General features: G+C 43.5%; 4 protein-coding genes and 1 pseudogene across 13 annotated transcripts in view; 3 read left to right on the top strand and 2 right to left on the bottom strand.

Moving 5' to 3' along the window:
- minar1 (membrane integral NOTCH2 associated receptor 1) overlaps nucleotides 1-8,282 on the top strand; it is a 39,075-nt gene extending 30,793 nt beyond the window's left edge. Inside the window, exon 5 of the mRNA XM_014127537.3 lies at nucleotides 5,255-8,282. Within this exon, the coding sequence (XP_013983012.2) occupies nucleotides 5,255-5,452 (198 nt within the window). The 3' untranslated portion in view covers nucleotides 5,453-8,282. The remainder of the gene's footprint in view (nucleotides 1-5,254) is intronic.
- Nucleotides 8,283-77,276: 68,994 nt separating this feature from the next.
- LOC106562590 (5-formyltetrahydrofolate cyclo-ligase) lies at nucleotides 77,277-92,461 on the bottom strand. Its single transcript, XM_045689467.2, has 3 exons — nucleotides 92,140-92,461; nucleotides 90,561-90,831; nucleotides 77,277-77,729 (listed from the first exon to the last, which is right to left on the bottom strand). The coding sequence occupies exons 1-3, from the start codon at nucleotides 92,248-92,250 to the stop codon at nucleotides 77,503-77,505; spliced, it is 609 nt and encodes a 202-aa protein (XP_045545423.1). The 5' UTR covers nucleotides 92,251-92,461; the 3' UTR covers nucleotides 77,277-77,502.
- Nucleotides 92,462-92,468: 7 nt separating this feature from the next.
- On the top strand, nucleotides 92,469-107,830 carry zfan6 (AN1-type zinc finger protein 6). Of its 9 annotated transcripts, none has more exons than XM_014127532.3 (7): nucleotides 92,469-92,723; nucleotides 100,367-100,524; nucleotides 101,711-101,825; nucleotides 103,098-103,198; nucleotides 105,046-105,234; nucleotides 106,634-106,765; nucleotides 106,934-107,830. In XM_014127532.3, exons 2-7 carry the CDS (start codon nucleotides 100,374-100,376, stop codon nucleotides 107,080-107,082), a joined length of 837 nt encoding a protein of 278 aa, XP_013983007.3. In that variant the 5' UTR covers nucleotides 92,469-92,723; nucleotides 100,367-100,373; the 3' UTR covers nucleotides 107,083-107,830.
- Nucleotides 107,831-108,286: 456 nt separating this feature from the next.
- Nucleotides 108,287-128,852, top strand: LOC106562592 (fumarylacetoacetase). Its single transcript, XM_045689466.2, has 14 exons — nucleotides 108,287-108,482; nucleotides 108,724-108,834; nucleotides 109,834-109,955; nucleotides 110,224-110,273; nucleotides 110,775-110,865; nucleotides 113,854-113,951; nucleotides 114,098-114,150; nucleotides 114,709-114,808; nucleotides 119,100-119,230; nucleotides 120,295-120,370; nucleotides 122,196-122,242; nucleotides 125,542-125,643; nucleotides 127,842-127,959; nucleotides 128,496-128,852. Exons 1-14 carry the CDS (start codon nucleotides 108,318-108,320, stop codon nucleotides 128,564-128,566), a joined length of 1,335 nt encoding a protein of 444 aa, XP_045545422.2. The 5' UTR covers nucleotides 108,287-108,317; the 3' UTR covers nucleotides 128,567-128,852.
- A 1,845-nt stretch (nucleotides 128,853-130,697) lies between these two features.
- Nucleotides 130,698-132,711, bottom strand: LOC106562659 (major histocompatibility complex class I-related protein 1-like; annotated as a pseudogene). Its single transcript, XR_006757565.2, has 2 exons — nucleotides 132,540-132,711; nucleotides 130,698-132,436 (listed from the first exon to the last, which is right to left on the bottom strand). The product of XR_006757565.2 is annotated as a major histocompatibility complex class I-related protein 1-like (transcript).
- Between the last annotated feature and the right edge of the window lie 11,468 nt (nucleotides 132,712-144,179).

The raw sequence follows: 144,179 nt of genomic DNA, 5'->3' as shown, positions 1-144,179 counted from the left end.
TATGGAGTCCACTTTTGTATCTCATTGATCAGGAATTACAGGACTCCTAGCCTTCAGTGCCCTCTAAAAATCCATCTCTCTATCCCTATTGGTTTGGAATTAGTTCAATGACAGACGGACGGACGGACGGACGGACAGACAGACAGAGAGACAGACAGACAGAGAAACAGACAGAGACAAACAGGGAAACAGACAGAGAGACAAACAGAGACAGACAGAGAAACAGACAGAGAGACAAACAGAGAGACAGACAGAGAAACAGACAGAGAGACAAACAGAGAGACAGACAGAGAAACAGACAGAGAGACAGACAGAGACAAACAGGGAAACAGACAGACAAAAAAATGAAAACCAGGCTGGTCACACTAAGCATTGATTTCTAATTTCATCATGATCAATTGGGACAGTTTTCAAAAGAAGGCAGTAGGATGAACCTTGGTGCCTTAGAGGGTTGCAGTAGGATGAACCTTGGTGCCTTAGAGGGTTGCAGTAGGATTAACCTTGGTGCCTTAAGAGGGTTGCAGAAGGCAATAGGATTAACCTTGAGAGAGAGACAGAGAGAGAGACAGAGACACACAGAGAGAGAGAGAGAGACAGAGAGAGCGACATATATAGACAGACACAGACAGACAGACAGACAGACAGACAGACAGACAGACAGACAGACAGACAGACAGACAGACAGACAGACAGACAGACAGACAGACAGACAGACAGACAGACAGACAGACAGACAGACAGACAGACAGACAGACAGACCGAGAGACCGAGAGAGACAGAGAGAGAGACAGAGCGAGAGGCAGAAAGAGAGAGAGAGATAGAGATAGAGACACATAGCGAGAGAGGGAGAGAGAGAGAGACATAGAGACAGAGAGAGACTGACACAGACAGACAGACAGACAGACAGACAGACAGACAGACAGACAGACAGACAGACAGACAGACAGACAGACAGACAGACAGACAGACAGACAGACAGACAGACACATGGATGGACAGACAGACAAACAGAGAGACAGACAGAGAGACAGACAGAGAAACAGACAGAGAGACAGACAGAGAAACAGACAGAGAGACAAACAGGGAAACAGACAGGGAAACAGACAGAGAGACAGACAGAGAGACAAACAGAGAGACAAACAGACAGACAGACAGACAGACAGACAGACAGAGAAACAGACAGAGAGACAGACAGAGAGACAAACAGACAGACAGACAGACAGACAGACAGACAGACAGACAGACAGACAGAGAAACAGACAGAGAGACAGACAGAGACAAACAGGGAAACAGACAGACAAAAAAATGAAAACCAGGCTGGTCACACTATGCATTGATTTCTAATTTCATCATGATCAATTGGGACAGTTTTCAAAAGAAGGCAGTAGGATGAACCTTGGTGCCTTAGAGGGTTGCAGTAGGATGAACCTTGGTGCCTTAGAGGGTTGCAGTAGGATGAACCTTGGTGCCTTAGAGGGTTGCAGTAGGATGAACCTTGGTGCCTTAGAGGGTTGCAGTAGGATGAACCTTGGTGCCTTAGAGGGTTGCAGTAGGATGAACCTTGGTGCCTTAGAGGGTTGCAGTAGGATGAACCTTGGTGCCTTAGAGGGTTGCAGTAGGATGAACCTTGGTGCCTTAGAGGGTTGCAGTAGGATGAACCTTGGTGCCTTAGAGGGTTGCAGTAGGATTAACCTTGGTGCCTTAGAGGGTTGCAGTAGGATGAACCTTGGTGCCTTAGAGGGTTGCAGTAGGATGAACCTTGGTGCCTTAGAGGGTTGCAGTAGGATGAACCTTGGTGCCTTAGAGGGTTGCAGTAGGATGAACCTTGGTGCCTTAGAGGGTTGCAGTATGATTAACCTTGGTGCCTTAAGAGGGTTGCAGAAGGCAATAGGATTAACCTTGAGAGAGAGACAGAGAGAGAGACAGAGACACACAGAGAGAGAGAGAGAGACAGAGAGAGCGACATATATAGACAGACAGAGACAGACAGACAGAGAGACCGAGAGAGACAGAGAGAGAGACAGACAGTGAGAGAGACAGAGAGAGAGAGATAGAGATAGAGACACATAGCGAGAGAGGGAGAGAGAGAGAGACATAGAGACAGAGAGAGACTGACAGACAGACAGACAGACAGACAGACAGACAGACAGACAGACAGACAGACAGACAGACAGACAGACAGACAGACAGACAGACAGACAGACAGACAGACAGACAGACAGACAGACAGACAGACAGACAGACAGACAGACAGACAGAGACAGAGAGAGAGAGAGAGAGCGAGCGAGAGAGAGAGAGGGAGGGAGGCATAATATTGAGGGATTTGGATAAACCCTATACCCATGAACTGCAGATGTATGTTGTGAATCTTAATGAGGGGTATAAAATACTCAGAGGAGGATCAGGATGTATTTTAAAGCAGTGTGAGTATGACTAGAGGAGAGAGAGAGATTGATTTGAAAAAAGTAAGCATTGCGTCGACACACTGCACAGTAGATAGAAAACGATGGTTTTGGTGATATGTGAATCAGAAAATCACTAAGATTTCCTTATTCAAAGTTGAACTATAGTGAATGAGGCCAGTAGTATTCTGTTGAGAGAGATAATCAACTCTGTAGTGAATGAGTTATTATCTTATCTCCAATTATGAACGGCTAGGCATTTAGCTTCTTACAGTACATGCTTTTCTGTCTGTCTGTCTTGTCTGCCTCTCTCTTTCTCTCTTCCTATTCTCCTCTCTCTCTCAAAAGCTCTCTCTCTCCGACGCTCTCTCTCCCTGCCGGCATCAACACAAGAACATCATTAAATCCCCCAGCATTAATGCTCAAAGACGTCCTTTTGTACCAATCAATGAAGTAACCCTCTGAATGCAGGAAACCTCCACTATATTAGCAACAAAGCCCCACCCTGCCACTCTTTTGGTTAACAGCTGAGGAATATGGCTGGAGAAATGTAACCACTCTCAAATTCATAGACGGCGCTATGGATGCAAGGACTGATCATCCATGAGATCAAAGTGATAGTTCTAATCCTGTTTTTAAGCTATACAGTGATTACATTTACATTAAGTGGCAGGTAGCCTGGCGTTTAAGAGTGTTGGTCCAGTAAGCCGGTGAGAAATCTGCGGATGTGCCCTTGAGCAAGATACTTAACCATAATGGCTCCTGTAAATCGCTCTGTATAAGAGCGTCTATTTAAATGTAAAACATTGTTTACAACAAATGGAGGTAAACAAGCTCACATTTTGGGTTCTGATGGGATACGACAGTTGATATAAGCTCATAAGGAATAATGGACCCTGTGATAAACTTGAGCGGTTGTTGGCGTGAATCGATGGCCGCAAATGTTTATCACAGGGTCCATATAGGCAATACCACTGAAGGGGGATGAGGCTAGCCAAGAGGGAGTTGTCAGAGAAACAAGCAGATGGGAGAAATGGGAAGGCTGTAGTGTCAGAGACAGAAATCTCCCAGGATCTCGCTCAGGCACAAATGTAGGATCATTTTACTCCCCCTGAATCCTAACCTCAACCATTATGGGGGTATGCAAAACTGACCTAAAATCAGTTTCAAGCGGCGTATCTTCCGAAGAATTTGTCAGGACCCAGGGGAAGCGGGGTGCGTCCCAAATGGCACCCTGTTCCCTTCATAGTTCACTACTTTTGACTACAGCTCTATGGGTGGTAGCCTGCCAACCTATACTGAACACCCCTGGTTGTTGCTGCATCTTGGATGCTGAGAGGAGAGCCACAGAGGACAAGTCCATGCAGAGCAGTGGAAAATGAGGTTGCTGGCTCCCGCTGATTCTCTCTGTTTGTCTTATTTTCTCCCCTGTTTTCTCTCTCTCTCTCTCTCGCTTCTGATCTATCGCTCCTGTTTTATCCCTTTCTCTCTCTCTATCGCTCTCTCTCTCTCTCTCTTCTGATCTCTCTTTCCTGTTTTTTCCCTCTCTCTCTCTCTCTCTCTATCGCGCTCTTTCTCTCTATCGCTCTCTCTCTATCTCTCTATCGCTCTCTCTATCTCTCTCTTCTGATCTCTCTTTCCTGTTTTTTCCCTCTCTCTCTCTCTCTCTCTCTGTATCGCGCTCTCTCTCTCTCTATCGCTCTCTCTCTATCTCTCTATCGCCCTCTCTCTATCTCTCTCTCGCTCTCTCTCTCTTCTGATCTCTCTTTCCTGTTTTTTCCCTCTCTCTCTCTCTCTCTCTCTCCATTGCTCTCTCTTACAATCTCTCTTTGAATAGTGAGAGTCAATTAAAATATCAATGTATGATTGCTAGAAATCCAATCTTGGAAGAATAATTTTTGCCCCCTATACTATACTCACATATGAGACATGGGATAAGAAGGGAATTCAGTCTGTTTGCCTGTTGTCCTGTTTCAACCAGAATTAAATAATAGTAACTCCTCAATAATCAATACATTCTTCATGAAATGTACTCTCACCTCTCTGTTTCACCTACATAAACTCTCTCCCACCGTCCTGTTTCAGTCAGTGTGGTGCTAAATCCTTGACAATGTAACTTTGCCCTAGTATACTGTACAGTGAGAAAGTCGTCATGTAGAAACACATTTGTGCGTGTCACAATAACACTTGAATGAAATAATTTGAATACTGCTGTCCCTACTAATTCTGCCATCAGATAGAGTAGCTCTCTCTTGGTCTCCTTCATTAATTGTCTTCTTCTTTCACTGTCCTATCTCTCTCCCTCTTTGTCTTTCAGATCCACTAAATCCATCTCTCTCTTTCTCGCTTGCTTCCTCATTGCCTGAGTCCCAATTCTCCACCCCTTTCCCAAAGTGTGCACTTGCACACTTTCCATAATGCATTTCCCAATGGTGAAAGCTCCCTGGCCAATGTTTACAACAATCCAATTATTTTAAATACATGACCAGGAGTGTGCAAGTGTGCACTTTGCAAGAAGAGTGCAGAATTGGGACATAGCCTTTCTATCTAAAATCCAGGGTTGGGCTCAATTTTAATTGAAGTCACTCAGTTCAGGCAGTGAATTGGATTTTTTTGTTTTTTAATGTTACAACTTTTGATAAATACCTTTCTTTTTCAGTTTATTAAGAAATCGTTGAAAAGAAAATGGATTTTAAAAATGTTTGAATTTGAAATTCAGTTTACTTTCCGAGTTGACTGGCATGAAAATCTAAATGACCCCAACCCTGCTAAAATCACATCCCAGTGGGCAAAACTGTTTGACTTGAACTCCAAATGTCCTTTCCACCCCAAACCCCTTCTTTCCTTTTCAGACGCAGGAGTCATTAAACCCCAATAACCTGGAGTACTGGATGGAGGATATCCACACGCCGGGTTACGATTCGCTGCTGAAGAGGAAGGAAGCGGAGTTTCGGAGAGCCAAGGTATGCAAGATTGGAGCGCTGATTGCTGCAGCCGCCTGCACTGTGATCCTGGTCATCGTTGTGCCCATATGCACTATGAAGTCATGAAGTGCTCCAAGTCGTGCTCTACGAAGTGCTCAAAGTCGCACACTTTCCCTCTGCCCCTGTTTATTCTGGCTAATTGTAAAAGGACTGAATACGTGTGAGCAATATGGTATCAGTCCAATTACAGGAGCAGCCCTCTGATTGGCTATGTGGACGTTTGAAGAGTGAGGTACATGTATTGTTTAATGTGAATCTGGCCTATGTTCGTGGCATTGGAATCAAGTCTATGTTCTTTTCTACATGATTTAGTTGTTATGCCACGGGATAGGGCATTGGTATTAGGCAATCGTCAGGACACATTCAAAATGACTTTGTTCAGAGGGGAATGTTGCAAGTTTGATCTTTTCTATTTATTGTTGCCTATATTTACTTATTGACATTTATGTATTTATGATCAAAGACAGACGGTATGCAACGGGAATGTACACAATGTCTACAGTATATCTTTTACATTTAAATGTATATTGTATTGGTGTACGATGTTCCAGAATATTACGAGTACAATATTTATTTCACTTTTTCTCTTTGTTAAAGGGGCAATCTGCAATTCAAACAAAAAAAACAAAGCGGCTACCCAGCCAATGTTTTTGTTAACTGAAACAGATTATCTGTACAGTATACGGTCGACAGCTGGATTTGTTTTTGTAGACAGCGTCTGATATTTTATTTTAGTATAATTGCTGTATAATGTATTTTAATGAGAGTTATTTTTTGATGAATTATCTGGTAGAATGTGATGAGGTGCACCAGATATTATTTATCTTTATCTATAATAATAATAATAATAACCAGAGTTTTAATTCATGGGATTTTGTGCAATGCCTTTTCTAAATAGACATACAGTATATTGAAGTACTGTAGTTGAAATAGACGAATAACAGGCAGTACATACAGTAGATTGTAAAAACAATATAAAACACTACAGAGCTAACCTGAATGTATTGAAAGTAGCATTACTCACAGAGAGAGCAAAACACACATATCATTTTTCATCGTCTCTTGAGCAGAATTGAGTTGAATGTTGCACTCCTTTCCTTGCTTTAGATAGTTTAACTACTAGCCAAAAGCACATAGCTGCAGTAGGGAGCTCTGAAGTAGGGAGTTATTCTTTGCCTTGTGAGAGTGTTTTATACAGTAAATACTTGACGTTTCTACTGTTGACTAACTGAGCACCTCTGGGAGAGACACTTGTATTAGTTCAGTCAGCGGTATCGACTGCACCAATCTCCCAGGCTGTCAGAAACACTAACACTTGCAGAAGCTTCTTATGAAGTGCTGTGTCACCTTATAAATATTCATAGCCCCTTCTATAGAGCATTATGACATGTTGTATTAATTAAGCAATACGACACAATAGGTTATGATGTATCGTGGATGTATGACATCTTAGTAGCCCCATGCCTCGTTGCTTTACCTTACAGTTTCCTAACGGTCCATGACTGCATTCCAATGTGGTTGGAATGTGCTATGAATGTTTATAAGGCATTGTAACACTTCGTAAGAATCTGATTCAAGTAAAGAAACAGTCCCTCCACTCAAGCCCTGCCTACCCATCTAGTCTCCTAAGAGGCCTTAGAACCACTGAATGCAAACTGCCTGCCGTTAAGGTTGTGTCCCAATAGTTTTGAAGAACGTCCTTGTCTCATCATCAACTGTAGCGTGGTGATGAAAGGAAGGAGATGAATAGGGGAAGCTATTTCATATTTCTGAGACACAATGTGAGATTCACATTTCCACTCATGAACCTGAGCTCAGAGACAGTAGGCAAACCAAGATGGCCGATCACACACACGTCACCCAGTTAACCGTAAACCAGGGGATGCTCTACTCCAGTCCTCCTTGGTTTCCCTCTCAAGTTAGTTCATTTAGGCCGTGTTCCAGGCTGACTACATTGCAGACTCCTGGCAGATATCAAAACGCCTGGATAGATGTTTAAGATATCAGCTAACCACATCCTATGATATAGCAATTTGATGCCTGACTGCAGTCGATGACGTGGTAAGCAACCGTTGGTTGATGCAATGCAACGTCTGCAATGTAGTTGGCTTGGAACACAACCTTTTATGCTAGTGATTTATTTGCCACTTCAGGTGTTCCTGGCACAAATGGGAGAGAACGTTGTCATACTACAAAAATTAACATGAGGAAGTACGTACTTCAGGTTGTAAACATTAGAATTTCTGTTGTTTGATATAATCGTTCAAAAGTAGACACAATAACCTGATAATGAAGCACTGGACCACTCAGTTTGATGTCAGGTTTGCCCGTTAGGAGAGGACTGGAGTTGAGCCCCCCACCTAATGGGTGAAGGGTGAAGTTACTGCAGGTTGACGTTTATTGTCATGAGTCTTGTCCTGGAGGCAGAATTGAGCGAATCCTCCTTAGATAGGTCGGATGCGAAGTCAAAATTGGCTATATTGTAAAAATATTATTTAAGGTTAGGGTTAGGCATTAGGGTTAGCAGTGTGGTTAACGTTAGGGTCAAATTGTATTACTTTGTGGCTGCACCCTCTAGTGACCACTCTGCAGAGCTGCCTCCAGAACAAGATTCAGGATGAAAAACGCTGACCTACGAAGATGCCTCTAGATGCTGATTTTGGGTCACTTTAACATTTTCCTTACCGATGGATTGGGGAGGGGAATCTGGTCCTAGATCTGTACCTAGGGGAAACTTCTCCCCTGAGCGGTGTAATGATTACCCAGTGGATTTGCCTTCAACACAGGAACTGTGAGCCGCAGCACACTGTAGTAGTCTGTAAATAGTTAGATGCACACATCATGGCAACAGGTGTAAACTGGAATATACCACAATAAAAGACAACTGTTCTGACTGTTACTGTGTCTGTGTGACTGGACCTCTCTCTCGCAAAGTAGCAACGTTTGTTTTTAGCTGTCCTTTGAAATGAATATTTGCTGTGTGAAGTGGTTGTCATACTGACTCTTTATTGTTTTGTGATACTTTTTTTATCGTCACTTTTTTGTCTTCAGTTCGAAGAAGAGGTTCAATGGGGAGATGACAGAATATTGCCCAGCATAACAAAGCCTGTTTTCTGAGGGTTTTATTATGTTTTTATCTAGCTGTTCACTATTCATTTATGAGATTCTTTTTAGTGTTCTTCAGTTCATCATTTGCATAATACTCCAGTTAGACTAATACAGTAGGATTTGTGAAAAGGTCAGGGACCGTATAGTATGCATCAATCAAGCATCTCAGAGTAAAAGTGCTGATCTAAGATCAGGTCTCCTTCCTTATTCATTATAATTTAAAAAGTAAAACCGGTCTAGCCCTGAGGCGCTTTATGAACATGGGTCCAGATCACTAGTATAGAAAGCAATTAGATCATTTATACCTTACGTACATACATATGCAACACAAGAACACAATTAGCTACTCAAAATGACGATCCTGCGTACTTGGGTCGAGTTACAAATTGCGGTGCTGCACACGTTAGGGTATTTTTGCTATGCGACTACGCAGGATCACCATTTTGCTAAGCTAATTGTAGTTCTTGCCTCCGTACCTATGTAGGTTATAAATTAGGCTTTAGAGGAGTTTCTAACTGAGCCAAGTCCACATTTAGTCTGCTATACTGTACATCCCCAGTGAGAACTGTCTGATGTTCCTCATAGAAAACTCTAACTGGGTCAGCCGACAAGGATCCTGGCCCAGGGGGATTGTTGGTACTGGAGTCCAGGATTTGGCCTAGAATACTGGACTACAACTGCACTGATAACACTTGGGGTGACAAATACCACAAAACTCATTATAATCTTGCAGTGTGATTTAATTTGACATTTCTTCAGCAATGTGCTTTATAAAAAGGTCAGTAATTATGCATCACTCAGTTGACTAAACTCTAGTTTAATAATCAACTTTTTATAGCACATATTGATGGAGAAAAGTGTCAAATGAAACTACGCTGACAGATTATTATGAGGTTTACAGTATAGTTAGCATAGACCTGAACTACAGTTGAAGTCGGAAGTTTACATACACTCTAGCCAAATACATTTAAACTCAGTTTTTCACAATTCCTGACATTTAATCCTAGTAAAAATTCCCTGTCTTAGGTCAGTTAAGATCTACACTTTATTTTAAGAATGTGAAATGTCAGAATAATAGTAGAGAGAATGATTTATTTCAGCTTTTATTTCTTTCAGCACATTCCCAGTGGGTCAGAAGTTTACATAAGTTGGGTGAATTTTAGACCATTCCTCCTGACAAAGCTGGTGTAACTGAGTCAGGTTTGTAGACCTCCTTGCTCGCACACACTTTTTCAGTTCTGCCCTCAAACTTTCTATGGGATTGAGGTCAGGGCTTTGTGATGGCCACTCCAATACCTTGACTTTGTTGTCCTTAAGCCATTTTGCCACAACTTTGGAAGTATGCTTGGGTCATTGTCCATTTGAAGACCCATTTGCGACCAAGTTTTAACTTCCCGACTGATGTCTTGAGATGTTGCCTCAATATATCCACATAATTTCCTTCCTCATGAAGCCATCTAATTTTGTGAAGTGCACCAGTCCCTCCGGCAGCAAAGCACCCCCACAACATGATGCTGCCACCCCCGTGCTGAGATGGTGATCTTTGGCTTGCAAGCCTTTCCCTTTTTCCTCCAAACATAACGATGGTCATTATGGCCAAACAGTTATTTTTTGTTTCATCAGACCAGAGGACATTTCTCCAAAAAGTACGATCTTGGTCTCCATGTGCAGTTGCGAACCGTAGTCTGGCTTTTTTATGGCGGTTTTGGAGCAGTGGCTTCTTCCTTGCTGAGCGGCCTTTCAGGTTATGTCGATATAGAATTTGTTTTACTGTGGATATAGATACTTTTGTACCTGTTTCCTCCAGCATCGTCACAAGGTCCTTTGCTGTTGTTCTGGGATTGATTTGCACTTTTCGCACCAAAGTACGTTCATCTCTAGGAGACAGAGCGCGTCTACTTCCTGAGCGGTATGACGACTGCGTGGTCCCATGGTATTTATACTTGTGTACTATTGTTTGTACAGATGAACGTCGTACCTTCAAGCGTTTGGAAATTGCTCCCAAGGATGAACCAGACTTGTGGAGGTCTACAATGTTTTTTCTAAGGTCTTGGCTGATTTCTTTTGATTTTCCCATGATGTCAAGCAAAGAGGCACTGAGTTTGAAGGTAGGCCTTGAAATACATCCACAGGTACACCTCCAATCAACTCAAATTATGTCAATTAGCCAATCGGAAGCTTTTAAAGCCATGACATCATTTTCGGTAATTTTCCAAGCTGTTAGGCACAGTCAACTTAGTGTATGTAAACTTCTGACCCACTGGAATTGTGATACAGTGAATTATAAGATAAATAATCTGTCTGTAAACAATTGTTGGAAAAATTACTTGTGTCATGCACAAGGTAGATGTCCTAACCGTCTTGCCAAAACTATAGTTTGATAATAAGAAATTTGTGGAGTGGTTGAAAAACTAGTTTTAATGAGTCCAACCTAAGTGTATGTAAACTTCCAACTTCAACTGTATTTAGCCCTTGCTGTAACAGTGTGTATGGCTTTCTATTTATATGCAATATAGTACTATAACTGGACTTCATTAAACATAGACTTGAAGCCAATGTTGTTACTTTAGGTGTGGGTTTGGATGCCAATTCTGATGCCATGTTACCTTATGAGCTACAGTGCATTTGGAAAGTATTCAGACCCCTTGCCTTTTTCTACATTTTGTTAAATTACAGCCTTATTCTAAAATGGAATAAATTGTTATTTTCCCCCATCAATCTACACACAATACCCAATAATGACAAAGTGAAAACAGGTTTTTAAAAATTGTTGCTAATTTATTCAAAAACAAGCCATGAGGTCGACGGAATTGTCCGTAGAGCTCCGAGACAGGATTGTGTCGAGGCACAGATCCGTGGAAGGGTACCAAAAAATGTCTGCAGCATTGAAGGTCCCCAAGAACACAGTGGCCTCCATCATTCTTAAATAGAAGAAGTTTGGAACCACCAAGACTCTTCCTTAAGCAGGCCGCCCGGCCAAACTGAGCAATCGGGGGAGAAGGGCCTTGGTCAGGGAGGTGACCAAGAACCCGATGGTCACTCTGACAGAGCTCCAGAGTTTCTCTGTAGAGATGGAAGAACCTTCCAGAAGCACTCCACCAATCAGGTCTTTATGGTAGAGTGGCCAGACGAAAGCCACTCACTAGTAAAAGGCACATGACAGCCCGCTTGGAGTTTGCCAAAAGGCACCTAAAGGACTCTCAGACCATGAGAAACAAGACGCTCTGGTCTGATGAAACCAAGATTGAACTCTTTGGCCTGAATTCCACGTCTGGAGGAAACCTGGCACCATCCCTACGGTGAAGCATGGTGGTGGCAGCATCATGCTGTAGGGATGTTTTTCAGCGACATGGACTGGGAGACTAGTCAGGATCAAGGGAAAGATGAATGGGGAAGATGAAGTGCAGAGAGATCCTTGATGAAAACCTGCTACAGAGCGCTCAGTACCTCAGACTTGGGTGAAGGTGCACCTTCCAACAGGACAACAACCCTAAGAACACAGCCAAGACAATGCAGGAGTGGTTTCGGGACAAGTCTCTAAATGTCCTTGAGTGGCCCAGCCAGAGCCCGGACTTGAACCCGATCGAACATCTCTGGAGAGACCTGAAAATAGCTGTACAGCGACGCTTCCATCCAACCTGACAGAGCTTGAGAGGATCTGCAGAGAAGAATGGGAGAAACTCGCCAAATACAGGTGTGTCAAGTTTGTAGCATCATTCCCAAGAAGACTGGAGGTTGTAATCACTGCCAAAGGTGCTTCAACAAAGTACTGAGTAAAGGATCTGAATACTTATGTAAATGTGATATTTGCGTTTTTATGTTGTATAAATGTGCAAACAAAACCTGTTTTGGCTTTATCATTATGGGGTATTGTGTGTAGACTGATGAGGGGGAAAAAACAATTTAAAACATTTTAGAATAAGGCTGTAACGTAACAAAATGTGGAGAAAGTCAAGGGGTCTGAATACTTTCTGAAGGCACTGTATCTGGATAAGGCAGAGAGATATCAGTCAAGCTAACTGGGCAGATCATATGTGACACAGGTTATACATCTAGGGCTTTGAACTTGGCTGTTAAAGAATTAACACTTTACAGGACAAATTAAGAATTTCTATTTATTTCTTCAGTTGTGTTTAGAATATTCCCAAACCTGGGTATTACGAAGTATATGCTAAGGCTGGCTGAAAAGTCTCTTCCCCCCCTAAAAAAGCAACCCATTACAAAACAATGATAAACCTCTCTAATTGTGTTGCAGCGTTGCGCTATTGCAGCATTTTTTTGACATCCTCTTCGGGAGTCAGCTGCAGAACTGCAAATCTAATCAGGGGGTTTCTGAAGCAGGGAAGAAGCACACTGCCATACTCATAGCAGCTGGGGAACACAGACTCAAGCAGCTCTGCAATCTGGTGAACGCAACTCCCTGAAGTTACGTTCAGGAAATAATGCATTTCAACTGGGTGGAAAATATACAGGAAGACCACAACTGCAGTTGAATTTATTCGTTTGCAACCAATTTCAGCTATATCCAGTCTGTTTAGAGGAGACCTTTCACAAATGTTCCAATTGAATGGAAGCTAAAATGGCAATTAGTCCACGAATAGCCTATGGCAATGATATTACTGTGAAACCATTACATCTGTAGACTGCTGCTTCAGGGAAAGGAAATAGCAACATTGTGATAAATGTCTGGCGTATCTCTATCACCATCATTGAACGTCTGCTTGTCAAGTCATTTCTGTAGTCCATTAGGCGATGACATGTAGCATTGTCTAACTGTTCACTTTATTCATATCACAAACGGTGACATGTCACATATCAGTAATAATGTTTCGGGGGAAACATTCCGTAAAGTAACTAGTTTGGTGAGGAAGGATTTTGAAGTGACTGTATCAGTCTATCCATCTAGCTTCAGAAAGTCAAATAAACCTGTATTAGAATATGTTGAGCACTCTAACTGAGCGGAAACGTAATCCTCTGTGAATGTAGGATGAATTTTAACATCTTCAGACTGTTCCATCACTCACACTACCACCCTCTCTGAGCCTCTCTCGACCCTCCCCAGCCAACTGAGACAGAACCACTAACCTCGGCTGCAGCAGACTCACTTAATATGGTCAGAAAAGTGCTCTGTGTGTGTGTGTGTGTGTGTGTGTGTGTGTGTGTGTGTGTGTGTGTGTGTGTGTGTGTGTGTGTGTGTGTGTGTGTGTGTGTGTGTGTGTGTGTGTGTGTGTGTGTGTGTGTGTGTGTGTGTGTGTGTGTGTGTGTGTGTGTGTGTGTGTGTGTGTGTGTGTGCGAGATAGTGTGTGCGTGTGTGTGTGAGAGAGAGAGTGTGTGTGTGTGTGTCTGTGCGTATGCATGTGTGTGCGTGCGTGTGTGTGCTGACGCGTGCAATGTACCACTACCTCTGCTATCTCCATAAGGCTGGATTCATTCCAAATCCTCCTGTCCCTTATCATTTTCTCTGGGTCTGCATAGTGCAGAAATCCCAACCATTGAAATACAGCAGACTCCAATTTCATACACTGGCTTATTCATAGGACCATGTGACCTGACCTGGACAAACTCTGGGTCTTAGTTCTAGGCTAGGCTTCATCTAGGGCCCTGAGTTTTTTCTGGGACTGCTTACACATAGAAAGTGGATATCCATGGATGAACATCACAATGGTCAAATGTAAACACCATTTTTAAGACAAGTAATATTTCAGCCTACTGTAGCTAGCAAAATAGTGTAGAAGCAATTTCTAACCAACTTTAAACAAACTTAGCTGGCTAGTGTATTATCTTGGCTAACGGTGGGCTAAATAATTCACTTATTTACCTTTAATCAGCCACTGCAAATCTCTTTTCTAGCAAACGTAACGCTGTCTCCAAAATGTAAATGTGTCTCCAGCAGTGTTTGCTTTTTGAAATTCGATGACTTCTCCACTTTCCAAGCGTCACTGTCATTTAGCAATACTATGTCAATAGATGTTCAGTTGAGCCTTCCTGGGACCTACTCAGAGACCTTCTCAGAATCTTAGAATATTATTTAGAGAAGTGTAAAGTTTATCTTCAAGTACTGCATGACCTTTTCGAGCATCATAAACCAATTTGTGGGACTGTGAAGGAGACAACAGTTTAACCAGCCAAGGACTGACACGCACACACACACACACACACACAAACACACACACACACACACACACACACACACACACACACACACACACACACACACACACACACACACACACACACACACACACACACACACACACACACACACACACACACACACACACACACACACACACTGCACACACTTGATCTCCCTCTCTCTCTCTCTCTCTCTCTCTCATTTTCCCACAGTTTGAATACATCTCAGTGTTTCTGTATTCTACATCAATCGCTGCTATTGTTTCAGAGAGACAAAGTGGGCCAGTTAACTTTCCATTGAGTTTTCTTGATATTTGACCAGTTTCAAGGATAGAAGGGGAAAAAAAGAGGAGGAGAAGAGGCAAAGGTGAGGGGAAAGCTAGAGAGAAAAATGGAGAGAGGGGAGAGAATATCAGAGGTTCTTAAGGTTCCATTGTAGAACATCTGTTGTTCTAAATGTTCCGTTATAGAACAGTAGTGGTTCTAAAGATTCCATTGTAGATCATCCAGTATTCTAAATGTTCCGTTATAGAACAGTAGTGGTTCTAAAGATTCCATTGTAGATCATCCAATATTCTAAATGTTCCATTATAGAACAGTAGTGGTTCTAAAGATTCCATTGTAGATCATCCAATATTCTAAATGTTCCGTTATAGAACAGTAGTGGTTCTAAAGATTCCATTGTAGATCATCCAATATTCTAAATGTTCCATCATAGAACAGTAGTGGTTCTATTGGGTCTTTTAATGTATGTATTGTGTATGTGTGCTCTGACTGTAACAGATACGTCTACCTCTACAACCATCTTCATTGATTCCATCCCCCAGTGTATCCCCTCTCTCCTCTTCATTGATTCCAACCTCCAGTGTATCCCCTCTCTTCTCTTCATTGATTCCATCCCCCAGTGTATCCCCTCTCTTCTCTTCATTGATTCCATCCTCCAGTGTATCCCCTCTCTCCTCTTCATTGATTCCATCCTCCAGTGTATCCCCTCTCTTCTCTTCATTGATTCCATCCCCCAGATGTAGGATCTTAATTTGATCAACCTGTTATAGGACAACTTTCCTGAAATACAGGACATTTTAAATGTGTAGTGTATTTGAGGTTTACAAAGGCTTCTGAAGTTTGTCATTTCCACGTAGAAATTTCTGACTTGATTAACCATTACAAAAAATGTATGAACTTCTACAAAAATGTCTATTCCTTATAATCCACATAATAATTCACATTTCATGTTGCTGCAGGATCATTTTTCTGCTATATCAAATTGGCTCAAATTAAGATCCTACATCTGTACCCTCTCTTCTGTTCATTGATTCCATCCCCCAGTGTATCCCCGCTCTTCTGTTCATGTTAGCACTAGACTCACAGCTGTTCATCACAGTTCAGCTTCTCAGTACAAAAGGCAACACACAGATCCAGTTGCCGATGAACTGCAACGCCAGGGACATACTTTGCAATAATAGCAGAGGTTGCATCCCAAATGGCACCCTATTCCCTATTTAGTGCACTGTTCTTTACCAGGGCTATAAAAAAAGTAGTGCACTATTCAAATTAGGTAGAAATGTAGTGCATATCAGACCAGGCCATGTCAGTCATCTTTCTCCTGCCTCTCTGTTCTTCCCATATCAGACCGGGCCATGTCAGTCATCTTTCTCCTGCCTCTCTGTTCTTCCCACATCAGACCGGGCCATGTCAGTCATCTTTCTCCTGCCTCTCTGTTCTTCCCATATCAGACCGGGCCATGTCAGTCATCTTTCTCCTGCCTCTCTGTTCTTCCCACATCAGACCGGGCCATGTCAGTCATCTTTCTCCTGCCTCTCTGTTCTTCCCACATCAGACCGGGCCATGTCAGTCATCTTTCTCCTGCCTCTCTGTTCTTCCCATATCAGACCGGGCCATGTCAGTCATCTTTCTCCTGCCTCTCTGTTCTTCCAACATCAGACCGGGCCATGTCAGTCATCTTTCTCCTGCCTCTCTGTTCTTCCCATATCAGACCGGGCCATGTCAGTCATCTTTCTCCTGCCTCTCTGTTCTTCCAACATCAGACCGGGCCATGTCAGTCATCTTTCTCCTGCCTCTCTGTTCTTCCCATATCAGACCGGGCCATGTCAGTCATTTCAAGTCTTTTCACATTTTCTTTATCATTTATTTTGTTCATGGCAGACGTGTGCAGTGTAGACTAGAGGAGCTCCAGAACACCCTCTGCTGATCTTCTCCTCTCCCCCGTCATCCTTTGGCTTAGGAACAAAGGATGATCGATTTACCTTCTAGGCTTAGAGTGTTATAGGGAATAATGGTGATGCAGGAAGACAGAGTGTTTTAGTGAACAGTGGTGATGCAGGAAGACAGATTGTTATAGGGAACAGTGGGGATGCAGGAAGACAGAGTGTTATAGGGAACAATGGTGATGCAGGAATACAGAGTGTTTTAGAGAACAGTGGTGATGCAGGAAGACAGAGTGTTATAGGGAACAGTGGTGATGCGGGAAGACAAGAGTGTTTTAGGGAACAGTGGTGATGCAGGAAGACACAGTGTTTTAGGGAACAGTGGTGATGCAGGAAGACACAGTGTTATAGGGAACAGTGGTGATGCAGGAAGACAGTGTTTTAGGGAACAGTGGGGATCCAGGAAGACAGAGTGTTATAGGGAACAGTGGTGATGCAGGAAGACAGAGTGTTATAGGGAACAGTGGGGATGCAGGAAGACAGTGTTTTAGGGAACAGTGGGGATGCAGGAAGACAGAGTGTTATAGGGAACAGTGGGGATGCAGGAAGACAGAGTGTTATAGGGAACAGTGGGGATGCAGGAAGACAGAGTGTTATAGGGAACAGTGGTGATGCAGGAAGACAGAGTGTACACTCTCAGAAAAAAGGGTTCCAAAAGGGTTCTTCGGCTGTCCCCGTAGGAGCACCCTTTTTATTTCCAGGTAGAACCCTTTTGGGTTCCATGTAGAACCCTTTTTGGTTCCAGGTAGAACCCATTTTTGGTTCCAGGTAGAACCCTTTTGGGTTTCATGTAGAACCCTCTGTGGAAAGGGTTATACATGGAACCCAAACAAGTTCTACCTGCAACCAAAAGGGCTCTTCAAAAGCTTCTCCTGGAACCCTTTTTGTTTCTAGATAGCGCCTTTTCTTCTAAGAGTGTCGTCCCAAACCACCATCACAACTCATCCCCTTCAGATAATGAATAGAATAGAACCTTCACACAGTATTGCTTTAAAGAGTCTCCTCTCATCCTGATCAGTTATAGGGTAGACTAGATTGACATTGCTTCAACCATTCCCCCTCCAGAGATCTCATCCAGTTGTGTTTTATTGTTCGATAATAAACCTCCTAGTTTAACATCGTGACAGGGGGAGAGTTATATGAACATTGGCTCATTCTGCCTATGTTTCTCTCTTTGTCTGTGTCACACATACGCCCACACACACACGCACATTATATCATACACCCCCACCCTCTTCTCTCTCTCTTCAATACGTCTAGAATTATGGGTATGAATCCAAAAGGTCATGACCTTTCAGAACCATAAAGACGTTCCTTGCTGCTGCTGCGGCTTATAGCCCTCCCACTAGTCATTCAGACAACACCATGCTCCAGGGTGAAGTGTCCCTGAGGTACAGATCTAGGATCAGTTTCCCCTTTTCCAATCCTAACTTTAACCATTACTGCGGAAAATGCTAAACTGACTCAAGTTCAGCGTCTAAGGGCAGCACCCATATGCCGGTCAGCTTCTTGTGAGCAAAGACATGGTGTAACGGTTGTCGTCGGGAATAGAGGACCAAAACGCAGCAGGAATGTGGATGCTCATCTTGTTATTTATTTTAAATAAAGAGAACACCAAAATAACAAAACGAAGAACGCACGAACAACAAAACAGTCTTGGCAGGCTCACACAGGCAAAACAAGAAACAATCTCCCACAACACTACACCAAACAATTACCCATATATAGGACTCTCAATCAGAGGCAACGAGAAAGCACCTGCCTCCAATTGAGAGTCCAACCCCCCATTAACCTACACATAGAAATACCACAAACCAGAAAGAACATAGAACATAAACCAAAACCCGGAAATAATAAATCTAACACCCTACTACATAAACCATCACCCCGAAACACAAACAAAATACCTTCTGCCACGTCCTGACCAAACTACAATAGCAAATAATCCCTAAACTGGTCAGGACGTGACATTACCCCCCCTAAAGGTGCAAACCCCGGATGCACCTACACAAAAAAACGAACATAATCCCCAAAAACAAACAAAAATCCCCCTAAACTAAAGTGAACGAAGGGAGGGTGGCTGCCGTCAACGACGGCACCTGTGCTACACCCCCCCTCCCCAACCCACCTAAACTGGAGGTGGCTCCGGCTCAGGCCTACTGCCCTCCAGACTGCAGACAGACTTGCTTAGTTTCGGGCCGTAGGCAGACTCCCATCGTTCCGGATCGTAGGCAGACCTCTTCCGTTCCACACTGTAGGCAGACTCATTCGATACACAGTTAATCATATTTAGTTCCGGATCGTCAACAGACTTACTCAGTTCCAGGTTGCTGATAGACTCCCTTGGTTCCGGGTCATAGGCAGACTCACCCGGTTCTGGGTCGCAGGCAGACCCCTTCGGTTCCGGGTCACAGGCCGGCCCCCTCGGTTCCGGGTCGCAGGCCGGCCCCCCCGGTTCCGGGTCGCAGGCAGGCCCCCCCGGTTCCGGGTCGCAGGCAGGCAGGCCCCCCCGGTTCCGGGTCGCAGGCAGGCTCCCTCGGTTCCGGGTCGCAGGCAGGCTCCCTCGGTTTCGGACTAGACACTGTTGCTGGATACTCTAGACTGCACACTGGTGCCGGATGCTCTAGACTGCACACTGGTGCCGGATGCTCTAGACTGCACACTGGTGCCGGATGCTCTAGACTGCACACTGGTGCCCGATACTCTGGACTGCACACTGGTGCCGGATACTCTGGACTGCACACTGGTGCCGGATACTCTGGACTGCACACTGGTGCCGGATACTCTGGACTGCACACTGGTGCCGGATACTCTGGACTGCACACTGGTGCCGGATACTCTGGACTGCACACTATTGCCGAACTCTCGAGGCTGGGCTGACGCACTGGAAGCCTGATGCGTGGTACTGGTACTGGATGTGCCAGTCTGGGAACACGCACCTCAGGGCTAGTGCGGGGAGCGGGAACAGGCCGAGTCGGACTGGGTTGACGCACTGGAAGCCTGATGCGTGGTGCTGGTACTGGAGGTATCAGCCTGGGAACACGCACATCAGGGCTAGAGTGGGGAGCGGGAACAGGACGAGTCGGACTGGGCTGACGCACTGGACCGTAGAGGCGTACTGGCGGTCTCGAGCGCAGAACTGGCATCGCTCTTACTGGCTGGATGCCCACTTCCCCCTGGCAAATGCGGGGCGCTGGTACTGCGCGTACCGGCCTAAAAATACTTGGCCTCGCCACAGTACCCATTACCCCAAAGCACGGGACCTGTCCAGTCACTGGTTGCCCAAAAAAGGTACGGGGATTTGGCCTGGGGCTCACTCCTCGCCCAGCCAAACTACCTGTGTGCCCCCCCTGGGGCTGCCTCTCGGGCTCCCTTAAATCCTCTACAACCCTGGAAATGCCTATCCTCAACTCTGCCCATGTCTCCTTTTCCCGACAGTCCATATCATATTCCCATCGCTCCCTTCTCCGCTGCTTGGTCCTTTTGTGGTGGGAGATTCTGTAACGGTTGTCGTCGGGAATAGAGGACCAAAACGCAGCAGGAATGTGGATGCTCATCTTGTTATTTATTTTAAATAAAGAGAACACCAAAATAACAAAACGAAGAACGCACGAACAACAAAACAGTCTTGTCAAGCTCACACAGGCAAAACAAGAAACAATCTCCCACAACACTACACCAAACAATTACCCATATATAGGACTCTCAAACAGAGGCAACGAGAAAGCACCTGCCTCCAATTGAGAGTCCAACCCCCCATTAACCTACACATAGAAATACCACAAACCAGAAAGAACATAGAAATACAAAACATAGAACATAAACCAAAACCCGGAAATAATAAATCTAACACCCTACTACATAAACCATCGCACCGAAACACAAACAAAATACCCTCTGCCACGTCCTGACCAAACTACAATAGCAAATAATTCCTAAACTGGTCAGGACGTGACACATGGGTGCGTCCTAATAATATCTCATTCAAGTGGTTTGGTTTTGTCAAGGGATTTGTAAATAAAGGCACATGTTGCACGCACAGATATAATTAGACAGACAGACACAAGGGTTGAAGCTGATAGTTCCACAACAAGGGTTCTCACTTACTCAGTTTGACACATGGCTGGGATCAGGAGTGTGAAGACAGTCTGGCGTGGAGTGATGTTGTGTCAGATACAATAAAACATATCTTGTTTCAGCTCTCCTTGAACTATTTGTGGCGTCTCATTCGGAGAAGTGTTTCTGGGACTGTCATTGTCGCTGACTCTCGTGGTTACTCAAAGCAACTTTGATGAGATGCACTTTGTGACAGCTTGTAACTGACAGTGAGATATCTTCATGAAAATCTCTTGGACGTCCTCCAAGAACATTTCTGTAACATAAAACCAAGTCTATGTGCCTCTGCATAATGATAAGCTAATATAACACTGTATCAAATCAGATTATAAAGTTGGATTTTTCTGCTGAAGGTAGGAGATTTATTTAGACACAGATCTATGATCAGATTATTCTTCCTAAATCCTAAACTTTGTTACATTTTCGTGGGGAAAATTCATAATTGAGCTCAGGTCAGTGTCTAGGGGTATGTCCCAATTACCCATCCTTCCTCCGGAAGTGTGCACTCGTTAATTTCTATTCACTGATTGTAAAGGAGATGGCAGGTATACGATATATGGTGGAAACAAGACCATGCCTCCACCAATCCAATGCTTTTAGATGTGTGGGAATTAGTTAACAAGTGCACACTTCAAGAGAAAGAACATAAACTCAGCAAAAAAAGAAAGGTCCTCTCACTGTCAACTGCGTTTATTTTCAGCAAACTTAACATGTGTAAATATTTGTATGAACATAACAAGATTCAACAACTGAGACATAAACTGAACAAGTTCCACAGCCATGTGACTAACAGAAATGGAATAACGTGTCCATGAACAAAGGGGGGGTCAAAATCAAAAGTAACAGTCAGTATCTGGTGTGGCCACCTGCTGCATTAAGTCCTGCAGTGCATCTCTTCCTCATGGACTGCACCAGATTTGCCAGTTCTTGCTGTGAGATGTTACACTCTTCCACCAAGCCACCTGCAAGTTCCCGGACATTTCTGGGGGAATGGCCCTAGCCCTCACCCTCCGATCCAACAGGTCCCAGACATGCTCAATGGGATTGAGATCCGGGCTCTTCACTGACCATGGCAGAACACTGACATTCCTGTCTTGCAGGAAATCATGCACAGAACGAGCAGTATGGCTGGTGGCATTGTCATGCTGGAGGGTCATGTCAGGATGAGCCTGCAGGAAGGGTACCACATGAGGGAGGAGGATGCCTTCCCTGTAACTCACAGCGTTGAGATTGCCTGCAATGACAACAAGCTCAGTCCAATGATGCTGTGACACACCGCCTCAGACCATGACGGACCCTCCACCTCCAAATCGATCCCGCTCCAAAGTACAGGCCTTGGTGTAATGCTCATTCCTTCGACGATAAACGTGAAAACGATCATCACCCCTGGTGAGACAAAACCGCAACTCGTCAGTGAAGAGCACTTTTTGCCAGTCCTGTCTGGTCCAGCGACGGTGGGTTTGTGACAATAGGCAACGATGTTCGGATGTACCGATCCTGTGCGGGTGTTGTTACACGTGGTCTGCCACTGCGATGATGATCAGCTGTCCGTCCTGTCTCCCTGTAGCGCTGTCTTAGGCGTCTCACAGTACGGACATTGCAATTTATTGCTCTGGCCACATCTGCAGTCCTCATGCCTCCTTGCAGCATGCCTAAGGCACGTTCACACAGATGAGCAGGGACCCTGGGCATCTTTATTTTGGTGTTTTTCAGAGTCAGTAGAAAGGCCTCTTTAGTGTCCTAAGTTTTCATGACTGTGACCTTAATTGCCTACAGTCTGTAAGCTGTTAGTGTCTTAACGACCGTTCCACAGGTGCATGTTCATTAATTGTTTATGGTTCATTGAACAAGCATGGGAAACAGTGTTTAAACCCTTTTCAATGAAGATCTGTGAAGTTATTTGGATTTTTACCAATTATCTTTGAAAGACAGGGTTCTGAAAAAGGGACGTTTCTTTCTTTGCTGAGTTTATTATCGAGACGCACCCTTAGACATCATCCTTCAATATTTCTCCCCCTTTAGTTGATCTTTAGTGTCAAGTGACTCATGCAAGCCTCTCTCTCACTTCCTGGTTATTGCTATGGTTACCACCTCATATTGAGTCCCAACACATTCTCTCTGGGAGGCCTCTGATGCAGCCCTACTAAATTATTCACAACTATCCATATACAGTGACTTCAGAAAGTATTCATTCCCCTTGACTTATTCCACATTTTGTTGTATTACAGCATGAATTCTAAATGTATTAAATATTTTTTTTCTCACCCCTCTACACACAATACCACATAATGACAAGTGAAAACATGTTTTTTGAAATTCATGGAGAAGGAAATAAAGAAAAATCTAATTTACATAAGTATTTACTCCACTGAGTCAATACATGTTAGAATCAACTTTGGCAGCGATTACAGCTGTGAGCCTTTCTGGGTAAGTCTCTAAGAGCTTTGCACACCTGGAATGTATAATATTTGCACATTATTCTTTTTTAATTCTTCAAGCTCAGGTAGCCTAGTGGTTAGAGCGTTGGGCCGGTAATTGAAAGGTTGCTAGATTGAATCCCCGAGCTGACAAGGTAAAAGTCTGCCGTTTTGCCCCTGAACAAGGCAGTTAACCCACTGTTCCTACGCCGTCATTGTAAATAAGAATTTGTTCTTAACTGACTTGCCTAGTTAAATGAAGGTTAAATAAAATAAAGTTGGTTGTTGATCATTGCTAGACAGCCATTTTCAAGTTTTTCCATAGATTTTCAAGCCAGTTTAAGTCAAAACTGTAACTAGGCCATGCAGGAACATTCAATGTTATCTTGGTAATAAACTCCAGTGTATATTTGGCCTTGTGTTTTAGGTCATTGTCCTGCTGAAAGGTGAATTTGTCTCCCAGTGTCTGTTGGAAAGCAGACTGAAGCAAGTTTTCCTCTAGGATTTTGCCTGTGCTTAGCTCTATTCCATTATTTTGATCCTAAAAAACTCCCTTGTCTTTGCCGATGACAAGCATAGCCATAACATGATGCACCCACAACCATGTTTGAAAATATGAAGAGTGGTACTCAGTGATGTGTGGATTTGCCCCAGACATAACACTTTGTATTCAGGACATGAAGTTAATTTCTTTGCAGTTTTACTTTAGTGCCTTATTGCAAACAGGAATATGTTTATTATGTACAGGCTTCATTATTTTCCTTCTATCATTTAGGTTAGTATTGTGGAGTAACTACATGCACATCATTTAGCAGATGTTCTTATCCAGGGTTAATTGACTTGCTCAAGGGCACCTCGACAGATTTTTCATCTAGTCGGCTTGTGGATTTGAACCAGCAACCCTCCAGTTATTGACCAAATGCTCTTTTTTGTTGTACTTTTTACCCCCTTTTTTCTACCAATTGGTAGTTATAGTCTTGACCCCTCGCTGCAACTCCCGTACGGACTTGGTAGAGGCAAAGGTTGAGAGCCATGCATCCTCCAAAACACTACCCTGCCAAGCCGCACTGCTTCTTGACACACTGCTCGCTTAACCCGGAAGCCAGCTGCACCAATGTGTCAGAGGAAACACCGTACAACTAGCGACTGAAGTCAGCATGCATGCGCCCAGACCGCCACAAGGAGTCGCTAGAGCACGATGGGACAAGGTCATCCTGGCTGGCCAAACCCTCCCTTAACCCGGATGACATTGGTCTCCCGGTCGCGGTCAGCTGCGACACAGCCTGGGATTGAACCTGGGTCTGTAGTGACGCCTATAGCACTGCAATGCAGTGCATTAGACCGCTGCGCCACTCGGGAGGCAGGCCCAATGCTCTTAACCACTAGGCTATCTGCTGCCCTACACTGTTGTTGATCCATCCTCACATTTCTATCACAGCCATTAAACTCTGTAACTGTTTTAAAGTCATCATTGGGCTCATGGTGAAATCTATGAGCGGTGTCCTTCCTCTCCGGCAACTGAGTTAGGAAGGATGCCTGTATCTTTGTAGTGGCTGGGTGTATTGATACACCATCCAAAGTTTATTTAATAACTTCATCATGCTCAAACTGATATTCAATGTCCTTTTTTGTTTTTACTGAATTAACAATATGTGCTCTTCTTTGCGAAGCATTAGAAAACCTCCCTGGTCTTTGTGGATGAATCTGCGTTCGAAATTCACTGCTCGACTGAGGGACCTTGCAGATAATTGAATGTGTAGGGTACAGAGATGAGGTAGACATGTTAAACATTATTATTATTGCACACAGAATCAGTCCATGCAACTTATTATGTGACTTGTTAAGCAAATCTTTACTTCTGAACTTATTTATGCTTGCCACAACAAAGGGGTTGAGTACTTTATTGACTCAATACTTTTTTATAAACATTTCTACTTTGACATTATGGGGTATTGTGTGTAGGCCAGTGACACAAAATCTAAATGTAATCCATTTTAAATTCAGGCAGTTACATTTTGTTGTGTATTTGACATTTTAAAATGCTTCAGAAGCTTGTAATTTCCACTTTGAAATTTCAACCCCTACAGAAATGTAAATTAATTATAATCAACATAATAACTCACATTTCCTTTTGATTTCCTGCTGTAGCAAACTGGCTGAAATTAAGATCCTACACATGTACTCTTCCTTAGGTCTACACTCTTTCTGGGGTCTTCCGGGGGTCTTCCTGTGGTCCACACTCTTCCTGGGGTCTTCCTGGAGGCCATCTTCTAATACCTTCATGAACCTTGTATGGAGTCTATCTCTCTTCAGTTGTTTAAAGCTGGAGGTAAAAAATAATTTCCTCATACAATAATACCTCCCCCACGCACACAATTACCTACTGTACTGCATGCACCAAGTATTCTGACATGAGATCATCAGGCTGTTATTCCCAGAAAAAGGAAAGGAGGGATTTGTGTGTGTGTGTGTGTGTGTGTGTGTGTGTGTGTGTGTGTGTGTGTGTGTGTGTGTGTGTGTGTGTGTGTGTGTGTGTGTGTGTGTGTGTGTGTGTGTGTGTGTGTGTGTGTGTGTATTAATTCCCCCCCTCTCGTCCTCCATTTCTTCCGTTCACGTTAATCGATGTAGTGCTCATGCTGTGTGACTTTATCGGGTCAGTGTTCACCTCTAATTGAAATAAATGCATCCAATTTATCTACGTTCTCTGTTCACTGATTTACGAGGCCCGCAGACCAGAGAGAAGGACTGTGGGAAAGTGTGTGTGTGAGTGTGTTTAAAGTTGTATTAGTCGTATGTACAGGATACACATGGTATACATCATTCAACTGAATGCTTACTTGCTGGTTCCTTCTTGACAATGCAACAACAATAAGAAATAAGAAAAGATAAGAATGCTAACAGAAAGTAAATGTCTCAGTAGAATAGAATAAACATTTTAACATCAGTATAATACAGGAAGGCACAACTTATAGTCCAATATTTACATGTGTATTTGGGAAGGGGGGTATGGGAGCAGCAGTTCTGATGTGTGTAGCATGAATGTGTGTGTGTGTGTGTGTGTGTGTGTGTGTGTGTGTGTGTGTGTGTGTGTGTGTGTGTGTGTGTGTGTGTGTGTGTGTGTGTGTGTGTGTGTGTGTGTGTGACTGCACACTTATGTGTGTCTGTGACACATTTTTCCGTGCATGTGTTTGAGGATGAATGAACAGTCCAGAGATTGGACGGTTGTTAAAACCCAGATTGAAAATGCCTTCACAAGCCATATCCGTTCCATCACCATTGGGGCTCTATGTACCCTTGTCAAAGGTAGTGCTCTATATAGGGAATTAGGGGACCATTTGGTACTCAGCCATTAGCTCTCCTCCATACTGTCATTGCACTTTGTACTGCCATTAGCTCTCCTTAGTGCTGCCTTTGCCCTCCATCGTACTGCCATTATTTTATTTTTATTTTTTATTTAACTAGGCAAGTCAGTTAAGAACAAATTCTTATTTACAGTTGAAGTCTGAAGTTTACATACACCTTAGCGAAATACATTTAAACTCAGTTTTTCACAATTCCTGACATTTAATCCTAATAAGAATTCCCTGTCTTAGGTCAGTCAGGATCACCACTTTATTTTAAGAATGTGAAATGTCAGAATAATAGTAGAGAGAATTATTTATTTCAGCTTATATTTCTTTCATCACATTCCCAGTGGGTCAGAAGTTTACATACACCCAATTAGTATTTGGTAGCATTGCCTTTAAATTGTTTAACTTGGGTCAAATGTTTTGGGTATCCTTCCACAAGCTTCCCAAAATAAGTTGGGTGAATTTTGGCCCATTCCTCCTGACAGAGCTTGTGTAACTGAGTCAGGTTTGTAGGCCTCCTTGCTCGCACACACGTTTTCAGTTCTGCCCACAAATGTTCTATGGGATTGAGGTCAGGGCTTTGTGATGGCCACTCCAATACCTTGACTTTGTTGTCCTTAAGCCATTTTGCCACAACTTTGGAAGTATGCTTGGGTCGTTGTCCATTTGAAGACCCATTTGCGACCAAGCTTTAACTTCCTGACTGATGTCTTAAGATATTGCTTCAATATATCCACATAATTTTCCTTTCTCATGAAGCTATCTATTTTGTGAAGTGCACCAGTCCCTCTTGCAGCAAAGCACCCCCACAACATGATGCTGCCACCCCCGTGCTTCACAGTTGGGATGGTGTTCTTCAGCTTGCAAGCATCCCCCTTTTTCCTCCAAACATAACGATGGTCATTATGGCCAAACAGTTTCTGTTTGGCCACATTTCTCCGAAAGGTACGATCTTTGTCCCCATGTGCAGTTGCAAACCGTAGTCTGGCTTTTTTATGGCGGTTTTGGAGCAGTAGCTTCTTCCTTGCTGAGCGGCCTTTCAGGTTATGTCGATATAGGACTCGTTTTTCTGTGGATATAGATACTTTTGTACCTGTTTCCTCCAGCATCGTCACAAGGTCCTTTGCTGTTGTTCTGGGATTGATTTGCACTTTTTGCAACAAAGTACATTCATCTCTAGGAGACAGAACGCGTCTCCTACCTGAGCGGTATGACGGCTGCGTGGTCCCATGGTGTTTATACTTGCGTACTATTGTTTGTACAGATGAACGTGGTACCTTCAGGCATTTGGAAATTGCTCCCAAGGATGAACCAGACTTGTGGATGTCTACAATTTTTTTCTGAAGTCTTGGCTGATTTCTTTTGATTTTCCCATGATGTCAAGAGAAGAGGCACTGAGTTTGAAGGTAGGTCTTGAAATACATCCACAGGTACACCTCCAATTGACTCAAATTATGTCAATTAGCCTATCAGAAGCTTCTAAAGCCATGATTCATCTGGAATTTTCCAAGCTGTTTCAAGGCACAGTCAACTTAGTGTATGTAAACTTCCAACCCACTGGAATTGTGATACAGTGAATTATAAGTGAAATAATCTGTCTGTAAACAATTGTTGCGAAAATGACTTGTGTCATGCACAAAGTAGATGTCCTAACTGACTTGCCAAAACTATAGTTTGTTAATAACAAGAAATTTGTGGAGTGGTTGAAAAACTAGTTTTAATGACTCCAACCTAAGTGTATGTAAACTTCCGACTTCAACTGTGCAATGATGGTCTTCCCCAGCCAAACCCGGACGACACTGGGCTAATTGTGCACCGCCCTATGGGACTCCCAATCATGGCCAGATGTGATACAGCCTGGATTCAAACCAGGGACTGTAGTGACGCCTCTTGCACTGAGATGATGCAGTGCCTTAGACCGCTGCGCCACTCGGGTGCCACTTGGCTCTCCATTTAATTGCCATTGCGCTCCGTACTGCCGTTAGCTCTCCTTCGTACTGCCATTGCCCTCAGTACTGTCATTAGCTCTCCTTTGTACTGCCATTGCTCTCCGTACTGCCATTTGCTCTCCTTCATACTGCCATTGCGCTCCGTACTGCCGTTAGCTCTCCTTCGTACTGCCATTGCCCTCAGTACTGTCATTAGCTCTCCTTTGTACTGCCATTGCTCTCCGTACTGCCATTTGCTCTCCTTCGTACTGCCATTAACTCTCCTTCTTACTGCCATTGCCCTCCGTACTGCCATTTGCTCTCCTTCATACTGCCATTGCTCTCCGTACTGCCATTAGCTCTCCTTCATACTGCCATTGCCCTCAGTACTGCCATTAGCTCTCCTTCGTACTGCCATTGCTCTCCATACTGCCATTTGCTCTCTTTCATACTGCCATTAACTCTCCTTGTTACTGCCATTGCCCTTCGTACTGCCATTTGCTCTCCTTCATACTGCCATTGCTCTCCGTACTGCCATTAACTCTCCTCCATACTGCAATTGCCCTCCATAGTGCCATTAGCTCTCCTTCATACTGCCATTGCCCTCCGTTGCCACTGCTTCCCTGTCACCTTCACATCGATTCCACATTGGTCCAACACACTGTATGAATGACTCATGATATGATGATGTAGCCTGAACAAGCTATATGACTCATGATATTAAGAAGAATCAAACAGATTTCTATTTCAAGGTCAACTTGACCAGAGAAAATGATCAGGCAGGACACAAAGAAAGATGTGAGACAAGATGTGAGACAAGCCCCTGATTATTGAGCTGGTGGCAGGTTATATTGAAGCGGACTGTGGTTCTGTGCCCCCATTTAAACAGAAACCCGACCAACCATAGCCTTATCTGTGCTGAGGGCGGTCAGGCCTATACTGTAACATAACTACATTGTGACATTTACATTCAACCATATCTCTCCCCATCACTGCCATTCTCCTCATCTGTCACTCTAGACATACAGTAGAGAATGTGTTTGCTATATCTACCTTGTTAGAAAGATTAAATCATTATATTTCTTTATTTGAACTATTTTTGCTTTATCTAGCGAGGGAGGCATTGAAAACACTTGTTTCCGATAATAACCTGGGTTTCTCTAAACCTGCGTAGCTAACATGGACGTTTTTTTGATGACCCAGGCCAAAACCACGGAACTCGTAGAACAGCAAAGTGCTTTGTTTCACAAATGTCTTTCCTTCATGCACAAAGTATGGATTTTTTAATTGTTCCTCTTTGGCAGCTTTGCAGCTGGGATGTTCGTGGAGAGAAGTAACGCTCCATGTAAGCTCCGAGGCTTTCCTAAAACTCTGCACATGTCAGTCAAGAGGTGAACAGTTCAACAAATGGGGGACAATACACTATGGCACAGTATTTCTTGTGTTCGTAGAATTGCACCAAACATTCCTTGAGTCATGTGAGGATTGGAATCTGTTTTCAGCCAAAGCGTAACTCCGTCTCTCTCTCCCCATGTCTGTGTTTCTGGTATTGGACGTGTGACTGATAGCGCTGTCAGCCGGCCCTGCAATTGGCTCTCCTCCCGTCGCCGACTTTATAGACTGCCCTGTCTGGGAGAATGTATTCAGCCATGCATTAAATAGAGCAAGCCGCAAACAGCTGCTGACAACAGCAGAACAATACAAATACAACTGGGAATGTTGTTGCTTTCATATGTTCTGGTCACAATATGTTTGGAGTTGTCACAGTCTTCGTCGTCTGACGAGGAGGAATCATCGGACCAAAACGCAGCGTGGTAAGTGTTCATGTTTATTGAAATGACTGAACACTAAAACAAAAATAATGAAGAGAATACTGACAACAGTTCCGTCAGGTGCAAAACACTAAACAGAAATTAACTACCCACAAAAACCCTGTGGGAAAAGGCTACCTAAGTATGGCTCCCAATCAGAGACAACGATAGACAGCTGTCCCTGATTGAGAGCCATACCCGGCCAAAACAAAAAATACACAAAACATAGAAAATGGAACATAGAATCCCCACCCTAGTCACACCCTGGCCTAACCAAAATAGAGAACAAAAACCTCTCTATGGCCATGGCGTGACAGGATTAGGATGGAATTAGATTTTCAATTCTTGAATTGGAGCGTTTGGGAGCAAATCACAACGTTACATTTTTGTCTGGCTTTATGAGAAAAAAGAGCTCTTGTTCATTTTGAGCTCAAATCAATACAAATGTTAGCCTCTTGGCTAGCATGAGAAGAGTAAGAGTCTTGTTTAAGGTCTGACTGCTGTTCCCGTAGAACCCTTCTCCAAGCAGTGAACGCCGTCTTCTACGTCAACGCCTGTTTCTAGCTACTTTGGCTTATCAGGCACAAATCGGTCCAAAGGCAGTGGACTCTCTCAACATAATAACTTTAACTTTAATGGCCTCCCGAGTGGCACAGCGTTTTAAGGCACTGCATTGCAGTCACTACAGATCCTGGCTCGATCCCAGGCTGTGTTGCAGCTGGTCGCGACTGGGAGACCCATGAGGCGGCGCACAATTAGCCCATTCTCATCTGGGTTAGGGGAGGGTTTGGCCAGCCGGATTGTCCTTGTCCCATCGCGCTCTAGGGACTCCTGTAGCGGGCGCTATGCACGCTGACACGATCACCAGGTCTTACGGTGTTTCCTCTGACACATTGGTGCGGCTGGCTTCCGGGTTCAGAAGCAGTACGGCTTGATGGGGTCGTGTTTCGAAGGACGCACGGCTCTCGACCTTCACCTTTCCCGAGTCCGGAGTTGCAGCGATGGGACAACACTGTAACTATCAATTGGATATCACGAAAAAGGGGTAAAAAAATGAATAATAATAATAACTTTAACATACCAGTAATTTATGATAATTACATCTAGACATTACCGACTGTATTCAATAACCGCAGTATGGTGTCCGTATTAGTGCAAGGAAGAGAATCGGATGTTAGTGATTGATTAGTAATGCCTTTGCGTCACAGGAGATCACTTAGATGGTGGTTGCATGTCAAGAATGAAGTCAGTTCTTGTAGAGCTGGTGTATGCTCGGTAGAACTGGTGTATGCTGCCTGTATGCAGGGTAGAGCTGGTGTATGCTAGGTAGAGCTGGTGTATGTTCCCCGTATGCAGGGTAGAGCTGGTGTATGCTGGGTAGAACTGGTGTATGCTGCCTGTATGCAGGGTAGAGCTGGTGTATGCTGGGTAGAGCTAGTGTGTGTTGCCTGTATACTGGTGTGTGCTGCGTGTATGCAGGGTAAAGCTGGTGTATGCTGGGTTGAGCTGGTGTATGTTGCTTATATGCAGGCTAGAGCTGGTGTATGCTGGGTAGAGCTGGTGTATGCTGCCTGTATGCAGGGTAGAGCTGGTGTATGCAGGGTAGAGCTGGCGTATGCTGCCTGTATGCAGGGTAGAGCTGGTGTATGTTGGGTAGAGCTGGTGTGTGCTGCCTGTATGCTGGTGTGTGCTGCCTGTATGCAGGGTAGAGCTGGTGTATGCTGGGTTGAGCTGGTGTATGTTGCTTATATGCAGGCTAGAGCTGGTGTATGCTGGGTAGAGCTGGTGTACGCTGCTTGTATGCAGGGTAGAGCTTGTGTATTCTGCCTGTATGCAGGTTAGAGCTGATGTATGCTGCCTGTATGCAGGGTAGAGCTGGTGTATGCAGGGTAGAGCTGGCGTATGGTGCCTATATGCAGGGTAGAGCTGGTGTATGCAGGGTAGAGCTGGTGTATGCTGGGTTGAGTTGGTGTATTTATTTATTTAATTTATTATTTCACCTTTATTTAACCAGGTAGGCTAGTTGAGAACAAGTTCTCATTTGCAACTGCGACCTGGCCAAGATAAAGCGTAGCAATTCGACACATACAACAACACAGAGTTACACATGGAATAAACAAAACATACAGTCAAAAATACAGTAGAACAAAAGAAAACAAGAAGTCTATATACAGTGAGTGCAAATGAGGTAAGTTAAGGCAATAAATAGGCCATGGTGGCGAAGTAATTACAATAAAGCAATTAGACACTGGAATGGTAGATGTGCAGAAGATGAATGTGCAAGTAGAGATACTGGGGTGCAAAGGAGCAAGATAAATAAATAAATACAGTATGGGGATGAGGTAGGTAGATTGATGGGCTGTTTACAGATGGGCTATGTACAGGTGCAGTGATCTGTGAGCTGCTCTGACAGCTGGTGCTTAAAGCTAGTGAGGGAGATATGAGTCTCCAGCTTCAGAGATTTTTGCAGTTTGTTCCAGTCATTGGCAACAGCGAACTGAAAGGAAAGACAACCAAAGGAGGAATTGGCTTTGGGGGTGACCAGTGAGATATACCTGCTGGAGCGCATGCTACGAGTGGGTGCTGCTATGGTGACCTGTGAGCTGAGATAAGGCGGGGCTTTACCTAGCAGAGACTTGTAGATAACCTGTAGCCAGTGGGTTTAGCGACGAGTATGAAGCGAGGGCCAACCAACGAGAGCGTACAGGTCGCAATGGTGGGAAGTGTATGGGGCTTTGGTGACAAAACGGATGGCACTGTGATAGACTGCATCCAGTTTGTTGAGTAGAGTGTTGGAGGCTATTTTATAGATGACATCACCGAAGTCGAGGATTGGTAGGATGGTCAGTTTTACGAGGGTGTGTTTGGCAGCATGAGTGACGGATGGTTTGTTGCGATATAGGAAGCCGATTCTAGATTTAATTTTGGATTGGAGATGCTTAATGTGAGTCTGGAAGGAGAGTTTACAGTCTAACCAGACACCCGGGTATTTGTAGTTGTCCACGTATTCTAAGTCAGAGCCGTCCAGAGTAGTGATGCTGGACGGGCGAGCAGGTGCGGGCAGTGATCGATTGAATAGCATGCATTTAGTTTTACCTGCGTTTAAGAGCAGTTGGAGGCCACGGAAGGAGAGTTGTATGGCATTGAAGCTCGTCTGGAGGTTAGTTAACACAGTGTCCAAAGAGGGGCCAGAAGTATACAGAATGGTGTCGTCTGCATAGAGGTGGATCAGAGAATCACCAGCAGCAAGAGCAACATCATTGATGTATACAGAGAAGAGAGTCGGCCCGAGAATTGAACCCTGTGGCACACCCATAGAGACTGCCAGAGGTCCAAACCACAGGCCCTCCGATTTGACACACTGAACTCTATCAGAGAAGTAGTTGGTAAACCAGGTGAGGCAATCATTTGAGAAACCAAGGCTGTCGAGTCTGCTAATAAGAATGTGGTGATTGACAGAGTCGAAAGCCTTGGCCAGGTCGATGAATACGGCTGCACAGTAATGTCTCTTATCGATGGCGGTTATGATGTCATTTAGGACCTTGAGTGTGGCTGAGGTGCACCCATGACCAGCTCTGAAACCAGATTGTATAGCGGAGAAGGTACGGTGGGATTCGAAATGGTTGGTAATCTGTTTGTTGACTTGGCTTTCGAAGACCTTAGAAAGACAGGGTAGGATAGATATAGGTCTGTAGCAGTTTGGGTCTAGAGTGTCACCCCCTTTGAAGAGGGGGATGACCGCGGCAGCTTTCCAATCTTTGGGAATCTCAGACGATACAAAAGAGAGGTTGAACAGGTTAGTAATAGGGGTTGCAACAATTTCGGCAGATAATTTTAGAAAGAGAGGTTCCAGATTGTTTAGCCCGGCTGATTTGTATGGGTCCAGATTTTGCAGCTCTTTCAGAACATCAGCTATCTGGATTTAGGTGAAGGAGAAATGGTGGGGGCTTTGGCGGGTTGCTGTGGAGGGTGCCTGGTCAGTTGACCGGGGTAGGGGTAGCCAGGTGGAAAGCATGGCCAGCCGTAGAGAAATGCTTATTGAAATGCTCAATTATAGTGGATTTATCGGTGGTAACAGTGTTTCCTAGCCTGAGAGCAGTGGGCAGCTGGGAGGAGGTGCTCTTATTCTCCATGGACTTTACAGTGTCCCAGAACTTTTTTGACTTAGTACTACAGGATGCAGATTTCTGTTTGAAAAAGCTAGCCTTAGCTTTTCTAACTGCTTGTGTATGTTTGTTCCTAACTTCCCTGAAAAGTTGCATATCACGGGGGCTATTTGATGCTAATGCAGAACGCCACAGGATGTTTTTGTGCTGGTCAAGGGCAGACAGGTCTGGAGTGAACCAAGGACTATATCTATTCCTAGTTCTAAATTTGTTGAGTGGGGCATGCTTATTTAAGATGTTGAGGAAGGCACTTTTAAAGAATAGCCAGGCATCATCTACTGACGGGATGAGGTCAATGTCATTCCAGGATACCCCGGCAAGGTCGATTAGAAAGGCCTGCTCACAGAAGTGTTTTAGGGAGCATTTGACAGTGATGAGGGGTGGTCGTTTGGTCACAGACCCATTACGGATGCAGGCAATGAGGCAGTGATCGCTGAGATCTTGTTTGAAAACATCATAACCGCCATCGATAAGAGACATTACTGTGCAGCCGTATTCATCGACCTGGCCAAGGCTTTCGACTCTGTCAATCACCACATTCTTATTGGCAGACTCGACAGCCTTGGTTTCTCAAATGATTGCCTCACCTGGTTTACCAACTACTTCTCTGATAGAGTTCACTGTGTCAAATCGGAGGGCCTGTGGTTTGGACCTCTGGCAGTCTCTATGGGTGTGCCACAGGGTTCAATTCTCGGGCCGACTCTCTTCTCTGTATACATCAATGATGTTGCTCTTGCTGCTGGTGATTCTCTGATCCACCTCTACGCAGACGACACCATTCTGTATACTTCTGGCCCCTCTTTGGACACTGTGTTAACTAACCTCCAGACGAGCTTCAATGCCATACAACTCTCCTTCCGTGGCCTCCAACTGCTCTTAAATGCAGGTAAAACTAAATGCATGCTATTCAATCGATCACTGCCCGCACCTGCACGCCCGTCCAGCATCACTACTTGTTTCTGGAAAGGTGAATTTTTAGAAGTATAAGCTCGAATTGTTTGGGTACAGACTTGGATAGCAATACAGAACTCTGCAGGCTATCTTTGCAGCAGATTGCAACACCGCCCCCTTTGGCAGTTCTATCTTGGCGGAAAATGTTATAGTTAGCGATGGAGATTTCAGGGTTTTTGGTGGTTTTCCTAAGCCAGGATTCAGACATGGCTAAGACATCCGGGTTGGCAGAGTGTGCTAAAGCAGTGAGTAAAACAAACTTAGGGAGAAGGCTTCTAATGTTAACATGCATGAAATGTATGTATGTATGCTGTGTAGAGCTGGTGTATGTTGTCTGTATGCAGGGTAGAGTTGGTGTATGCTGCCTGTATGCAGGGTAGAGCTGGTGTATGCTGGGTAGAACTGGTGTATGCTGCCTGTATGCATGGTAGAGCTGGTCTATGCTGGGTAGAGCTGATGTGTGCTGCCTGTATGCTGGTGTGTGCTGCCTCTATGCAGTGTAGAGCTGGTGTATGCAGGGTAGAGCTGGTGTATGCTGGGTAAAGCTGGTGTATGCTGCCTCTGTCTGGTCTTAACTTTCTGATAGATGTTCCACTCTCGGAACCCTCCAAACGCCGCGTTACATTAGGATAGTCTCAGTGGGACACAGTAACGCCACGTTACATTAGGATAGTCTCAGTGGGACACAGTAATGCCGCGTTACATTAGGATAGTCTCAGAGGGACACAGTAATGCCGCGTTACATTAGGATAGTCTCAGTAGGACACAGTAACGCCGCGTTACATTAGGATAGTCTCAGAGGGACACAGTAACGCCACGTTACATTAGGATAGTCTCAGTGGGACACAGTAACGTCGCGTTACATTAGAATAGTCTCAGAGGGACACAGTAACACCGCGTTACATTGGGATAGTCTCAATGGGACACAGTAACGTCGCGTTACATTAGGATAGTCTCAGTAGGACACAGTAACGCCGCGTTACATTAGGATAGTCTCAGTAGGACACAGTAACGCCGTGTTACATTAGGATAGTCTCAGAGGGACACAGTAACGCCACGTTACATTAGGATAGTCTCAGTGGGACACAGTAATGCCGCGTTACATTAGAATAGTCTCAGTAGGACACAGTAACGCCGCGTTACATTAGGATAGTCTCAGTGGGACACAGTAACGTCGTGTTACATTAGGATAGTCTCAGTAGGACACAGTAACGCCGCGTTACATTAGGATAGTCTCAGAGGGACACATTAACGCCGCGTTACATTAGGATAGTCTCAGTAGGACACAGTTACGCCACGTTACATTAGGATAGTCTCAGTGGGACACAGTAACGCCGCGTTACATTAGGATAGTCTCAATGGGACACAGTAACGCTGCGTTACATTAGGATAGTCTCAGTGGGACACAGTAACGCCACGTTACATTAGGATAGTCTCAGTGGGACACAGTAACGTCGTGTTACATTAGGATAGTCTCAGTAGGACACAGTAACGTCGCGTTACATTAGGATAGTCTCAGAGGGACACAGTAACGGCGCGTTACATTAGGATAGTCTCAGTGGGACACAGTAACGTCGCGTTACATTAGGATAGTCTCAGTAGGACACAGTAACGCCGCGTTACATTAGGATAGTCTCAGTAGGACACAGTAACGCCGTGTTACATTAGGATAGTCTCAGAGGGACACAGTAACGCCACGTTACATTAGGATAGTCTCAGTGGGACACAGTAATGCCGCGTTACATTAGAATAGTCTCAGTAGGACACAGTAACGCCGCGTTACATTAGGATAGTCTCAGTGGGACACAGTAACGTCGTGTTACATTAGGATAGTCTCAGTAGGACACAGTAACGCCGCGTTACATTAGGATAGTCTCAGAGGGACACAGTAACGGCGCGTTACATTAGGATAGTCTCAGTGGGACACAGTAACGTCGCGTTACATTAGAATAGTCTCAGAGGGACACAGTAACACCGCGTTACATTGGGATAGTCTCAATGGGACACAGTAACGTCGCGTTACATTAGGATAGTCTCAGTAGGACACAGTAACGCCGCGTTACATTAGGATAGTCTCAGTAGGACACAGTAACGCCGTGTTACATTAGGATAGTCTCAGAGGGACACAGTAACGCCACGTTACATTAGGATAGTCTCAGTGGGACACAGTAATGCCGCGTTACATTAGAATAGTCTCAGTAGGACACAGTAACGCCGCGTTACATTAGGATGGTCTCAGTGGGACACAGTAACGTCGTGTTACATTAGGATAGTCTCAGTAGGACACAGTAACGCCGCGTTACATTAGGATAGTCTCAGAGGGACACATTACCGCCGCGTTACATTAGGATAGTCTCAGTAGGACACAGTTACGCCACGTTACATTAGGATAGTCTCAGTGGGACACAGTAACGCCGCGTTACATTAGGATAGTCTCAATGGGACACAGTAACGCTGCGTTACATTAGGATAGTCTCAGTGGGACACAGTAACGCCACGTTACATTAGGATAGTCTCAGTGGGACACAGTAACGTCGTGTTACATTAGGATAGTCTCACTAGGACACAGTAACGCCGTGTTACATTAGGATAGTCTCAGAGGGACACAGTAACGCCACGTTACATTAGGATAGTCTCAGTAGGACACAGTAACGCCGCGTTACATTAGGATAGTCTCAGTAGGACACAGTAACGCCGTGTTACATTAGGATAGTCTCAGAGGGACACAGTAACGCCACGTTACATTAGGATAGTCTCAGTGGGACACAGTAATGCCGCATTACATTAGAATAGTCTCAGTAGGACACAGTAACGCCGCGTTACATTAGGATAGTCTCAGAGGGACACAGTAACGTCGTGTTACATTAGGATAGTCTCAGTAGGACACAGTAACGCCGCGTTACATTAGGATAGTCTCAGAGGGACACATTAACGCCGCGTTACATTAGGATAGTCTCAGTAGGACACAGTTACGCCACGTTACATTAGGATAGTCTCAGTGGGACACAGTAACGCCGCGTTACATTAGGATAGTCTCAATGGGACACAGTAACGCTGCGTTACATTAGGATAGTCTCAGTGGGACACAGTAACGCCACGTTACATTAGGATAGTCTCAGTGGGACACAGTAACGTCGTGTTACATTAGGATAGTCTCAGTAGGACACAGTAACGTCGCGTTACATTAGGATAGTCTCAGAGGGACACAGTAACGGCGCGTTACATTAGGATAGTCTCAGTGGGACACAGTAACCTCGCGTTACATTAGGATAGTCTCAGTAGGACACAGTAACGCCGCGTTACATTAGGATAGTCTCAGTAGGACACAGTAACGCCGTGTTACATTAGGATAGTCTCAGAGGGACACAGTAACGCCACGTTACATTAGGATAGTCTCAGTGGGACACAGTAATGCCGCGTTACATTAGAATTGTCTCAGTAGGACACAGTAACGCCGCGTTACATTAGGATAGTCTCAGTGGGACACAGTAACGTCGTGTTACATTAGGATAGTCTCAGTAGGACACAGTAACGCCGCGTTACATTAGGATAGTCTCAGAGGGACACAGTAACGGCGCGTTACATTAGGATAGTCTCAGTGGGACACAGTAACGTCGCGTTACATTAGAATAGTCTCAGAGGGACACAGTAACACCGCGTTACATTGGGATAGTCTCAATGGGACACAGTAACGTCGCGTTACATTAGGATAGTCTCAGTAGGACACAGTAACGCCGCGTTACATTAGGATAGTCTCAGTAGGACACAGTAACGCCGTGTTACATTAGGATAGTCTCAGAGGGACACAGTAACGCCACGTTACATTAGGATAGTCTCAGAGGGACACAGTAACGCCACGTTACATTAGGATAGTCTCAGTGGGACACAGTAATGCCGCGTTACATTAGAATAGTCTCAGTAGGACACAGTAACGCCGCGTTACATTAGGATGGTCTCAGTGGGACACAGTAACGTCGTGTTACATTAGGATAGTCTCAGTAGGACACAGTAACGCCGCGTTACATTAGGATAGTCTCAGAGGGACACATTAACGCCGCGTTACATTAGGATAGTCTCAGTAGGACACAGTTACGCCACGTTACATTAGGATAGTCTCAGTGGGACACAGTAACGCCGCGTTACATTAGGATAGTCTCAATGGGACACAGTAACGCTGCGTTACATTAGGATAGTCTCAGTGGGACACAGTAACGCCACGTTACATTAGGATAGTCTCAGTGGGACACAGTAACGTCGTGTTACATTAGGATAGTCTCAGTAGGACACAGTAACGCCGCGTTACATTAGGATAGTCTCAGAGGGACACAGTAACGGCGCGTTACATTAGGATAGTCTCAGTGGGACACAGTAACGTCGCGTTACATTAGGATAGTCTCAGTAGGACACAGTAACACCGCGTTACATTAGGATAGTCTCAGTAGGACACAGTAACGCCGCGTTACATTAGGATAGTCTCAGAGGGACACAGTAACGCCGCATTACAATAAGATAGTCTCAGTGGGACACAGTAACGTCGCGTTACATTAGGATAGTCTCAGTAGGACACAGTTACGCCGCGTTACATTAGGATAGTCTCAGTGGGACACAGTAACGCCGCGTTACATTAGGATAGTCTCAGTAGGACACAGTAACGCCGCGTTACATTAGGATAGTCTCAGAGGGACACAGTAACGGCGCGTTACATTAGGATAGTCTCAGTGGGACACAGTAACGCCACGTTACATTAGGATAGTCTCAGTGGGACACAGTAACGTCGCGTTACATTAGGATAGTCTCAGTAGGACACAGTTACGCCGCATTACATTAGGATAGTCTCAGTGGGACACAGTAACGCCGCGTTACATGAGGATTGTCTCAATGGGACACAGTAACGCTGCGTTACATTAGGATAGTCTCAGTGGGACACAGTAACGCCACATTATGTTAGGATAGTCTCAGAGGGACACAGTAACGGCGCGTTACATTAGGATAGTCTCAGTAGGACACAGTAACGCCGTGTTACATTAGGATAGTCTCAGAAGGACACAGTTCCAAAGAATGAAGTAGCCAGAACTAAGCTTCCATTCCTTTATGTCTTTTATGGGCACTGGTAAAAGAAGTCATGTAAATCTTTCACTTTTAACTCTCCCTCTAGATAAAGAGGAATTGGCTGTGAATTTGTCTTGAGCAATTAAAGCTAATCAAATATTAATGGTGGTCCTAAATGTTGAAATTGATTAACTCTGATAACCAATCTCAATTTCTACTGTAGTAATGTGAAATGTATAAATTAGATATGCTTCAGGTAAGGCAGGCATTATATTAGATCTATACCGCCCATGTGAGATGTGACGACAATATATCCATCTCCCCGATCAATATATTTCACAGGAAAAGATGTATAGGCACATAGCGAGAGGTTAAGAGGGATTTCTCAACTCAGTCTATACAGAGTGATGGTTTTAGTCAACTTTGATTCTGTAAGTTAGGAATGTGTTGAAAAAGATGAGTTGAGGACAAGAGGATATGAAAGGGATTATAGAAGCAGCATAATCAGCCCTGAAGTCCAATTGAAAGATATAATTTATTCATCTAACATGATTGTGATAAGACATTAGTGGAATATATTACCATCTGCTTAGACTAGTAAACAGGAGATCCTATGTTGAAATCCCAGCAGTGGCTCCACTTGTGACCATCTCGTCTTTAGCAGCAATGTTCTCTATATTAATAACCCAGCTATCTAACAGAGAGATTGAGACATACAGTATATTCTATCAGTTGGGGCCTATAAATAGGTGAGCTGCAGTAATAGAGGTAGCTGAACTATATGTGAGAGATAATGTGTATTTACTGTTATGTGTGAGTACGACCATAGTAATAATTTCTTAGAGATGGAGAGAGATGGAGAGAGATGGAGAGTGGGATAACACACGTCCGGTGCCAGTGATTAGGATTCGGATCTCTGTGTAATGAATGTGTTTAATTTGTCAATGGGAGTCAGACAGTGCTAGCCCTGTGAAGCTGAGTATCTGGACACAGCTGCACCTGCCAACCAGAGCCAAGGTTGGATCCACACGCGCAGGCACGCACCTGATGCACACAGAAACACACGCATGCTCACACACACACAGGCCACAACCCTCTTGCTGTTTTGGCCACGCCACAAAAGCTTAGCCTGGTACAACAACCATTATATCCGCTGTATATCCAACGGTTTAAGAAAATCATTTGTGCTTTTCCTGATTTATCACAGATGTTACTTAGATGTTTCCTAATAAACAGAGCCTGAAGGAGCCTGTTATACAGTAGGAGTTTAGCCTTGTCCTAATAAACAGAGCCTGAAGGATTATGTTATACAGAAGGAGTTCAGCCCTGTCCTAATAAATAGAGCCTGAAGGAGTATGTTATACAGTAGGAGTTCAGCCTTGTCCTAATAAATAGAGCCTGACCTGTATGTTATACAGTAGGAGTTCAGCCCTGTCCTAATAAACAGAGCCTGAAGGAGCCTGTTATACAGTAGGAGTTCAGCCTTGTCCTAATAAACAGAGCCTGAAAGAGCCTGTTATACAGTAGGAGTTCAGCCCTGTCCTAATAAATAGAGCCTGAAGGAGCCTGTTATACAGTAGGAGTTCAGCCCTGTCCTAATAAACAGAGCCTGAAAGAGCCTGTTATACAGTAGGAGTTCAGCCCTGTCCTAATAAACAGAGCCTGAAGGAGCCTGTTATACAGTAGGAGTTCAGCCCTGTCCTAATAAACAGAGCCTGAAAGAGCCTGTTATACAGTAGGAGTTCAGCCCTGTCCTAATAAATAGAGCCTGAAGGAGCCTGTTATACAGTAGGAGTTCAGCCCTGTCCTAATAAACAGAGCCTGAAGGAGCCTGTTATAGGAGTTCAGCCCTGTCATAATGAACAGAGCCTGAAGGAGCCTGTTATACAGTAGGAGTTCAGCCTTGTCCTAATAAACAGAGCCTGAAGGAGTATGTTATACAGTAGGAGTTCAGCCCCATCCTAATAAACAGAGCCTGAAGGAGCCTGTTATACAGTAGGAGTTCAGCCTTGTCCTAATAAACAGAGCCTGAAGGAGTATGCTATACAGTAGGAGTTCAGCCCTGTCCTAATAAATAGAGCCTGAAGGAGCCTGATATACAGTAAGAGTTCAGCCCTGTCCTAATCAACAGAGCCTGAAGGAGCCTGTTATACAGTAGGAGTTCAGCCCTGTCCTAATCAACAGAGCCTGAAGGAGCCTGTTATACAGTAGGAGTTCAGCCCTGTCCTAATAAACAGAGCCTGAAGGAGCCTGTTATACAGTAGGAGTTCAGCCCTGTCCTAATAAATAGAGCCTGAAGGAGCCTGATATACAGTAAGAGTTCAGCCCTGTCCTAATAATCTGAGCCTGAAGGAGTATGTTATACAGTAGGACTTCAGCCCTGTCCTAATAAACAGAGCCTGAAGGAGCCTGTTATACAGTAGGAGTTCAGCCTTGTCCTAATAAACAGAGCCTGAAGGAGCCTGTTATACAGTAGGAGTTCAGCCCTGTCCTAATAAACAGAGCCTGAAGGAGCCTGTTATACAGTAGGAGTTCAGCCCTGTCCTAATAATCTGAGCCTGAAGGAGCCTGTTATACAGTAGGAGTTCAGCCCTGTCCTAATAAACAGAGCCTGAAGGATTCTGTTACAGGAGTTCTATGTCATAGGTCCTATTCTGCCTCAACGTTACACCTCATTAATACTACTGAATTAATCATGTGTTCAGCTCAACACCATTAAACACTAATTTAAGGTCTAATTGCTTTGTAATCAATCACTCGAGACCCTCAAACTTCCCTGTCTTTTGTTTATAGATAAATGTGTGTGTCTGTGTGTTTGTGTGTGTGACTGTGTGTAGGTTTCCAGATGTGGGCACATGCCAGCGTTTCCGTTCACCTGCCATTATATTGCTAGCTTTTGACCGAGCATAAAAAGCATAAAACAGACAAAACGACTGCATCCTTTCTGGACTCTGGTAGCGCTGGGGCTGCGGCTCTGACAACACATTAGACTGGGACTGTGTCTGTAGGACATTAGCCACCGTTCCACAGCTGGTGCAGAGGCAAGGTGGCCATAGGGATCATTGGGTTATTGATCCCAAACTGATTTGATTGGTTTAAAACTGATTTGGGCCAATAAGAGGGTTTGGAGGATTTTTCTGGAGATCAGCCGAACAGGAGCACAGCTGATCTTAGTTTACCTCTACTCTGTCTCACAGAATAACACACCAAACTCTGACAACTCATTTCAGCCTCTTTTCTCCCATAATATGCTGTGACATTCAGTTTGTAATTGCAAGAATTTTAATCAAAGTGTGGAAGTATTGATTTATGTGACCAAGTAGATGGAATTTAAAATTCAATTCTTCATTCTACTGTTATCGGTTTTATTAGATGGATAGATGATGGATATATGTTGATGGATAGATGTTGATGGATAGATGTTGTGTGTAACCTTGAGACCACCACAACAGTCAAGTCACCTTTTTTTGGTAGCATAGCAATGTCATGGATGGTGAGGTTTTAGACTGTCCTTCACAAATACATGAGCTACAAAAGTATTTGGACATTGGCAAAGTGTTTGCTGTTTTGGCTCTGTACTCAAGCACCTTGGATTTGAGAAAGTTACAGAAGCACAAATATCATACCCCCCCCCCAAAAAAACATCTAACCTCCCCTGTTATTGTAATGGTGAGAGGTTGGGCCCATCTCAAACAACACCCTGTTCCTTATAGTATGTGACTTTAGACTTCTGGAATAGGGGGCCATTTGCGGTGCAACCTACCTCTCTCTGGAAAACAAAGAAAGATGAGAAAGTAGTGTAATGAATCAGCAGTCAGTACATTCTGCTACAGAAATACAGCAGAAAACATCTGCATTAGAGGTGTGTACAGGAGAGAGAGACAGTTCAGATAGAGATGTTTCTTTGTAGACCAGACAGGCTTCTCTGTGATGGAAAATAGGAAAAACTGTCAACTCTATATGTTGCATTTCTATCTGCAGTGATATGATTGAACACCACTGAATAAGCAGCCTTGACAGTTCAATGATGGTCGAGGCATCATCTTTTCTCCAGTCACTGTGGTACAGTCATGGATGTGGAGGACTCAGGCTGATATTCACACACACACTCATGCATGCAAAGAACACACACACAGAACAAGCACACACACACACACTCACGCATGCAAAGAACACACACACAGAACAAGCACACACACACAAACACACACTCACGCATGCAAAGAACACACACACAGAATAAGAACACACACACACACACTCATGCATGCACAGAACACACACACACACGCTCAAAACACACACACAGAATGTGCTTAGTCTGTGCTGTCATGCTTGACAGCCCGCCCCATGAGTGCTGTGTGTCACAAACATTCTCAGCCTACAGGATGAACCTACTGCCTCCCCCTCACACACACACACACACACACACACACACACACACACACACACACACACACACACACACACACACACACACACACACACACACACACACACACACACACACACACACACACACACACACACACACAAACAGACACAAATAAATATACACACTCGTACACATGAACATGCAAGCTCACATACACACACGCTAACGTACACACGAATTTGGATAAAAACATGTGCACATACATTGTACAAAATATTGTGCTAGTTCTACTTTTAAAATATAACAACTATTTGCATCAGCTTTTAGAGTATTTCAAACATGAAGTATTCTTATGTATGATATACGGTATACCTACTTAACTTTTGCTGTTTCACAAACACTCATATATTAAGTCCAGCATAAAAAATTGGCTTATGTCCAACTTCATTTTATCAATTCCAAAACTGTTTTTATTCGTCAGATCTACTTTAATCTTACTTTCAGTTTTACATTTGTTTACCGTTCTTTTATGTTTCTGATTATTAGTCATTTTAACCCACTTTAGCAGGCATTGTTGAACACAGTGCTCATTCCACTTGCAGTAAGTGGAGGTAGAGCTGCAAGCCTTGTTGGATGCTGCATTTGCCTCTGATATTAAGGGTGATGCATGTGGACTAGCTGATGGTGGGAATGGGTGGTCAGATCAGTGAATGTCAGTTTGCCTGACAGTTCTGATATCCGTTCATCCTGATCCATTACACCTCATAGCACAACAAGCTGCTTCATACTAACATAGAAATGTACTTTCTCTCTTCAAACATGCATACAACATTGTGTAAAGGTATCATAACATCTTAAAATGTTGAATTACCCACAATCCTCTAAAAACGGAGCCACATGGCAAGTTGTTGCAAAAACGTACAATTCTTAACCCTTGTGTGGTGGTCGGGTCTGTGGGACCCATGTTCAATGTTTACTCAAAGAAAAATGATACAATGAATCATTATTTCAACCTGAGACTCATTGGCCTTGGCTCATATTCTGTGAAGAACATGTAAAATAACACATTTTCATTGAGCGCACACTGTGCATCTCCCTACATATTTATATTACATGTGTGGTGTTCGGGTCCACTGGACCTCCCTACATATTTATTTTACATATGTGGTGTTCTGGTCCACTGGACCCCCCTACATATTTATATTACATATGTGGTGTTCTGGTCCACTGGACCCCCCTACATATTTATGTTACATATGTGGTGTTCTGGTCCACCGGACCTCCCTACATATTTATATTACATATGTGGTGTTCTGGTCCACCGGACCTCCCTACATATTTATATTACATATGTGGTGTTCTGGTCCACCGGACCTCCCTACATATTTATATTACATATGTGGTGTTCTGGTCCACCGGACCTCCCTACATATTTATATTACATATGTGGTGTTCTGGTCCACCGGACCTCCCTACGTATTTATATTACATATGTGGTGTTCTGGTCCACCGGACCCCCCTACATATTTATATTACATATGTGGTGTTCTGGTCCACCGGACCCCCCTACATATTTATATTACATATGTGGTGTTCTGGTCCACCGGACCTCCCTACATATTTATATTACATATGTGGTGTTCTGGTCCACCGGACCCCCCTACATATTTATATTACATATGTGGTGTTCTGGTCCACCGGACCCCCCTACATATTTATATTACATATGTGGTGTTCGGGTCCACCGGACCTCCCTACATATTTACATTACATATGTGGTGTTCTGGTCCACTGGACCCCCATACATATTTATATTACATATGTGGTGTTCTGGTCCACTGGACCCGAGGGTAATAACAGTGTGGAAAAGTGTGTGTGTAGGTGAAAACATGTCAAAATTGAGCAAAAAGGTTTGCTGTGAGCCTTCACTCTTTCTTCCTCCTCCCTGGGCCTGTTGTTTCAACATAGCACCAATATCCTGTCTGTCTCTCTGCCTGTCTCCTGCTTTTCTCGCACTCTTTACCCTTTGTACTGTGTGAAACTACACAATGTCTTGCGGGAACCTGCACAATGTTATTACAATACATTATTTAGATACATTGTAAGAAATGCTGTATTTTCCCACACTCTCCCCCAGCCAGGTGCAAATTCGGGGAGGGACACAAATAAATAGCTTTGCATGTGTGGCTCCTTACCACAATCAATCAGTATGGCAAAAATTATCTCTGCTCAGAGGGACTTAGAAATAATTTTTGTAGAGAGAGAAGTTAGTGTGGAAGGATCGTCTTCCACTTTGGAAGATGAAGAATTTTCCGAATATGAGGATCATGTCTCTGTCAATTCGGAGTCTGACAGTGAGTTGGAAGAAGAGGATGAGATTGGCCCTCAGCCAGCCCCAGGACCAGCGCGTCAGCAGCCTGCCCCTGGATTAGCCCGCCAGCAACCGGCTCATGGCAGCCTGTAGGAGGAGAAATATGGATGTCAAAAAATGGTGAAATTGAATGGTCTTCTTGCCCAAGGAGTCAGCCACACCGCATGGCTGCCAATGTGATAAGGATGTAACCAGGGTGATCTAGGTAAATGGCTAATATTAACCATGTATGCTGTCTATATTGCTTGCAATTGATATGAGTCAACATGTAAGTATTAAGTATTTTTACGTGAATTGTTATGGCTGTATTGTTTTAAAAACCCAATAATGTTGTGGGTCATCAGACCCCCAAACATTGGGTGAATAACAAAAGGGGTTAAGTTGGAGTAAATTAAACTCTCTGGGCCAGTGGGACGTTTGCGTCCCACCCTAGTCAACAGCCGGTGGAATCGCGTGGCGCGAAATACAAATACCTCAAAAATGCTATAACTTAAATTTCTCAAACATATGACTATTTTAAAGATAAGACTCTCGTTAATCTAACCACGTTGTCTGATTTCAAAAAGACTTTACAGCGAAAGCAAAACATTAGATTATGTCAGGAGAGTACCCTGCCAAAAATAATCACACAGCCATTTTCAAAGCAAGCATATATGTCACAAAAACGAAAACCACAGCTAAATGCAGCACTAACCTTTGATGATCTTCATCAGATGACACTCCTAGGACATTATGTTATACAATACATGCATGTTTTGTTCAATCAAGTTCATATTTATATCAAAAACCAGCTTTTTACATTAGCATGTGATGTTCAGAACTAGCATACCCACCGAAAACTTCCGGTGAATTTACTAAATTACTCATGATAAACGTTGACAAAATACATAACAATTATTTTAAGAATTATAGATACAGAACTCCTTTATGCAAACGCTTTGTCAGATTTTAAAATAGCTTTTCGGCGAAAAAACATTTTGCAATATTCTGAGTACATAGCTCGGCCATCACAGGCTAGCTAATTTGACACCCACCAAGTTTGGGGCAACCTAAACTCAGAATTACTATTAGAAAAATTGGATTACCTTTGCTGTTCTTCGTCAGAATGCACTCCCAGGACTTCTACTTCAACAACAAATGTTGTTTTGGTTCCAAATAATCCATAGTTATATCCAAATACCTCAGTTTTGTTTGTGCGTTAAGGTCACTATCCGAAGGGTAACGCATTTCGCGAGTGCATTTCGTGACAAAAAAATTCAAAATATTCCATTACCGTACTTATTTTTCTCGTAAAATAGCGATAATATTCCAACCGGACAACGTTGTATTCATTCAAAGACTGAAAGAAAAAAATTGAGAAGTCTCGTGAATGCGCATCTCAGTCTCACTGTCCCCAGGCAGGCCACTTACAAACTCTGCTGCTGTACTTTGCCCAGAGACAGGAGACACGTCATTCCGCTTTCTGAACGCTTTAGAGAGCCAATGGAAGCCTTAGAAAGTGTCACGTAACAGCACAGATGCTGTATTTTTGATAGAGTTGCAACAGAAGGACAACAAATTGTCAGACAGGGCACTTCCTGCATGGAATCTTCTCAGGTTTTGGCCTGCCACATGAGTTCTGTTATACTCACAGACACCATTCAAACAGTTTTAGAAACATTAGAGTGTTTTCTATCCAAATCTACTCGATTCTGGGCAAGAGTAGTAACCAGTTTAAATCAGGTACGTTTTTTTACCTGGCCGTGAAAATACTGCCCCCTAGCCCCAACAGGTTAAACAGAGTTTCCCTTGTAGTTATTTTTATACACAAATAATCGTTCAGATTTTGCAGTATATTACATTTTATGTACATTTTCTAATGTAATGCTTTTTGAACACAATGTGAAACCAGAAACCTGCATTTTTATGTGAAAAACATAGATTTTCGTCACGTTCTCGCACACACACACACACACACACACACACACACACACACACACACACACACACACACACACACACACACACACACACACACACACACACACACACACACACACACACACACACACACACACCACACACACACACACACACACGCCCCACAGGCTAGATAAGATATGATCACATCCAAGGGAAGGCAACAGATTCCTGTGCTGTGTTCTACAGTATAAGTGTCTGAAAAAATCTTGCATATAGCGCACTGTAAAAATACCATTCTGGAACACACAAAAAATTCTGTTAGAGCTCATGGCCTCCCATAGTGTTCCTTCATCACCATAGCAACATGGCACGACTCCTGTCAGGTCTTAGTAAAACGTTATTGATTACCCTTAGCCTCCTGAAACAGTCTGAATGACTCCCTGTGGACACACACACACCTAACTGCACCTCTCTCTCTCACACACACACACACACACACACACACACACACACACACACACACACACACACACACACACACACACACACACACACACACACACACACACACACACACACACACACACACACACACCACGAAGTTAGGAGTCTGTGTGTGTGTGTGTGTGCGTTTAGTGCAGTTGTATTGGAGGAGCTGTTTAATCTTACTCAATACTACAGAGTTGTCCTGTCCTCTGAGGGCCTCCACGTAGCTGCGCTGGTCCTGCAGTGAAGGGGAGGGGGGACAGATCTGGGCCGGGAGGCTGTGGGGTAGTAGGCTAGGCCCGGTCCAGTCTTGCTGTGCCGATGGAGGTGGTGATGCTCTGGTGGTGGGTGGGACCAGTGGGGTGCGCTGGGTCTGGTGGGGTGTTGAGGGGGCCTGGGGCTCCTTGGTGTTGCAGTGGGTGCTCATCTGTCCTATGTCAAGTGCGGCTTGGGGTGTTTGTCTACCAAGTGTCATGTGCTCTAGAGTCTTGGCAAACATCTCTCTCTCTCTCTCTCTCTCTCTCTCTCTCTCCTTCTTCTCTCTCTCTCTCTTCTTTCCTCTCCTCTCTCTCTCCTCTTTCCTCTCACTCGCTCTCTCTCTCTCTCTCTCTCTCTCTCCTTTTTCCTCTTTCTCTCTCTCTCTGGATGTGTGAAGCCCCACTTGAACACAGAACAGGAAACAACTCCTTTGACGTAATCATATACTATTAATCTAGCCCTACAGGGGACCTGTGTGTGTCTGTGTCTGTCTGTGTCTGTGTTTGTCTGTCTGTGTCTGTCTGTGTCTGTTTGTATGTGTCTGTCTGTGTCTGTCTGTGTCTGTGTGTGTCTGTGTGTGTCTGTGCCTGTGTGTGTCTGTGTCTGTGTGTGTCTGTGTGTGTCTGTGCCTGTGTGTGTCTGTGTGTGTGCGTCTGTGCCTGTGTGTGTGTGTGTGTGTGTGTGTGTGTGTGTGTGTGTGTGTGTGTGTGTGTGTGTGTGTGTGTGTGTGTGTGTGTGTGTGTGTGTGTGTGTGTGTGTGTGTGTGTGTGTGTGTCTGTGTGTGTCTGTGTGTCTGTGTGTCTGTGTGTGTCTATGTCTGTGTGTGTCTGTGCATAATTGCAAATGTGCTTATGCTTGTGTGAGCACAGAAATTTCAAAGACCCAATTTACCTCTTTCTGTTTTCTGGAGGATTCTCGACCCAGTTTGATCTCAAACGCCTAACTCTCAGAGTTGGTTTGGAGACTTTGGGTGTAAGATGTATTTTGGAGGGAGCAGCTCTGATGAGTTGTAAAGTACTGTATATAGTGGCACAGTTTCATGTTGGAAAAGAGGTTGGCTGGTCAGTACTAAAGTAAAGCCACCTCTAAATAGACGTGACACAAGAGGGACATTTGATCTGAATCATATTAACATAAGCCTATTTGAGTTTATACCTATTTCAGGTTATACCTACAGTATTCAGCTTGTCAGTGATCTAGTTTTTGCGCTCAGGACCATATACGCGCGCACACACACACACACACACACACACACACACACACACACACACACACACACACACACACACACACACACGCACACACACACACACACACACACACACGCACACACACACACACACACACACACACACACATTTACATTTACATTTACATTTAAGTCATTTAGCAGACGCTACAAATTGGTGCATTCACCTTATGATATCCAGTGGAACAACCACTTTACAATAGTGCATCTAAATCTTTTAGGGGGGGGCGTGGGGGGGGGGGGGGGGGGGGGGGGGGTAGAAGGATTACTTTATCCTATTCCTTAAAGAGGTGGGGTTTCAGGTGTCTCCGGAAGGTGGTGATTGACTCCGCTGTCCTGGCGTCGTGAGGGAGCTTGTTCCACCATTGGGGTGCCAGAGCAGCGAACAGTTTTGACTGGGCTGAGCGGGAACTGTGCTTCCTCAGAGGTAGGGAGGCGAGCAGGCCAGAGGTGGATGAACGCAGTGCCCTCGTTTGGGTGTAGGGCCTGATCAGAGCCTGAAGGTACGGAGGTGCCGTTCCCCTCACAGCTCCGTAGGCAAGCACCATGGTCTTGTAGCGGATGCGAGCTTCAACTGGAAGCCAGTGGAGAGAGCGGAGGAGCGGGGTGACGTGAGAGAACTTGGGAAGTTTGAACACCAGACGGGCTGCGGCGTTCTGGATGAGTTGTAGGGGTTTAATGGCACAGGCAGGGAGCCCCGCCAACAGGGAGTTGCAGTACTCCAGACGGGAGATGACAAGTGCTTGGATTAGGACCTGCGCCGCTTCCTGTGTGAGGCAGGGTCGTACTCTGCGAATGTTGTAGAGCATGAACCTACAGGATCGGGTCACCGCCTTGATGTTAGTGGAGAACACACACACACACACACACACACACACACACACACACACACACACACACACACACACACACCTAACCTTGAGGGGACACAACATTCAGTCCCATTCAAAATCATACTTTCCCTAATCCTTAATGCTAAACATAACCCTAACCAGTACTCTTACCCTAACCCTAACCTTTACCCAAAAATCTAACCCTAACCCTTACCCAAAAACCTAACCTTAACCCTAACCCTAAACCTGGCCCTAGCTCCTAACCCTAACCCTAAAACTAACCCTAGCTCCTAACCAACGCCCCCCTCAGAGAGAGAGACACAGCTGCATGTGACATCTCACATTTTTCAACATGTTTTTTACAAAAGGATAGATTTGGAGTTAGATAAACTTGGATTTTTCAGCAGGTACGTATGCAGGATGCTACCCCCCACAGCATGGCCTTCACGCCATCAAAACTCCAAACCTACAACCTAATTTTGACCAAAATTAACCAGAGAGATTACTGCTTCCAAGGTTTTCTTTTCCCAAGCTATACGGAGGGTGCTGTAGCAAACAAACAGCAGAGACCTGAGGACACCATCCAACCTGGAACTGAGTGAGTAGTGTTTGGTCTGATGCTGTTTTGAAAGCCAAAAAGAAAAAGAAAAAGAGAAAAAGAAAGTACATTACAATGATATATTTTATGGGGACTGAACGCTGAGTTAAGGCTCCCAGGCTTGCAAGGACAGACCAGATACAAATTCAATTTTACTTCACAATTAGAGGTGTGAAGTAAAAGGTGTCGAGGCCTTTGGGCCCAACAAGTGTCAGGAGTCTTTAAAACATCCTCTGAAGCCCCCTCCTTCTGTTCAAAGACCATCCACTGGCATTTTCTACAAGAAATCTGCCTCCAGAAATAAAAGCTTCTCCCAAGTGGGTGTGACACCTACTCCCGTTGCCTGCTGCACTGCTGCTTGGATTCCACCTGGTGATCAGTTCACCGTCTGCCCTGGCCTGTCTCCCCCTGCCTGGTACAGGTACCTCCACCACACTCACCCCTCTCTGTTCACCGTCTGCCCTGGCCTGTCTCCCCCTGTCTGGTACAGGTACCCCCACCACACTCACCCCTCTCTGTTCACTGTCTGCCCTGGCCTGTCTCCCCCTGTCTGGTACAGGTACCTCCACCACACTCACCCCTCTCTGTTCACTGTCTGCCCTGGCCTGTCTCCCCCTGTCTGGTACAGGTACCTCCACCACACTCACCCCTCTCTGTTCACTGTCTGCCCTGGCCTGTCTCCCCCTGTCTGGTACAGTACCCCCACCACTTACAATGGCTAGCCCCAGACGTTATATATTTAATTTTTTTCTTGTGCATTTTGCTATTTTGCTATTTGCCACATGACTCCTGCATACTTTGTTGTCTATAAACGTTCTTTACCCAACCATGGGACATACTATGTTTGTTCCCACACTCGGGACTCTGACTCTCTATTGGTTACACAGATTTTTGGCCTCCCATCCTAATCTAACCACCTCTCGCGGCTTTGTGTTCATGTTACCTGATGAAATTGCTGTACAATATGATCTTGTTGCCATCTGATGCACATTCAGACATCATAAATCAGCACTGCAGAGCTCTCCTTGTCTGATGCCGTGCCTTGATTGTTGATAATATCTGGGAATGTGCATGTACACCCTGGCCCATCTACTGTTGCCAGCCCCAATTCTGACGTGTGCTCTGATATCTGCTTCACTGATTTCTGCTCTCGTAAAAGCCTGGGTTTTCTGCACGTTAACACTAGAAGCTTATTACAGTACCTAAAATGGATCAATTGAAAGTGTGGGTTCACAGCTCCAATCCAGATGTGTTGGTCATTACTGAGTCATGGTTAAGGAAGAGTGTTTTGATTACTGATGTTAACCTTTCTGGTTATATTTTTTGGGGTCAAGACAGATCTTCCAAAGGTGGGGGAGTGGCAATCTTACCAAGGATCACCTTCAGTGCTCGGTTGTCTCCACCAAGTCTGTCCCCAAACAATTTGATTTGCTGGTTTTAGGCATTAAACTTTCAAATAGCACCCAGCAAAAATCAACAAAGAGCTATCATCCTCCATCAGCACCGGCCTGTACCCTACCTGCCCTAAGCTCTCTCCTGGCCCCTTACATTAAGTCTGAATTTGTCCTGCTAGGTGACCTAAACTGGGACATGCTTAAACCACCTGACCAAGTCCTAAAGCAATGGGACTCCCTAAATCTTTCTCAGATTATCACCAATCCCACAAGGTATGACTCCAAACACACAGAAAAGGCTACTCTCCTCGATGTTATCCTCACAAATAATCCTGATAGGTATCAGTCTGGTGTTTTCTGTATTGACCTTAGTGATCACTGTTTTACAGCCTGTGTTCATAATGGCTGCTCAGTGAAACGACCTGTCCTGATTTGTCATAGACGCTTGAATGAGCAAGCCTTCCTTCATGAACTGGCCTCTGTGAAATGGTATAGAATCAGCTTGATCCCCTCTGTCGAAGACGCTTGGACCTTCTTTTTTGATATTTTCAGTGGTATTGTTAACAAACCCGCCCCCCCATAAAGAAAATGAGAATTAAAAACAGGTTCAGCCCCTGGTTCAATCGTGATCTTGCAGAGTTACTCCACCTCAAGAATTGCATTTGGGGAAAGGCTCGGCACACGCATACTCAGGCTGACTGGCTATCGTTCAGGCAAATGAGAAATAAGTGCACTCAGGCTATCCAGAAGACCAAAGTTAGTTACTTTAAGGAGTAGTTCTCTCTCTGTGGGTCTAACCCCAAGAAGTTCTGGATCAACAACATAGCTCAGGCAGTAGGAATCTCTCTAATCCATTTATATGCAGATGATACAGTCTTATACTCAGCTGGCCCCTCCCCGGATTTTGTGTTAAACGCTCTACAACAAAGCTTTCTTAGTGTCCAACAAGCTTTCTCTACCCTTAACCTTGTTCTGAACACCTCCAAAACAAAGGTCATGTGGTTTGGTAAGAAGAATGCCCCTCTTCCCACAGGTGTTATTAGTACCTCTGAGGATTTAGAGCTTGAGGTAGTCACCTCATACAAGTACTTGAGAGTATGACTAGACAGTACACTGTCCTTCTCTCAGCACATATCAAAGCTGCAGGCTAAAGTTAAATCTAGACTTGGTTTCCTCTATCGTAATTGCTCCTCTTTCACCCCAGCTGCCAAACTAACCCTGATTCAGATGACCATCCTACCCATGCTAGATTACGGAGATCAGCAGGTAAGGGTGCTCTCGAGCGGCTAGATGTTCTTTACCATTCGGCCATCAGATTTGCCACCAATGCTCCTTATAGGACACATCACTGCACTCTATACTCCTCTGTAAACTGGTCATCTCTGTATACCCGTCGCAAGACCCACTGGTTGATGCTTATTTATAAAACCCTCTTAGGCCTCACTCCCCCCGTCTGAAATATTTACTGCAGCCCTCAACCTCCACATACAATACCCGTTCTGCCAGTCACATTCTGTTAAAGGTCCCCAAACCACACACATCCCTGGGCCGCTCCTCTTTTCACAGCAGCTAGCGACTGGAACGAGCTGCAACAAACACTCAAACTGGACAGTTTTATCTCAATCTCTTCATTCAAAGACTCAATCATGGACACTCTTACTGACAGTTGTGGCTGCTTTGTGTGATGTATTGTTGTCTCTACCTTCTTGCCCATGGTGCTGTTGTCTGTGCCCAATAATGTTTGTACCATGCTTTGTGCTGGTACCATGTTGTGTTGCTATATTTATTTATTTTTTATTTTTAATCCCAGCCCCCATCCCCACAGGTGGCCTTTTGCCTTTCGGTAGGCCTTCATTGTAAATAAGAATTTGTTCTTACAGACTTACCTAGTTAAATAAAGGTTAAAAAACAAAAATAAACTTTAACAATTCTAACCTTAACCCTAAACCCCCTAGAAATACCATTTGACCTCATGGGGACTAACAAAATGTCCCGAGTTGGTCAAATTTCTGTCTAGTGTCTGTGTTATTTTGCCCATCTTAATCTTTTATTTTTATTGGAGAAAGCCAGCATCCCGGAGTTGCCTCTTCACTGTTGACGTTGAGACTGGTGTTTTGTGGGCACTATTTAATGAAGCTGCCAGTTGAGGACTTGTGAGGCGTCTGTTTCTCAAACTAGACACTCTAATGTACTTGTCCTCTTGGTCAGTTGTGCACTGGGGCCTCCCACTCTTTCTATTCTGGTTAGAGCCAGTTTGCGCTGTTCTGTGAAGGGAGTAGTACACTGCGTTGTACAAAATCTTCAGTTTCTTGGCAATTTCTCGCATGTAATAGCCTTAATTTCTCAGAACAAGAATAGACTGACGAGTTTCAGAAGAAAGTTAATTGTTTCTGGCCATTTTGAGCCTGTAATCAAACCCACTAATGCTGATGCTCCAGATACTCAACTAGTCTAAAGAAGGACAGTTTTAGTGCTTCTTTAATCAGGACAACAGTTTTCAGCTGTGCTAACATAATTGCAATTTTCTAATGATCAATTAGCCTTTTAAAATGATAAACTTGGATTAGCTAACACAACGTGCCATTGGAACACAGGAGTGATGGTTGCTGATAATGGGCCTCTGTACACCTATGTAGATATTCCATAAAAAATCTGCCGTTTCCAGCTACAATGGTCATTTACAACATTAACAATGTCTACACTGTATTTCTGATCAATTTCATGTTACAAAAAACAAGGAAAGTGAGCGGTAGTGTATGTTAATATTGTAAATATATCACTTAATCTCCACAGTACGATTTGGCAAAATGTACATTGTTACGTCATGCCAATAAAGCACATTGAATTGAATTGAGAGAGAGAGGAGAGAGAGGAGAGCGAGAGGGAAAAGAGAGAGGAGAGAGAGAGAGAGAGTGGAGCGAGAAAGAGGTGTGTGTGTGGTGTGTGTGTGTGTGTGTGTGTGTGTGTGTGTGTGTGTGTGTGTGTGTGTGTGTGTGTGTGTGTGTGTGTGTGTGTGTGTGTGTGTGTGTCTCAATGCTAGATCCCATAATCCCTTGTGTGCTGGTTTATACTCCCAAGAGGTCCAGGGGTCTTTACTCCCAAGGGCCCCTATAGGAATAGAGTGATCATTGTGCCCTAGGATGGTACTGTGAGGTGAGGAAAGTAATGCTCTGTCCAACAGGTTGCTGTGATAGAGAGCTATACATAGAGAGTGGTTCAATAACATTTTGGGTTGCAACTGCAATGGCAAAACTCAGTGTGTGTAGCTTTGCTTCAAACATACATTAAAATTAGAAAATGTCTCTCTCCTTTGACAAAGATTTCCCGGACACAAATTAGGTGCTGGCCTAAAAAGCAATCTCAGTTGAAAATGCATTTTGTCTAGGATCATTCTAGGCTGCAGATAGCCTAGCGGTTAAGAGTTTTGGACCGGTAACCCAGAGGTCGAATTGAAAAATCTGTCAATGTGCCCTTGAACAAGGCACTTAGCCCTAGTTACTTTGGATAAGAGTGTCTGCTAAATGACTAAAATGTAATCTGTGTTTGGTAAACCGCCCCAGAAAGTGTCAACACTCGTGTGTTTCTTTTAGGTAAGAATTGAGGGCGAGCTTTAGGACCAACTCCGGTGTTTGAGGCATGTGTGATGTCTGTGTGATGAGCATCATTAACACCTCAACACACAACATAACATCAGTTGGGAGAAATATTGACAAAACATCTTCCATCTTATCCATGGCTTTACTAGGCTCCATATGCCATTCATGTGTATGGGGAAATGAATTGACTCTGATGCCTGAAGTGAGATTAAGATAAAATGAGGCCATAATGAAGTTAACGTGGATGAGCTCATTAGAGAGAGAGAAAGAGAAAGAGAGAAGATATAGGGGGGAAGAGAGAGAGTCGCAGGGTGTAGACTGGAAGAGAGAAGGGCAGAACAGATAGAACGAGAGAGGAAGAAAGAGATATGCAGGGGATAGACAGAGATAGGTAGGCGAGAGAGGGGCAGAAGATAGAAAGTGGAAGAGACTGAGCTGAGCTGCAAGGCCTAATACAGTCTGCACTATTTATGCAGTATTCTGCACTATTTATGCAGTATTCTGCACTATTTATGCAGTATTCTGCACTATTTAACACTGTCTGGGCCCATATGAACTTCACATCTAGATCAGAACAGAGTGCTTTGAAAAAAAGAGGGCATATCTCTGAGACGGAGAACATTTGATGTCTCTGCTCTCTTCAGTACATCAGACAGATAGACAGAGAACATGCTGACGCTCTGCTTTTGTGTGTGTGTGTGTGTCTGTGTGTGTGTATGTGACATTTCCCCTCAGCTAGGTTTTAACCCTGATGAGGACAGTTTTAAAAATATTTGCCTTGTGGAGAGTCGACAACCTGTGCCGGCAAATCCTGTTCAGCCTGTTGAATAGAAATAAACAGCATTCCAGATATTGAAATGGAGTAGCTCTGAATAATTCAATAGGGCTGCCTCATCTCTCTCCCTGTGGGTTTAGAGGAGATATTGGTGTAAAATATGCACAGATGACATGTCCAGCATCTAATGGGATATGCATACATGTTTCAATGAGGCACAGGTGTGCGTCCCAAACGGTACCCCTATCATCTATATCGTCCACTACCTTTCACCACAGCCCTATGGTCAAGAGTAGTGCATAGCATAGGGAATAGGGTGGCATTTGGGACACAACCACAGTTTGCCAGGACTTCTAAGTCTCTGTGATGAAATTGGTGACAGATGAGATGATGGTCATTGGTCAAATCTCATGACAACCTAGTCATTAGTGCACTACTTTTGTCCAGAGTCTCATGTGGTTCCATATGGATCTGGCTAAAGGTAGTGCACTAGATAGGTAATAGGTAGCAACATACCTTGAGTATATCAAACATTAGGAACACCTTCCTAATATTGAGTTGCACCCTCCCTTTTGCCCTCAGAACAGCTTCAATTCGTTGGGGGCATGGAATCAACAAGGTGTCGTTCCACAGGGATGTTGGTCCATGTTGACTCCAATGCTTCCCACAGTTGTGTCAAGTTGGCTGGATGTCCTTTGGGTGGTGGACCATTCTTGATACACACAGGAAAGTGTTGAGCGTGAAAAAGCAGTTATTGACATAAACCAGTGCGCCTGGCACCTACTACCATACCCTGTTCAAAAGCACTTAAATCTTTTGTCTTGCCACATGGCACACATACACTATCCATGTCTCAACTGTCTCAAGGCTTAAAAATCTTTCTTTATCCTGTCTCCTCCTCCCCATCTACACTGATTGAATTGGATTTAACAAGTGACATCAATAAGGGATCATTGTTGGCAGCATGTCAACTATAGGGCAGCACAGACTGGGTTGGTTTAGATTGTTGACAACATGGAAACTATATTTCGTCTCCAATGTTTATTGAAAACATAAATACATTTGCACAATGAGCACTTGTTGTCTCTCAAATACATCGTTACATTTGTTGGTTAGCTAGCTAGCAAAGTTTTGCCATATTAGCATATCAATAATCAGATAAAACGAGCTGAAATAAGTCACCTACAATTCCTCACATGGCAGCTTCTTTGTCATTGTTGCTAGCTATGTGGCCATCCAGAATCACAACAACACACGACCTTCTGCCCCATTGAAGGCTGAGCATTGTTCTGGTGACGTTGTCAGCTAACCCCTTCTATAGGAATCTGACCTAGTAGTAGTGCACTATATGGGGAATGACACATACTGTAACACACAGTCAGAGAGGAAATCTGACACAACCATTTGAGATGTTGCTTCCTCAGATTTCCTCTCTGACTGGTGTTAAAGTATGTGTCATCTGGTATCAAAAGGATTAGAGAAACTAGGCTGTTCTATTCTTCCCCCAGCAGCCCTTCCTGGGTGATACTCTGCTGGATATAAAACTGTGTGTGTGTGTGTGTGTGTGTGTGTGTGTGTGTGTGTGTGTGTGTGTGTGTGTGTGCATACTTTAACACACATACTTTTTCACAGGTATTCCACTTGATATCAGTACTCTCAGCACTGCAAGAAAGAGCACCTCATAGTGAGATTGCTTCGGTAGTGAAGCCAGTTGCTGTGAATCACCTTTACATCTATTGAGATTAAGTAATTGACACTTGGTGTGAACTAATCTATGTTAATGCTGTGAACACAGACTGGTGATTTAGGACAATAACAGAGAATTCTTTTTTTTTTTTACTTCAGTTTATTTTAGTAAATACTTTAACACTTATTTTTCTTAATACTGCATTGGTGGTTAAGGGCTTCTAAGTAAGCATTTCACTGTTTGGCGCATGTAAAAAATACATTTTGATTTTGATGTGAACTAGACTCTATGGTAGTGCTGTGAACACAGCCGGGGGATTTAGGACAATAACACTTTTATGACCATCTCTCTTTCTCTGGCACACACACACACGTGTGGATGCCACACACACACAACCATGTTGTGGCCTCTGTATCCCTATCAGTGGCTTTATGGACACATATGGACACAGCCATCAATCCTCCCTGCATGAATACTGCACTGCCAAGAGGCTGGCTGCTAGTGTGGTGTGTGTGTGTGTGTGTGTGTGTGTGTGTGTGTGTGTGTGTGTGTGTGTGTGTGTGTGTGCGTGTGTGCGTGTGTGCGTGCGTGCGTGCGTGCGTGTGCGTGCGTGCGAGAGGGGACTGAGCTGCTGTGATACCGGACTGCCAACAGAGGGACCATCTGCAGAGCTGGAGCTACTGGTGAGCTGGGAAGAGGAGGAAGGAAGGAGAAGAATGGATCAGGGGGTATGAGGCGGAGGGAGGGAGGGAGGGAGGAAGTTGTGAGGGACAGCCTCTGCAACAGCAGGATTTTACCAGACAGGTAGGCGCCTCACCAATATCCAATGGTAGCGCCTGGCGCGAAATACGAAAAACCTTAAAAATGCTATAATTTAAACTTCTCAAACATATGACTATTTTACACCATTTGAAAGATAAGACTCTCCTTTATCTAACCACATTGTCCGATTTCAAAAAGGCTTTACAGCGAAAGCAAAACATTAAATTATGTCAGGAGAGAACCCAGACAGAAATAATCACACATCCATTTTTCAAGCTAGCATATATGTCACAAAAACCAAAACCACAGCTAAATGCAGCTCTAATCTTTGATGATCTTCATCAGATGACACTCCTAGGACATTATGTTATACAATACATGCATGTTTTGTTCAATCAAGTTCATATTTATATCAAAAACCAGCTTTTTACATTAGCATGTTTTGTTCAGAACTAGCATACCCACCGAAAACTTCCGGTGAATTTACTAAATTACTCACGATAAACGTTGACAAAAAAGATAACATTTATTTAAAGAATTATAGATACAGAACTCCTTTATGCAACCGCGGTGTCCGATTTTAAAATAGCTTTTCGGTGAAAGCACATTTTGCAATATTCTGAGTACATAGCCCGGCCATCACGGCTAGCTATTTTGACACCCACCAAGTTTGGCACTCACCAAACTCAGATTTACTATAAGAAAAATTGGATTACCTTTGCTGTTCTTCGTCAGAAAGCACTCCCAGGACTTCTACTTCAACAACCAATGTTGTTTTGGTTCGAAATAATCCATAGTTATATCCAAATAGCTCCGTTTTGTTCGTGCGTTCAAGTCACTATCCGAAGGGTGACGCGCCGGCGCATTTCGTGACAAAGAAATTCAAAATATTCCATTACCGTACTTCGAAGCATGTCAAACGCTGTTTAAAATCAATTTTTATGCGATTTTTCTCATAAAATAGCGATAATATTCCAACCAGGAGACGTTGTATCCGTTCAAACACTGAAAGAAAAAAATGGAGTCGTCACGTGCACGAGCGCCTCAGTGTCATTGTCCTCCGAAGGTCCACTCACCAAAACCCCTGCTGTTTTTTGCCAAGAGATTTCAGAGCTATCATTCCACGTTCTAGCGCCTTCCTAGAGCCAATGGAAGCCTTAGAAAATGTCACGTTACAGCAGAGATCCTGTATTTTCGATAGAGAGGCTATAGAAGGACAAGAAATGGTCAGACAGGGCACTTTCCATATAGAATCTTCTCAGGTTTTGGCCTGCCATATGAGTTCTGTTATACTCACAGACACCATTCAAACAGTTTTAAAAACTTTAGAGTGTTTTCTATCCAAATCTACTAATTATATGCATATTCTAGTTCTGGGCAGGAGTAATAACCAGATTATTTCGGGTACGTTTTTTATCCGGCCGTGAAAATACTGCCCCCTATCCCAAACAGGTTAAGGTTAACATCTAACCATTCCGAGTTAATGTCTAACCTTAAGGTTAATGAATAAACTTAATCTTCAACATTTCCAAATTTAACATTTGCAACAACTTAGAAATTTGACGTTTGAGAAACATGAATGAATGTCTAATTCTGACATGAAACTGTGAGAGCTAGTTGGAAAATGTTACAGTTTCAAACACTTAGCAATTTTATAAAATCGTCATGCAATTCTACTCATTTTGCCATGGGGTGGAGAGAAATTTCTGCAGTTTGAAAGCTAATTTGCAACAATTCTATACATTTTGTAATGACTTATTCCATGTAAATAGAATATGTGAGTGAGAATGATTAACAAAATCATAGAGGCCCCCTGGAGGTCAGGGACCCTGGGCATGTGCCCTGCCTGCCCGGTCAGTATTCGGCAATGATTACTACAAGTTTAGATAGCTGGCTAGACTAACTACCAATCTAAACATTTGCTGACATGGCTAATTGAGCGACTGTCAGTGACCGACAACAAGAGAAAAAATTGCTGACACAACCAAATTTCAAATTGCACCTGGTGTATTCTACTATTCTTACTCTCAGTAGTAAGTTGAGACCCAAATTGAGTTCCTAAAAAGAAAACTAGCGGCCGGGGGCCCTAACCAACAACTTAGGCCCCTTATCCCTGGATCCGGCCCTGCCCACCCACACACAAGCATTCAAGACAGTAGCAGTACAGATACATATCAAAATGTATAGACTCAGAGCTGCTTCTGAAATTCAATGTAAGTGGGTGTCTTTTGCTAACAGCACAAGACAGAACCTGTTTTGTATGCAGTGCTATTGTGCTTGGATCTCACCTTTAAAAGGCTCTGACTGTAATTTAAAATGGTATTATTTTCTGTACTGACAGGCTGTGCATTGCTGGTATATTCATCTCAGAGGTACATATTCAGGTTGTATACTGACACAATGGTTGAGAGAACACTGTCTTTTTTAATCACACATCTTTACCTCTTTCCCTATCTAAACCTTGTCTGACCTGGCTTTCATCCTGTCATCCGGAGTCGAGGCACGTTCTGTCTCAGACAGAGGGTGTGTGTCTCTGTGCTTTTGTGTGTACATGCCAGTGCTGACTAGCACCCTCCTCCATCCACATGGCATGGCTCAGAGAGCCACCCCCACCACCCCAACCTGTCCTTGACCTTCTGCCCCAAACACATACGCCCCCTTCATGCCTCACAGGCCTTCACCACCATCAAAAGTCTCACACACACTGTCACATCCCACCTGCTGATGAGATTTCCATGGGCCACTGCCAGGCTCTGATTACATGTATGGGCACACAGGGAGTGTGTGTGAGTGCGTGTGCGTGTGTATGTGCGTGGTTGCATATGTGTGTGTACATTTGTGCATGTGTGTGTGTGTGTGTGTGTGTGTGTGTGTGTGTGTGTGTGTGTGTGTGTGTGTGTGTGTGTGTGTGTGTGTGTGAGAGGGAGAGGGAGAGGGAGAGAGAGAGAGAGTTAAAGAATAAGGATAAAGCAGTCCGTCCAGGATTCTGCTATTGAATCAACAATACCCTCCATATTATGCGAGGGATTGCTAATTGACCAATCACTGCACTATTTCCGCATAAAATTTTTGATTTTTGACCACAAGTATAAGAAAAAAGTTGAATTGAATGCTAGCTGAATTGTCCCGCTACCTGCAACACAGAGAGCAATATTTGTCAGGCTAAAAGGCAAGCCAACCACTTACTAATCAGGACAACCGGCAAAGTCAACGTGCTCTACAATAAATGACCTGCCCAGAAGAGCCAATCACCTTCAGGCATAACAGAGTAACTCACCCTTTAGTGCAAATATTTGCATTGGAATAATAGTAATAAGCATCTTTGTGCGGAAGTTCAATCAAGTTGTATTCCTCCCTGTTCTGGAGATTAGCTGGGCTCAGATAGGAGGTGAGGAGAGTACTGGGAAAGAAGAGAAACAAATGCTGTTCAAAAGCAGAAGGCCAATCACTGGGGCGGGAAGTAGGAGGCCCTTCCATAACATCAGATTGCCCTCAGTCCCCCTCCCCCACGCACCCCGTCCTTTGTTTCCCTCTTAGTTCTGTAAGAGTGTTGTGTCGTTGTAATGGTATACATTTTTTTAAATAGAATTGCTTTTGCTTTTCAGCTAAGGGTAAAATTATTTCCATTGTTTCTTATTATTGTTAGTAGGAGCATGACAATTAAACAATAGAGGCAGAAGCGCACTGACAGAGTTCATGTTCAGTGCACTTCTGCCTTACAGTTACATCGTACAGAGTTGAAGGTCCACACACACACACACACAAACCTCAAATCAGAGGGTGACTTATTCCAGAATATTCCCTATCAGCTGTTCTGTGGGACTCAAGGGTGCTTACACTGCCAAGCCACTGGTATGTAGCCAATAGCAATCAGTGAGATCTGGAAATGAAGCCAGTCCTCTAGCCCGAGTCTAGTACTTTTCAGACTGGGCTAGTAGAAAATATGTCCAACTAGCCCGCCCGGCTGGCTAGTGAAATGTTTTCTTTATAAACGTTGCATGGCGCAGATTTAGGACCTGAATGTTACCCGGGCTAGTAGAAACCGCAGTCTAGTAGCCCAGCTGGCCAGTACCCAAAATCCTTCAGTTCCATCCCACAAACCAAACTCTAGTCAGCTCTCCATCTCAAGACTGGTCAGTCCTCACTGCGCCTGTTGCAAAATGAGATGTTCAGACTTATCGTACATATTCATGTCAGATTCACCATGAATATACACTACAAAGTTAGTGTCCACAGTTAGGAACTGATGAAGGCAGTCCAGTCATTACTGACAGGTTGACTGGATGTGGGAACACCCGCCTTGAGTCCAGGGTGCAATCGCACATATTAAAACAACACATTTAACACTGGATACAAGTGGCTATTACCTTGTGTTAAATATTAATTAATTTGTTCATTCATTTGTTCATTCATTCACTTTCTCATACACGTTCATACCTACCTGTACATGCAGTACATACATACATACATATGCCCATTCATTCATAAATCCATTCACTCCATGTCCTTTCCTCTGCCTCAGATTCCAGGTGGGTGCAGGCCTGTACCGATGATGGATTACAGAATATTAGAACTGCTGCTCAGATGGTTAAATCTCTTCAGCCATGTTTCTCTGCTGCTCATGGCAGAGGGTGCTACCCAATTCACAATGGGCCATGGTCATGGCTAATGTCATTTGGGACTAATCAGAGAGAATGGTGGTCTGCTCATACGTAAGCCCTCAGAACAAATGTGTCTTTCTGTGGAATGCCTCTGAAAGCGCTGCAGTTCTGTAGGTCTGTGTGTGGAATGCCTCTGAAAGCTCTGCAGTTCTGTAGGTCTGTCTGTGGAATGCCTCTGAAAGCTCTGCAGTTCTGTAGGTCTGTCTGTGGAACGCCTCTGAAAGCGCTGCAGTTCTGTAGGTCTGTGTGTGGAACGCCTCTGAAAGCTCTACAGTTCTGTAGGTCTGTGTGTGGAACGCCTCTGAAAGCTCTGCAGTTCTGTAGGTCTGTCTGTGGAATGCCTCTGAAAGCTCTGCAGTTCTGTAGGTCTGTCTGTGGAATGCCTCTGAAAGCTCTGCAGTTCTGTAGGTCTATGTGTGGAACGCCTCTGAAAGCTCTGCAGTTCTGTAGGTCTGTGTGTGGAACGCCTCTGAAAGCTCTGCAGTTCTGTAGGTCTGTGTGTGGAACGCCTCTGAAAGCTCTGCAGTTCTGTAGGTCTGTGTGTGGAACGCCTCTGAAAGCTCTGCAGTTCTGTAGGTCTGTCTGTGGAACGCCTCTGAAAGCTCTGCAGTTCTGTAGGTCTGTCTGTGGAACGCCTCTGAAAGCTCTGCAGTTCTGTAGGTCTGTCTATGGAACGCCTCTGAAAGCTCTACAGTTCTGTAGGTCTGTCTGTGGAACGCCTCTGAAAGCTCTACAGTTCTGCAGGTCTGTGTGTGGAACGCCTCTGAAAGCTCTGCAGTTCTGTAGATCTGTGTGTGGAACGCCTCTGAAAGCTCTGCAGTTCTGTAGATCTGTGTGTGGAACGCCTCTGAAAGCTCTGCAGTTCTGTAGGTCTGTGTGTGGAACGCCTCTGAAAGCTCTGCAGTTCTGTAGGTCTGTGTGTGGAACGCCTCTGAAAGCTCTGCAGTTCTGTAGGTCTGTCTGTGGAACGCCTCTGAAAGCTCTGCAGTTCTGTAGGTCTGTCTGTGGAACGCCTCTGAAAGCTCTACAGTTCTGCAGGTCTGTGTGTGGAACGCCTCTGAAAGCTCTGCAGTTCTGTAAGTCTGTCTGTGGAATGCCTCTGAAAGCTCTGCAGTTCTGTAGGTCTGTCTGTGGAACGCCTCTGAAAGCTCTGCAGTTCTGTAGGTCTGTGTGTGGAACGCCTCTGAAAGCTCTGCAGTTCTGTAGGTCTGTCTGTGGAACGCCTCTGAAAGCTCTGCAGTTCTGTAGGTCTGTGTGTGGAACGCCTCTGAAAGCTCTACAGTTCTGCAGGTCTGTCTGTGGAACGCCTCTGAAAGCTCTGCAGTTCTGTAGGTCTGTGTGTGGAACGCCTCTGAAAGCTCTACAGTTCTGCAGGTCTGTGTGTGGAACGCCTCTGAAAGCTCTGCAGTTCTGTAGATCTGTGTGTGGAACGCCTCTGAAAGCTCTGCAGTTCTGTAGGTCTGTGTGTGCTACATCAGCCGCTTGTCATTACTACAGGCACTCTGTGTGTGTGTGTGTGTGTGTGTGTGTGTGTGGTGTGTGTGTGTGTGTGTGTGTGTGTGTGTGTCACCATCAGTCCATTATCATTAGTCAGCTCTACAAGCACAACGCAACTTGGAAACCTGGTTATTGGATTATTATTGGACAAAAACATTCCATAACTGCAGGTAGCAGTAAATCACCAATGTGGCTTTATACCTTTCAGACTATACACAGTCCAGCACAGTCCATGGTGGTACACACCTGTTCAGTTTATTTACAAATGACCAAAACACTCATAGAAGTAGAGGAAATGTATTACTTTAAAGGGGAGATAGCTGTTAAAGGGGAGATAACTGTTAAAGGGGAGATAGCTATTAAAGGGGAGATAGCTGCCCATGCTGTCACAGAAGACCTAATTTGCAAGGTTAGCACACATTCTATCTTTCCATATCTATGCTGGAGCCTGTGTTTAATGCTGCGTTCGTAACCATGTGGGAGGTGGGAATTTACCATTTATGAAGTCGTAAATACTAGTTGGATACATTCACGTGCTTTGAACTTGTTGAGAATTTGATTTGATATATTAGGATCCCCATTAGACTACGCCAATGGTGACAGCTAGCCTTACTGGGGTCCGACATATAACAAAAAAGACATTACAGACAAAATACTTTACAATTTACATACATTTAAAAACATTAACATTTAGTGTGTGTGTGTGTGTTTGCATCTATCAGTTCCACATACATGTCAGTACATATACACAACAAGTAGGTCACATGGGAGAGAGGCGTTGTGCTGTGAGGTGTTGCTTTCTTAGTTTTTTTTTAAACCAGGTTTGCTGTTCACTTGTACTATATAAGATGGGAGTTCCATGCACTCATGGCTCTGTATAATACTGTACGTTTACTTAAATTTGTTCTGGACCTGGGTGCTGTGAAAATACCCCTGGTGGCATGTCTGGTGGGGTAAATGTGTGTGTCCGTGCTGTGTGTAAGTTGACTATGCAAACAATTTGGAATTTCCAACGCATTAATGTTTCTTATAAAAACAAGAAGTGACGCCTCAACTCTTAGCCAAGACAGACTCTCAAGCACAGTATTAATATCAGCCCTCTGATTACAATGAAGAGCAAGACGTGCCGCTCTGTTCTGGGCCAGCTGCAGCTTAACTAGGTCTTTCTTCGCAGCACTTGACCATATGTCTGGACAATAATCAAGATAAGATAAAACTAAAGCCTGCAGGACTTGCTTTGTGGAGTGTGGTGTCAAAAAAGCAGAGCATCTCTTTATTACCGACAGACCTCTCCCCATCTTTACAACCATTGAATCTATATGTTTTGACCATGACAGTTTACAATCTAAGGTGACACCAAGTAGAGTCCTCAACTTGTTCAACAGCCACACCATTCATTACCAGATTCAGCTGAGGTCTAGAACTTAGGGAATGATTTGTACCAAATACAATGCTCTTAGTTTTGGAGATGTTCAAGACTACCTGGCCACCCATTCCAAAACAGAATGCAAGTCTTTGTTAAGGGTTTCAGTGACTTCATTAGCTGTGGTTGCTGATGCATATGGTTGAATCATCAGCATACATGGACAAACATGCTTTGTTTAATGCCAGTGGCAGGTCATTGGTAAAAATAGAGAAGAGTAGAGGGCCTAGAGAGCTGCCCTGCGGTACACCACACTTTACATGTTTGACATTCGAGAAGCTTCCATTAAAGAAAACCCTCTGAGTTAAATTAGATAGATAGCTCTGAATCCACGATATGGCAGAAGTTGAAAAGAAATAACACATATGTTTTCTCAACCATAGGTTATGGTCAATAATATCAAAGGCTACACTGAAATCTAACAGTACAGTTCCCACAATCTTATTATTATCAATGTCTTTCAACCAATCATCATTTGTGTCAGTACAGTGCATGTTGAGTGCCCTTCTCTATAAGCATGCTGAAAGTCTGTTGTTCATTTGTTTACAGAGAAATAGCATTGTATTTGGTCAAACATTATTTTTTCAACAGTTTGCTAAGAGCTGGCGCAAAGCTGATAGGTCTGCTGTTAGAACCAGTAAAGGCCACTTTACCACTGTTGGGTAGCAGAATGACTTTGGCTTCCCTCCAGGCCTGAGGACAAAGACTTTCCTCTAGGCTCAGATTAAAAATATGACAGATAGGAGTGACTATAGAGTCAGCTACCATCCTCAGTAGCTTTCCATCTACGTAAGTTGTCAAGGCCAGGAGGTTTGTCATTATTATTTTTGTATTTATTTAACTAGGCAAGTCAGTTAAGAACAAATTCTTATTTACAATGACAGCCTATGAACACTGCCTTGCTCAGGGGCAGAATGACAGATTCTTACCTTGTCAGCTCGGGAATTCGATCTAGCATCCTTTTGGTTACTGGCCCAACACTCTAACCACTAGGCTACCTGCCGCCCCAGGTAATTTTTACACTTCTCCCATACTAACTTTACAAAATTCCAACTTGCAATGCTTTTCTTTCATTATTAGTTTTTTTTATACATGATTACGATGGCTCACTGTTCGTTGTTGGCATTTCCTGCCTAAGTTTGCCCACTTGATCAATGAAGTAATCATTAAAATAATTGGCAACTTAAAATGGTTTTGTGATGAAGCCATCTGATTCGATGAAAGATGGAGTTGAATTTGACTTTCTGCCCATATTTTTTTCCATCATTCTTTATATCATTGATCTTGGCTTCATAATACAGTTTCTTCTTCTTTTTGTTTAGTTTAATCACATAATTTCTCAATTTGAAAAGTCAGCTAGTCAGATGTGTAGCCAGACTTATTAGCCACTCCTTTTGCTCCCTCTCTTTCAGCCTTACAGGTTTTCAATTCCTCATCAATCCATGGAGCCTTAACAGTTCTAACAGTCCGTTTCTTAACAGGTTTATCAATAAACCTATCAAGTGCAGCGTCTGGGATGCTCCTCATTAATCACATCAGACCAACAAATATTTTGAACATCATCAACATAAGAGTCACAGATAAATATTTTGTATTATATTTTGTATTATTTTGTATTATATTTTGTATTTTTGAACATCATCCACATAAGAGTCAAAGATAAATATTTTTTCTCTTAAACACTATTTTAGGCCCAGCTTTTGGAACGTTGGCTTACCTGGATAAAGCTACTATATTGTGATCACTGCATCCAATGGGTACGGATACAAAAATGTGATCAATACATGTGGATTATCTTGTTCTTGTAGTGTTTGTAAACACCCTGGTAGGTTGATTAATAACCTGAACCAGATTACAGGCACTGGTTACAGTGAGAAGCTTCCTCTTGAGCGGACAGCTTGATCTTCTCTAAGCATTACAGGGATATGGCTCTGAATATATACAGTCCCACTTTCCCCATAAGCATTCCTGTCTCTTCTATAGATGTTATATCCTTGTATTGCTACTGCTGTATCATCAAATGAACTAAGTGAGTCTCAGAAATGGCTAATATGTGAATGTTATCTAAAGTTAGCAAGTTATTGAGTTCATTAACCGTATTTCCAAGCCTACATATATTAATATGGGCTATTTTCAGCCCTTTCCTGGGTAGCTTATTGGCTAATGACCAACACTAAAAGTACAGCTATCATGCTTGTAAACAAATTATAGAGTAAAACAATTATATTAATAGATTGCTTTTTATAAGTTAGAGGGCTGTTCAAGTGGTAAATTCCCACTTCCCACTTGGTTACAAACGCAGCATAAGGCTCCAGCATAGATGCCATAAAGTAATTGCCTGGGGAATCACCCCAAAACAGAATCAAACATTAAAAATACTTTAGTAGGCCAATCTCTGTAAACTGAGAATCTAGTTCATGCATGTTTCTATTTCTAATCAAGCCTCATTTAGTTGATTATTCAACTGGAAGTAACTGTTGAAAACATCTCTGGTTTAATATCTACCATATCATTTATTCAATCAATTTAGCTAAGCAAATGGAGTTAGTGAACTATGATGAGTAACCTTGCCTGAGACCTGAAGACTTGTGTTGGCTTTCTGAGATAATCTCATCAGAACCCTGTCATTCTGAAGATGGTTCATTAAGGAAATGAGACCTACAGATGTGTGTGTGTGTGTGTGTGTTCACCTGGGGTGTTCTTGGGGTGTGAAATCTGAACTCATGCTCATTTTCAGTGCAGTCCCTAGAGCATAAACACTCTTCCCGTTCTCATGAAATATTGAAGAGCCCTCACTCTTGTGGTTTATTGGGGAAGAGATACACACACACACACACACACACACACACACACACACACACACACACACACACACACACACACACGCACAGGGGAGAGAGAAAACACACACACACACAGGCGATTTACAAACAGGTTAAACACAAGGAGACGGCCAAAAGACTGTGGAAGAGAGCAGTGATGGAGCATTCGGGAATTGTGTAAGTCTGCGTCCCAAATGGAACCCTATTCGCTATATACAGTGAGGGAAAAAAGTATTTGATCCCCTGCTGATTTTGTACGTTTGCCCACTTACAAAGAAATGATCAGTCTATAATTTTAATGGTAGGTTTATTGAATACTTATTTCCCTCATTAAAATGCAAATCAATTTATAACATTTTTGACATGCGTTTTTCTGGATTTTTTTTTTGTTATTCTGTCTCTCACTGTTCAAATAAACCTACCATTAAAATTATAGACTGATCATTTCTTTGTCAGTGGGCAAACGTACCAAATCAGCAGGGGATCAAATACTTTTTTCCCTCACTGTAGTACACTACTTTTAACCAGAGGCCTATGGGCCCCGGTCCAAAATAGTGCACTATAAAGGGAACAGGGTGCTATTTATGGATCTGCTTATATTTAACATATTTCCAGTTTGTTAGAACATGTATAAGGCCTGTTGTTCATGCTTTATACACTGCTCAAAAAAATAAAGGGAACACTTAAACAACACATCCTAGATCTGAATGAAAGAAATAATCTTATTAAATACTTTTTTCTTTACATAGTTGAATGTGCTGACAACAAAATCACACAAAAATAATCAATGGAAATCCAATTTATCAACCCATGGAGGTCTGGATTTTGAGTCACACTCAAAATTAAAGTGGAAAACCACACTACAGGCTGATCCAACTTTGATGTAATGTCCTTAAAACAAGTCAAAATGAGGCTCAGTAGTGTATGTGGCCTCCACGTGCCTGTATGACCTCCTTACAACGCCTGGGCATGCTCCTGATGAGGTGGCGGATGGTCTCCTGAGGGATCTCCTCCCAGACCTGGACTAAAGCATCCGCCAACTCCTGGACAGTCTGTGGTGCAACGTGGCGTTGGTGGATGGAGCGAGACATGATGTCCCAGATGTGCTCAATTGGATTCAGGTCTGGGGAACGGGCGGGCCAGTCCATAGCATCAATGCCTTCCTCTTGCAGGAACTGCTGACACACTCCAGCCACATGAGGTCTAGCATTGTCTTGCATTAGGAGGAACCCAGGGCCAACCGCACCAGCATATGGTCTCACAAGTGGTCTGAGGATCTCATCTCGGTACCTAATGGCAGTCAGGCTACCTGTGGCGAGCACATGGAGGGCTGTGCGGCCCCCCAAAGAAATGCCACCCCACACCATGACTGACCAACCGCCAAACCGGTCATGCTGGAGGATGTTGCAGGCAGCAGAACGTTCTCCACGGCGTCTCCAGACTCTGTCACGTCTGTCACATGTGCTCAGTGTGAACCTGCTTTCATCTGTGAAGAGCACAGGGCGCCAGTGGCGAATTTGCCAGTCTTGGTGTTCTCTGGCAAATGCCAAACGTCCTGCACGGTGTTGGGCTGTAAGCACAACCCCCACCTGTGTACGTCAGGCCCTCATACCACCCTCATGGAGTCTGTTTCTGACCTTTTGAGCAGACACATGCACATTTGTGGCCTGCTGGAGGTCATTTTGCAGGGCTCTGGCAGTGCTCCTCCTGCTCCTCCTTGCACAAAGGCGGAGGTAGCGGTCCTGCTGCTGGGTTGTTGCCCTCCTACGGCCTCCTCCACGTCTCCTGATGTACTGGCCTGTCTCCTGGTAGCGCCTCCATGCTCTGGAGACTACGCTGACAGACACAGCAAACCTTCTTGCCACAGCTCGCATTGATGTGCCATCCTGGATGAGCTGCACTACCTGAGCCACTTGTGTGGGTTGTAGACTCCGTCTCATGCTACCACTAGAGTGAAAGCACCGCCAGCATTCAAAAGTGACCAAAACATCAGCCAGGAAGCATAGGAACTGAGAAGTGGTCTGTGGTCACCACCTGCTGAACCACTCCTTTATTGGGGGTGTCTTGCTTATTGCCTATAATTTCCACCTGTTGTATATTCCATTTGCACAACAGCATGTGAAATTTATTGTCAATCAGTGTTGCTTCCTAAGTGGACAGTCTGATTTCACAGAAGTGTGATTGACTTGGAGTTACATTGTGTTGTTTAAGTGTTCCCTTTATTTTTTTGAGCAGTATATATGATGACATTCAGACTTAAATGGTTTATACTGTTCATAAATATATAAAACAGTATTTATGGGTAGGCTTACCTGTATTTATGAATAAAAATAGATCTATTTGTCAATTGTTGAAATTAGTTTTCTAGACTGTTGAGACGCACCCCAGGGGCCATATGAGACGCACCCCAGGGGCCATATGCACAGTGCAGTATCAAGCTTCTCAACGTAGGAGTGCTGATCTAGGATCAGGTCCCCCCTGTACATTTCTTTTTTTTCATTGTGATCTAAAAGCCTAAACTGATCCTAAATCAGCACTCCTGCTCTGAGATGCTTGGCCCCTGATCATGCAGAATGGCTGTGACATCAGAGCTACCTGCGTCATCGAAGCCAGACCTGTCACCTGACACTGACAGTCCTACACCTGTTGTATTCGGCGTACATGACAAATAAACGCTGATTTGATTTGGTAGGCCATAATTGTAAATAAGTATTTGTTCTTAACCGACTTGCCTAGTTAAATAAAAAATGTGCCCGTCCCATCTAGCCTTGTTACCTCTGTAATGAGCAGCCATGTTGAGCACACACATACACATACGTGTAGGTCTCATTTCTTGAATAAACCATCTTCACACTGGTTCTGATGAAACAGGCAGCTGTAGCTCTCTAGGAGAGATTGATCAAGCAGAGAAAGAGAGGATGGAGAGAGTGATGGAGAGAAGGCAGTGGTAGGTGAGAAAGTCTGTGTGTGGCTGCTATCCTACATATATGCTCCTGATCCATGTCATTATAAAGCTGGCTGATTCTGAGAGAGATGTACTGTGTGTACTGATGTACTGTGTGTGTGTTCTGTTCTGTACAGCTGGAGAAAGACTTCCTCCCCGCCATGGTAATAAACCAACTGCTGAAAAGACAGACAAACAGACAGACAGACAGACAGCCTTTGAAAGATGGGACTGTTTAGTAGTCGGGGCTTTACAAACTGAAACCAATGTTAAACACATAGAGGAACCGAATAACGTTTATGCAAAACCACTTTTGTGATTTCAGCAGATGAACAAACTATAAACCACCATGGGGATTTAATGAGTGGGCAGGTCGTGGTGGAAGTACAGCCAGTCTAAAATAATAAGATTGAGACAAGGTCTTTTGTAATCTCTCTTTTGCCCCCCTCCCCCACCCCCACTCCACTCCTTTCATATTTTTTAATGGTTCCTATTGAACAGAAGACCATAGAGAGAAGCCAGGAAAGACTGGAGGAGATCGAGTCGGAGGATTGGATTTGAACCCATGTCGACTCTGGTATACGTGTACCAGGGTCAGTGGCATTATAATCACTGGACCACACAGGTCACGTAATCTTTCTGGCAGGTGCCTTTTTTTTCTTGTTTAGATCATGGATGGATAACTGTGGATATGAAGGTCTTGTCTATATCATGGATGGATGATTATGGTTCTGAAGGTCTTGTTTAGATCATGGATGGATGACTATGGTTCTGAAGGTCTTGTCTATATCATGGATGGATGACTATGGTTCTGCAGGTCTTGTTTCGATCATGGATGCTTGACTGTGGTTCTGAAGGTCTTGTTTAGATCATGGATGGATGACTGTGGTTCTGAAGGTCTTGTTTAGATCATGGATGTATGACTGTGGTTCTGAAGGTCTTGTTAAGATCATGGATGGATGACTGTGGTTCTGAAGGTCTTGTTAAGATCATGGATGGATGACTGTGGTTCTGAAGGTCTTGCTTAGATCATGGAAGGATGACTGTGGTTCTGAAGGTCTTGTTTAGATCATGGATGGATGACTATGGTTCTGAAGGTCTTGTATAGATCATGGATGGATGACTGTGGTTCTGAAGGTCTTGTCTAGATCATGGATGGATGACTGTGGTTCTGAAGGTCTTGTTTAGATCATGGATGGATGACTATGGTTCTGAAGGTCTACTGTAGGTGTGTACATCCTTTTGTTACCTCCCAGGAACAAAAGTTTCCTGATCCAAATAATCATGGTCTTCAATAAATAAAAAAAATGGAGGACCAGCAATGTATGTTCAAGTGCGGTTACACAAAAAGAGAGAACATCTATTTAGTGTGTTTTGCTCTTGGATCTACGGTGAGCCATTCAAGTTTTCTGCGATTCATGCTGCTGCACTTAGCAATATCATGTCATTCAGTCTCAGTTTAAAACAGGCAAGACATTGATAAGCAAAACATAAAAAGACTCTACCAGAAAAGTATGGATTAATTCCCAAGAGCATCACAGCAATTAGACAAACATGGAAGGCAGTCACTAGGCAGTTCATTAACATTCTGCCAGTCAAACACTCATTCTCAGCATGCTCTCAGTCTCCAGTAATAATACTGTTATTCCTTTGTTAAGACAACGGAGGGGTTTTGGATCCCACTTCTGACACCAAAACTATGCTAGCTAGCTTTGTTGAGCAATAAACAAGCGTGTGTTCATTCAGCCGTCTTTATTCCTAACCGAACTTCCTGTGTCCCCTGATGGCAGCATAACCATCTCATTACAGAAGACCAGGAAGTTTGACAGTTTCAAAAAAATCTAAGATCTGAAATCACAGGAATCTTGAAATGGAAACAAGGTAGTGTCATCTGGTAGTAGTGTCATCTGTAGAGAACAGTTTATTCCTCACCAATTCAGGCACATTCTAAGACAACTCGTTTGACCATTAGGATTACTAGGGGTCTTTAGCAAGCACTTTAGAAGTCCAAACTGAACCCCGGCCCATTACTTAGGCCCTTGTTGATGCCCCCACTAGAAGATTTAAATGGATTGGATCAGTATTTAAACAAACACCTTGGATTAAGGGCTAATGATCCATTTGGAATGAGGCCACCAGGCTCAGCTCTACCACTGTCCTGTTGACTAGTTCACAGCTTCATGTCTTATGATAATATCATATCAACATACCAAACAATATCATCACAGCTAGCACAGAACGTTCCCTAAAGGTTCTCTTTTGGTTGTTTGAAATAACTTTCCCACAATGTTCTGGGAACCAATATCTGTTAGCTGGGATCACATAATATGATATCATGTACTGCATAATCCAATTTCATCCACAGGTTGGTGGCACCTTAATTGGGGCGGACGGGCTTGTGGTAATGGCAAGAGCGGAATCAGTATGTAAATACATGGTTTGATGCCATTCCATTTGCTCCGTTCCAGCCATTATTATGAGCCGTCCTCCCCTCAGCCTCCACTGATTTCATCGTCATACCATTGTAGACCAGTTGACTATTCACATCACAGTTAAAGGATAATTTTCCTATTTCTGAATTAGATCTATGTTTCTGGTGTAAATGGCATGTTCTAGAAGGGTCCAGTCACTGTTTTGTGTGATTTGTCTTGTTTTTCATACGTTTCTCCCAGCCATGATACACTTCCTCATTGCTCGTTGTGCAGTTTTTGGGCACATAAAAGACATGAACAAAAGCTCCAAAAACACCCAAATATGTCCTTTTAGAAATTGACTTTCAGTATAGTGATGTAGGTCTTTAGATGTTGTACACGTTAAATTGTGTCATTCCGAAATGTATCCGCAACATTATAATCCATTTTGGTCGACTTGCACTGTTTCCCCCCTGCAGCTGTGCAGGTTGAGCGTGTCCCTATAGTACATGGACACAGCCCACGCAGCACAGCTGCTAGAAGAAACGGCTCCAGTCGCACAAAATGGAAGCTAACGTTGTGGATAAAGTCTGGAATGACACCATTTAATGTGTACAACATCTAAACACCTACATCACTATACTGAAAGTGTGTCTGTTTCTAAAACGACATATTTGGGTGTGTTTTATTCATGTCTTTTGCGTTGCCCGATTACTGCACAACGAGCAAGGAAGTGTATCACGGCTGGGGTAAGTTTCTCAAAAACAAGCCAAATAGAGATTTACTTCAGAAATATGAAAATGTGCCTTTTAACTAGTCCAGGACATCATACAGGACCTCGTCTATCAGCACGTCGTTGTCGCCCACAGGTATGTCCTGACACAGCTGCTCCCTGAAGGCCAGAGCGATGGTGTACGGCTTCCCCTTGGGGTGCTTCATACAGCGTTCCAGGTATGTGTCGTAGAAGCCCTTTCCTCGGCCCAGCCGGTTCCCATTCCTGTCAAATCCCAGGCCTGGCATCAAGATCAGGTCAAGACCTCCTGCATGGGAGGAAGACATGAAAATACATGAATGAGGAGGCTTACTAGAATACCTTCTGAACTATTTATTAGATTTTTCAGAGAGCTGATGCCATCTCCCTTATGTGAGCACAATGTATACTTGTTATCTGGGTCAGGGGTTTTACAGCAGTGGTGATATAGGTCTATATTTAGCCATCTCTATGCATGTTTAAAACAGTATGTCTGATCTTCAAACTGAATTACAATACATCTTGTTAAACAGTTGCCTTTCCCCTGTATGGTGATCAAAGTACAACACTATGAAAGGATTGGTTGGTTCAAGAACATGAAAGGAGTTCCTCAAAGCTATAAAACAACACTGTTCATCCTATTTAAAACAGAAAACACTCCACCCCACAAAATAAATGTGGCTAAAAATGCTATTGTTGCTTCGTAGCAGTGAACTGCAGGCCTGCTTCAATAAATGCCAGAACTAAAACATGCATTGCCAGTTCTACAGTCTCCAGCATGATCAATTCTTTATAATTCCATCAGACCCAACAAGCTACAGATTCTCTGTGAGGCAAAAGATGGATGGTGTTCGCTGCAAGACTTCACAAGCCCTTGGATGAATATTTCACAACATCCTGGTGTAACCATAGCATCAAGTGCTCGCTGACAACCCAAAGAAATAACAGATGAGATGTTTCACAGAATCTTTCTTAGAACATCTGATATCAGGGCCCGTATGTATCAATCGTCTCAGGGTAGAAGTGCTGATCTAGAATCAGTTTTGGCTTTAAGATCAAAATGATTAAGATTACATGGACAGGGTGGACCTGATCCTAGATCAGCACTTTATGAATGCAGCAGCAGGTTTCTGGTGATGATGTGAACCTCTCACTTCATTCTGCTCGGTGTAGCCTGAGACTCTAATATCAAAAGCTCTTCCTGTTGTCACGCAACCATGACATTCAGTAATCATTTATGCAGATTAAGCAGGGACATTCTGCATACACGTTCCTCACAACAGCAGCAGGTTGTAGATGCTATACTGCTGCGGTCTCTTCTCCGGCCCTCCAGACTGCATGGCAACATTCATCTATTATTGATGCATGTAGCCTACTGTTGTTCACATGACTCATCTGGCATCACATCTACTTTAAATGGCAGTAAGGATGTAATGCTAACAATCGAACCCTGATAGTTAGACACGCACGCTCACACCCACACACACCCTCCCAATGTGTAAATAACACAGAGCCCAATCATAGGTCTCTGTTTTAATCTACTCCAGTCTTTTCTATTCCTAGCCAATAACAAAGATCTCGAATGAATGTTAAATCACTCACTTTCTGAAGGACATCTACTCCTGCTATGCCAAAATGCCATTGCTCTCTCTCTCCTCCCCCCTATTTCTATATGCTGTGTTCTCTCTCTCTGCTGTGTTCTCTCTCTCTCTCTCCCACCATCTATCTGCCGTGTTCTCTCTCTCTCTCCCCCATCTATCTGCCGTGTTCTCTCTCTCTCTCTCTCCCACCATCTATCTGCCGTGTTCTCTCTCTCTCTCTCTCCCACCATCTATCTGCCGTGTTCTCTCTCTCTCTCTCTCTCCCCCATCTATCTGCCGTGTTCTCTCTCTCTCTCTCTCTCTCCCCCATCTATCTGCCGTGTTCTCTCTCTCTCTCTCCCCCATCTATCTGCCGTGTTCTCTCTCTCCCCCATCTATCTGCCGTGTTCTCTCTCTCTCTCCCCCCATCTATCTGCCGTGTTCTCTCTCTCTCTCCCCCCATCTATCTGCCGTGTTCTCTCTCTCCCCCATCTATCTGCCGTGTTCTCTCTCTCCCCCATCTATCTGCCGTGTTCTCTCTCTCCCCCATCTATCTGCCGTGTTCTCTCTCCCCCCCATCTATCTGCCGTGTTCTCTCTCTCCCCCATCTATCTGCCGTGTTCTCCCTCTAGCTCTCTGCCGTGTTCTCTCCCTCTCTCCAGCTCTCTGCCGTGTTCTCTCCCTCTCTCCAGCTCTCTGCTGTGTTCTCTCTCCCTCTCCAGCTCTCTGCCGTGTTCTCTCTCTCCCTCTCCAGCTCTCTGCCGTGTTCTCTCTCTCTCTCTCTCCAGCTCTCTGCTGTGTTCTCTCTCTCCCTCTCCAGCTCTCTGCCGTGTTCTCTCTCTCCCTCTCCAGCTCTCTGCTGTGTTCTCTCTCCCCTCTCCAGCTCTCTGCCGTGTTCTCTCCCTCTCCAGCTCTCTGCCGTGTTCTCTCTCTCTCCTCTCCAGCTCTCTGCCGTGTTCTCTCCCTCTCCCAGCTCTCTGCCGTGTTCTCTCTCTCTCCCCCATCTATCTGCCGTGTTCTCTCTCTCTCTCCCACCATCTATCTGCCGTGTTCTCTCTCTCTCCCCCATCTATCTGCCGTGTTCTCTCTCTCTCTCCCCCCATCTATCTGCCGTGTTCTCTCTCTCTCTCTCCCCCCATCTCGCCGTGTTCTCTCTCTCTCTCTCCCCCATCTATCTGCCGTGTTCTCTCTCTCTCTCTCCCCCCCATCTATCTGCCGTGTTCTCTCTCTCTCTCTCTCCCCCATCTATCTGCCGTGTTCTCTCTCTCCCCCATCTATCTGCCGTGTTCTCTCTCTCCCCCATCTATCTACCGTGTTCTCTCTCTCCCCCATCTATCTGCCGTGTTCTCTCTCTCCCCCATCTATCTGCCGTGTTCTCTCTCTCTAGCTCTCTGCCGTGTTCTCTCTCTCTCTCTCCAGCTCTCTGCCGTGTTCTCTCTCTCCCTCTCCAGCTCTCTGCCGTGTTCTCTCCCTCTCTTCAGCTCTCTGCCGTGTTCTCTCTCTCTCTCTCCAGCTCTCTGCCGTGTTCTCTCTCTCCCTCTCCAGCTCTCTGCCGTGTTCTCTCCCTCTCTTCAGCTCTCTGCCGTGTTCTCTCTCTCCCTCTCCAGCTCTCTGCCGTGTTCTCCCTCTCCCTCTCTCCAGCTCTCTGCCGTGTTCTCCCTCTCCCTCTCCAGCTCTCTGCCGTGTTCTCCCTCTCCCTCTCCAGCTCTCTGCCGTGTTCTCTCCCTCTCCAGCTCTCTGCCGTGTTCTCTCCCTCTCCAGCTCTCTGCCGTGTTCTCTCTCTCTCTCCAGCTCTCTGCCGTGTTCTCTCTCTCCCTCTCCAGCTCTCTGCCGTGTTCTCTCCCTCTCTTCAGCTCTCTGCCGTGTTCTCTCTCTCCCTCTCCAGCTCTCTGCCGTGTTCTCCCTCTCCCTCTCTCCAGCTCTCTGCCGTGTTCTCCCTCTCCCTCTCCAGCTCTCTGCCGTGTTCTCTCCCTCTCCAGCTCTCTGCCGTGTTCTCTCCAGCTCTCTGCCGTGTTCTCTCCCTCTCTCCAGCTCTCTGCCGTGTTCTCTCTCTCTCGCTCTCCAGCTCTCTGCCGTGTTCTCTCTCTCTCTCTCCAGCTCTGTGCCGTGTTCTCTCTCTCTCTCCAGCTCTCTGCCGTGTTCTCTCTCTCTCTCCAGCTCTCTGCCGTGTTCTCTCTCCCTCTCTCCAGCTCTCTGCCGTGTTCTCTCCAGCTCTCTGCCGTGTTCTCTCCCTCTCTCCAGCTCTCTGCCGTGTTCTCTCTCTCGAAGTATCTGAACAAGAGGAAAATGCTTTGAAGCCAAGTTTCAGATGCTCAGCAGGACGGCAATCCTTGCAGGTAGCAATTTGTGTTGTGTTGTCCACACACACACACACACACACACACACACACACACACCTTTGCTTTCTATGCACCCCAGGACAAAGAGATGTTCTTTATGAGGATGGAACTGCTGTTATGAAAAAAGGGGGAAATAATATGGTCTAAACCCTTCTGTCAGCTACTGGGAATATTCAAGGTACTTGGAATAAAGTGCCCTTCTGGTTGCTATGTGAAAACCATGACGATAATCAAAGCTAATCTGATGGCACGGCAAGACAGACCCCCCCCCCCCCATCTCTTCTCATGTATTTACATTTGCTTTGCATTATGGTCTATCGGTAGTTTCCTTGACAACAGCCATGATAGGTTCATGAGAGGTATTCAAGGCTGCAGGACTGAGTCAGAGTGGAGAGAAATTCAAACCAGCTGTTCACTGTCAGAGGGAGCCCTAAACTGAAGACGTGATTGGTTGGTAAACAGAGACTATAGAAAGTCTACACCCCCTTCAACTTTTTTCACATTTTCTTGCGTTTTTAAGTGGGACTGAAATAGATTTAACTGTATTCTTTTTATGTCAAGTTGAATAGAAAATTATATATTTTTTTACAAATTAATAAAAATTAAACAACAAATAGTAACTGCAAAAGTATTCACCCTCTTTGTTTAGGCAAACCTAAATTAGTTCAGAAGTATTTGGCTTAACAAATCACATAAGGACTCCCTCTGTGTGAAATAAGGGTTGACATGATTTTTTAATGACTATCCTTTCCTCTGTCCCCCATACATACAGTGAGGGAAAAAGGTATTTGATCCCCTGCTGATTTTGTACGTTTGCCCACTGACAAAGAAATGATCAGTCTATAATTTTAACAGTAGGTTTATTTGAACTGTGTGACACAGAATAACAACAAAAAAATCCAGAAAAACGCATGTAAAAAATGTTATAAATTGATTTGCATTTTAATGAGGGAAATAAGTATTTGACCCCTCTGCAAAACATGACTTAGTACTTGGTGGCAAAACCCTTGTTGGCAATCACAGAGGTCAGACGTTTCTTGTAGTTGGCCACCAGGTTTGCACATATCTCAGGAGGGATTTTTGTCCCACTCCTCTTTGCAGATCTTCTCCAAGTCTTTAAGGTTTCGAGGCTGACGTTTGGCAACTCGAACCTTCGGCTCCCTCTACAGATTTTCTATGGGATTAAGATCTGGACACTGGCAAGGCCACTCCAGGACCTTAATGTGCTTCTTCTTGAGCCACTCCTTTGTTGCCTTGGCCGTGTGTTTTGGGTCATTGTCATGCTGGAATACCCATCCACGACCCATTTTCAATGCCCTGGCTGAGGGAAGGAGGTTCTCACCCAAGATTTGACAGTACATGGCCCCGTCCATCGTCCCTTTGATGCGGTGAAGTTGTCCTGTCCCCTTAGCAAAAAAACACCCCCAAAGTATAATATTTCCACCTCCATGTTTGATGGTGGGGATGGTGTTCTTGGGGTCATAGGCAGCATTCCTCCACCTCCAAACACGGGGGTTATGAGTTGATGCCAAAGAGCTCCATTTTGGTCTCATCTGACCACAACACTTTCACCAGTTGTCCTCTGAATCATTCAGATGTTCATTGGCAAACTTCAGACGGGCATGTATATGTGCTTTCTTGAGCAGGGGGACCTTGCGGGCGCTGCAGGATTTCAGTCCTTCACGGCGTAGTGTGTTACCAAATGTTTTCTTGGTGACTATGGTCCCAGCTGCCTTGAGATCATTGACAAGATCCTCCCGTGTAGTTCTGGGCTGATTCCTCACTGTTCTCATGATCATTGCAACTCCACGAGGTGAGATCTTGCGTGGAGCCCCAGGCCGAGGGAAATTGACAGTTCTTTTGTGTTTCTTCCATTTGCGAATAATCGCACCAACTGTTGTCACCTTCTCACCAAGCTGCTTGGCGATGGTCTTGTAGCCCATTCCGGCCTTGTGTAGGTCTACAATCTTGTCCCTGACATCCTTGGAGAGCTCTTTGGTCTTGGCCATGGTGGAGAGTTTGGAATCTGATTGATTGATTGCTTCTGTGGACAGGTGTCTTTTATACAGGTAACAAACTCAGATTAGGAGCACTCTCTTTAAGAGTGTGCTCCTCATCTCAGCTCGTTTCCTGAATAAAAGACACCTGGGAGCCAGAACTCTTTCTGATTGAGAGGGGGTCAAATACTTATTTCCCACATTAAAATTCAAATCAATTTATAACATTTTTGATATGTGTTTTTCTGGATTTCTTTGTTGTTATTCTGTCTCTCACTGTTCAAATAAACCTACCATTAAAATTATAGACTGATAATTTCTTTGTCAGTGGACAAACGTACAAAATCAGCAGGGGATCAAATACTTTTCCCCCCTCACTGTATAACATATGTAAGGTCCCTCAGTCAAATATTCAATTTCTAGCACAGATTCAACTACAAAGACCAGGGAGCTTTTTCGAAAGCCTCATAACGGAGGGCAGTGATTGGTAGATGGGTAACAATAACAAATTAAACATTGAATATATCTTTAAGCATGGTCAAGGTAATAATGATGCAGTGGATGATGTATTAAACCACCCAGACACATCAACGATGAAGTCATCCTTCTGAACTGAGCTGCAGGACAGGAAGGAAACTGCTCAGTGATGTCACCATGAGGCCATCGGTGATTTTAAAACAGCTAGAGTTCAATGGCTGTGATGGGAGAAAACTGAGGATGGATCAACAACATTGTAGTGACTCCACAATAATGACCTAAACGACAGAGTGAAAAGAAGAATACAAATCAAATCACATTTATTTGTCACATACACATGGCTGCCTTTCAAAGGTCTTCGAAAGCCAAGTCAACAAACAGATTACTGACCCTTTCGAATCCCACCGCACCTTCTCCGCTATGCAATCTGGTTTCAGAGCTGGTCATGGGTGCACCTCAGCCATGCTCAAGGTCCTAAACGATATCGTAACCGCCATCGATAAGAAACAATACTGTGCAGCCGTATTCATTGACCTGGTCAAGGCTTTCGACTCTGTCAATCACCACATCCTCATCGGCAGACTCAATAGCCTTGATTTCTCAAATGATTGCCTCGCCTGGTTCACCAACTACTTCTCTGATAGAGTTCAATGTGTCAAATCGGACGGCCTGTTGTCCGGGCCTCTGGCAGTCTCTATGGGGGTGCCACAGGGTTCAATTCTTGGGCCAACTCTCTTCTCTGTATACATCAATGATGTCTCTCTTGCTGCTGGTGAGTCTCTGATCCACCTCTACGCAGACGACTCCATTCTGTATACTTCTGGCCCTTATTTGGACACTGTGTTAACAACCCTCCAGACGAGCTTCAATGCCATACAACTCTCCTTCTGTGGCCTCCAACTGCTCTTAAATACAAGTAAAACTAAATGCATGCTCTTCAACTGATCGCTGCCTGCACCTGTCCGCCCGTCTAGCATCACTACTCTGGACGGTTCCGACTTAGAATATTTGGACAACTACAAATACCTAGGTGTCTAGTTAGACTGTAAACTCTCCTTCCAGACTCACATCAAACATCTTCAATCCAAAGTTAAATCTAGAATTGGCTTCCTATTTCGCAACAAAGCACCCTTCACTCATGCTGCCAAACATACCCTTGTAAAACTGACCATCCTACTGATCCTCGACTTCGGCAATGTCATTTACAAAATAGCCTCCAATACCCTACTCAACAAACTGGATGCAGTCTATCACAGTGCCATCCGTTTTGTCACCAAAGCCCCATATACTACCCACCACTGCGACCTGTACGCTCTCGTTGGCTGGCCCTCGCTTCATACTCGTCGCCAAACCCACTGGCTCCAGGTCATCTACAAGACCCTGCTAGGTAAAGTCCCCCCTTATCTCAGCTCACTGGTCACCATAGCGGCACCCACCTGTAGCACGCGCTCCAGCAGGTATATATCTCTGGTCACCCCCAAAGCCAATTCCTCCTTTGGCCGCCTCTCCTTCCAGTTCTCTGCTGCCAATGACTGGAACGAACTTCAAAAATCTCTGAAGCTGGAAACACTTATCTCCCTCACTAGCTTTAAGCACCAGCTGTCAGAGCAGCTCACAGATCACTGCACCTGTACATAGCCCATCTATAATTTAGCCCAAACAACTACCTCTTCCCCTACTGTATTTATTTATTTTGCTCCTTTGCACCCCATTATTTCTACTTTCTTCCACTGCAAATCTACCATTCCAGTCTTTTACTTGCTATATTGTATTTACTTTGCCACCATGGCTTTTTTTTTGCCTTTATCTCCCTTATCTCACATTGTATATAGACTTATTTTTCTACTGTATTATTGACTGTATGTTTGTTTTACTCCATGTGTAACTCTGTGTTGTTGTATGTGTCGAACTGCTTTGCTTGATCTTGGCCAGGTCGCAATTGTAAATGAGAACATGTTCTCAACTTGCCTACCTGGTTAAATAAAGGTGAACTAAAAAAAATAAAAAAATAAAAAATGGTTAACAGGTGTTAATGCAAGTGTAGCGAAATGCTTGTGCTTCTAGTTCCGACCATGCAGTAATACCTAACAAGTAATATAACCTAACAATTTCACAACTACCTCATACACACAAGTGTAAAGGAATGAATACGAATATGTACATATAAATATATAAATGAGTGATGGCCAAACGGCATAGGCAAGATGCAGTAGATGCTATAGAGTACAGTATATACATATAAGATGAGTCATGTAGGGTATGAGAACATTATATAAAGTGGCATTGTTTAAAGTGGCTAGTGATACATTTAATTACATCAAGATGGCAAGATGCAGTAGATGGTATAGCGTACAGTATATACATATGAGATGAGTAATGTAGGGTAAGTAAACATTATATATATATAAAGTGGCTAGTGATAAATTGATTACATCAATTTTTCCATTATTAAAGTGGCTGTTGTTGAGTCAGTGTGTTGGCAGCAGCCACTCAATGTTAGTGATGGCTGTTTAACAGTCTGATGGCCTTGAGATAGAAGCTGTTTTTCAGTCTCTCGGTCCCCGCTTTGATGCACCTGTACTGACCTCACCTTCTGGATGATAGCGGGGTGAACAGGCAGTGGCTCGGGTGGTTGTTGTCCTTGATGATCTTTTTGGCCTTCCTGTGACATCGGGTGGTGTAGGTATCCTGGAGGGCAGGTAGTTTGCACCCGGTGATGCGTTGTGCAGACCTCACTACCCTCTGGAGAGCCTTCCGGTTATGGGCGGAGCAGCTGCCGTACCAGGTGTTGATACAGCCCGACAGGATGCTCTCGATTGTGCATCTGTAAAAGTTTGTGAGTGTTTTGGTGACAAGCCAAATTTCTTCAGCCTCCAGAGGTTGAAGTGGCGCTGCTGTGCCTTCTTCACCACTCTGTCTGTGTGGGTGGACCATTTCAGTTTGTCCGTGATGTGTACGCCGAGGAACTTAAAACTCTCCGTCTCCAATACTGTCCCGACAATGTAGATTGGGGGCTGCTCCCCCTGCTGTTTCCTGAAGTCCACGATCATCTCCTTTGTTTTGTTGACATTGAGTGTGAGGTTATTTTCCTGACACCACACTCCGAGGGCCCTCACCTCCTCCCTGTAGGCCGTCTCGTCGTTGTTGGTAATCAAGGCCACCACTGTAGTGTCGGCTGCAAACTTGATGATTGAGTTGGATGCGTGCATGGCCACGCAGTCGTGGGTGAACAGGGAGTACAGGAGAGGGCTGAGAACATACCCTTGTGGGGACCCAGTGTTGAGGATCAGCGGGGTGGAGATGTTGTTACCTACCCTCACCACCTGGGGGCGGCCCGTCAGGAAGTCCAGGACCCAGTTGCACAGGGCAGGGTTGAGACCCAGGGTCTCTAGCTTAATGACGAGTTTGGAGGGTACTATGGTGTTAAATGCTGAGCTGTAATCGATGAACAGCATTCTTATATAGGTATTCCTCTTGTCCAGATGGGTTAGGGCAGTGTGCAGTGTGATGGCGATTGCGTCGTCTGTGGACCTATTGGGACGGTAAGCAAATTGGAGTGGGTCTAGGGTGTCAGGTAGGGTGGAGGTGATATGGTCCTTGACTAGTCTCTCAAAGCACTTCATGATGATGGATGTGAGTGCTACAGGGCAGTAGTCATTTAGCTCAGTTACCTTATCTTTCTTGGGAACAGGAACAATGGTGGCCCTCTTGAATTATGTGGGGACAGCAGACTGGGATAAGGATTGATTGAATATGTCTGTAAACACACCAGCCAGCTGCACTGAGGACGCGGCCCGGGATGCCGTCTGGGCCTACAGCCTTGCGAGGGTTAACACGTTTAAATGTTTTACTCACGTTGGCTACAGTGAAGGAGAGCCCGCAGGTTTTGGTAGCGGGCCGTGTCAGTGGCTCTGTATTGTCCTCAAAGCGAGCAAAAAAGTTGTTTAGTCTGTCTGGGAGCAAGACATCGTGATCCGCGACGGGGCTGATTTTTCTTTTGTAGTCGGTGATTGACTGTAGACCCTGCCACATACCTCTCGTGTCTGAGCCGTTGAATTGCGACTCCCCTTTGTTTCTGTACTGACGCTTAGCTTGTTTGATTGCCTTGCGGAGGGAATAGCTACACTGTTTGTATTCGGTCATGTTTCCGGTCACCTTGCCCTGATTAAAAGCAGTGGTTCAGAATACATGCATAAGTATGCAACAAGGCACTAAAGTAATACTGCAAAAAAAACAAGGCAAAGAAATGCAAAGCCTTATGCCAAATCCAACGCAACACATCACTGAGTAACTGCCTCCTTATTTTCAAGCATGGTGGTGGTTGCATCATGCATCATTTACACCAGACACTGGGAGAGGAATTCACCTTTCAACAGGACAATAACCTACAACACAAAGCCAAATCTACTGGAGTTGCTTACCAAGAACACAGTGAATGTTCCTTTGGCCAAGTTACAGTTTTGACTTAAAATCTGCTTGAAAATATATGGCAAGACTTGAAAATTGCTGTCTAGCCATGATCCCCAACACCTTGACAGATTCTGAAGAATTTTGAAAAGAATAATGGGCTAATATTGCACAATACAGGGTTGCAAAGCTCTTAGAGACTTACCCAAGAAGACTGACCACTGAAATCGCTGCCAAATGTGTTTCTGACATGTATTGACACAGAGGGGTGAATACTTATCTAATCAAGGTGTATTAGGGTTTTATTTTTCATTCATCTTTAAAAATGTTTGCATTTTTTCTTCCACTTTGACATGAGTATTTTGTGAAGATTGTTGACAAAAAATAAAAATTAAATACATTTTTATCCCACTTTGGAATGCAACAAAATGTGAAAAAAAAGTTAAAGGGAGTGTAGACTTTCTATAGTCACCAACGCCAAAAGAAGTGAACCCGGTTACTAGTGAACCCGGTTACTAGTGAACCCGGTTACAAGTGAACCCGGTTACAAGTGAACCCGGTTACAAGTGAACCCGGTTACAAGTGAACCCGGTTACTTGAGCTGGTGAGTGGAGTGCATGAGGCGAGTGAGAGCGATAATTAGAATTGACACAGGTTATTGCCAGACAGGAGTGAATTCATACATATGTAACCGGTGTGAAATTGCTAGCTAGTTATAGCGGGGTGCGCGCTAATAGCGTTTCAAATCGGTGACGTCACTCGCTCTGAGACCTTGAAGTAGTTGTTCCCCTTGCTCTGCAAGGGCTGCGGCTTTTGTGGAGCGATGGATAACGATGCTTTGAGGGTGGCTGTTGCCGATGTGTGCAGAGGGTCCCTGGTTCAAGCCCAGGTAGGGGCGAGGAGAGGGACGGAAGCAATACTGTTACACATACACAATGAAGGAGCGTGGTTATGACCAGTTTGGTTCCAGAAGTCATGATGACATTATTTGCACAGCTCAAATAGACTCAGAGAATGCACAACAAACACATTTCCTCCCCAGGCGTTGGTATTTCATATCTTATCTAATGATTAAAACTGTGACGGTCTGGATTAAAATAGTTGAGGTTGACAGAGGAAAAAATAAGTATTCACCATCCAAGAGATTACAATGCTAATAACCGTTATCAATATGATCTTTCTTATTATACAGCAGCAGCAGAGTTGATTGCAATAGAATTATGCAACGTCACCAATGATTCACAGTGCTTATTTGGTGCTCAGGGTAGATGTTACCAGATCTAGGATCAGTTTATCCTCCCCCTAACCAATGATTAACCTTTAGGGGGTAAATGACCTTGGATCAGTGTTGGGGCAATTCCATCCATCCCCTTGCATAGTATTTCGATTAAGTGTCACATGACAGGAGTGTGGCCAGACGTAAGATTGTTATTGCAGGAGACTACCATTTTGATAAGTCTCGATGATGGTACTATACCACCATCTTGTGGAGGAAACCAAAACAGGAACTTTTGTCTGACACTAATATGATGTCACATGTTGGAGACCATCCCAAATGGCACCCTTTCCCCTAAATAGTGCACTACTTCTGAACAGGGCCCATAGGGGAACAAAGATTAACTGTGTATAAGGGAAGAAAGATGAACATTGCAAGGCCATGCCAGGATGTAGGTAATTCAAACAAATAGGTCATAAGTGTGTTATGATACACACAGCTGGTAACATACAACAGGCAAACTAAAGTACAATGTGTTAACACACACTGTGAGGATCGTATCACCATGGGGCACCCTGTGTGTGTGTAAATGTTTTCCAACCTTACCAGGCCCACAAATTCCTGACAAGTCACCAGAATGTCCTGACAAGGTAGGAAAACAGTCAGGACTTTTTTCATGTCCTGAATTTGTTAACATTTTATTTTACGCTTAAGGGTTAGGTTTAAGAGTTAGGTTTAGGTTAGGCATTTGGGTTTGAGTTAGGTTAAAGGTTATGGGTTAGGGAAACTAGGATTTTGATTGGGAATATATTTTTACTCCCCAAAAAGTAAAAAATGAATCATGAAAACTAAGCTCTGTGTGTGTGTGTGTGTGGCCCTATGTGCGTACTGAAAGAAGGTACCATTACGCTTACCTGACTCGGTAGGATATAAAGGATATTTTGTTGTTGTGTAAAACCAATAAAGAGATCACAGAAAAATAGAATAGGTTCTCACACAAAGTGGACAGACTCCAATATCTTCTTCTTTGTGATTTCTTTATTTATTATTGCAGCAGCAGGGCAAAAAGCTTGTGTGTGTGTGTGTGTGTAGGTTAACACTAACCTGTCTCCAAGGCCTCCTCTCTGGTGTTGTCGTTGGCGGCAGGCTGTCTGATGTTCCAAGAAGTCAGAGGCAGTGACATCATATCCTCCATGCTGGTGAGCTTCACCATGTCCATGTGGTTACTGGTGCCCTGGGTCAAGTACTTGGGCATAAAGCAGGTCTTACCGTGCTTAAACAAGTCCTGAATTATCTCCTCGGTTCTCACCTCGTCATGCATGCTGAGGAACACAGCGATGCGCTCACAGCTAGCATACATGGGGTGCTTGAAGAGCTGGTTGAGAGGAGAGTATAAACGGGTCAGTGTAGGCATAGTTTTTCTATTTTCCTGTCATTTACGGAGCAAATTACATAAGAAAATTGCATGTAAATTAACCATTCAAAAGGTGCTGTTAGGTTTGATGAAAGTAATTAGGTATGAGGTGTGAGACTGGTAATTATATGATTACAGCATTAAGGTACTGCCAGTTTAACACTCTAGGAGACAGTACGGCCTATGAAAACCATGTGAGGTCACCAACTGGAGACATCTGACAAACGAATTGTTTGAGTTATTTGATTATTTTAAAAGCAATATCGTCTATCTGTTAGTAAAAGGCAAGTTACATATAATTGAAAGCATTCATGGCTAGGTGTCTTCTGCTTGCAGGTATTGACAATACTAAACACTAAAGTAGCTATAGAGAGCAATAGTAATGGAATGTTTTTGGAGGCACCAACTCCACCCTGGTTCACACTAAATCAGGCTTTGGTTCCGCAGGCTGTCTAGCCACGCACCCAGGTGCTGATGGGGAGGGCTCCAGGGGTCCTCGGGAGTGGGCTGGGGGTCCATGGCCAGGTTGGGTAAGACCCCCTAGGGGGGCCAACACCCCCCCACCTGGGATCCACCACAAGGGGGCGCCACTGGTCGTTTTAGGACATTTTTAACCACGGGCACCAGGGAACCATTGTACAAAGCCTGTGGGGAAATTAATGGAATTTTTGGGATAAACGCCAAAAATAAGGTATGTGGTAAACACAGGCTTAGGAGGTGTTATATGTCTGTTCTATGAGATCATCTCCATCAGCTAACATTACTTTGTGATTTTCAACAACAAAAAATCTGAAAAAGCACATAAAAGGCTTCATAATTCATAAAGGTCATGTTAACTGACTGATATCTCATAGAGCAAAACATACCAGATATCCTAATGCAACATTCAAATGAACTGGGAACTCGGAAATCTCAGACTTCTGTGAAAAAAAAGAAAAAAAACTCTGACTGGAATTATTTTTTGAAAGGTCAACTGGGAATTCCAAGTTCGAAACTCTGGCATCTTCCTAGAGCTCCGAATTTCCGAAATGAAGACCACCAACTTCGTGATTGACCTCGTTTTTTCCAAGTTCCCATTTGTCGTGAAAGCACCAAAAACCTCTCAGATCTTATTTTCGACATTTATCCCAGAACCCCATTTTTTCCGCATTCAATTTCCCATTGGAATGGCTGATTAATTTTTTTTTTATAATAATAAATGCACTAGCACATTGTAAATGTGATACCCAGTTTTTTGTTACATGATTGTTTATATCTCACTGCAGTTACCTTTTGCGAAATGACTCGAGACTGGCGAAGTTTCTCTTGATCGTCCAACGCAGCTACTCGTTTCTTTATTTCTCTCCTCATAGCTTGTTTGGCTGCACGCAAGGCGGCCATGCTGGCTAATGTAAAACTCGTGTTGCAATGTGTGTGAGTTCAGAGAAAGCAGCAAGTTAGGCTGGCCTTGAAATGAGCAAATTCTACATTTGGATTGGACTCAGCTAGCCACGTAATTGATTTGCCAATCAATCATTAAACGGACTGCAATAACATAATAATCACCTATATGGCTATCACGCTACCCCACCGCATTATTTGACAGCCCAGTGACGTGTGTCGGATTGTCTGTGACGTCACCACCAATTTTACAGTCGGAGTTGAAGTGAAAAAGTAACAAATAGACAGTGTCTGGTTGGGGGTAGGGAAGAGGCGAGAAAAGACGACCCAACAACACCGCGTAGAGTTAGCAAGCCTACAATCCTGGTTGTTAGATATCGTTAGTTTTTCCTACCTAGCTAGTCTTTTCCGAAGTCCAACAAAGTTATCGTGGGCTAGCTACTTACGAGTAGAAACGTAACGTTTAACAGAAGGTAAGGCAACGTCAGTTCAAACATGCTAGCTGGCTATCCAGTAGATGTCGCACAAACTTTTAACGATGCTTTGGATCTTTATTTAGCTACAGCATCTAATGTTCTGGTACAGCTAAGTTATTTAATTAACGTTAGTGTGACTATATATACACGATATACTATCCTGCCAGTGCTACTACGTTAGCTAGCTAGTTAATGTCGTTAGCTACTGTAACTGTATCATACAGTGTATGACCTCGGTCCTTGAAAACTAGGTTAGTGTCCACTTATCCAAGGACGGCTAGCCAGCACAAAACTTTAACACTTGATGCTAGCTAACGTTAGCTAGCTATCTTTTTTTTTTTTTTTAAATGTTACATTCCCTGTTTTAAAGTTGGATTTTTAACTATAATAGGTCAGTAGAGACGATAGGCAGTTAACTACATCAGAATCATGTTGATGTCAGCAACTTCTTAGACATACAGTAGATAACGTTTGCTTAACGTCACACGGATAAATGGCAGCTAACGTTACATTTACGTTATGGCTGGTGACAATTTGTTATTATACTTCTTTTCTGTCACTATTGTATGGGGGGGGTGGGGTGTATACTTTCACATACCCTGTCCAACCAGCTGTGTTTTTAAAAGGCTGTAAATGATTGACGTTTAATTTGTGCAAGACGATAATATATATGGGCGTGGTTGGCTAAACAAACAGCCAATGACAATGGATTATGTCTAGTCAGTTGAGTGTGTTCTGTTGTGGGATCATTCTACGTATGATGTCGGATCTAATCTGCTGGTGTAGAGACGAAGAAAGAGAGGAGTAGGAGAGGGGGAAATTGGTACGTTTCTTGAGGTTGGTCCAATACAAAGTTACATGATTGTGATAGACACCCATTTCAGGTTTATTCTCAACCAACGTTATTTGTCTCTGCCTAAGTTGCCTGTTACAAGTTTGCACTTATCCGAACAATACTAGGCACCGTTGAGACAAGCAGTAAAACCATAATACAGGCTAGGCTGGGGATTTATAACATTTTTCACGCAGTTCCGTGTGATTTTAATCGCAATTTACTACACTCACTGCAAGCTACTGTAAGAGCTCCTGACTAGGTTCATTGTTGCAAGTTTTCATTGTCTGATTTATATGTTTGGATAATGTTGATGGCAGCATTTATTTTCCCAGTTTGATATTGTAACTAATGTGCTTGGGACTAGGACAATCAAATAGCTTTTTTGACGTTATAGTACAATGCCCTTTGCTTTGTTGCATCTCAGAGCTTATATTGGACTATTTTGAGTCCCAATGGAGGAACCATACTTCCTCTGTTGCTGCTAGGTCCGTCTACTACTAGAGACCCAGTGTTGCTGTATCTGTAGCAAGACAGCTGTTCAGTTAAAATGATGGCACACTAGCTAAATAAACAAAGCCAATGGCAAATCGTAATGTAGGCTAACACCTGTGATGTCATGTGGATGTAGGCTAGCCTATCGCAATGGGTTTCTGTGACTTGGATAGTGTTGGCCTATTCAAACACTAGTAGGCTATTACCCCAGCCTATAAGAACAGTTATTGAGTTATATTTGTTCCCCCAAACCACATTATGCCATTTGAGATAAATGGAATCAGTTGGCAATAACAAGTCCCTGGCCGATACCCTCAGATTACATTCTTGCTAGTAGAGGAGAGAGTTCTTTCCACAGCCAAGGTGACGGTATCGGCCTATCTCTGTGAGAGTCAGCATGTAGCCTATAGTCATGTGTGACAGTCTTTGTTGAACTGGTTCACTGTGGTTGCACAACTAGGCCAGTGACATAACACTGTCCTTAGCCTATGCTGTGATGTGTGCAACAAGGCTTCAGCTGGAGTTCATACATTTGTTTTCCAGATTTCAGCTAAACTGAATGTGTAGGTCTACACATGTTTTGGCATTTATATAGGCCTTATGTCTCTTACCTGTTAGCTAAGACATGATTAGGGAAGATGTTCAGGCTAGTTTACATATTGGATTCCTCACCATGTTCGTTAAAGACACGTTACTGTACTGCGTAACAATGGCATGCCAGACCTAGTTTCAGCTCCAGGTAGGCCTAATGCTTGTTGTGTTCTCTGAATTATTCACCTCTCACCAGGGTCGAGTCCTAAATGGCACCCTATTCTCTATATAGTGCACTACTTTTGACCAGGACCCGTAGGGCTATGTAGGGAATACTATGGTGCCATTGTTTTGGACTGGAGCATCTCTCATTGGCCTGCTGTAAAGACAGTCCACATCGTTTCTATGTTCAACCTGAGAAAGTAGCCTGCTGTGTGTGAAGTCCACTTCTTATCGCTTCCACGTAGCATACTCAAGCTTGATCTGATTTCGGTCTATGCATTGATGCATTGATGACGTTTGCGTGTGTGTGAGTTTCTCTCTCACGTGTGTGTGTTTGTTTGGGATTGTTACTATTGTAGAGTTTAAATGGCAGATTACATAACATAATCTAGACTAGAGGAGGCCATCGTGAAATCTCACTGTAATTAATCTGGTGATTGGCATCAAGGGGGCAGGGGTAGAGAAATGGGGCAATGATTGGTGTAAAGAAGGGGAGTGAGGAGGGACTTCAATTACAGTAATATTGAGAAGGACAGAATGGAATGGTGCTGATCTGCGGAACCTGAGATCTGAGCCTGTATTTATCAAGTCTCAAAGTAGGAGTGTTGATCTAGGATCAGTTGAGCCTTTCAGATCATAATGAATCAAATTATTATGGACAGGCAGGATCTGATCCTAGATCAGACACTTCATAATAGTGGTCGACCGATTAATCGGAATGGCCGATTTAATTAGGGCCGAGTTCAAGTTGTCATAACAATCGGTATTTTTGGCCACCGATTTTATTTTTTATTATTTTTAATTTTTTATGGAAAAAAAAAATGTATTTTGTATTTTTTTAACACCTTTTATTTAACTAGGCAAGTCAGATTACGAACACATTCTTATTTTCAATGAAGGCCTAGGAACGGGGGTTAACTGCCTTGTTCAGGGGGGATTCGGGGATTCGTTTTTGCAACCTTCCGTTTACTAGTCCAATGCTCTAACCACCTGCCTTACATTGCACTCCACAAGGAGCCTGCATGGCAGGCTGACTACCTGTTACGTGAGGGCAGCAAGAAGCCAAGGTAAGTTGCTAGCTAGCATTAAACTTATCTTGTAAAAAACGATCAATCTTAACATAATCACTAGTTAACTACACATGGTTGATGATATTAGTTTATCTAACGTGTCCTGCATTGCATATAATCGATGCGGTTGCTGTTAATTTATCATTGAATCATAGCCTATTTCGCCAAACGGGTGTTGATTTAACAAGCGCATTTGCGAAAAAAGCACTGTCGTTGCACCAATGTACCTAACCATAAACATCAATGCCTTTCTTTAAAATCAATACACAGAAGTATATATTTTTAAACCTGCATATTTAGTTAATATTGCCTGCTAAAATTAAATTGTGTCACATCTCTAGCGTTCATTGCACGCAGAGTCGGTGTATATGCAACAGTTTGGGCCGCCTGGCTCGTTGCGAACTAATTTGCCAGAATTTTACGTAATTATGACATAACATTGAAGGTTGTGCAATGTAACAGGAATATTTAGACTTGGGGATGCCACCCGTTAGATAAAATTCGGAAGAGTTCCGTATTTCACTGAAAGATAAAAACGTTTTGTTTGAGAGATGATAGTTTCCGGATTCGACCATATTAATGACCAAAGGCTCGTATTTCTGTGTGTTTATTATATTATAATTAAGTCTATGATTTGATAGAGCAGTCTGACTGAGCGGTGGTAGGCACCAGCAGGCTCGTAAGCATTCATTCAGACAGCACTTTTGTGCGTTTTGCCAGCAGCTCTTCGCTGTGTTTCAAGCTGTTTATGACTTCAAGCCGGGTGTGTATAATTTGTGGAACGTTCCAACAGGAATCTATTCCAAAAACTTCGTAAATAACAAGGTTGCCAAAAAACAACTCATACAAAGTTGTATAGCGGCAGAATAAGATACCGGGTGGGGAGGGGTCTATTTCATTGTGTTTTTCACTCCTCACGTTTATTCCGAAAACTGTCTGTCCTCACTCTGGTTGCCTATTGACAAACATTAAGAATAAGCTCTGTGGTGAGTTGATGCCTATTCGGCAGCTAGTTAGCTAGGTTTGTATGTGTTGCTACTTTGTATGCGTTGTTGGTTGGCAACCTCTTACTTTACGTTTTTTGGAACAGGTTCCTGTTGGAACGTTCCACAAATTATACCCACCCCTTCAAGCCTATCAACTCCCAAGATTAGGCTGTTGTAACCGATGTGAAATGGCTAGCTAGATAGCCGGGTGCGCGCTAATAGCGTTTCAAACTCACTCGCTCTGAGACTTGGAGTAGTTGTTCCCCTTCCTCTACATGGGTAACGCTGCTTCGAGGGTGGCTGTTGTCGATGTGTTTCTGGTTCAAGCCCAGGTAGGAGCGAGGAGAGGAACAAAGTTATACTGGCAATACTAAAGTGCTTATAAGAACATCCAATAGTCAAAGGTATATGAAATACAAATGGTATAGAGAAATAGTCCTATAATTCCTATAATAACTACAACCTAAAATTTCTTACCTGGGAATATTGAAGACTCATGTTAAAAGGAACCACCAGCTTTCATATGTTCTGAGCAAGGAACTTAAACCTTAGCGTTTTTACATGGCACATATTGCACTTTTACTTTCTTCTCCAACACTTTGTTTTGCATTATTTAAACCAAATTGAACATGTTTCATTATTTATTTGAGGCTAAATATATTTTATTGATGTATTATATTAAGTTAAAATAAGTGTTCATTCAGTATTGTTTTTTTTTTTTTTAAACGGCCGATTTAATCGGTATCGGCTTTTTCGGTCTTCCAATAATCGGTATCGGCGTTGAAAACCATAATCGGTCGACCTCTACTTCATAAATACCGGCTCTGGATAAGTTGTATTAGTCGTATGTACAGGATACACATGGTATACACCGTCCAACGAAATGCTTACTTAGGACCTCTACATGTCTCTTCCATCAGTAGGCTATTTCAAATCAAAGGAGAAAAATCACACCGGCACGGCACAAATTCTGAACGTGGCACAGGACCTGAGCAAAAGGAGAGCCTATAGGTGGTCTATGGGTTCAGGCTGTAGCAATAGAAAGAGCGTGAATCTCAGCTCACTGTTAGCATGATCTTCATTGAGTTAACCTGCTGTTGTATCGCTCGCTTTCTTTTCACCGTGGTCATCTTGGTATTTCAGCCCCTCTGTGAGTGGTTGCTATCCACCCTGATTAAAGACAGTCCCTGAGATTACCACTGGATTATTCTCTCTCTCAAATCACTCTGTTTATGTAAAAGATAGAATTATGATGGTGAAGTCCATGTCACGATGAAGTCAAATGATGTCCTCTCCGTACTACCTTAAGAGCCCGGTACGATGCTGACAACACTTTGGCGTCACACGTCCACACTCTCTTAAACTTGTTATGCTTTCTGTATATTTTCCTATGCATTCTCAGGGTAGTGAAGCAGCCCTCCCTATCCTGTCTCCCATGGAGGAAATGGCAGTGTACTAAACCATACACCAGATGTCCAACCCAGCAGATGCACCATTACATCACTACTACCCAGATCAGTGTTACCATATCCAGGCTTAGTTTAGACTACGTCCCAAATGGCACCCTATTCCCTATATTTAGGCTCCTGAGTGGTGCAGCAGTCTAAGGCACTGCATCTCGGTGCTAGAGGCGTCACTACAGACACTCTGATTCGATTCCAGGCTGTATCACAACCGGCCGTGATTGGGAGTCCCATAGGGCGGCGCACAATTGGTCCAGCGTTGTCCGGGTTTGGTCGGTGTAGGCCGTCATTGTAAATAAGAATTTGTTTTTAACTGACTTCCCTAGTTAAGTACATAAAATATAGTGCACTACTTTTGAGCAGGGCCTAACATAATGTAATTTGGGATGCATCCTTATGTAGCTAATGCGACATTAGCAGAGTTTTCATTTCTGTGGCTTCTTAGATGTTTTAACATAGTAGCCTAAGTGTTACAAAGAGTGTAGGCTATCAACATGACTATGGAGCAGTAGCCTGTATCGAATTAGGCCTAATGCTGTTTCCCCGCACCGAAAATGAGGCCACATAGAATGTATTAGACCCAATTATATAGCCTAGTGCAGGGATCATCAACTAGATTCAGCCGCAGGCAGATGGTCAGGGGGCCAGAACCTAATTACTGTAAACTGCAAGAAGCCCAAACAGATAATTTGACTAATAGTCATTTCAAACCTTACTTACATTTGCGTATGATCACATATCTCTTTATTATGTGTGGAAATACTTTGGAAAATATCTCTAATTTAGAGCTGATTTGCTGGTGTTTTTAGTTTTTTGTCCCTTTTTCTTGCTCAGAAAACTTGGGGGGGCAAATAAATTGAACTGCGGGCTGCCAGTTGGGGAACCCTGGCCTAGCTAACCCTGTTAGCCTACGCCGAGGCTGTATTTGACCTGTAGTTAGTCTCTCTGCTCTCTAGTCTCTCTGTCCCGAGGCTGTATTTGACCTGTAGTTAGTCTCTATGCTCTATTCTCTCTGTCTCTAGGCTGTATTTGACCTGTAGTTAGTCTCTAGTCTCTCTGTCTCTAGGCTGTATTTGACCTGTAGTTAGTCTCTAGTCTCTCTGTCTCTAGGCTGTATTTGACCTGTAGTTAGTCTCTATTCTCTCTGTTTCTAGGCTGTATTTGACCTGTAGTTAGTCTCTCTGTCTCTAGGTCACCCATATCCAGTTGTACTGGTGACATAAGCAGCCTCATTCCCTACCCCTCTACTTCTCTTCTCTCAAGTCTGTGTCAGCCTGTCACTTGTTATACAGGAGAGTAACTGTGAGGCTTAGGTTTCTCATCTGATTTTTAATACAGCACATTTTAACTCTGCACTTAGGCTATATGTAGTTTTGGCTGCCTTACAAGGGCAGGCTGGCCCAGAGAGAAACAGAAGTGAGCGTTACACCATACACACTCAGCAGTCGGTCAGAGATTGGGCGTGACCAAAGACACAGATTAGTAGTAGCTACTTTTATCTTCCACTTTCAGCAATTAACCTACATAGGAGAGCTATGTGTTAATATCAGATAGCCTAAGTACCAGTGATGATACATTTTCAGTGCTTGGGTCATTGTGTTGCCATAAAATGATCCAGGGCATCGTGATGCAACAAACAACTTCTAGAACTTGAGTCCAAGTCTAGGGAATTGTGACCAACTTGTTTTGGTTTACACCACTTTCAATGCTACAGCCGGCTGGCTAGAGATTGTCTTCTAATCTTCCTTCCTTCCGGTCCTGTGTGTCTCAGTTGGTAAGAGTATGGCACTAGCAACACCACAGTTGTGTTCAATTACCACAAGGATCACACACTTTTATCCAAGGTGACTTTTAGAATAAGTGGGTGCTAAGTGGTATAGCCTTTTGCAGCAGCACACTGGGCATCTCCGCTCTCTTTTCAAGAAACTAGCCTTTGGCTTTCACCAATACCTAAGCATTTTTTAGACCTAGGCAGCAGCCAATCCTGAAATGGCGTGATAGCCATATTGACCTTTGAACTCTCCCCTCTTGACCTCCACAGGAGGGACATGGCCCAGGAGACCAACCAGAACCAAGGGCCGCTGCTCTGCACCACGGGCTGCGGTTTCTACAGCAACCCGCGAAACAATGGCATGTGTTCGATGTGCTACAAGGACTTCCTCCAGAGACAAAACAACAATGGACGAGTCAGTCCACCAGGTGAGTAGGAAAGAAATTCCACAGAGCTTTCCAGTATCTTATTGATCATTTAGTTAATCAATCAAAAAAGACCTGTTAGACCAAAATATTGACACTGACCTTTTTGACTGAGTGAGCATGATTTCTGGTGTTTGGGACTTATTATTTCACAATGAAGTCAGTTTACAAAAAACGACTGAAGTTTGTTTGAAAGACTAATGATAGCGACAGTAACTCCAGACCGTGACTGTAACTTTAGACAGTGTCTCATTTGAGTGAGTGACTTTTGCCACAGATGATCCATTATATTGAGCAGATACCCAATTAAAAGAAATGTGTTAAAAATGGAAGGCAGTCAGGAGGAGGTAAGATCAAGTTGGCCCATTCTAGCCAATGAGAGGGCAGATGCCTGTATGAACAACAGGCACAACTCCAATAGAAGGTGTTGTTTCTCTGAGTTTCCGGGATGTCATGTATCCTACTTATATCAGTACACTCGTAACAACCTAAGCATTATAAAATGTAAATTCCATCAAATAAGCCATTACATTTTATGTTAATCAAATTCTACAAGGGGCGAAAGAAATGCACACCTATTTAGGTGAGGTGCTGGCTAGCGGAGTAGAACACCCGTTTAGGCGAGGTGCTGGCTACCGGAGTAGAACACCCGTTTAGGCGAGGTGCTGGCTAGCGGAGTAGAACACCCGTTTAGGCGAGGTGCTGGCTAGCGGAGTAGAACACCCGTTTAGGCGAGGTGCTGGCTAGCGGAGTAGAACACCCGTTTAGGCGAGGTGCTGGCTAGCGGAGTAGAACACCCGTTTAGGCGAGGTGCTGGCTAGCGGAGTAGAACACCCGTTTAGGCGAGGTGCTGGCTAGCGGAGTAGAACACCCGTTTAGGCGAGGTGCTGGCTAGCGGAGTAGAACACTTGAAACATTTAAAGGAGAGCCCACACTCTAGGAGCTCAGATCCAATAATTTAATAACCTAATATCCAACGTTTCGACCGACAAGCTGTCTTAATCAGGGTAAGATTCTATCAAATTCTACACTCATTGACCTACATCCAAAAACTCCTTGCTTGGTGAGTGATAAATAAAACTGCCACCTGCTGGAGAAGACAGATTTTTGGGCCCAGTTGTCCCTCTCGCTTTGCCTCTTCCTCTCCGTTTTGGGACTGCTCTGATGTAAGCGTGTGTTGTCGTTGCAGTGTCGTCCTCGGCGGCGGTTAGCAACCTGGGGGAGTCCCTCCTAGCCCAGTGCTCAGAGAGCAGTACTGTAGACGTGCCGTCAGCCACGACCCACACAGCCATCAGGATGAACAGGTACAGTAGGTATAGAGCTACTCTTCTCTGAAACACGCTACAAGCATGATCACACCTCCACCACACCACCACCATGTCTATGGTGTAGCTGCCAAGCCAGCCATGCAACATACAGTATAGGATACACAGGCCATGTGGAAATGATTGTAATAAAGTAGCCTATGTGAAACGTAGGTACACTAGATGTATACAGCCCTTTCTATAAAGATGTAGTTATTACTGTACGTACGCAATGCCCCAAAAAAACACATGGCAATCCTGCATACTTGCACACCAGTTTATAATTGTGGGGCTGCACACGTCTGTGTATTTCTGCTACGCAATTAAGTAGAATCATTTTGCGTCGCTATTTGTAGTTCTTGCATTGCTTACTACGTACGGTCAAGGCTAGTATTACGGTGGATTATTATTATTTTAAACCTGGATCATTTATTTCCTGTTACAAAATTCAAAGATGTTGTGTCATTTTAAATTAGTGTGTCAATCATGAAGTGGTTTCTCTGTGGAAGGGAAGGTTATTTTTGCACCATGGTCTTCCTCTATCCCATTGAAGTACAGTACAAGGAAGTCAATCATCACGAGTTCTGTCTGAATAGTGTGATGTCATCTCCCTGGACGCTTCTGCCTCTTCTAAGATTCCACTTGCCATGTCCGTTTCCCTCCCAGTGTGTGTGTTAACCACAGAAGGTGTCTTATCTAATGAGCTCTGTCTTTGTCTATCTGTACCATACCTAGCCTGCTGAAATCTACAGGGACACTGTTTTCTCAAACACACAGAAAATGATTTGAAATAAAAAAAAATCACTGTCTAGAATTGAGTACTGCTCATTTCTCTACAGTCGTTACGGTTTTATCCATTTAATACACTTTTTATTGCTTCAACATTGAAAGCTTGTAGCTCTATCTATAACCACAGAGACCCTATTATGAAGCCACAGTGGACAGCTGCCACTAAGTCTTTCTGGATAAGAGCGTCTGCTAAATGACTCGTGAATGCCAGTCGTTCTGACTGAGGTGGGCATTAGTGGTGAAATGCTTTGTAATATGATTGCCATAGTTGATGACAATGAGCTGCATGTCATTGGATTTTACAGTCAGTTTTCTTCCTTCAGTGCATTTTCAGAAAAATCCTGAGTAGGATTAAATTGAAGTCTTCAAGTGCATCATTTTCATAATACTGTATATAACTAGTCTAGTCTTCTAATCTAGACTACCAACTGATGGATCATGCTTTAGGCTAATTGAACACTTCCATTTTTTTTCTTCTTCCAGGGTTGTATCTAGCCAGTCATTCTTAACGGCAGCACCAGCTACTCATTCAGAAGAGGAGAGTACAGCCACGTCTGAAGACCTGAAAACAGAAGAGATACAGGGTGTGTATTACCAGCGCGTTTCACACAAACCTTTTCTTATAGGGATGAGTCGATCCTCATTTGAGATCTGCACGTGTAACTCACATTTCTGTGCTAGATGTCATTGACATGAATGCACAATTTACACATTGTTTTCTCATTGACATCAATGCATGGTTTACATAAAAGACTTGAGTTATGCAGGCGAATCTCAAGTTAGGATTCAGACAATAGTGCTGTTGCTTTGGTACCCTCTCATGTTCCTGTGAATAGCCTGAGGTCTCACACACACACACCAAATGCAGGCTCACTACCATGGGAACCCTTCACCTCATACCCTCTTGCAGTCAATCTCAGTCCGTGGGGTGGTTTTACACACAGACACACATTGTTGTCCCATCTCTATTAGCTTAGAGATCGGTAGTAGAGAAAGCCCAAAGATCAGCCTAGGGATTTCAGGAAGGATTTCAGACACAATCCTCTCCTGCTGGATTACAGTTACACTGGTTCTCTAGTGTTTCTGTCTACCCTCTTCTAGAACAGTTACACTGGTTCTCTAGTGTTTCTGTCTACCCTCTTCTAGAACAGTTACACTGGTTCTCTAGTGTTTCTGTCTACCCTCTTCTAGAACAGTTACACTGGTTCTCTAGTGTTTCTGTCTACCCTCTTCTAGAACAGTTACACTGGTTCTCTAGTGTTTCTGTCTACCCTCTTCTAGAACAGTTACACTGGTTCTCTAGTGTTTCTGTCTACCCTCTTCTAGAACAGTTACACTGGTTCTCTAGTGTTTCTGTCTACCCTCTTCTAGAACAGTTACACTGGTTCTCTAGTGTTTCTGTCTACCCTCTTCTAGAACAGTTACACTGGTTCTCTAGTGTTTCTGTCTACCCTCTTCTAGAACAGTTACACTGGTTCTCTAGTGTTTCTGTCTACCCTCTTCTAGAACAGTTACACTGGTTCTCTAGTGTTTCTGTCTACCCTCTTCTAGAACAGTTACACTGGTTCTCTTTTCAAGTATTCGTTTCGGTATTTCACTATGGGATACGCCCCCAGCATTTGTGTGATATATAGCACAGGGCAGTCGGTCGTCAGGATAAGCTTGTCTGGCAATACGGGACTCAGTATATCCCATAGTGAAATACCGAAACTAATAGTTGAAAGAGAACTATAGGTTACGACTGTAACCCCGGTTCTCTGATAGTATGAGTCAGGTATTTCACCAGAACACCCTCCTTGCATGAGCAGGGAAGAGGTGTGGCTTATTCGTTAATGGCTCAGATATGTTGCGTTGGGCTCTTTATAGGGTAGGAGGGACACCCTTTCCTGACTCGCACGTCTCGACGTCCAGCCAATCATGGCTGGCGTAGTGTAATACGGCTTCTGACGAATACGCTGGGGGCGTATCCCATAGTGAAATACCTCACTCATACTATCAGAGAACCGGGGTTACAGTCATAAGCTATAGTTCTCTAGTGTTTCTGTCTTCTAGAACAGTTACAGTACAGACACCCAATTCAACATTTGTTAAAGAGGAACTGTGTTAGAAGGGTAGAAAATACCCCAAAGTGTTTTAAGCTTTGTCTTGAATTACAAACCAGTTGCTAAAGTTTGAGTGTGTATGTCCCTACGTGTGTGTGTCTCTGTGTGTCTCTGTGTCCCTACGTGTGTGTGTGTCTCTGTGTGCCTACGTGTGGGTGTATGTCTCTCTGTGTGTGTGCCTACGTGTGTCTGTGTGTGTGTGTGTCTCTGTGCCTTCGTGTGTGTGTGTGCCTACGTGGGTGTATGTCTGTGTGCCTACGTGTGTCTCTGTGCGTGTATGTCTGTGTGTGCCTACATGTGTGTGTATGTCTCTGTGTGTGTGTGTGCAGAGCGAGCACCATGTAGAGCAGCTGTAGAAAGTGAACAGCAGGAGCCCAGCACAGCAGGTAGCTCAGGGACTCGCCCTAATAGACAGGACAGTCAGCCAATGAGAAGCCAGGACAGAAAGTCAGTCAGAAGGCCTGCCCCAGAGGACAGCTCTCGCAAGAGGAAGCTAGAGGAGTCAGATGGAGAGAAGGGTGAGTGAGGACAATCGCGACAAATGGCACCCTTATTCCCTATTTCTGACCATTGCCTATGGGGCCTAAAGTAGTGCACTACTGTGTGTATAGGGTGCCTTTTGGGACGCACACAGACAGAACAGACGCTGTCAATGGTTGTTATAATGACTTATAAGCTTTTAGAGGGGATTGAGTGAGTTCTAGAGAGCGGTGAGAGTGAGAACAGCTGCTAGCTGCTTCCCCTGTACCAAGGGTGACCAAAACCTGGGTCGTATTCATAAGTGCACACCGTAGCAAAACGTTTTGCGATGGAAAACGAAAACAAGTGTTTCTTACTGGACAAGTTCAGGTACTCCCCGTTTCGGTACATTTCCTTCCGTTTGGTTTCTACTTAATCCCAATGGCTACCTTTCCTTATCTCCTTTCCTCCACGACCACTTATCTTCCATGTCACGATGGGTGAAAGGGTATTGTAGAAACCCCATCCAGTACTATTCACAGGTAATGAAGAAAGGACACTCTTTGAGAGGACCGGGACACAGTCCCAATCTTCAGGCCCCTTCTAAAAATCATCCCTTCATATCCATATGGTCAAGACTGTACAATATGGGTTTTGTATCAACTTAAAAAGGACACGTGTGTGTGTGTATATAAAAAATGTTTACTTTGTTAATAGGAGGAAAAAATATCAAGAAACGAACAATAAAGGAACTGGTTAGTACTTTAACACTTCATTCTTACAGTTGAATGTTTACTGTGTGAATACGTTTACCCAAAGGCAAGTACTGGCACCATGCAATAACCCAGTCACTTCTGTTGTGTTGTGACTTCTCTTCACCATGACAGGGAAAGGGCGCTGGCTTTGTGCCAGATAAACTAAGCTTTTCTACCCATTATGTTCAAAAGTGAAGAAAAACAAATGCGTTGTAAAAATGTCTGCATTTTTCGGCTGTTTTTTTATTTCCTACTGAAAATATGTTAAGTGGCAACAAGCATAGTAGGCTTTCGCTTCGATCACATGACAGCGTCCTTGCGCAAAATAGTGCGCAACATCTGGATATGTATGCGCCGAAAGTTCAACATTCACCTTCTGCTACCATTTCTGTCATGTCGTCTACACAGACAGTTTGACACATCGATAAATCCAACGTATGCACCACACCGAACGCACTGCAACTGCCTCTGCAATGCAATGCTGCAGGGCAAACGCAGCGTTTTCATTGGAAATGAATGTTATCCTGGTGTACCAAAATGCAATGACGCTGTCGGTGTGATGGAAGCGTTAGTCTGTAGCACAGTGAAATGTAGTGCCATCACCTGAAAAGCATGGGTATTGGCTATTCCTTTAAAGCTGCAGTAGTATTGCTGAGCTGAGAAGGCGAGACTGTAAAGTTGTTGTTCTGTGTGATCCATCCAGTGTCTGTATCGGTATCCGAGGACATGGACCAGGCCTCGGTAGACGGACTGGACAAACCCTCGGACTCAGACGAACCCAAAGCCGCCAGGAAGAATCGCTGCTTCTCCTGCCGCAAGAAAGTCGGCCTCACGGGTAAGGTTCTGACACATTCTCCTGTTGGCTTAGTGAAGTGACTTAATAGTTCCCATTTTCTCGCTCTGTCTCTCTCTGTGTCTGTCTCTAAGTACTTGATATCCTGGAGATACATTTGGCGATCAGCCATTTTTTTTCACCTTCAAACTCTTCCGTCTATGTACCCAGGCTTCGACTGCAGATGCGGCAACGTGTTCTGCAGCATGCACCGGTACTCAGACGTTCACAACTGCACCTTCAACTACAAGGCCGACGCAGCGGAGAAGATCAGGAAAGCGAACCCTGTCTGCGTCGGGGAGAAGATACAGAAGATCTGAAAACGGGTTTGCCGCGAATCGATGTCCACCCGGAAGTCTGCGGTTTAGATTAACCATTGACCACCTTTTTGTTTCTCCGTTTCCTCTTTTGATTTGAAGTTGTTTATGTGAGCAACGCTCCATTCCCATCGGACCCTTTAAAATCATGCATGCCAGCTGCAAAAAAATAATATTTGTAAATGTATTTTTACTTAACCTGTTTCCTTTTGTAGTTTTAATTATTTTATCCCTTAAATGTTGTGGTTTATGAAAAACCGGAAGATTTAAAGTTACAGTATTTAGATTGATTAATTGGGCTTTAATTACTTTGTTGGGTACTACTGGAAAGGCTGTGCTTTTCTGGTGTTAAAAAAAAAAAAATACAAAAAACAAGCATGTTAAAAAGCCTGAAGGATCTTTCCATTCCTCCTTTTGGACTGTATGTTGCCTGACAAAGGACGGAACAGGTTGTGTTTTACATTATCAGCGAGAGAGCAGAAACCAGGATTGTGCTGTTGCTCCCAGACCTTTTTGTATAATTGAGTCATTTTAAAGACTCTGTGATCTGCTGTGTAAAAGAGTTTATGTTTATCATATGATTATGAATAGCCTGTATGCATGTTTCCGGTTGTGCGTTTGAGGATTATAAAGTTCATTTATGGGTGCACAGGAGTATGACCTGAATCTATTGTTCTGTATTTATGTTAGTTTATTCACTGTCTTAACTTTGATCTGAATAAAGCTCTAACACATTTTTGAAAATTTGAAACATTATGCATTTGGTACAATTTTCTCAGAAACCAAATGAGGTAAGGTCCAAAAAGTGGTTTTCGATGTTAATAAGTACTGTCATAATGCCTTTACACAGGCAGCCCAATTCTGGTATTTTTTTATCACTCATTTGCATTTTGACCAGTCAGATCAGCCCTGAAAAATATGACTGAAAAGATTTTATGTGATTGATCAAAATGCCAATTATTGGGAAAAAGATCAGAATTGTGCTGCCTGTGTAAACGCAGCTTAAGTCTACTACATTGATATCACAAAATATCATCACTAGTAACTTTAAACTTTTTTTTAATAGGGTAATATTTATTACACCCCAACCAATAAAGGTTAATCAGTTGTAGACCGCATCATTTTTGCTGAGTCATTTTCAAACCGTTTTGGGTTATTTACCGTTCTTGAAAAAGGGTGGATATAAGAGAGCGTTTTCTATTGGTCGTTGGTTCATTGTGTGAGAGGCGGGCAGTCCTATGGCTGCGGTCAGCATCTGGAAGAAGTTACTCACGCTGTTGCTTACCTTGGAGAGTATACCGGAGTACAACTGCAATTTCAAAATGTCTTTTGTAAAAATTGACGAGAAGTCCGACTTCTCCTATCACAATTTACCATACGGCGTGTTCTCGACACCGGATAATGTGAGTATGACGATAAATGTGTTGTACTTTTAGTTGAATCGGTTTTCCTACACCGTCTCCTGTGCCATAAAACTATGGCATGTAAATTGATTTTCTTGGGATAAAATGTTACAAACCACTGTGGAAACGTTAAGTTCTCTTGGATGAAACATTGTAGTTTACAAAGTAGCTTCTCCATTATCGTTACATTTCGCTATTTCATTGCTGTTTACTGTTTTCACAAATCTCTCGTCACTCTCAGCCCAGGCACCGGATTGGGGTTGCTATTGGAGATCAGATTTTGGATTTGAGCGTTATAAAATCTCTCTTCAGAGGTCCTGTGCTCTCCAATCAACAGGATGTGTTTGACCAGGTAAGGCCATCAAAATGTATAATGCTCCTCAATGTCTCGTGTTGATGGTTGATATTTCTTATCAGCAATGATGGCAATATTATGCATTGACCTGGTAATGTAACATGGCACGTTTACTATGTATCTCCACTAGTTTACTTATAGCTACATGGGTCTACCTTATGTAGCCAATAGTGCAGTATGCTAGGAGGGTAGGTCTATTCAATGGCCACGATGCATTGCTTTTCTTCCTTGAGAAAATCCATACCCGTGCCATAATCGAGTCATCAACTAGGATGTATGCTTCATATATTGTGGACTATACAGTACATTAAATCTACAAGTGAGTAGTGTGAATTACTTTGGAGTGTCACCTCTCGCCCTCTACCTGTGAATGGGTCCCTAATACCACTATTGTCTAGAGGCCTTGTGTGCTGCTGCCTCCCAACTGTCTCCCCCTTCAGCTGGGTGCTGCTCTGACATAACAGGATCGGTTAAAGCACAATGGTGAATTCCTACTAGGAATTGGCTTTCGCCTGTCCAGTTCTGTCACATTAGTGCTGACAGGGGAATGAGACAAGGGGAGAAAGTCTCATCATGCTGTTGAAATCACACTAGGCTTCAACAGGAAATGAAAGAAGAAGAAGAATATTTTCAGTCATGATTTCACTCCTTGAATTCAATCTCAAATGCACAGGTTCCCCCGAGGATATTTTCCCTCCTGGAACCCGGTTCCCCCTATTTCCACCCCTGGGGGTGTCAATGAAGACACCTGCTTGCATGAGTGAGAGCTGCCCCCACACCAACTTCAAAACAAATTGGACTTGCATTCAACTTGCAAACATGCCTGTTTTCTCTTGAAGTTTCTTCCTTTTAGGTTGTTTTTCCTTGCCACTGTGCTGTTACTTGGTCCTTGGGGGTCCAGGCTGGGTTACTTGTTATGAGGGCTATATACAGTATAAAATAATACTTTAGATTTTTATGCGTTTCCTCCATCATATGTTCCAACCTCTCGACTAGCCGACCCTGAATGCGTTCATGGGTCTGGGGTACGACGCATGGAGGGAGACCAGGAGGAGTCTACAGCAGCTGCTGTCTGCCAACGAGACCACGCTCAGAGACGACGTCAGCCTCAGGAGCAGGTCAGCCTCCAGCACTTCTGTAGCACTTTTTACAATTATTTATTGGATTTTGCCATATGTAAGAAGCACTTCTATATTCTATAGCACTTCTATATTCAATAACACTTCTATACTTTATAGCACTTCAACAGTTCGGCAAAGTAGGATCATGTCAAATATATTGAATTATTATATTAATTGTTTAGGATATGGTTTTTGGCCGCAATCAAAATCACATATTCCCTCTATAATGTGTGTGTGTGTGTGTGTGTGTGTGTTTATGTCTCAGAGCGTTTTTCCATCAGAGTTCAGCCATGATGCATCTGCCTGCTGAGATAGGTGAGTTGTTAAACAGTAGGACAAGAGGCAAGGAGAGGAAGCCACTTTAGACTATTGACATGCACCTCATATTTCACTCCTCCTGTCTCTTCACTGAGCTTGATGTATCCTACAGTTGTCCCTAAGCATAGATCTAGGATCAGATTTATGGCTCTGCCATTGCTAACTTTAACTCTCAGTGGTATTAAACAAAATCTGACCCTGTATCAGATGAGAGGGTCATCCAATGTGTTTGAGAAGGAAGCAAGGAGATTGGCGCGAGGAGTCAAGACAATGCAATTTAGGTGTTTTGTATGATGCTTGAACAAGAGGGGGCGCTGTTAACCAATAGAAGTTTACTAGTGATTGAGAGATTTGTTTGCTATCTAATTGTTGATATAAAAAAAAGTTCTGAAGGCTGATCATTGGTTCACTGTATATATTTAACAATGTCACTTAATTTACCTTTTTCTCTCTCTCCATCACACACACAAACATGCATCTATATATAACCACACACAGGTGACTACACTGACTTCTACTCATCCAGGGACCATGCCACCAATGTTGGCATTATGTTCCGAGGGAAGGAGAATGCCCTGATGCCCAACTGGTATGATATGACAACCAACATCGATCTGTGACCCAAATGGCATCCTATTCCCTTTATAGTGCACAACTTTTTTATTTTTTAAATGTATTTAACAAGTTAAGAACAAACTCTTATTTACAATGACGTACTACCCCAGCCAAACCCTAACGGCGCTGTGACAATTGTGCGCTGCCCTATGGGACTCCCAATCACGGCCTGTGGTGATATAGCCTGGAATTGAACCAGGGTCTGTAGTGATGCCTCTAGCACTAAGATGCAGTGCCTTAGACCACTGTGCCACTCGGCCCAAATAGCTCTTGTCAAAAGTAGTAAACTACAAAGGGAATAGGGTTCCATTTGGGAAGCAGACGGTTGTCTGTTCCACTACTACACTGAGTGGACAACACATTAAGAACACCTGCTCTTTCCATGACAGACGATCCAGGTGAAAGATATGATCCCTTATTGATGTCACTTGTTAAATCCACTTCAATCAGTGTAGATGAAGGGGAGGAGACAGGTTAAATAATAATTTAATCATTGAGACAATTGCAACATGGATAGTGTATGTGTTACGTTCAGAGGGTGAATGGGCAAGACAAATGATTTAAGTGCATTTGAACGGGGTATGGTAGTAGGTGCCAGGCGTACCGGTTTTTGTCGTGAACTGCAATGCCGCTGGGTTTTTCACACTCAACAGTTTCCAGTGTGTATCAAGAATGGTCCACCACCCAAAGGGCATCCAGCCAACTTGACACAACTGTGGGAAGCATTGGAGTCAACATTGGACAGCATCCCTGTGGAACGCTTTTGACATCTTGTCTGCAGTCCAACACTGCACCATCCTTCCAGTCAGTCAGTGAGTCTGCTGTCCAGCACGGCACCATCCTTCCAGTCAGTCAGTGACTCTGCAGTCCAACACTGCACCATCCTTCCAGTCAGTCAGTCAGTGAGTCTGCTGTCCAACACTGCACCATCCTTCCAGTCAGTCAGTCAGTGAGTCTGCAGTCCAATACTGCACCATCCTTCCAGTCAGTGAGTCTGCAGTCCAACACTGCAACATCCTTCCAGTCAGTCAGTGAGTCTGCTGTCCAACACTGCACCATCCTTCCAGTCAGTGAGTCTGCAGTCCAACACTGCACCATCCTTCCATTCAGTGAGTCTGCAGTCCAACACTGCACCATCCTTCCAGTCAGTCAGTGAGTCTGCTGTCCAACACTGCACCATCCTTCCAGTCAGTCAGTCAGTGAGTCTGCTGTCCAACACTGCACCATCCTTCCAGTCAGTCAGTCAGTGAGTCTGCTGTCCAACACTGCACCATCCTTCCAGTCAGTCAGTGAGTCTGCTGTCCAACACCGCACCATCCTTCCAGTCAGTGAGTCTGCAGTCCAACACCGCACCATCCTTCCAGTCAGTGAGTCTGCAGTCCAACACCGCACCATCCTTCCAGTCAGTGAGTCTGCAGTCCAACACCGCACCATCCTTCCAGTCAGTGAGTCTGCAGTCCAACACCGCACCATCCTTCCAGTCAGTGAGTCTGCAGTCCAACACTGCACCATCCTTCCAGTCAGTCAGTGAGTCTGCAGTCCAACACCGCACCATCCTTCCAGTCAGTCAGTGAGTCTGTAGTCCAACACCGCACCATCCTTCCAGTCACAGTGAGTCTGCAGTCCAACACTGCACCATCCTTCCAGTCAGTCAGTGAGTCTGCAGTCCAACACCGCACCATCCTTCCAGTCAGTCAGTGAGTCTGCAGTCCAACACTGCACCATCCTTCCAGTCAGTCAGTCAGTGAGTCTGCTGTCCAACACTGCACCATCCTTCCAGTCAGTCAGTGAGTCTGCTGTCCAACAACACACCATCCTTCCAGTCAGTCAGTGAGTCTGCTGTCCAACACTGCACCATCCTTCCAGTCAGTCAGTGAGTCTGCTGTCCAACACTGCACCATCCTTCCAGTCAGTGAGTCTGCAGTCCAACACTGCACCATCCTTCCAGTCAGTCAGTGAGTCTGCAGTCCAACACTGCACCATCCGTCCAGTCAGTCAGTGAGTCTGCAGTCCAACACTGCACCATCCTTCCAGTCAGTCAGTCAGTGAGTTTGCAGTCCAACACTGCACCATCCTTCCAGTCAGTCAGTCAGTGAGTCTGCAGTCCAACACTGCACCATCCGTCCAGTCAGTCAGTCAGTGAGTCTGCTGTCCAACACTGCACCATCCTTCCAGTCAGTCAGTGAGTCTGCAGTCCAACACTGCACCATCCTTCCAGTCAGTCAGTGAGTCTGCAGTCCAACACTGCACCATCCTTCCAGTCAGTCAGTGAGTCTGCAGTCCAACACTGCACCATCCTTCCAGTCAGTCAGTGAGTCTGCAGTCCAACACTGCACCATTCCTCGCTTCAGACACCACAGCTGCTGTTCATATGGCTGCGGTCTTTGTCACGGTTGGGAACCTTTGTGTAGAACCTCTCTTCTTTCTGTCTCTCTTTCCATTTTCCTTCATTTCTGACTCTCTCTTTCTCTCTGGATCCATATCTCTGTATTTGTACAATGCTATTTAACTAGCTGTTTGTTTGACTGACTGACTGACTTTGTTTGGCTGGCTGGCTGGCTGACTGACTGACTGTTTGGCTGACTGACGGATTGACTGACTGTTTATTTGACTGGCTGGCTCACTGGCTGACTAACTGACTAATTGCCTATTTATTGGACTGGCTGGCTGGCTGAATAATTGATTGGTAGCCTCAAGGTTAGAGTGTTGGGCAGTAACCAAAAGGTTGCTGGTTCCAATCCCAGAGCTGATAAGGTGAAAGAAACTGGTTGCTGTGCCCTTGAGCAAGGCACTTAACCCCAATGTCTCTAGGGGTGCTTGACAATGGTGACCACACTCCCTGTGGCTGTCTTAGGGGGAGTTGGGATATGCAAGAAACACTTGTGTGTGACAGGACAAATATAACCCCCCCCCCCCCCAAATGATTATTATGTTTGTTTGACTGACTGATTGTGTCCCTCAGGTTGAGGCTGCCCGTGGGGTATCATGGCAGGGCTTCTTCCATAGTGGTGTCTGGGACCCCCATACGCAGACCCTCTGGACAGATGAGACCCGACCAATGTAATGAAACACAACGCCTAGTCTGATTTCAAAGAGACTCACACTCTCTCACACACACACACAACAACAAAAAACCTCTCAGACCAGTGTCACTGTTTTTGTGTCCCTCACTAACGGTCCTCCTCTTCCATTGTGTTCTCTCTTAGCTAAGCCTCCTGTGTTTGGCCAGTCCAAGCAGCTGGACATTGAGCTGGAGATGGTCAGTATACAATTTATATAGCTACACTTTATTACAACCAAGGAGATGGTTCATATCAATGGCATCACAAAACAATGATCTGTCGCTCTCACTCTCTCTCTCTCTCTCTGCCTTTTATTTCCTTTCTCTGTCTCTCTCTCGCTGGCTCTCTTTCTCTCTCTCTCTCTCTCTCTCGCTGGCTCTCTTTCTCTCTCTCTCTCTCGCTGGCTCTCTTTCTCTCGCTGGCTCTCTCTCTCTCTATGTCTCTCTCTCTCGCTGGCTCTCTTTCTCTCTCTCTCTCTCGCTGGCTCTCTCTCTCTCTATGTCTCTCTCTCTCGCTGGCTCTCTTTCTCTCTCTCTCTCTCGCTGGCTCTCTCTCTCGCTGGCTCTCTCTCTCGCTGGCTCTCTCTCTCGCTGGCTCTCTCTCTCGCTGGCTCTCTCTCTCGCTGGCTCTCTCTCTCGCTGGCTCTCTCTCTCGCTGGCTCTCTCTCTCGCTGGCTCTCTCTCTCGCTGGCTCTCTCTCTCTGTCTCTCTCTCTCTATGTCTCTCTCTCTCTCTCTCTCTCTCTTTCTCTCTCAGGCATTCTTTGTAGGTGGAGGTAATCGTCTTGGTGAGCCCATTCCCATAGAGAGAGCCCACCAACACATCTTTGGCATGGTGCTAATGAACGACTGGAGTGGTAAGGCCTAACACACACACTTATACACACACTCACTCGCAGACTCATGCACACACACACACACACACACACACACGAGTACACACATAGCCACTAACAACTACACACACACACACACACACGAGTACACACATAGCCACTAACAACTACACACACACAAACACACACACGAGTACACACTCACAAGCTTACTCACTCATGAGAACACTCACAAGTCATGATAACACACACACACTTATTTACACACTCATATGTGCATACACACACACCTACACAGCCCACCTCACTGGAAGACAGAAATTAATAAGCACCATACAGTATTTCTTCATTTTCAAATGAATGCATCTATCGACTATAGCAGCCAATAGTAGAATCATTAGCCAAAAATTATACATCAGTAAATGTAAAATTCTAACGTCAATAACACTAATTGAAAAGCATCCACTTTCCACAATAACACTAACTTAAGTTCCTTAATTTAGTTCTGCATTATACATGTTGATGTAAAAAGTTCATATTTAATCACTGGGATCAGGGTAAGTTACTCAGGAAAACATGACAGGTTATTGATTATTGATGAGGTAGAAGGATCTCAGGAGGAGTGGTTTTGACTGTAGCCTTGAGATTTCAAGATCGTCTTCTCTCCATCTCTCTCTTTCTGTCACGATCTGTCTCTCTCTGTCTCTTTCTCCATGTTTTTTCCTCTTTCTGTCTCTCTCTTTCTCTCTCCTTCCTTCGTTCTCTCTCTTTAGGTTAAGCTCCCACTGTATACTGTCTCTATTCTCCTCCTGGGAAAATGGAGAACGAACTGTTTGCCAAATATATTTTCCAAAATTGTATGTGTTTGTCAAGCCCATAACCACTATCATTTCGTAGTTAGCTCCCTTGCTAAGGCGTCATTACGACCAAGGTTGTTAGTCAACTAAGCGAGAACACTTTCTTGCCCGCACATGTTTTGATCTCAACGGTAGTAGGCGCGGGCGCATTGACGAGCCAGGAAACGTCCAGTGTTGCGGTAGTTCAGTGCGCGTCGCTGCATGGATGGAAACAGACATGGCAGAGAGAGCTGTTCCACTGATACCATCAGTTATGTTAGACTGTTCAAGTTTAGTAGGCCTATGTTAATTAATCAGTTGTTGATCTGTCCTCTTGATATAGCTGTATGTCAACAGTATAATGACATAATAGTCAGTTCACCAATGACAACAAGGCATGTTGAATGAATGGCAGCTAGTAGTCAGACCTAACTGGAAGGATGAGGTCAGGGATGGAGATCTGGAACCAGCTCATATAGACCTAGTCCAGTTGTTTCATATTCCAAATAGCCTGTAGTTAGCTACACTACTATATTGCATCCAGTCATTTAATTATTCAGAATCCCCCCGTTTACATTTTTCCTAGACTATCCACATAAAGACACCTATTATATAGAATAATAATTACCCCTAAAGTTAACCTAGAAACATGTGAGTGTCATTGAGACCACCTCAATTTCATTTAGGATCAAACCGCAGACTTCTGTGTTGGCTACATTGTTTGATATATTTGAAGACTCCAAATACCATAACAGTCTATGGGCTACCATTCATACTGAGGCAGTCTTCTGCCAACATCATTAGGCTAAACAAGGTGCATTTGCCTATGGTTTGAGCAGTGTGGGTGTCACACATGTGCCGTCGCAGGGCCAGGGGTGCCGGTTACGTGCTGAAGTGGTACTCATTAAAAATTCTTCAAGGTTGGCAGGTCTGTCTCAGTCACACCCATATACAATACTGTTTCCTGTTGATTCAAACAAGTTGTTTCCTTCCCACCGGCTTCAGTCACTCCGCTTTAATGAAATCCAATTAAAAGAAACGCGTGTTTTTGCCATGAGGGAACTCCTTATGAGAAATTATACTTTTGTTTCTGTGTGCATGCACGTGTGTGCATGTGTGTGTGTGTGTGTGTGTGTGTGTGTGTATCAACTCAACCATTAAAGAGATACACAGTCAGGGACCAACTGACATTCTGACTCCTCACCTTTTCCAATAGCAGCACTCTCTCTCTCTCAGCCCCGCCTCCGCTCTTAGCTTATTTAAATATTGAAGATATCTCATCTTTGCAAACCTGTTACCTCTTAACACTAGGTCGAGACATATCACCATGACTCGCTGAGTTGCTGTGGTTTAGTGAGACTTTCAAGGCAGAGCAAGTGTCATTTCAGCACATTGACTAGTGCTGTGTCCCAAATGGCACCCTATTCCCTATATGGTGCACCACAAAAGGAGTGCACGGTAGGGAATCAGTGGCGTGAAGTACTTATGTAAAAATACTTTCAAGTACTTAAGTCGATTTTTGGGGTATCTGTACATTACTATTTATACTTTCTTAAATGTGTACTTTTACTCTACTAGCTACATTCTTAAAGAAAATAATGTACTTTTTACTCCATACATTTTCCCTGACACACAAAAGTGTGAACTATTGAACTATTAGCAGGACAGGAAAATGGTCCAATTCACACACTTATCAAGAGAACATCCCTGGTCATCCTTACTGCCTCTGATCTGGTGGACTCAATAAGCACCAATGCTTTGTTTGTAAATGATGTCTGAGTGTTGGAGAGTGCCCCTGGCTTTCCGTAAATGTAAAAAACAAGTGTGCCGTCTGGTTTTGTAACGGAGTGAGTGACTGGTTGCCGGGAAGTCAGGCGCAGGAGAGCAGAGATGGGTGATAACAGGAGAACTTTAATATACACCCTGGCCCAAAGGCACAGGCGAGGCAGCACAAAGCACAACCACGGTAACATGAACCGGATTAAACAAAACAAACAAACCTAGCGCAAGCCAGTCTGTAGCCTAACACCCTACACAAAGAACAATTCCACACACAGACATGGGGGAAACCGAGGGTAATATACATTTAGTCTGATGAGGGAATGTGAACCAGGTGTGTGGGAAAACAAGACAAAACAAATGGAAAATGAAAGGTGGAGCGGCGATGGCTAGAAGACCGGTGACTTTGACCACCGAACAAGGAGAGGGACCGACTTCAGTGGAAGTCGTGACAGGTTTGCTTAATATAAGGAATTTGGAATGATTTTTACTTTTCTTACTTAAGTATATGTAAACTAAATACTTTTCGACTTTTACTCAAGTATTATATTTCTTGTTGACTTTTACTTATACTTGAGTAATTTTCTGTTAAGTTATCTTTACTTTTACTCAAGTATGCCAATTGGGTACTTTTGCCACCACTGTAGGGAATAGTCTTCACCTTATTGTTCGTTTGCCAGAGCCCATGTTGACTCCAATGCTTCCCACAGCTGTGTCAAGTTGGCTGGATGTCCTTTGGGTGGTGGACCATTCTTGATACACACAGGAAACTGTTAAGCGTGAAAAACCCAGCAGCGTTGAAGTTTTTGACACAAACCAGTGTGCCTGGCACCTACTACCATACCCCGTTGAAATGCACTTAAATCTTTCGACTTGCCCATTCACCCTCTGAATGGCACACATACACAATTCATTTCTCAATTGTCTCAAGGCTTAAAACTCCTTCTTTACCCTGTATCCTCCCCTTCATCTGCACTGATTTAAGTGACATTGATTAGGGATCATATCTTTCACCTGGTCAGTCGATGTCATGGAAAAGGCAGGTGTTCATAATGTTTTGTCCACTCAGTGTATGGAGCTCTGAGGGCTTTGGTCAAATATAGTGCACTCTATAGGGAATAGGGTGCCATTTGGGGTGCATCCTCCACCCCTGCGGCTACAGCTGACCAGTCATTTACAGCAAAGATACAGTGAGGCTGAATGACTGACTGATTGATATCTTATCTGTCAGTTGTGAGAAGTCATTTCTCAGACAGATGTAAGGGAGTCTGAGCCAGGTTCCACCTGGGTTAATATGTAGAGTAGAGGGGTACTGATAGTTGAAATAGATTTTCCTGCTGACTGCAGTACATGATCATTTATCACATCCGTCAACACAATATTTCATAAAATAGTTCCTGGGTTGTCAATAGTCAAAAAGACCAGTAGTTCAGTTGAACATCACACAACTAACTTCACCTACACAATACCAAGGTTTTGAAGCTATGTCTATGTACAGGTAGTGTTAGTACAGGTACTTTAGCTGTGTTGGTCAACGATCATCCAATCAACATAGCATGGATCACTACTGGGCAGGTTACATAGTATTCAAACCTAGCTGTAATCTGTGTATCCACTGAGGAATATTCAGTAAATACCAGTTCAATATCTAATGGTAAAATAAAGGGTAACCTCTCTTCTTCCTGTGTGTGTTCCAGCCAGGGATATCCAGGCGTGGGAGTACGTTCCTCTGGGTCCGTTTCTGGGGAAGAACTTTGGGACAACCATCTCACCCTGGGTGGTTCCCATGGAGGCCCTGCTGCCCTTCGCTGAGCCCAACACTGTCCAGGTGAGGAACACAAACAGCATAGTAGTGTAATATAGTATTGACCTGGTGGTCCTACTGCCCTAAAGTATACTATGGGTGGTCTGGATGTATTTTACATTACATTATGGGTGGTCTGGATGCATTTTACATTTCATTATACTACGGGTGGTCTGGATGTATTTTACATTTCATTATACTACGGGTGGTCTGGATGTATTTTACATTTCATTATACTACAGGTGGTCTGGATGTATTTGACATTACATTATACTACGGGTGGTCTGGATGTATTTTACATTTCATTATACTACGGGTGGTCTGGATGTATTTTACATTTCATTATACTACAGGTGGTCTGGATGTATTTGACATTACATTATACTACGGGTGGTCTGGATGTATTTTACATTTCATTATACTACGGGTGGTCTGGATGTATTTGACATTACATTATACTACGGGTGGTCTGGATGTATTTTACATTTCATTATACTACGGGTGGTCTGGATGTATTTGACATTACATTATACTACGGGTGGTCTGGATGTATTTTACATTTCATTATACTACGGGTGGTCTGGATGTATTTTACATTTCATTATACTACAGGTGGTCTGGATGTATTTGACATTACTTCCAGACCACCCATAGTATAATGTAATGTCAAATACATCCAGACCACCCATAGTATAATGTAATGTAAAATACATCCAGACCACCTGTAGTATAATGTAATGTAAAATACATCCAGACCACCCATAGTATAATGAAATGTCAAATACTTCCAGACCACCCATAGTATAATGTATTTGACATTTCATTATACTACGGGTGGTCTGGATGTATTTTACATTACATTATACTACAGGTGGTCTGGATGTATTTGACATTACATTATACTACGGGTGGTCTGGATGTATTTGAGTTTACTTTTGATGAACCTGTTTGGTTCCAGCTAGAACCCTTTTGGGCTCCATTTTCTACATGGAACCAAAAATGGTTCTACTATGGGGGACAGCCGAAGAACCCTTTTTTCTAAGAGTGTAGTGGCTCTTCATGCTTTCTATTTCCACTTCCTGTTTCAGGATCCAAAGCCCCTCCCTTATCTATGCCATGACGATGCCTTCACCTTCAACATTAACCTGTTTGTGTCATTGAAAGGTATGTTGGGTTTTACACACACACAGTAAAAAGGAATTGTTGGTGCCTTGCCTGGTAATTAAGCACACACACACACACACACAGAAGGGAGGTGATGATTTACCATTAAGAGCTTTGTATTCCTAATGACCAGGACTGTTCATTCTCTCTGTCCTGACTTTCACTCTCTCTCTCCTGACTCTCTCTCTCTCTCCTGACTCTCTCTGTCTCTCCACTGACTCTCTCTCTCCTGACTCTCTCTGTCTCTCTCCTGACTCTCTCTGTCTCTTCACTGACTCGGTCTCTCTCCACTGACTCGGTCTCTCTCCACTGACTCGGTCTCTCTCCACTGACTCGGTCTCTCTCCACTGACTCGGTCTCTCTCCACTGACTCGGTCTCTCTCCACTGACTCGGTCTCTCTCCACTGACTCGGTCTCTCTCCACTGACTCGGTCTCTCTCCACTGACTCGGTCTCTCTCCACTGACTCGGTCTCTCTCCACTGACTCGGTCTCTCTCCACTGACTCGGTCTCTCTCCACTGACTCGGTCTCTCTCCACTGACTCGGTCTCTCTCCACTGACTCGGTCTCTCTCCACTGACTCGGTCTCTCTCCACTGACTCGGTCTCTCTCCACTGACTCGGTCTCTCTCCACTGACTCGGTCTCTGTCTCTCTCAACTGACTCGGTCTCTGTCTCTCCACTGACTCGGTCTCTCTCCACTGACTCGGTCTCGTCTCTCCACTGACTCTCTGTCCTGACTATCTTTCTCTCTCTCTCCACTGAATTTGAGACCTTGAATAAGGGTTTCAAATTTGGGGAAATGACACTGTCTAATTGTTTTATATTTTTCACATTTTGTCAGGAAATGCAGCTCCGTCTCAGGTTCTGCTGTTGTGCAGTGGTTGCACAGCCTTTCCTCTACAGGGAGCCAGGTTTTCCTGTGTCTACCCTTCTCAATGGCAAGGCTGTGCTCACTGAGCCTGTACTTTGTCAAGGTTTTTCTAAGGTTTTGATCAGTAACCATGGTCAAATAGTTAGCCATGGTGTACTGTTGATTTAGGGCCAAATAGCACTGCATTTTGCTTTGTGCTTGTATTTCCCAATAAGCAATGTAGTTTTGTTTTGACTGTGTTGTAATTTGGTTTATTCTGATTGATTGGATGTTCTGGTCCTGAGGCTTCAGTGTGTTAGTAGAACAGGTTTGTGAACTCAGCCCCAGGACCAGCTGGATGAGGGGACTCTTTTCTTTGCTCAGCTCTTGGCATTGCAGGGCTTGGTAATGATATGAGAGGGGTCACTGTATTTTAGATGTTTCCAAAACTTAATTGCTCTTTTTTGAGTTTTTATTATTATTGGATATTGGCCTAATTCTGCCCTGCATGCATTGTTTGTAGTTTTCCTCTGGACATGTAGGAGATTGATGTGACACTCTCTCTCTCTCTCCACTCTCTCTCTGTCCTGACTATCCACTTACTCTCTGGCATGACTATCTCTCCTGACTCTCTGTCCTGACTCTCCACTGACTATCTCTCTTGACTCTCTCTCCTGACTATCTCTCCTGACTCTCCACTGGCTATCTCTCCTGACTCTCCACTGGCTATCTCTCCTAACTATCTCTCCTGACTCTCCACTGGCTATCTCTCCTGACTCTCCACTGGCTATCTCTCCTAACTATCTCCTGACTCTCTCCTGATTCTCCACTGACACTCTCCAGTGACTCTCTGGCCTGACTCTCTATCCTGACTCTCCACTGCTCTTCCTATGTATTTTCTGAGGTATTATTGAGGGGGTATATCAGGTGTTGATATCCTGTCTCAATTAACTATTGTGGGTTGTTTTTTTCAGGAGAGGCAATGAAGGAAGCAGCCACTATATGCAAGTCCAACTTCAAGGTAAGCAGTTGGTGAAGTGGACTTGTCTAAATATTGGATAGTTTACTACAGTTGCATCAATGTGCAGAGTTGTGGACTGGAGTCACATATTTGATGACTTCAGACGCGACTTGATAGAAAATAAAATAACTAGAGGCTTGACTTGACTTGGAGCCTCAAGACTTGGGACCCGAGTTTGACTTGAGACTGATGACTTGAAATGATTTGGCCAGGGTTTGTCACTCATTTTGTGGCACAGAGTCTGCATTACTCTCTACGTAGCCAGAGACAGTAGCCACAGCATCGCACATTGCAAAAAAAACGTGCAACAGATTGGCTAGTGAAATGCACACTTGGCCCTCTGATTGGCCCAACAAACGGTCAATTAATACAGGTCTGGTGAGGTAGCGCAGTGTTTCTCGAAGCGTAAAAGGATTTGGGGGGTCGTGAGCAATGTTCCCTCTAATCTTTTCTGGCACTGAGATAATTTAAGTTCTGCTGAGCGCAAACTTGAACATTGTGAAAATTCTGTGCAACTTCCAGCACTTGTTTACTGTGATCACTGAAGCTGCACTCGTTTTAAGTTAGTTTTAACAGTGGCCAAGTAGGCTACTGTGGCTATTTGATCATATTGTAGGCCTACCAGAGTGGCCCACCATCAAAAAACAATGGAGATGTTTTGTGCTCTTGTAGGAAGCAATCAATCACCTATTGCTGACTACAAATGATCTATAACTGGGATAATACCTCACTAAATAGCAAAGGATATTAACTAAATGTACACTTGTGGCTACATGCAGCTCTTGTTTTGATCTCAAAACAAGTGGATCTACTCACGACCACAGCTGTAAACACAGTCCAGTTCAAAGTAAATGGCATAGATCCATATATGGCAATGGTCTCTTTGCATACAGGCCTACTGCAGCTCTGATTGGTTATGCCACCGGTCTGTGTAGAGTACAGGCTGAGTTGTTGCAATAGAATCCTTCTGCGATGCGTTCTGCCTACAACAACATCTCTAGCATGGTTAGTTTTGTTTCACTATGTTGCATTGACAGTGGCTAATATTGTGTTGATTCGATCACGATTGCCAGAGTAAAGGGAAACCTTCATAGTGTTAACTAACAGGGAAAACTCTAGAAAGCTGAGTGAAGTTTAATCTCGTGGCTGATATTTCTTCTGTGCGCTGCACTGCATTCGCGGACTACTGCACCCCCCTGAAAGTTTAGAGGGAATGTTTGTTGTGAGTATGAAACTGAAGTTTTGAAACATATTTTAATTGGCTACATACATTTTATAGTTATACCTTTGCCTATTTGAGCTGGTTTCAGGCATAGGCCACGGTATTACACCAAATGATTGTCTAAAAAACATTTCATCCGTGCTTCAGAACCACCAAGTTGCACGCCTTGACTGTTGACCAATGAACAGTGATCAGCATTAGCACACAAAGGCTCATATCCAGATTAGTCTTCAGAAAGCGCTTGTTACATTTTCTCCGGTTTTGCCTGGTAAAAACAGAGTGAGCCTAAATGTATATTATCCATATAAAAGTGGATAATATAAAAATATTATCCATATAAAAGTCTACTATGGACACATCTTTTCCAGAACAATAACCTTAGGCTACGTGGTGATTTCATTTATCATTTTCATATTTCAAATAGTCCTAGTTTGGGTGGTAACTGGCTATATGTCTGAAGATATCTGTAACATGACACTGCCTTGAATGTTATGGGATGAAGATGTAGAACCAACATATTCGGGTGAATGTATTATGATATGTGTGAGGAAGAAAGGATCTTCCCAGTTGGCAACGAGCTGCAGGCAGGCGGCCCTCCAGAGAGACAGGCAAGGTGCAGACAGACCATGCTTTCCTGTTCCTGCAACCTCCGCTGCATTCAGGCCTATTATCCTGGTTTCTCTGGACACCAGAGGAGTGAGAAGATATCCCTAGTTGATATTGGCTGCTAACATGAATGACTTTCATCAAGAGATGCAGGTGTAAAAAGTTTATTTCTGTGTCTTGCGCTTTGAAAAATGCATCGCTGTTTATGGCTGTAATGACAGGCTACATTTGCTCAGCGTTTGAGCGGGCGGGCGGGTCGCAAGCTTTGAACCATATACAAATACATTTTTACATAATAAAAATACATAGTAGACAGAATAAAGAAAAGGGCTGTCTGGTAGCCTCAATAAATAGACAAAATATTGTAGTTGAACAAGTCATATATATATATATATATATACAAGTCATGCACTTCGAATACATAGACTAACTGTTCTACTTCAGACTTGGTTGGGGCAATTCCATTTCAATTTTTCAATTTGTCAATTCAGTAAGTACACAAAAATTCAAATTATTTTCAATGAGGAACATTTGGAATTTGGTTTACTTTCTGAATTGGAATGCAGCTCTTATGGAATGCAGGACTGGCCCAGGGGTTTTGACTAGCTGTAAATGAGTACTGTTATCATTGAGATACATTAGTGTTTACTGCATTAAAGGGATAGGTCACTCTATTTTCATAAGGTGTTAATATTTGTAATGTCAGAGGCAGTTAAGAGTGCAGTAGTGACAGCATCTACGATGAGCCTTACATGTCTGCCAGAGCCACCACAGGCTGACAGTTAGCATTGACCATTGAGTTTCAATGTTTCAATGCAGCATCCTCCAATGTAAATGCCCATGAAATGAAAGACTTAGCATAGATACTGTCACACAACTGGTCTCTAGACCACTTTTAAGGTAAGATACACATTACAAAACACAACGATTATATTACGATCATATATTACTAAATATAATGATTTATGAAAATTGGGTGGACTACCCCTTTAACCAGAAGACGATAGAAATAAAACAAATCCTGTGTGATTTAAGTCTCATTATCCCTCTCTCTCTCCTGCCTCCTAATGGCAGCTGTCTTATCTGCCGTTGTAGGCAAGTACTCAGTACTCACACACAGACTATGGTTATGTCCCAAAAAGCACACAAATCCCTACATAGTGCACTACTTTTGACCATCAGTGGAGCCCTATGGGCCCTGTTCTAAAGTAGTGCACTATGAAGAGAATAGGGTGCAGTTTGGGACGTAACCAATATATTGGTGAGGTGAGTGAGTAGAGTCTATCAGCTTCTCTGATGAGAACGGTTAGTCTCCAATATGTACATGTGTTCTGGGGAAGGGTGGATTGGGGAGCAAGTGTTTATATTCTGCAGCATGGTATACACATGGTGTATGTTGGTGTGTGTCTCTTTCTCACTAATTTCTCTCTTTCCCTCTCACTTCTCTCCATCTCTCTCTTTCTCTCTCCAGTATATGTACTGGACTATGAAGCAGCAGTTAGCTCATCACACAGTCAACGGCTGTAAGGTCAGACCTGGAGACCTGCTGGCCTCAGGAACCATCAGTGGACCGGTGAGTGTGTGCGTGCATGCATATACGCTACCGTTCAAAAGTTTGGGGTTACTTATACATTTCCTTGTTTCCCATGAAAACATACATGAAATTAGTTGCAAAATAAATATGAAATATAGTCAAGAAGTTGACAAAGTTATAAATAATGATTTTTAATTGAAATAATAATTGTGTCCTTCAAACTTTGCTTTTGTCAAAGAATCCTCCATTTGCATCTATTTCAGCCTTGCAGACCTTTGGCATTCTAGTTGTCAATTTGTTGAGGTAATCTGAAGGGATTTCACCCCATGCTTCCTGAAGCACCTCCGACAAGTTGGGTTGGCTTGATGGGCACTTCTTACCTACCTTACAGTCAAGCTGTTCACACAACAGCTCAATAGGGTTGAGATCCAGTGACTATGCTGGCCACTCCATTATAGACAGAATACCAGCTGACTGCTTCTTCCCTAAATAGTTATTGCATAGTTTGGAGCTGTGCTTTGGGTCATTTTCCTGTTGTAGGAGGAAATTGGCTCCAATGAAGCCCCGTCCACAGGGTATGGCATGGCGTTGCAAAATGGAGTGATAGCCTTCCTTCTTCAAGATCCCTTTTACCCTGTACAAATCTCCCACTTTACCACCACCAAAGCACCCCCAGACCATCACATTGCCTCCAGCATGCTTGACAGATAGCGTCAAGCACTCCTCCAGCATCTTTTCATTTTTTCTGCATCTCATGAATGTTCTTCTTTGTGATCTGAACACCTCAAACTTAGATTTGTCTGTCCAGTGTCTGTGTTGCCCATCTTAATCTTTTCTTTTTATTGGCCAGTCTGAGATGTTGCTTTTTCTTTGCAACTCTCTCGTCTTCCCTGTGTCTCAGTTGGTAGAGCATGATGTGTGCAACGCCAGGGTTGTGGGTTCGATTCCCACGGGGGGCAATTACAACAACAAAAAAGACAAAAAATATGCATGAAATGAAATGTATGCATTCACTACTGTTAGTCGCTCTGGATAAGAGCGTCTGCTAAATGACTAAAATGTAAATGTAACTCTGCCTAGAAGGCCAGAATCCTGGAGTTTCCTCTTCAGTGTTGATGTTGAGACTGGTGTTTTGCAGGTACTATTTAATGAAGCTGCCAGTTGAGGACTTGTGAGGCGTCTGTTTCTCAAACTAGACACTCTAATGTACTTGTCCTCTTGCTCAGTTGTGCACCGGGGCCTCCCACTCCTCTTTCTATTCTGGTTGGAGCCGGTTTGCGCTGTTCTGTGAAGGGAGTAGTACACAGCTTTGTACGAGATCTTCAGTTTCTTGGTAATTTCTTGCATGGAATAGCCTTAATTTCTCAGAGCAAGAATAGACCGAGTTTCAGAAGAAAGGTCTTAGTTCCTGGCCATTTTGAGCCTGTAATCGAACCCACAAATGCTGACGTCCAGATACTCAACTAGTCTAAAGAAGGCCAGTTTTATTGCTTCTTTAATCAGGACAACAGTTTGCAGCTGTGCTAACATAATTGCAAAGGGGTTTTCTAATGATCAATTAGCCTTTTAAAATTATAAACTTGGATTAGCTAACACAACGTGCCATTGGAACACAGGAGTGATGGTTGCTGATAATGGGCCTCTGTACGCCTACGTAGATATTCAATAAAAAACCTGCCGTTTCCAGCTACAATGGTCATTTACAACATTAACAATGTCTACACTGTATTTATGATCAATTTGATGTTATTTTAATGGACAAAAAAAAGTGATTTTCTTTCAAAAACAAAAACATTTCTAAGTGACCCCAAACTATTGAACGGTACTGTATGTGTTATTCTGTGTGTGTCTGAGCATTTTGCATCTGAATCAGTGTTTACATGTGTTCACATTTTACTGTGTATGTTCTGATGACTTGTTGTTGTTGTTGATGATTCAGTATTGACTGTCTCTGTCTGTCTGTCTCTCTGTCTCTCTCTCTCTCCTGACTCACTCTCTCTGTGTCTCTGTCCCTCTCTCTCTCTCTCTCTCTCTCTCTCTCTCCGCCTGTCCCTCTCTCTCTCTCTCTGCCTGTCCCTCTCTGCCTGCCTGTCTGTCTGTCTGTCTCTCTCTCTCTCTCTCTCCTGACTCACTCTCTCTCTCTGTGTCTCTGTCTCTCTGTCTTTCTGTCTCCTCTGTCTCTCTCTGTCTCTCTGTGTCTCTCTGTCTCCTCTGTCTCTGTGTCTCCCTGTGTGTAGGATCCAGACAGTTTTGGTTCTATGTTGGAGTTGTCATGGAAGGGTTCTAAGACCGTGGACCTGGGAGGAGGAGAGACAAGAACCTTCCTAAAGGATGGAGACGATGTCACTCTTACAGGTGGGTGGAACCCTATTATACACACTGTTACAGATGGAACCACTACAGAAACCATGATACAACCTTACTGAGCTCTCTACAAACACGTCCGTCCTGACCAGGGGCCCACACCGAGCCCTCCAGCCTGACACCCGAGCTCCACCACTGATAGCAGACCTCTACGTCCGCCCCGGCTCTCTACAAACACTGTTAAGACGACCCACAGCCTGCCCTACGAGCCACAACCGGCGCCCACGTCCGATACAACCTTACTGAGCTCTCTACAAACACTGTTATAGACAGAACCTCTACAGATACCATGATACCCCGGCCCCCCGTTGCGCCTCTCGTCCGTCGGGTGTCGGGCCTTTAATTTATTTTTCCTTCTCTCTCTCTCGCTCTTTCTCTCTCCTCTCACCAACCCTCTCTCTTTCTCTCTCTCCTTCTCCTCTCCCCCAACCCTCTCTCTCGCTCTCTCCTCTCCCCCAACCCTCTCTCTTTCTCTCTCTCTCGCTCTCTCTTTCCTTCCTTCTCACCCCCCCTCTCTCTCTCTCTAGGTTACTGTGAGGGGAATGGGTATAGGGTGGGTTTCGGACCGTGTGCTGGGACCATTCTACCAGCCCTGTAACCATGAGAATCATCCACCCTCAATGTCTCTTCCATCCTGGGGGGGAGTAATGTTGTTACTGAAGTCCTTTAAAAGAGACAATCCGGGATTTTAAATACACCAAATCATTCAGATGGATGAACGTACCAATCCAGGATTGACCCTTTAAATGTTCATTTTAATGAAGGATTCTTGTTTATCATTCTAAAGTATTGTTGCCAGAAGCAGTATTATATTCCATAATGTTGTAACTATGTGGTTTGGGACCTGACATCTAAAAGCTATAAATGTTTAAACTCTTCTGTGACATTGTGTTTTGTTTTCATGCTGTTGACTTACTGAGTGACATCTTTATGGTGGAAAATACTGTAGGTTAAAATCTGTGCAAAACTATTGTAAAATGCATTACAATCTGTCAGTATAATTTAATTTGACACTTTCTTGAACAATGTGCGTTATGAAAAGGTGATTATTTAACTAGAGCGATGCATAAATAGTGGCCTTTTTATTTTGCGCATTGCTGAATTGTCAAATTAAAACATCTCACTCGCTCACTCTCTCTCTCACCAGACAGTTTTAGCTATCCTTTTATAGGGTCGCTCCACCAAGTTTAACTTGGTCAATAGACTATAGTAAGTGCCTTTGAAGTGCTAAATTAAGTAACAGGGTTAACGATTTATTCTTAAATCAGCCTTAAATTCCCTTGTGACAGGGGGAATGGAAGCTGATTTTGTTCCTTTGACTTTGTCAAAAATAGCTTGGGCTTTACAATGATGGTACAAATTGGGAGACATTTTGGGACTAAGTGGGTTGAAATCTTCCTAGAATTGACACATGGTTGATGGAGGGCCCTGACAAAATGCAGAATTGTAGCACTTTAGCAAGCCTTTATATTAAAAATAAATCTAATTTATTGAATTCTCCATGGCTATGTTTACACAACCACCTGAAGAACCCAGTTCTGTTTCTATCCCCATATCCAATATTTTCTTCTGACAGTCCACACTCAGTTTTACATGTGACCCATATCAGATTTGCACGTTCATGATGTAGCCTCTGAAGTAGCACACAGATGCAATGCTCATTTCCTGTCACTGTTCCTTAACATTTTGGCCGTGGTTGTCATGGTAATAGCAGGTCATGTACAAACACTTCAGAACAAAAAAAAACCTGATTTGAGCGTCCAGACCGAGGTCACATGTGGAGCCGAATTGTATCAGGATTGAGATCCAAATAATTGGCAAAAGATGGGGGCCGGTTGGGAATCAGCTAACTACCTACATTTTACACATTTTGCCATGGTGCAGAGACAACATTTTGCTGTTTTATAATGCTATTCTACACATTGAGTCATGAGGCTAAAAGAAAATGTTGCAGATTTAAAGCTAATTTCCTGCAATTCTACACTTTTTGCTCTCACATGCTATCTAGGGGCCCCCGACCTCCAAGTCTGTCCGTCCCTGCTTGTGTGTGTGACTGTGAGCCTGTGTGTATGTCAGATATGGACATTACTGGATATTTTGTGCCACAGTGCATTTTCAGGAAGGATGTACGACACCAGGCAAGTTTCACAATGAACAATACTTGATTTGGAAAAGGGTAGGCAGCACTAACTCTGATTCATTTCAGATTGACAAATGGCATTTACTCTTTATTAGTTATTAGTCTCCAAGACAAATACAATTCTGACTTTTTTCTACCTTCAGGATATTTAATGAGTGGGTTCAAAAGTGGCGCAGCTGTCTAAAGCACTGCATCTCAGTGCAAGAGCTGTCTCTATAGTACCAGATGGCTAACACAGTATTGTGGTTCACAGGAGACCTAGGTTCAATCTTGTTGGTCTCATTAGGAAGCAGGTAACATGGAAGGATACTTATTTCAAAATGTGGAATGGAGACATTGGCTTTGCAGCCTTTTAATATAACATTCAGTGTTCAATACAAAATAAGTTAATTAAACTAGATCTTATATTCAAAAGCAGTGTTTTATGTTGTGGTCCAGCCTTGGAGTGGAAATGTAGGCCTGAATTTTTGACTGGGGAAAGGTAACACTAAAAAATATATGTTTAGAAGAAGTGGTGTGCATATTGCAAAATAGAAAATGACTTTTCATGGCACTGACAATCCAACAGATTCAGTCCCCACTAAAGCTGTTCTATCAAAAAACTTTTTAATTGTTTATAATGCATACAACATTTACCTTAGTTTATTCCTCATGCCAGTCTTAAACTGGAGAGAAATAGGGTCAGATATCTCTCCCTTCCACCATGATAAACAAGTTCTTGAGAGAAGTTACGGTATACCTGACATTGTTTAAATTAATGTCGTAGTTAACATGAATCAATGCATTAATCGATTAGGCTACATTTCATTGTCTGTAATAAAGGTATTATTGTACAGCCTGGGGGTAATATACACTACATACAATACAACACAGACACTGTAAAGTCTTTCCAATAATAAATAGACCTCATACACATGATCACTAGATTCTCCTTCTGGTTAAGATACTGGATATCAGCTAATACACCACAGATAGAATTGTACAGTTAATGAATAGTCATGAATAGTCATGATTAGAAATGACAGATTACATCACAAAATAACTAACAGATTACCTTTGTTAATGCTCAGGATGCCAAACCAGCATATCAAATATATAAATGCAGATCTAGACTAATGCCCAGATATTTGTTATTGTCAACAGTCTCCCCATACTGATACTTTACAGTCTGTTGTTGAGGGGAAGATTGACTAGCAATATCAGAATCATTCGTACATTTTATGTCTGCTCTGATGGGTGCTCTGACAGTCATATTTTCATTGTGAACTGAGCTGAATTGACAAAGCTGCATCAGTGTCCCAAGAATATATTAGTTCTCAGAATCTGAAGACAGGTTCATTTCCTCTGAGACTTTTGCATCAACGTTGGCAAGTTCAGACTGGGAGGCAGTGTTACTCCACCTCCTTTTGACACAAATGAATGTGACCAATAGAATAAGAATCAGCAGCATCACCAGTAGAACGGAGGGTGGACAGGTGAACTCTCTCTGCCCCAGACTCCCACTGACATCCAGCTTGTTGTCCAGACTGAGGTGAGAGGCAGTACAGGTGTAGTTGTGTCTCTTCTTTAGCTCCTCAGTACTGACCTCCAGACTCTTCCTCAGCTGGTAGGTCCCATCTCCACTAGGCAGCACCTCCCCCCCTGTCAGCTCCTGTTCCGCCACTGGCTGGCCGTCTCTCAGCAGGGTCAGGTTGATGTGGCGGGGGTAGAAACCAAACACCAGGCAGCTCACCTGAAACCCTCCAGAAACCTCTTTCTTTATCAACCTGAGTCTGGGAGGAACTTTACGCATCACAATGTTCTTCTCTCTTTTCAGGATTGTCTTCAGTGTTCTGATGCAAAGGGTAAGTAAAACATTCTCATAAAGAATTTTTTCTTGTGCTTGCCTCATCCCATCCCATCCTTGAAGTAGTTTACCAGCATCATATGTAAAATGTGTAATGTTGTAATATATTGCATGATCTGCAAAAACTGCATTGAAAGTGTTCTTTGTCATGATCAGGGCTGGTTCACCATTGTCAAACATCTCACAGCCAGCCATTCTTTGCTGAACTTGAACACCTTCTGTGAGATTCAAGTGGTGCTTTAGGTGAAAGTATCTCTCCTTCATGTGGTGGTACATAACTCCAAATACAAAATCTCCGTTCTTAGCTTCGTCATCATGTATTTTGTTAGGGGTGTTATGACCCCTGTAGATGAAGTGTTTCATGTTGGAGTCATAGTAAGCCACTTGAACATCATCCAACATCACCACAACCGTAAACTCAGGGAAAGGTGTCTCTCCGCTTATATATGTTGCAAGTGCCCACAGAGAATGTGATCCTGAACCTGGGAGAGGAGTGATATTATACACAGATATGGACATTTTATATTTTATAACATTAAAAAAAATCATTAAATGAGGTAAGAGAAAGTAAATAGTCCATCTTACCTGAGTTGACAATGGTGTAAAAGGAAAGAACAAACAAAAATACAGACAGTTTGCCCATGATTTAGAAAATGTTTCCTCGTGTAGCAAGTTTCTAAGCTCTAAAGTGTGTCTGACAGACTTCCCCCTTCTTTTAGCTATGAAAAACAATATGCTACGCAGTTGGCTATGTGGCTTTTTGGGAGACCATACCAAATTCACATAGAAATGAGTTATAGATCTGTCATTCTCATTGTAGCAAGTCTGAGAAGCAGTAGATCTGTGACATTTCTGCTATTTCTATGCTTCCTGTTATTAAAGAGCAACTTCCCCTTAAAAGTAACTTCTCGTTTAGAAAATGGCCAATGTGGCATCGATATGAGTCAGAAACGTTTATTCTAGTGTCAAAATTGACAACAAAGTGTAAATAGGATAACTTTGGACATAAAGTCAGTCTCGTCCAAAACGGAGATTTGCGAGATTATAGGAAAAAAATGTATGTCACTGGAATTACTAAAGCCAGTGATAATGTATGCATCCCAAATGGCACCCTATTGTCTATATAGTGCACTACTTTTGACCAGGGCCAATAGTGAAGCATGTAGGGAATAGGGTGCCATTTGTAACGTATCCTCTGAGCACCTGCCCTTTACGTAATTAATAGAATGTAGGTTAGATATACAGTAGATGTTTATGGCTTTTACATGGAAAAATGCACAAAGCAAGTTTAGGGAATCTAATATGGCCAGTGGTCCTAGGCTTTAGCTCAAATGGCTAACACAGTACTGTGGTGTGCAGGAGACCTAGGTTCCAACCTAGCTGGTTTCATTAGGAAACAGGTAACATGGAAGGATACTTATTTCAAAATGTGGAATGGAGACATTGGCTTTGCAGCCTTTTAATATAACATTCAGTGTTCAATACAAAATAACAGTTAATTAAACTAGACCTTATACACTGCTCAAAAAAATAAAGGGAACACTAAAATAACACATCCTAGATCTGAATGAATGAAATAATCTTATTAAATACTTTTTCTTTACATAGTTGAATGTGCTGACAGCAAAATCACACAACAATAATCAATGGAAATCCAATTTATTAACCCATGGAGGTCTGGATTTGGAGTCACACTCAAAATTAAAGTGGAAAACCACACTACAGGCTGATCCAACTTTGATGTAATGTCCTTAAAACAAGTCAAAATGAGGCTCAGTAGTGTGTGGCCTCCATGTGCCTGTATGACCTCCCTAAATCAAATCAAATCAAATTTATTTATATAGCCCTTCGTACATCAGCTGATATCTCAAAGTGCTGTACAGAAACCCAGCCTAAAACCCCAAACAGCAAGCAATTCATGTGAAAGAAGCACGGTGGCTAGGAAAAACTCCCTAGGAAAAACTCCTTAGAAAGGCCAAAAACCTAGGAAGAAACCTAGAGAGGAACCAGGCTATGAGGGGTGGCCAGTCCTCTTCTGGCTGTGCAGGGTGGATATTATAACAGAACATGGTCAAGATGTTAAAATGTTCATAAATGACCAGCATGGTCAAATAATAATAATCATAGTAGTTGTCGAGGGTGCAACAAGCACGTCCGGTGAACAGGTCAGGGTTCCATAGCCGCAGGCAGAACAGTTGAAACTGGAGCAGCAGCACGGCCAGGTGGACTGGGGACAGCAAGGAGTCATCATGCCAGGTAGTCCTGAGGCATGGTCCTAGGGCTCAGGTCCTCCGAGAGAAAGACAGAAAGAGAGAAAGAGAGAATTAGAGAGAGCATATTTAAATTCACACAGGACTCCGGATAAGACAAGAGAAATACTCCAGATGTAACAGACTGACCCTAGCCCCCCGACACATAAACTACTGCAGCATAAATACTGGAGGCTGAGACAGGAGGGATCAGAAGACACTGTGGCCCCATCCGATGATACCCCTGGACAGGGCCAAACAGGCAGGATATAACCCCACCCACTTTGCCAAAGCACAGCCCCCACACCACTAGAGGGATGTCTCCAACCACCAACTTACCGTCCTAAGACAAGGCCGAGTATAGCCCACAACGATCTCCGCCATGGCACAACCCAAGGGGGGGCGCCAACCCAGACAGGAAGACCACGTCAGTGACTCAACCCACTCAAGTGACGCACCCCTCCCATGGACGGCATGGAAGAACACCAGTAAGCCAGTGACTCAGCCCCTGTAATAATGTTAGAGGCAGAGAATCCCAGTGGAAAGAGGGGAACCGGCAAGGCAAAGACAGCAAGGGCGGTTCGTTGCTCCAGCCTTTCCGTTCACCTTCACGCTCCTGGGCCAGACTATACTTAATCATAGGACCTACTGAAGAGATAAGTCTTCAGTAAAGACTTAAAGGTTGAGACTGAGTCTGCGTCTCTCACATTGGTAGGCAGACCATTCCATAAAAATGGAGCTCTATAGGAGAAAGCCCTACCTCCAGCCGTTTGCTTAGAAATTCTAGGGACAATTAGGAGGCCTGCGTCTTGTGACCGTAGCGTACGTGTAGGTATGTACGGCAGGACCAAATCGGAAAGATAGGTAGGAGCAAGCCCATGTAATGCTTTGTAGGTTAGCAGTAAAACCTTGAAATCAGCCCTTGCCTTAACAGGAAGCCAGTGTAGGGAGGCTAGCACTGGAGTAATATGATAACATTTTTTGGTTCTAGTCAGGATTCTAGCAGCCGTATTTAGCACTAACTGAAGTTTGTTTAGTGCTTTATCCGGGTAGCCGGAAAGTAGAGCATTGCAGTAGTACAGCCTAGAAGTAACAAAAGCATGGATTCATTTTTCTGCATCATTTTTGGACAGAAAGTTTCTGATTTTTGCAATGTTACATAGATGGAAAAAAGCTGTCCTTGAAACAGTCTTGATATGTTCTTCAAAAGAGAGATCAGGGTCCAGAGTAACGCCGAGGTCCTTCACAGTTTTATTTGAGACGACTGTACAACCATCCAGATTAATTGTCAGATTCAACAGAAGATCTCTTTGTTTCTGGGGACCTAGAACAAGCATCTCTGTTTTGTCCGAGTTTAAAAGTAGAAAGTTTGCAGCCATCCACTTCTTTATGTCTGAAACACAGGCTTCTAGCGAGGGCAGTTTTGGGGCTTCACCATGTTTCATTGAAATGTACAGCTGTGTGTTGTCCGCATAGCAGTGAAATTTAACATTATGTTTTCGAATTACATCCCCAAGAGGTAAAATATATAGTGAAAACAATAGTGGTCCTAAAACGGAACCTTGAGGAACACCGAAATTTACAATTGATTTGTCAGAGGACAAACCATTCACAGAGACAAACTGATATCTTTCCGACAGATAAGATCTAAACCAGGCCAGAACTTGTCCATGTAGACCAATTTGGGTTTCCAATCTCTCCAAAAGAATGTGGTGGCCGATGGTATCAAAAGCAGCACTAAGATCTAGGAGCACGAGGACAGATGCAGAGCCTCGGTCTGACATCATTAAAAGGTCATTTACCACCTTCACAAGTGCAGTCTCAGTGCTATGATGGGGTCTAAAACCAGACTGAAGCGTTTCGTATACATTGTTTGTCTTCAGGAAGGCAGTGAGATGCTGCGCAACAGCTTTTTTAATGGTGAGAGTACTACTACTACTACCATGAAACAAGGGGTTATCTCCTTAATACCAGAACCTGAGAAAGATCCCCTTTTCATAGATAATAGGAGACCTATTACATTATTAAATACAGTTTTTAAATTGATAATTTCAGCATATTCTAATAAACTTAAAATGGGCCTAAACCACCTTTATAAATGAAACCCAAACTGGTTTGATGAAAGGTCGCCACATTAGCTGTAACATTAATTTTAGACATGATTGATTGCGCTGATTCAGTTGACTACGAGGCTATTATTTTATTCCTCCACTGTTGTAAATCATTTGCTAGAACACAAGTTCCTAATACATTGTTGTACACTTTAGGTTTCGGAACTAGCTTCGTCTCTGTTATAATATGTTTTATAAAGATATTAATGGTTCTATTATGATTATTTTTTTACCTTTATTTTACTAGGCAAGTCAGTTAAGAACAATTTCTTATTTTCAATGACGGCCTAGGAACTGCGTTGTTCAGGGGCAGAATGACAGATTTTTACCTTGTCAGCTCAGGGATTCAATCTTGCAACCTTTCGGTTACAAGTACAACGCTCTAACCACTAGGCTACCTGCTACCCCGATTAATCGTAACACATCTAAAGTATTTCATATTCACCGTAGTGCACGCCAGGGTTGCCCTATTTCAGCATTCCTATTGCTTTTAGTTGTAGAATTACTATATATTAGCATTTTAAATAACCCTAAATTAAAAGGTATTTCAATATTTGGAAAAAGGATATATATATATCAGTTAGCAGATGATACAACTCTAAAAGACAAGGATCAAGTTGAACTTAATGTTGGACTAAATATTATCAAATCATTCTCTTCTGCTTCTGGAACTTAACTTAAATAAATGTCCTTGTATATCTCAAATTACCAATCTATTGAGAATATTCCAGTGAAAGATAATGTGAAATATTTACTGGTGCACATGGCGAAAAACTATATTGTCTGTCAACATGTCAATTTCTCTCAGAGATGAAAGAAAACTAAATCCATGTGTAATAACTGGCTCCCGTGTGACCTCTCTATTATTGTAAGGGTTGTATTGTCCAAAGCAGAGGGTCTGTCATGTTGTCTACCCTGCTCTATCTCTATCTGTAGCTGATCCAACCAGCAAGGATATCAACAACACTTTCCTAGACTTTATATGGAAAAATAAACACAAACTTGAGAAATCTGTAATGTCAAACCAAAAAGCTGATGAAGGGCTTGAAGTACTAGATTTATTGATATCAACAATACCTTTTAAATAAACTGGATAAAAAAAATATGTATGCTTAGCTCTGAATCTATATGGTACTTCAATGCTTGGTGCAACTAATCTCCAGCAAAACTACCCATCAAACTGTCATAATTTCCCCAACAAGCCCTTTTAGCCTGGAAACTATATCCACAACTTCTCCCCACACAAAACACTTCTGTGGAACAACAAAGATATTGTTGTTAAAAACAAGTCTTTATTCTTCCCTAACTGGTTTGATAGAAATATTATATTTGTGCATGATTTATTTGATTAAGAATGGAATATACTCTCTTATAGAGAGTTCTTAGAAACATATAACTTCCCAATATATTATAAAGAATTGTATTCTATATGCAAAGCAATACCTTCAAGACTTACTCAATTAATGACATTTCATTTGTGTTTTTGAGAGCATGTCAAGATACTATAGATGCACAACTTATGTTAGAAGGTTGCCCCCTGCTGTATAAGAAATGTAATAAAGCATTCTTACTGGAACTTCTTCAATCCAAGAAGAAGATCTCTCAGAAGGAATTTCTTCTGGAACGCACATATTACTGACATTGAATGGAAGAAATGGTTTCTCCATCATACATTTTGTATATCAAATAAAGTAAAGGAAATTCACTATAAAATCTTTCACAAAATATACCCTTGTAATAACTTGTCTAAATTCAAATTCCTTTTTTGTGATAAAGAAGGAGAAACTATTATTTGTTTAAATGATGAATGTGACTGATGTTATTTTGGGTATGTTCAGTAATGTGGTGTTCCAGCTCAGTTGAGTATTGAATGCTGTTGCTTAATGAATGTATCACATGCAATGTGGGGTTGATATTTTTTGTTAGGGCAAATCAAGTCTGACATTTTAAAGTGTGAATTACAAACTTTAGAAGCCTTTTTAAACCTCAAATACGAGCTTGCACTTCCTTTTCTCGGTGACAAAAGAGGGATCAAATTACATTTTTTTTTACAATCGCTAGGACCCATTTCTCAATACTTAGGTCACTTTTTCAAAACTCTTCACACAACTCCTAACCAACTTTCAGCTTGGCACAGCAGTTAATTTCACATCCAAAACGCACTAAAACTACCAAAACACTTCATACATGTCTCAAATCAACTCATTCTTCCATAACACTATCAAAGCTTGTCACCCAACAAGCACACTTTGTCACTCATAAAACAATGACCTAAAAAACACTAACAACAGGCAGCATTACACAATGTTTTCTTTTGTCAAATGTCTTTACAAAACAAAACAAAACAAGAAACACCTCTCTACTGTTTGGAATTCACTGCAGTATATGTTACAGGAATTAAACCTCTCTACTGTTTACAATTCACTGCAGTATATGTTACAGGAATGACACCTCTCTACTGTTTAGAATTCACTGCAGTATATGTTACAGGAATGACACCTCTCTACTGTTTACAATTCACTGCAGTATATGTTACAGGAATGAAACCTCTCTACTGTTTACAATTCACTGCAGTATATGTTACAGGAATGACACCTCTCTACTGTTTACAATTCACTGCAGTATATGTTACAGGAATGAAACCTCTCCACTGTTTACAATTCACTGCAGTATATGTTACAGGAATGAATCAGACATGATACAATATGCTTCAATATGTTTTATGTCATTGATTGATTCCAAAATACAAGAATTTGTATATACATCATCTACCGATACAGATACGGTAGCAATACTCGTCAACCCTGTCTTTTGCATTTGGCCACAGGTTCTCATCCACATTACGTCTTATGTCATCTTGGGCAATACACCTAGGAAATAATCTTTTGGCATGCCTGGTCCATCCCTGGCAATCTTCTGCAGATATGTCCAGGTATCCAGCGTTCATTTCGTCCAGGAGGGACATTTGATCATGTGGATGGTGGTCATAAACCTTCCACCTCTATGAGGAAAATAATTCCTCTATGGGGTTGAGGAATGGAGAGTAAGGTGGGAGGAAAAGTGACACCATCCTGGGATGGGCTGCAAACCACTCTGTGACTGCACGGGAGTGGTGAAATGCCACATTGTCCCATATTACAAACGTTGGCCGATTTGGCCTCACTGCAACCCTTTCCTCACCTGGCACAACCCTTCCATAGAGGTCATCCAGGAATGAAATGAGACGCTCGGTGTTGTATGGTCCAATTAGTGGTTTGTGTAACAGAAATCCATCAGAGGATAATGCTGCACACATTGTGATGTTGGCACCTCTCTGGCCCGGGACATCCACTGTAGCTCTTTTCCCAATCACATTCCTTCCTCACTGCTATGTTTTGGCCAAGTTGAAACCAGCCTCATCCACAAAGATGAATCTCCATGACTCTCTAAAATAAATCCATGAGACAACATAAGAGTTAGGCTATTACGGTAGTTGACATTATACCTCAAAACATGTGTGTCTCTGCCCTGTTTGGTTTTGTTCAAAACCAGTTGTGTATTTTATAGTCATCTTACCTGGACATATTGGTTCCTGAGTTGCTTGACTCGTTCAGAGTTCCTCTCAAAGGACACAGTGTACAACTGCTTCATCCTGACTTGATGTTGTTTCAGAACTGTAGAAATAGTTATGCCTACATTGTGAATATTTCCAAATGTAATGTTGTCTGCAAACACTCTGTCCCGAATCTCTGTGAGTTTTATGCCATTGTTTCTGATGACCATATCAACGATTGCAGTTTCCTGCACAGCAGTGAAAATCCTACCTCTCCTGCCTGTGGGAGGTAACCGTGGGGTCATAAGCAGAAATACAAAAACAATTACACACAAGTGGGTTTGGAGGCTTTGCTCAATTTACTTCTGTAATGTGCAGTTCAGTCAGAAGCCCTTGCAGAATGCACATCTTACCTGTTGTTTTGCTGGACATTTCTCATAATAGATGCCACTGTTGAGCGTTGCAGATTTGGCTACACTCTCAGACCAGCCTCTCTCATTGATAGACCATGATTTATTACATGATCAATTATAGCAGCCCTAATCTCATCTGAGACTACAGCTCTTGATATTCCTCTCAGTCTTCTTCCACCACGCGTACGTACTCCTCTCCCTCTCCCAGCCACTCTTCTTCTTCTGTCAGCCACTTCTCTATCTCTGTCTGGGTCCATGTTTACATTACAGTACAGCATTATTCCTAAACTGTCCCCTTTTGTATAGATGGTAATTGTTATGTCGTGTGTGTAGGTGGCAGGGAAGTCAGGCGCAGGAGAATAAAACTTGGTATAAATGGAGTAGTTTAATAACGTGAAACAAAAACTCCAAAACCAAAGTACATAATAAAATAAACGTGGGTACAAGAACCCGTCGCGCACCAATCATTAATCACGAGCTTAACAACAAACAATCTCTGACAAGGACATGAGGGGAAACAGAGGGTTAAATACACAACATGTAATGAATGGGATTGGAACCAGGTGTGTAGGAAGACAAGACAAAACCAATGGAAAATGAAAAATGGATCAATGATGGCTAGAAGACCGGTGACGTTGACCGCCGAGCACCACCCGAACAAGGAGGGGCATCGACTTCAGCAGAAGTCGTGACAGTAATGAAATTGAAAGACTAACACCTGGGCAGGTGTTCAGCTACAATGGGAATCAGCTGTGGTTGGTCTAATTGTTTTGATAGTATTTAATTTTTTAGATTTGGAATATATTTCAATACGGTATTACTGTAGAAATGTAGCACATTGCTGTCTTATTCAATTTTGGGTTATGTTAGGTTTTGAACTTCAGTTTAACAGTTTTGAAAAGAGTATGTAAACATGTGCAAATTGACCTGTAGGAACATAGAGTTTTGGTGGTGGTTGTGTCTGAGTGAGAAAATAATTCATGAAATTTGTAAGATGTAGTCATTGAATGCATTTTGTGCCAAAGCAATGAAAAATGATCCACAGTTTAGCCCACATAGACTGCTGTTGTGCTCATTTTGTGAAGAGTTTTGAAAAAGTGATCTAAGTATTCAGAAATGGGTCCTAGCGATTGTAAAAAAAAAACTGTAAGATTTGTAGCACGTAACACATTTTACTGACACGGACAAATAATGATTGGAGTTCAGGGATTATGGTGGGAATTCAGTTATATATATTTATTTTGTATTTTTTTGTTAAAATAAAGAAAATATTTGAATTATTTGCATGAATACATTGTGGAACAGGGCTGAAAAACAACCACAAACACCCCCAAACAGGATCCCTAAACAACTCCAAACAACCCTAAACAACCACAAACAGGATCCCTAAACAACTCCAAACAACCCTAAACAACCACAAACAGGATCCCTAAACAACTCCAAACAACCCTAAACAACCACAAACAGGATCCCTAAACAACTCCAAACAACCCTAAACAACCACAAACAGGATCCCTAAACAACTCCAAACAACCCCAAACAACCCCAAACAGGATCCCTAAACAACTCCAAACAACCCCAAACAACCCCAAACAGGATCCCTAAACAACTCCAAACAACCCTAAACAACCACAAACGGGATCCCTAAACAACTCCAAACAGGATCCCTAAACAACTCCAAACAACCCAAAACAGAATCCCTAAACAACTCCAAACAACCCCAAACAACCACAAACGGGATCCCTAAACAACTCCAAACAACCCCAAACAGGATACGTAAACAACCCCAAACAGGATCCCTAAACAACTCCAAACAACCCCAAATAGGATCAGAGCAGCCCTGTGTGTGTGTGTGTGTGTGTGTGTGTGTGTGTGTGTGTGTGTGTGTGTGTGTGTGTGTGTGTGTGTGTGTGTGTGTGTGTGTGTGTGTGTGTGTGTGTGTGTGTGTGTGTGTGTGTGTCTGTGTGTTTTCCGAAAGCAAATACAGTATTTGTGTTGTATTAATCTCTGCTCTCAAGCAGCACTAACTCTGATTCATTTCAGATTGACAAATTACATTTACTCTTTATGAGGCATCAGTCTCCAAGACAAATACAATTCTGCCTTTTTTCTTCCTTTAGGATGTTTTATGTGAAAACACTGGAGTGTGCAGAACTGGGGAAGTTAATTGACTGAAGCCAGTGATTATAGCTACATCCAAAATGGCACCCTATAGTCTATATAGGGCACTACTTTTGACCAGGGCCCCTAGTGCACTATGTAGGGAACAGGGTGCCATTTGGAACGTGATCTATGAGCACCTACCCTTTACATCGGTAATGAAATGTAGTTATGTTTATGGATTTTACATGGACAAATGCACCAAGCAGGTTTAGGATGTGCAGGAGACCTTGTTTCTAACCTAGTTAGTCTCATTAGGAAGCAGGTAACATGGAAGGATACTTATTTCACAAGGTGGAATGGAGACATTGGCTTTTCAGCCTTTTGATATACCAGTCAGTGTTCATCATAACATAATAGTAGATAGATCTTATTTTTCTATGTTGTGGTCCAGCCTTGAAGGGGAAATATAAGCCTGAATATTTGACTGGGGAAAAGTAACACTAAAGGACTTTTTCATGGCACTGGCTGCAGATATAAAGTACATTGTGAAATGAATGAATAGTCATGATTATACATGACAGATTACATAACAGAAATAATTAAAAGATTATCTTTGTTAATGAGCAGGATGCCAAACCAGCATATAAAATATATGAATGCAGATCTGGACTAATAATGCCCAGATTGTCACGGTTGTCGTCGGTGAAGGAGGACCAAAACGCAGCAGGTAAGTGCAGGCTCATCTTGACGTTTATTTATTTTCAAAATGAATACCAAAATAACAAAACACTAGAACGAACGAACAACAACAACAACAACAACAACAACAACAACAACAACAACAACAACAACAACAACAACAACAACAACAACAACAACAAACAGTCTGGCAAAGCATAAGGCTCAACACAGAACAATCACCCACAAATAACAAACACAAACACACCCTAATATATGGGACTCTCAATCAAAGGCAGATAGACAACACCTGCCTTCAACTGAGAGTCCCAACCCCAATTAACCAAACATAGAAACAGACATACTAGACTAAACATAGAATACCTGAAAACCAAACAGTGCCCAAAAACCCCGGAATACTTAAACCAAATGCCCCTTCAACAAAACACACCACCCCGAACCACATAAAACGAATACCCTCTGCCACGTCCTGACCAAACTACAATATTAATTAACCTTTATACTGGCCAGGACGTGACAGTACCCCCCCCTTAAAGGTGCTAACCCCGGCAGCACCTTAAAAAAAATTAAAAAATAAAAAATAAAAAAAACAACAAAATTCCCCCCTACTAAAGGGAGGGAAGGGAGGGTGGCTGCCGTCAACGACGGCACTGTGCTACACCCCCCCTCCCCAACCCACCTATATCTGGAGGTGGCTCTGGTTCCGGCCGTTCCAGGCTGTCGGGCCACTCTGGCATCGCCGGGGGGCAGTCGGGCCAGTCTGGCAGTTCGGGACAGTCTGGGCAGTCTGGCAGTTCGGGACAGTCTGGGCAGTCTGGCCACTCCGGCAGTTCAGCGCAGTCTGGCCACTCCGGCAGTTCAGCGCAGTCTGGCCACTCCGGCAGTTCAGCGCAGTCTGGCCACTCCGGCAGTTCAGCGCAGTCTGGCCACTCCGGCAGTTCAGCGCAGTCTGGCCACTCCGGCGACTGTTGACTGGCGGGCAGCTCTGATGACGACTGTTGACTGGCGGGCAGCTCCGACGACTGTTGACTGGCGGGCAGCTCTGATGACGACTGTTGACTGGCGGGCAGCTCTGATGACGACTGTTGACTGGCGGGCAGCTCTGATGACGACTGTTG

Source organism: Salmo salar, chromosome 11 (genome assembly GCF_965601325.2).
Source record: "Salmo salar chromosome 11, fSalSal1, whole genome shotgun sequence".
Classification (NCBI taxonomy): domain Eukaryota; kingdom Metazoa; phylum Chordata; class Actinopteri; order Salmoniformes; family Salmonidae; genus Salmo; species Salmo salar.
Note: the sequence above shows the minus strand (reverse complement) of the source record. Positions and strands in the feature narration are given on the sequence as shown.

Bases quoted from the DNA above. Each gene is read 5' to 3' on its own strand.
- LOC106562590 (XM_045689467.2), bottom strand. From the start codon at position 92,250: ATGGCCGCCTTGCGTGCAGCCAAACAAGCTATGAGGAGAGAAATAAAG. The intron at 90,832-92,139 runs GTAACTGCAGTG...CCTCTCAACCAG, and splicing joins CTCGAGTCATTTCGCAAAAG to CTCTTCAAGCACCCCATGTA. The intron at 77,730-90,560 runs GTTAGTGTTAAC...CCTCCCATGCAG, and splicing joins AGAGGAGGCCTTGGAGACAG to GAGGTCTTGACCTGATCTTG.
- LOC106562592 (XM_045689466.2), top strand. From the start codon at position 108,318: ATGGCTGCGGTCAGCATCTGGAAGAAGTTACTCACGCTGTTGCTTACC. The intron at 109,956-110,223 runs GTCAGCCTCCAG...TTTATGTCTCAG, and splicing joins GACGTCAGCCTCAGGAGCAG to AGCGTTTTTCCATCAGAGTT. The intron at 127,960-128,495 runs GTGGGTGGAACC...CTCTCTCTCTAG, and splicing joins AGACGATGTCACTCTTACAG to GTTACTGTGAGGGGAATGGG.
- zfan6 (XM_014127528.3), top strand. From the start codon at position 100,374: ATGGCCCAGGAGACCAACCAGAACCAAGGGCCGCTGCTCTGCACCACG. The intron at 101,835-103,097 runs GTATAGAGCTAC...TTCTTCTTCCAG, and splicing joins AGGATGAACAGGTACAGTAG to GGTTGTATCTAGCCAGTCAT. The intron at 105,235-106,633 runs GTGAGTGAGGAC...TGATCCATCCAG, and splicing joins GGAGTCAGATGGAGAGAAGG to TGTCTGTATCGGTATCCGAG.